Source organism: Dendrobates tinctorius, unplaced genomic scaffold (assembly GCF_039654945.1).
Source record: "Dendrobates tinctorius isolate UK_male_01 unplaced genomic scaffold, ASM3965494v1 ptg000245l, whole genome shotgun sequence".
NCBI lineage: Eukaryota > Metazoa > Chordata > Amphibia > Anura > Dendrobatidae > Dendrobates > Dendrobates tinctorius.
This window is the reverse complement of record NW_027361912.1, coordinates 2595722-2717617: the sequence shown is the minus strand read 5'-3', so window position 1 is coordinate 2717617 and position 121896 is coordinate 2595722. Positions and strand designations below refer to the sequence as shown.

The window sequence follows — 121896 nt, the reverse complement described above, 5'->3', positions numbered from 1 at the left end:
CAGAGGTCATGGGTCTTCCAGCAGGACAATGACCCAAAACACACTTCAAAAAGCACTAGAAAATGGTTTGAGAGAAAGCACTGGAGACTTCTAAGGTGGCCAGCATTGAGTCCAGACCTGAATCCCATAGAACACCTGTGGAGAGATCTAAAAATGGCAGTTTGTAGAAGGCACCCTTCTAATATCAGGGACCTGGAGCAGTTTGCCAAAGAAGAATGGTCTAAAATTCCAGCAGAGCATTGTAAGAAACTCATTGATGGTTACCGGAAGTGGTTGGTCGCAGTTATTTTGACTAAAGTATTGATTAAAGTAAAGTATTAAGCTGAGGGTGCCAATACTTTTGTCTGGCCCATTTTTGGAGTTTTGTGTGAAATGATCAATGTTTTGCTTTTTGCTTCATTCTCTTTTGTGTTTTTTCATTTAAGACAAATTAAATGAAGATAATAATACCAAAGAATTTGTGTTTACAATCATTTTCAGGAAGAAACTGAGTATTATCTGACAGAATTGCAGGGGTGTCAATACTTTTGGCCACAACTGTGTGTGTATATATATATATATATATATATATATACACACACACACACACACACACACACACACACATACACTTGTACATAGTGAAATCCGTTCTTCATGTACCGTTACTGATCCAAAGCTGCTCCTCCATAGTGGTGCCTGATGTCCCCTTGGTGAAGAGAGCAGGTGACCACTGCAGCCAATCTAACTGCAGTGGTAACAATTGCAAGAACTACAGCATATTATGGAGGAAGCAGTGTCGGACTGGAGTGCCAAGGGCCCACCAGTAACACTGACTTTGGGGGCCTACTTGCATATAAATATTACACTACCCTCGTTCACAAATTTACCTATATCTCTGTATAATAATAAACTGGGTAGTTTGATTAATGAATGATTAATGTTGCCTTTTTCTATAAGGAATCAATTGAATTATGCCAACTACTTCACATACAGTGGGGTTGGGGGCCCAGATCTGCACAGGGGCCCACTGGGGGATTCCCGTTACCCTATGGGCCAGTCCGAGCCTGGGAGGAAGTGAGTAGAGAGTCAAAAATACCCCACTACGGTATATTGTAAAAAGGAATAGAGATTAAAATAAATTCTTCGTCACAGTATGGTGCACACAAAGAAGCACTGTTTTAATACCGTAAGACATATTGAAACACGAATTTATTAATACCAATTTATTGCAATTTATTGAGTAGAATGAACTGCTCCAACGACGGAGGTCAACGTCATCCATGGTATAATTGTGCTCCACAGGTTAATGCCCGGAGGAACATAGCCGGTAGCGGTGTCGTATTTTTCGCAAGAGAGTGTCTTGGTTTGCAGCCGACTAAAGGAAACTAATATACAAAGAAATCATCATCAGACAGTCATAGGAATTTCTCACCAGAAAGGACTGACAGAGACCGCTTCATATTTAACTCATTGCCAGTTACATAAAGAAAAAAAAACCTCACACTGCAAAAAGAAAAATAATTAATTTGCTGTCTGTACTCGTCATCGCAATGCTTTCTGCTCTTCGGCTGTACTTAAAGAGGTTGCCCAGCCTTAGGATACAAGTCTGCAGGTGCAGTATGTCACTATGTGACTGCAGACTTGTACATTTTTATATCACTTGCACTGCAAGAATTCTCCGTATGTGATTTGCATACATGCGGTCATATGCTGACTAGACGTGTACACTACAGCCTTGCCCCATGCAAGTGTATTGAATGAGGCTGAACATGTAGGAATGTGGCTGGAAATATGCATGTCCCATTACTTGCGTTCATTTGACCGCCGTTCCCGGTACTGGAGAATCCTGACAGCACTCAGTGTGTGTGATGTGAGGTTTCACAGTCAAATTAAGTAACTGCAGACTTGTACAACAAGAGCCGAAAACCCATTTAAAATATCTGACAACTACAGAACAGAAAGTGGAACAAATCAAGTGGTGCACATATCAAATTTTGAAAACGCCCCTAGCCACACCCATTTACCATTTCTTTCTCCCCTGGCAGGAGAAGATAGCAGTGGGGCGCTAGCATTGAGGTACATTCAGCAGACGCCTGAGACTGCAGGGCGTAGACTCAAATCCGGGACTGTGAACTGTATTTGGGACGGTTGGGACTAGAGATGAGCGGATCGATTTACAGGACTCCGGTCCAGCGTCCAGGTCAGGTGGTACTGTAAGCCGAGTAAGGTTCATTGGTTGCAGTGAAAAGCCAGAGGCAGAGAAGGGGATAACAAGATTTACTGAACAGGTGATTAACAAGTAATACGCCATGCAGGGAGGCAAGAATAGTATAGCAGTGGTGGGAATTACACACAGGCACAATGCTCAACAATAAGATCTACAAAAAACAGCGTAACGTATCGCTTGCAGGGGAAAGGCTGGAAAATCTCACGACGGCGATGCAAATCGTGGACAAAGTATCTAGCTCTGCTATGGAGGAATGAGAATCAATATCTCCCGACAGTGCTGATGGATCTGGTCCTGCTTGGCTTGAGCGTGCTGAAACGGGGAAACAGTCCTGGATGTGGATTCCTCAGGAATAGCACCGAACACGAGCCATCGGCATGCTCACAGTCCGCAGCAGCGAGCAGTCCTTTGAGGTAGTGTCTAGACAGCTTGTCCGTTACCACGGACAGGACAGGGCTGTCCAGAAGTACAGGATCAGACAATAAGTCAATATCGTCAAAGTCAATCTTATAGTCAGCACGCTGAGGTATGAGCGCTGTGGAGTTGTCAGCCGGAGCAGCGGAGAGGGAGTCAACCTTCTCCTGTCATTTTCCTGCCAAGTCTGACCCTTTCCCATGCTTAGTCCTTCTTACTTACACCGCCCCCCTGCTGTCCGGTGGGAAGGTCTCTCCCTTCCAGAAGAAGCCTCCCCCGGCAACAGAGGTGACAGTCCCCATAGCTCCGGCCCAAAAGGGCTCTGGAAACTTCTGACTCTGCCTCAGCTCATCTTCTTAAAGGAGAAGGCTGTAGGTTGTGAATCTCTAACCTTCTGACGTACTCATAGCAACTTCTGATTATCCAGAGCTGGTGCAACATCATCTGTGCATCCTGCTCATCTCTATTTGGAACCTTTGGACTTATTTTTTGTTCATTCATTCATTGTTGTAGCTTTGTGGTGTCTGTAAGGTAGTGTTCACACGTTACATAAATACTGTGTTTTTTATTTTCTGCTGATGTCCGCACCAAACTACGCAATCACAATCTCCTCTAATTATTTCATTTTTATGCCTGTTCCCCCCTTGTTTGATGCTTTTTTTTGTTCAGGTTTGAAGAAGCGTTTTCAATAGTACAGAAAAGCAGGGCTGTGGAGTCGGAGTCATGGAGTCGGAGCTCATTTTGGTGGAGTCAGAGTCGGTATAAAATGGACCGACTCCTAAAATATATAATAAATTGGGTACAGTAGTTCAATGCAGAATGTGCTGAATATTTTTTCATAGGAATTTGGGAAAGTTATGAAATGTCCTGTAAATGGCTGTTCTATTCCTGATCTAAGGCTACATTCACACACAGCGTTTTTGCTGCGTTTTTTCAGGATACGTTTTTCAGCTGTAAAAGCAGATCAGCTTTTTAAAAAACCGCATCACCTGAAAGGTTTTTGAGCTCATAGATAATGTTTTCAATAGCAAAAGCAGATTAGAAATCTGCTCTATCTATCCATTTATCCATATCTGTCTATCCATATATCATCTGTACCAAAAAGAATCAAAGCCGGGTAGCACACAGACTAACGCTCCATTTTTTTTAGCACCAGTCGGGTACACCTCATAGCTGCCCAAAAGGACACCCAGGACAGGCATTGCTCGTCTTCAATAACACATCAACATCAATTGATAGTTGGAATAAATAGACTGCATTCATCACCACATCTTATGGTGCAGGCTTTATTTTCAAGTGTAGGGGTGTGCAGTATGAGGCTCTGCAGCAGCTGAGGTGTGCGGTATGAGGTCCTGCGGAACAGTATGAGGTTCTGCCCCCCCTAGGTTTGACCCTGGCTATGCCCATGGTGTGAATGTAGCCTGAGGATCTAGGCTTTGTCTTAGCTGAGTTAAGTTATAGTATATATGGCACCACATTTTAAAAAAAGACATCAACAAACTGGAGCAAGTTCAGAAAAGAGCAACCAGAATGGTGACCGGTCTGCAAACCCTGTCTTATGAGGAAAGGTTGCAGGATTTGGGAATGTTTAGTTTGCAAAAGAGAAGACTGAGAGGAGACTTAATAGCTGTCTACAAATATCTAAAGGGCTGTCACATTGTAGAAGGATCAACTTTATTCTCATTTGCGCAAGGAAAGACTAGAAGCAATGGGATGAAACTGAATGGGAGGAGACACAGATTAGATATTAGAAAAAACTTTTTGACAGTTAGAGTGATCAATGAGTGGAACAAGCTGCCACGAGAAGTGGTGAGTTCTCCTTCAATGGAAGTCTTCAAACAGAGGCTGGACAGACATCTGACTGGGATGATTTAGCGAATCCTGCTTTGAGCAGGGGGTTGGACCAGATGGCCCAGGAGGTCCCTTCCAACTCTACAATTCTATGATACGCATTCTCTTGATGAGCTTCAAGAGGTAGTCACCAGAAATGGTTTTCACTTCACAGGTGTGCCCTGTCAGGTTTAAGAAGTGGGATTTCTTGCCTTATAAATGGGGTTGGGACCATCAGTTGTGTTGTGCAGAAGTCTGGTGGATACACAGCTGATAGTCCTACTGAATAGACTGTTAGAATTTGTATTATGGCAAGAAAAAAGCAGCTAAGTAAAGAAAAACGAGTGGCCATCATTACTTTAAGAAATGAAGGTCAGTCAGTCAGAAAAATTAGGAAAACTTTGAAAGTGTCCCCAAGTTCAGTGGCAAAAACTATCAAGCACTACAAAGAAACTGGCTCACATGAGGACCGCCCCAGGAAAGGAAGACCAAGAGTCACCTCTGCTGCGGAGGATAAGTTCATCCGAGTCACCAGCCTCAGAAATCGCAGGTTAACAGCAGCTCAGATTAGAGACCAGGTCAATGCCACACAGAGTTCTAGCAGCAGACACATCTCTACAACAACTGTTAAGAGGAGACTTAGTGCAGCAGGCCTTCATGGTAAAATAGCTGCTAGGAAACCACTGCTAAGGACAGGCAACAAGCAGAAGAAACTTGTTTGGGCTAAAGAACACAAGGAATGGACATTAGACCAGTGGAAATCTGTGCTTTGGTCTGATGAGTCCAAATTTGAGATCTTTGGTTCCAACCACTGTGTCTTTGTGCGGCGCAGAAAAGGTGAACGGATGGACTCTACATGCCTGGTTCCCAGCGTGAAGCATGGAGGAGGAGGTGTGATGGTGCTTTGCTGGTGACACTGTTGGGGATTAATTCAAAATTGAAGGCATACTGAACCAGCATGGCTACCACAGCATCTTGCAGCGGCATGCTATTCCATCCGGTTTGCGTTTAGTTGGACCATCATTTATTTTTCAATTGGACAATGACCCCAAACACACCTCCAGCCTGTGTAAGGGCTATTTGACCAAGAAGGAAAGTGATGGGGTGCTGCGCCAGATGACCTGGCCTCCACAGTCACCAGACCTGAACCCAATCGAGATGGTTTGGGGTGAGCTGGACCGCAGAGTGAAGGCAAAAGGGCCAACAAGCGCTAAGCATCTCTGGGAACTACTTCAAGACTGTTGGAAGACCATTTCTGGTGACTACCTCTTGAAGCTCATCAAGAGAATGCCAAGAGTGTGCAAAGCAGTAATCAAAGCAAAAGGTGGCTACTTTGAAGAACCTAGAATATAAGACATATTTTCAGTTGTTTCACACTTTTTTGTTACCGTAATTATATAATTCCACATGTATTAATTCATAGTTTTGATGCCTTCAGAATGAATCTACAATTTTCATAGTCATGAAAATACAGAAAACTCTTTGAATGAGAAGGGGTGTCCAAACTTTTGGTCTGTACTGTAAATATGTAATCGATATTACATAGTGTATTATATATTTACAGTTTATTACAGTTTTTTGTGTTCTAAAGTTGTATTCCAATAAATAGATATTATGTTCTATCTAAATGTCTTGATTATTGTATCATAAAAATGATTAAATGTCTGATGTTCACATTGTACTACAATACATTTTTCACTTAAATATAAGCAATACATGTGGGAGTCAGAGTCGGAGTAAGGGAAATTGAGGAGTCGGAGTCGCAGGTTTGGCTTACCGACTCCACAGCCCTGCAGAAAAGCTTTTATTTTGTAACTGTAATCTTTCAGGCTATGTGCCCACAATGCGATTTTTAAGCGTTTTTGCTGCGATTTTTGGCACATTGTGTACAGAACGCCCCCCCATGCATTCCTATGGCATTCCGCACATGCTGTGCTAATGCTGCGCTTTTTTCCGCGGCGGAATCGCAGCATGATCATTCTTTTGTGCGGAATCGCAAAGAGTTGCCGCGATTCCGCACCCATAGGAATGCATGAGAATCGCTTACTTCCCGCATGTGGCTATGCCCACCATGCGGGAAGTTAAGCATCTCATGTGCGGTTGGTACCCACGGTGTGGAGGAGAGGAGACTGTCCTCCAGGCCCTGGGTACCATACCCCTGTAAAAAAAAAAAAAGAATAAAAAATGAAAACTCGGGGTATATTTACCTTCCGTCGTCCCGCGCTGCCATCCCAGGCCACAGCGTTCCCTGTAATGCCTTGCGGCAAGGTCCTGTGATGACGTGGTCTCGTGAGATCGCTATAGTAACGCGAGACCAATGTCATCACAGGTCTCGCAAGGCATCGCTGGGAATTCTGTGGCCCGAGATGGCAGCGCGGGACGTCAGAAGGTAAATATACCCCGATTTTTTATTTTTTTATCATTTTTAACATTCTTTTACTATTGATGCTGCATAGGCGGCCTCAATAGTAAAAAGTTGATCACAATTGTCAAACACTATGTTTGACGAGTGTGACCAACCAGTCAATCACTTTCCAAGCGATGCTTCAAATCGCTTGGAAAGTGCTTGAGAAAATCGCGGCAAAATCGCTGTGAAATCGCGCAGAAAAAACTCTCGATTTCTGTGAAGGAGTCCGGTCTTCACTGTGCGTTTTAAAACGCTACGTGGGCACATAGCCTTACATGTGTTTTTTTTTAGACTCCAAATAGAAAAAAAAAAACATGGAAACTATTGTATTTTTCGGACTATAAGACGCACTTCTTCCCCAAAAAAATTTGGGAGGAAAATGGGGGGGGGGGGGTGCATCTTATAGCCTGAACACAGGCTTACCGGTGAGCTGCGGCAGTAGTGTAGCAGCGTCCCTTCCTCAAGGAACTGGCGGCGGCAGAAGTGTGACAATGCTGAAGCTCGGTGTCAGTGGTGAGCACTACAGAGTGCATCATCCGCTTCCTTGTGGCCATCTTTCTGCAGCAGTTGGCCGCCAGAGGCGGCACATGCGCAGATTAAAATCTCGGCTGACCTCTCGCGTTCCATTTTTCTGAGGCCGTGGGCTTCAGGAAAATGGCTGCCGGAGGCCGCGCGTGCACAGATTGAGATCTCGGCCGAACATGGCCACTGAGAAACCAATGATTCACTCGGCTCTGCTCACCGTGGACACCGGGCCACAGCATCACCACATTTCTGCCACCGGCATCCTGTGGAAGGGACCCTGCTGCATGCAATGCACTCTGCTCTGCCTCACCGCTGACACCAGACCCGCAGCATTGCACCCCTGTGATACCCTGGGACTGCAGCATTGCCCCACCTCTGCCGCCGCCGGCTTCCTGAGGAAGGGACCATGCCTCCTCTACCACCACCGGCCCTCAGGTAAGATTTAAATTTGGACAAAAAAAAAAAGACCCCCATCTTATAACATTTTTTTTTTTTTTTTTTTTGCCATTTTCCACCCCACGATTTGGGGTGTGTCTTATGGTCCAGTGCATCTTACAACGTATGTATAAAAGAAAAACATTGTTGCATTTTTAAGTGCAGGATCAAAGCTTTTCAGTTCTATTAAAAACGCTGCTTGAAATCTGCAACAAAAACTCATCAAGTCAGGGAAAAAAATGCATAAGAGAAATGCAGCAAAAATGAAATAAGTAGAGATTATTGTTATTTCATCATGTGGTGCAAATATCTGCATAATGAAAGCTACTTGTGAACATGGCCTCTGAATTACATGTTTAATTTTTTTCTCAGTTAAATCCATAATAAACATTTTTTTTTTTACTCCTTTACAAATCACCATAAATAATCTGATTGCTGTGTTGTGCGGATATTTACGATTACAGAGACATTTAAGTTGTCCATGTTATTTGCGGAATTGTGAAATTTATTTATTTTTTTTTAAAAAAAGTTTATTAAAAAAAACTTGACATGATGTAACGTATTTTTAGGACTATAAGATGCACTGGACCAAAAAAAAAAATGCACCTAGGTTTTAGAGGAATAAACAGTATCTAGGAATACATCAGAAAAATGACACCAAAAGAGAAGATGCTGAGAGGAAGCCTAAGGCAGCAACAACAACAGATCTGGAAGGAAGAACAGGAACATGGAGCGCCATGGCAAGACCAGCCGCTGCATGGGATGTACCATCTACAGATAATGGAGGTGGCTGACATTTAGAAATCCTACCAATGCCTTGAGAAAGATGGACTCCGAGACAGCACAGAGGCACTAATCATAGCAGCACAAGAGCAAGCACTAAGTACCAGATCCATAGAAGTTTAGGGAGATGCGCCAGGTTAATGATACCTCTCTCGTATCAGGGCCGGAACTATGGGGGCTGTCACCATTGTTGCCGGGGGAAAGACTTTCTGACCGGGACAGACCTTTGCACTTGACTACAGGGGGAGGGTACGTGATAAAAGGGATGACACACACCAAAACAGCCTCTTTGGTGGGAAGCCAGCGAGCGCAGCGAAAGGTGATTGACTCGCCACAATGTGGCACCAAGAGACCAGGCCGCTTTACCGACGGACAACACACGCGCAGCCACGCTATGAGCAGCGAGTGACTGTGATCTCTCCCACCTCTGACACTGAGGAGACATCCCGTACTGTACTGCTGTTTGACGGCAGTACACGCTTTAGGCTTGACCAGAATAAACACTCAGAGACTGGCAGGATATTCCTGTCCCCCACCGCTGATCTCCATCCTTTGGCACAGGGGCCACAGACGCCTCCTCCACAGACACCTCGCCCCGGTACCGCAAGACTACGCCGAGGAGAGCCAGGATACGTCGCGGCTGTCAGGAGACAGTGCCTCACATTCCTCCAGGACCGGCCAGAGACTTCACGTGTCTCCTACGACGCCACCGTGGGATCTCCAAGCCTCCCTCATCTGGAAACATCAGACTGTTAAGGTTCAGGAAGAGAACAAGTGTTCAAATAACGGGTAAACTTAATTCCCCTTACCTCCTCTAATCTCTCCCTGTGTGGAGCATTCCCTGTATTAAACACCGTTTAACTCTTGATCTACCTCCTGCTTGTCACTGCATCCTGCATACCTGCTGTACATTACAGAAGCAGGAATCTATCACACAAGACAAGACCCAAGGTTCAGACTGTGCAAAGAAACCTCAGAAACCATCCAACACATAGTGGCAGGATGCAAAATACAAGCAGGAACAGCGTATACCGAACGCCACAACCAACTAGAGGGAATTGTATACAGGGACATCTGCACAGCATATGGCTAAGTCCCCCTAAGTCCAGGTGGGAGAACCCAGAGAAAGTGGTGGAGAATGAAAGAGCTAAAACTTTGTGGGACTTCAAGATCCAGACGGATAAGCAGGTGTTGGCTAACCAACCAGACATTGTCATAGTAGAGGAAGATCAGAAGACAGCAATAATAAAAGTTGAAGTGCCAAGTGACTGCAAAATCAGGAGGAAGGAATATGAGAAGCTGGAGAAATACCAGGGACTCAAAGGAGAACTGGAGAAGATGTGGAAGGTGAAGGCAACAGTGATTCCAGTGGTGATAGGAGCACTTGGAGCAGTGATCCCTAAGTTGGAAGAATGGCTACAACAGATCCCAGGAGCAACATCTGAACTCTCTCTCAGTCCAGAAAAGTGGAATGCTGGGAACAACTAAGATCCCACACAGAACCCTCAAACTCCCAGGCCTCTGGTAGAGGACCAGAGAATGAGAAAGGACAAAAAAAAGAGATTATATATATATATATATATATATATATATATATATATATATATATATATATATATATATACACACACTCACTGGCCACTTTATTAGGTACACCTGTCCAACTGTGTGTTAAGACTTAATTTCTAATCAGCCAATCACATGGCGGCAACTCAGTGCATTTAGGCATGTAGACATGGTCAAGACAATCTCCTGCAGTTCAAACCGAGCATCAGTATGGGGAAGAAAGGTGATTTGAGTGCCTTTGAACGTGGCATGATTGTTGGTGCCAGAAGGGCTGGTCTGAGAATTTCAGAAACTGCTGATCTACTGGGATTTTCACGCACAACCAGCTCTAGGGTTTACAGAGAATGGTCCGAAAAAGAAAAAAAATCCAGTGAGCAGCAGTTCTGTGGCCGGAAATGCCATGTTGATGCCAGAGGTCAGAGGAGAATGGGCAGACTGGTTCGAGCTGATAGAAAGGCAACAGTGACTCAAATTGCCACCCGTTACAACCAAGGTAGGCAGAAGAGCATCTCTGAACGCACAGTGCGTCGAACTTTGAGACAGATGGGCTACAGCAGCAGAAGACCACACTGGGTACCACTCCTCTCAGCTAAGAACAGGAAACTGAGGCTACAATTTGCACAAGCTCATCGAAATTGGACAGTAGAAGATTGGAAAAACGTTGCCTGGTCTGATGAGTCTCGATTTCTGCTGCGACATTCGGATGGTAGGGTCAGAATTTGGCGTAAACAACATGAAAGCATGGATCCATCCTGCCTTGTATCAATGGTTCAAGCTGGTGGTGGTGGTGTCATGGTGTGGGGAATTTTTTCTGGGCACTCTTTGGGCCCCTTGGTACCAATTGAGCATCGTTGCAACGCCACAGCCTACCTGAGTATTGTTGCTGACCATGTCCATCCCTTTATGACCACAATGTACCCAACATCTGATGGCTACTTTCAGCAGGATAATGCGCCATGTCATAAAGCTCGAATCATCTCAGATTGATTTCTTGAACATGACAATGAGTTTACTGTACTCAAATGGCCTCCTCAGTCACCAGATCTCAATCCAATAGAGCATCTTTGGGATGTGGTGGAACGGGAGATTCGCATCAGGGATGTGCAGCCGACAAATCTGCGCCAACTGTGTGATGCCATCATGTCAATATGGTCCAAAATCTCTGAGGAATACTTCCAGCACCTTGTTGAATCTCTGCCACGAAGAATTGAGGCAGTTCTGAAGGCAAAAGGGGGTCCAACCCCTTACTAGCATGGTGTACCTAATAAAGTGGCCAGTGAGTGTATATATATATATTATATATATATATATATATATATATATATATTACACACATACACACACACACACTTAATCCTGGCATACATGGCCCACTCATCCCCACCCTTGCATACAAGGTCCCCTCATCCCCATCATGGTATGGGCGTGGGGAGCAGTGACTATTCATTCTCTTGAATAGCGGGCACCCGTGATTGCCCAGCGGCTGCAGAAAGCTGGTGGCTGCAGCCAACAGTGTGCCTACTATTAAAGAGAAATTAATATTCACTACTCCATGAGTCCATTGTCCTTCCCACCTCTCGGCGCCAGCTTTAGTGCATAGAGGTGGAGTGGATTATAGTCACGGGGAGCAGTTAATATAAAATTTTTCTTCAATAGCAGCTACAAGGGTTAGCTGCAACCGCCGGATCCTGCCTCCTGTGACCCACTCATCTGCGGCTACCACACCTCCCCCATCCATAGTCACAACAGGTACATCTGGGCTGTAAGATGCACCCCCAAGTTTCCTCCACGTTTTTGGAGGAAAAAAGTGCATCTTATAGTCTGAAAAATGTGTTATTTGTTTTTCATTATTTTTTATTGTCCATATAAAATCTGACTTTTTCTTCACCTCTGCAATGCAATACAATACCATGTACAGATGTATTTCTATGTACCAGTATAACCTGCCTGTGGACTCAGAGCCTGTAATGCAGCTTCAAGTATACAAAATCCTCCTAGTGATGTCAGAGTAGGCTGTGCCTCAAAGCTTTAGCTACCTCCCACAATGATACCTGTTGTGGGTTTGTTTCCCAGGGAGACTAGATCACAAGAAAAAAAAAAAAAAAAAAAAAAAAAAAAAAAAGAACTGTTTGTTTAACCCTGTTGTACTGTTCGGGTCTATTTGACCCCAAAAAAGTTTGTAAAGCTGCAGATTAATTATTATGAGGATCTGCCAATCGTGGTTAGGTTGACTTTGTTTATGGGTAGCGGTTGTTACTATGTGTGTTTTTTTTGTTTTTTTTTCACTTTTTTGGCATGAAACAATGATGGTTACATATGTGCTGTTAGGGTCAATATGACCCGATATTTTCAATCACTAAAGTGATTTATAGCATCATTGTGGATTTTCTATTGCATCTACTATTATTTATCGACTTTCTCCAGTTCCTGTAGGTTCATGTGCTCGATACATTTGCAAGTTACTGCAGAAGGATGGGCTTTGAGTACAGGTCTGTCGACGTTTCTTTCACTGTAATATATAAGCTGTTATAGTTGCTAAACTGGTTAGTGTTTACTGAAGTTTTATTATTGTTTAATTATATAGTGAAATTTTATTCTACAACGCTGATTTTACCCCTTGAAAGTCGCGAGTGTCCATTATTTTGAAAGTTGGGTAAAAATGTGGAGAAGACATCCATTGAGTGAAGCCGAATTGGAACACCTTGCCAATGCCTCAGATTCTGAAGATGATATCTGTTGGCAGTGGATTATTCTGGACACTCTCCAAGCGTGTGACAACAGAACTTCTTTATTCAGGAACAAATAGCAACAATATATGAGGAGCTTAATAGATGAGGAATAAATCATTTGTCTGTCTCTATGCAGCATCTACAGCATGCTGCTTCTCCCATACACAGACACAGGAAATACAGTCACATGCTCTCCCTGTGTGAGCCTTTGGGAGGTTTTTTTTTTTTTAAACTTTATGAACAGCATACAAATCTAGCAACTAATCACTCAGACAGGAATGGAGTTGTTGCACCAAACATATTCCAACACTATCTAACTGGAGAAAATGTCTGAAGATGAGGACCACATTCTGTATGTGGCGGGGAAAAGGATTACGAGAATTAAGGTTCTGAAGTTGAAACTGTTGAGGCACGATACCCAGACTAGTCGGATGTTGGCAAGTCAGTCTAAAAACAAAAATGTAATTTGGAACTTGCAGACTTCTGCCCAGACATGAAAGTTGTCCTCCGCTAACATCAGATAATGCTCTAATAACTAGCTGCAATTAGAGAAGTTTGGAATAAATGGAGAGACATTCTTCCAAAATTATACAAGACTGGTGAAAATGTCACTGTGGAAGAACAACCTTTGGCATTCTGAGGTAGATGCCCGTTCAGACAATACAGTATATGTCGCGTAAGCCAGAAAAGTACGGCATCAAGATATGGACACTTTGTGACAGCAGCAGTTCATACACTCAAATATATATAGGAAAAATGCCTGGAGAAAAACCTGAAAACAATCAGGGTATGCGAGTCATTTCAGATTTGACGTAAGGACAAAGGAGGACAAAATGTGACACATAACTTTTTCATATCGCACCAACTGGGGCAGCTGTTGCTAAAACGAAAATTTACAATTGTGGACACTGTAAGCCTGAACTGCCGCAAGGTGTCTGACAAAAGAGATGTTCATAGTTCAATGTTTTACTTTACTGGTAATATGACAGTGGTTTCTTACACCCCCCCCCCCCCCCAAAAAAAAAAAAAAATCACTCTGATGAGCATGATGCATCATAACAATGCAGTAAGTAGTCAATACATATTGCCCTGAACAGTACAAGTGTATAGCCAATGAGAACAGAATAGTAGAGTTAGTTAATGTATGTATTCTTAGAGCAGAGAATCCAGCTCACCCTAAAAGAGGAGGAGATACAGAGCGATAGAGACGTCACATATAGAAGAGTGTCAGTGGTGGAACACGGGGCAAAGCTTGGACCTGCCGAGACAGCGGGACCGACCCTCTCAAAAGCAGACAGCCCCACTGAATCCTGGATGGTTTGGAGCCATGCCTTTAATGTGTATCTTGAGAGATGCCTCAGCTAGAATTGTAATCCCTTATCGACATTTCATGTACATAAAAATGCAAGAAGTTCCAGATAAAAACCATGCAATATTAAAGGGGTTACGGTCAAAATGCATCCTCACCTTAATTGACAATCTTCCTCTTCAGAGAAATATAAATTATCATCTACTAAAATTGAATACAGACATTCATATTAGAAAAAGACAGGTAAGAAATTTCCATTAACTTTTTCCAAACTAATCCAAAGTTTTCCTTCAACATGTTTCAATCAGAAAGTAGTAGGCCTAGTTTAGATTTGCAGTGTGGAAATGTAGCACCAACTACCTAGTGACGGATTATGCGGTTTTCAATTTTTTGGCGTTTCCTCTACTAATTTAGATTTTACATTCTCCATTTCACTCTTAATCCTCTTGTTAGAGCCCTAATTGTTTGTTAGTGGGGGTTTAATAGTCTCCAGACTGTGATGCCGTCTTTATCTAAACAAGTAGCACTTACACGTTACATGTTGTCCGGAGATGTACACTGGGCCTGAGCCCGATGTCAGGAGGAACGTAACAGGCGGAGCAACCTCCAAGCCATGTATATTAATCTGGGGAAAAAAAAAAAAAACAAGGAAAAGTAATAACAATCATGATAAAAGACACATGGAAAAGTGAGAATTATTCCACAGGCATTCATCATGACACTCAAAATGAAAGTTGCCTGCTGTTAGCTTATACCATTGGTAGCAGAGAAGGCTGGAGGGTGGCGATGGTCACTGGCTGCCCCCGTGTGTGCTCATTTTCTACTGCAATCACATGGATTTCATCTTCTGTATCTCCTAGACATATCTAAAAAAGGGAAGAAGGAAATAAAATATTTTTGACCAAATTTATAGTCTAACCTTGACGCCAATGTTAGACATTAAATAATTCCTGCTTAAAAGATCTTCTGCTGGAACATGCATGCTACAGTACTTCAACATAGTAGGGAGTACGAAAGAAAAAAGTGCCAAAACATTTTTATTTGGTTGCCCGGATATGACATATGGGATAGGTCATCAATATCTGATCAGTAGGTATCTGACACCCAGCACCCCTATCAATCAGAAGTAGAGATGAGCGACTTTGCCTTTTTTAGGGTCGAGTCGGGTTTCATGAAACCCGACTTTCTCAAAAGTTGAGTCGAACGAAATCGGCAGACTATCGAGAAAAGTCGGAGGTCCGAATGAAACACGAAGCCCAATGCAAGTCAATGGGGAAGCAAAGTCGGCAGGGAGTGGAGGACAGGAAACACACCTACAGTGCCCATTTCAATGCCAAAAACATCAATTCTTATTACTGAAGCTTGTCGACCTCAATTTACTTTATAATAATAGTTAGGCATTGAAAACTGGGGGTTATTTGGCTAAAGTTGTGTGGGGGGGGGCTGGCTCCAGGTTTTCATGTGCCCCGGGTGAAAGTGTCACTTTGCTCCTTTAACACATGCTACAATTCATGATGCTCCAATACAGCAGAGAAATATAGGTATAGTACAATGACAAATACTTCACTTCTTAGGCCTGTTTTACACATCCGTTTGTGTGCATCAGTCAAAATCCGCCATTTTGCAAAAAAAATGGATCCGCCATTTTTGTTGGCGGATCCGTTTTTTTTCCCCCATTGAGTTGTATTACTGGCAGATCTTGACGGATGACCATCCGTTGGATCCGTTTTTTTGCAGATCTGCCAAAATTTTGACGTCAGCCGACATGCCCGAACGGACCATGCAACGTTTTTTCGGGCGGCCAGATCTTCATTTCTCACTGCGCATGCCCGAAAGACTTCCCTCAGCCGCAAATTTAACCCTAAACTCTGTTCTGGTGGCTGAAAAATATTCTCTCTCTCTCAGGCAGCGGTTCCTTTAAAATTCTTCCTTTGACGGATCCGTTAAAATAACGGTTCGGTGCCAAACGTTGTGGTCAGTACAGAAACGGATGCGTTATCCACCATTTAGCGGATTTTGACTGATCAAAAAAACTGATGTGTGAAACAGGCCTTAAGGATGGCTTGTTTCACCTGCATGGAGAGCTCCTTTGACCGCATGTTTCCTTCACAGCAAAACCTTCCAAATGCAAGCACCGCACCTCAAATCAACTCCAGGCCTTTTATCTGCTTAATTGAGAATGACAAAATGAAGGGATTGCCCACACCTGTCCATGAAATAGCCTTGGAGTCAATTGTCCAATTATTTTTGGTCCCTTTAAAAACAGGGTGGCACAGGTTAAGGAGCTGAAACTCCTAAACCCTTCATCCAATTTTAATGTGGATACTCTCAAATGAAAGCTGAAAGTCTGAACTTCAACTGCATCTGAATTGTTTTGTTTAAAATTCATTGTGGTAATGTCTAGAACCCAAATTAGAAAAATGTCTGTCCAAATATATATGGACCTAACTGTATATTATTGTGAAAATTGGGGCAGTTAAGCCCGTCCAGCCTTGCACCTTAGCGGAGTTCAAGAATGGGGAAATATCTAAAAGTTGGGGTAAGCCAGATATATAATTTTTTGTAGAGAAGACTGGTTTACGATCCCTTTGCTCCTGGTTTTCCTTTACCAGCTGAACAGTGGAGGACATTGACAGCAAAAGTGCCCCATAACAGAACAGTTGTCAGGGACTCAACCCCCGTCATGTCCACCCACCAATACTCTTGCATATTCATATGCAAATACATTATACATCATGCACACATACAGTACCAATGTTACACACGTTTCTGCAAATATAAAATATACACATAGCACAGTTAAACAGATTTTTTCCCCATATTTATAATTAACAGCCATATCTTTTTAATATTTTTGTATACACCTCAGTAAACAAGATCCTGTTTTTTTTGCAGTATAAACTTTTTTTCTTGTGTCATTTTGCCAAACACATTTGTAAGGATTACATTTGTTTTAACTTTTTTTTTATAAATGTAATTGAGAAAAAAAAAAAAAAAAAAAAAGTTATTCAATTTTATTAATGCCATTTAGCAATCACCATAAATAACATGTTGACTGTATTGAACGGGTTGTAACAATTTCAAGGAAATTACAAACGGCCATACTATGTACTATTTTGTGACGTATATATATTTAAGAGTGTATAAAATTGATTATAGTAATTAGCTTTCATTTTTTTTAGCAAAATTATATATACATATATATTTTGCATACACACACATATACATATTTATTAGTATATTAAGTATGTTACCCATGACATGCTGGTATCTCTATGTACAAGTACAATATGCCTGTAATGAAGAAGCAGAATGGAATACCATTTAGATCTGTATATAGAGAATAAAAATAATTTAGTTAGCAGTTCTGCCTGTGACTATCAACGTTTCTAAGTGCAATTCTATAGGTTCAGTTCCTGGATTAAGATTAAACAAAAAGCAAATAATTAACTATGTGAAAGTCATCAAGTGAGGCAATGGGAGGGCGGGCCGCTTGCTCCAATGCCCTGGGGACCTCTATATAGAAGTATTGCCACAGATCTTTCTTGCTTGTCCAACCCTTCTTCATGGTCCTCTGAGCAGCTACACAAGTGGCATCTCTGCTCCTGCCTTTAAACATCTAGTTCTATGACTTCTTTAGGTTTTCTACCATGCAGTCCTCATCAGACTGTCTCAGCCTCAGGAGGTACCTTTCTCTCATCAGTGACTCATTTGAGAGATTTAAAGGGACTGTCAGAATAGGATGTCTGTTCAAACCAGTTACAGGTGCTTGGCGCATCATAGCGGGGTAAATTATTTAAATTTAAAGTGCACCTTCTCATTTTGTTGTTTTCCCACCTATCTCTGCCCTTCTCTGTCTCCATGAAGCAACAGGTGTCAAAGAAGAGGGGGGGAGTTGAGAGGCTTAGGGAAAACAAGCACGTGGGAAGGAATTTAAAGGATTGGCCCTACTGTGAAGCCCTGAGTGCTTGTACTTAGTTTGAACAATCATTCTCTGCTGACATAGTCCCTTTAAAAGTGGTTGTCCACTACTAGGACAATGCCTTCTCATTCCCCATATTTGCCCCGTTAAAATAAAAAACAAACACTTATACTCACCTCCAATGCCGGCGAAGTTGCAGCAATGGAATCACTCCCATTCACGGGGCTTATGTAAGTGTAAGCAGGTTGCAGGATGCAGTGACAGACAGGAGGCAGAGATAGGGTTAACAATTTGAACAGTTTTAATTAAACAGGGGATTCACTCCTCGCAGGGAGATGTATGGTTAAACACGGGAATAAACCGTTCAATTGCAAAGGATATGCAGAGATAATGAACAAGGTAACAGCAGTTCTTTTGAAGCAGTCTAGAAAGTCAGTAGTTCCTCAGACTGTAGATGCTGCATAAAATTCAGTAGCACCAATAACAGTTGTTGGGGTGTCTTTTTCCCATGGTATCCTGTAGACAACAATGCCCCCTCTTCTGGCGGCAGCTGTCAGTCTCCGTTACCTTCCACTGGGCCACTAATCCATATGCTGCAGTAGCTGCCAAGAGTGCAGGCCACAGTCCTGTACGAGCCCAACGTGGCTTGGCAAATATATACTGGCAAAATCAGGGTGCTAGTGTCTGTTCCATCACTTATGTGGCACATGCACTGTACTCACGGACACTGAGCGTACTTCACTTTACTCTTGGTAGTAATCGGGCACACACTGCACGTCTCTCTCTCTCTGGTCCCCACTGTTGGCGGAAGAAGGTGATGGACGCTGGTCTGCGCAATGCTGGTGCCCCCAGGACGAAGCACTTCTCTCTCAACTGCTGCAGCACGCCTGGTTCCTCTCTACAGTGATCCCTTTGCAGATGACGAGGGTTGCCGCAGCGCTGGTATTCGGTGGGGGACAGAGCATGCCGCTCACCTCACTGCACGCTGCCCCAGGTTGGCGCCCAAACTATTCCTGCTGTGTGCACTTTTGCTTTATATGCCCCCCCCTTGGTCAGGAGGTTGGTCCGGCTTACTATTAGTTCCCCCAGGCAACAGTTCCGGCCCCGGCAAGCAGGTACCCGTTGTGCGGTCCTCCCCCTTACATAAGGTTATGCCACATGAGCCCTATCAATGCCAGCTTCACTATCCCCACCTTCAAACATATGAATAATCAAGATGAAGTCAGACTGACTGGGCACTCACATCCTCTTGACTACTTAGACGTCTGAAGGCGGGGATAGTGATATCAGCACTGGTTGGGCGCAGGGCTCACATAGCGCAACAACCTCATGTGAACCTCGAAAACATAAGTTCTGACAAGGATGGAACGATCCTGGAAGTGAGTATAAGTGTTATTAATTTTACAGGGGCATAAATTGGGAATGACAAATTGTTTGTCCTAGTAGCAGATAATCCCTTTAAGTTCCAGGACTCATCTCTCACTATTCCACCATCCTCACATGCTAGTAACTGTGTTACTTCTCAAGCTTCTAACTTCTATGCCACTATCTCAGCCCCAACCTATAAACCTTGCATGCAATATTCCAGCATTGCAACGTATCACGACATCCAGGCCTCACAGGTCATTGATGCTTCCTCCTCCTACAAAATGACATCTAGGAATTCTACTACTGGTGTCAAAACAACACACACAGGAAATGGAGACACCATAAAGGCAATAGCTCGCTGGTTCCAACTTTGAGGAGAGTAAGTAAGGAGGAAGACCAGGCTACGAGTGTGTGGTGCCCCTGAGGCTTCAGTCGCCACAGAGGTACTGCACCTTCTCCTAAGGTGTAGTGACCCACTATCCAGGTAAGGTGGGAACTCCTGACCACGCTCCACACCTGCATTCCACACACAGGATAGTTCAGTGGGGCCACCTAACAGCTTCAGGCTGGGGGTTAGCAGAGCACACTTCGTGGAACCCTTCTTCGTAACACGAGATGTGCTGGGAGGCGGGTGGATTGAGATGATATAAAAGAGTGGGAAGAGTGAGAGTTAGGAGAGAGTTGGTGAGTGAGAGAAGAGAGAAGATGGGTGTCTGAAGGACGTGCTGCAGCAGGTCCCAGTGATCTGGGCTGCTGGCACGAGAAGGACCAGAGAAAGAGACTGATAAGATTGATAACCTAACCTTCCATAAGAGAGATAGAACAGATCGGAACGAAGGAGAATAGAAGGACGGTGGGAAGCAGGTTGAGAAAGAGAGAGAACCCTTCCAGTCCAGAGAGCGCAAAGGCCGGGGCCCGGTCCCCGAGGTTGATTGGATCTTTATGTCCGGCAACAGACACCGGAGGAGTAGTGAGCCACTAACGCCTTGCTCCCATCATAGACTTGGGACACAACAGCAACTGAATAGAGAATCGGGACGCAGTGAGGAGTCCCCGAAGCAGGCTACAGCTGTCCGTCATACAAGTAAAGGCTAGGAACACCTAGAGAGAGGCATTCCAGGATAGCTAAGTACTGGAGTGCTTCGTACCTAAAGGCGCATTGGAGGAGTCGTTCAGTAAGGTACATGTTGGCGGAGTGTGGAAGGGAGAATCCTATCCTGCCTGGAGCCCTGACCTGGAGAACACGGTACGGAGGCAGGCAGTTGAGTGAACTGCAAACAGTGAGTAAAGCTTTGGAACCACACACCCTGGTGTCCTCTAGTTATTCCAGCACCGCTACACCTGAGTAACAACATCTATACCATTCTGCACCTCTCCTCATCCATTCCACCTACACTGCCCTGGGACTACAGCTCCACCTGTGGGGAGCTACACCATCTTTGCTGCACCACACCATCAGTCCCAGCGGATCTGCATGCAGCGTTGGCTCAACATCTTACTTGCCAAACACCACGGGTGGCATCACAAACTATTCTAATAAAGTTTAACACCATTAACATCACCGCCATTGATATTGGGCGCCCAGGGCCACGGACCGGGTCACCGCTGCTGTGACACATTCCCACCTTGACACCGGCCCGGTACTGAGTACCCCGCTGCCCTGGGTGTGCGAGGGCGACCCAAGTGCATGTGCGGAGGAGAGTCCGAAACTGTTGAGGCTGTGTCCCTTATTTCCCAGGGGAAGGCAAAAAGATCCGGATAGGTGCTCTGACCCAGAAGCTGGGGGCGCGGTTAAAAGTGAAAACACGTGCAGCGTCGGGCAGTTTCCCACCAGCCATGAGAGAGGCCAGGTGTGCGTGCAGCGTGTTACATGGGGTGTGCAGCTGGTCTGAGACTAAAAGGGGCCGGCCATATGCCAGGACACTGCCGGAGCCTGTCGCAGTACGAGGGAGAGAGCCAGGACTGGAGCCCTGTTAAGCTTTCATGCGGCGCTCAGCTAAAGAGCTTGAGAGAGCGAGGTGCCATGTGCCCAGTAGTTACCAGAGAGCAAGGTGACGTGGGCTCTGTGATCACGAGTACTGTATCCATGCCGCATAAAGAAAGCCAATTAATGGACAGACATTTGCGGCTTACCTTGGACTGTCAGTGCTGCCACCCTGTTTGCTTTAGTTACAGCAATCTATGGACAAGGGGCTCAGCGGAAGGTACTGGAGACCGACCACCATTACCAGCAGGAACTTCTTGGACAAGCACCCCCCAAGTAGTATCTGCAGACTGAGGAACTTCTGATGTGATAAGTGTACAAAAGAACTGCCGTTACCTTGTTCATTAACTCTGCATATCCTTTTGCAATTAGACTGCTTATTCCCCCGTTTAACTCATCACCTCACTGTGAGGAGTTAAGCCTCTGTTCAATTAAAACAGTAAGAATTGTTAACCCTCGTTCTGCCTCCTGTCACTGCATCCCGCAACCTAGTAACATAGTTAAGGTTGAAGGAAGACTTTAGGTCCATCTTGTTCAACCCATATCCTATCCTAACTTGCCCTAACATGTCGATCCAGAGGAAGGCAAAAAAAACCCATGTGGCAAACAGTAAGCTTCACATCGGGGAAAAAAAAAGTCCTTCCCGACTCCACATATGGCAATCAGACTAGCTCCCTGGATCAACGCAATATTAAGGAAACTAGTGTATATACCCTGTAATATTATACTTTTCAAGAAAGGCATCCAGTCCCTTCTTAAACTTTAGTAGGGAATCACTCATTACAACATCATATGGCAGAGAGTTCCATAGTCTCACTGCTCTTACAGTAAAGAATCCGCGTCTGCGAGAATGCTTAAACCTTCTTTCCTCCAGACGTAGAGGATGCCCCCTTGTCCCTGTCACAGGTCTAAGAGTAAAAAGATCATTAGAAAGGTCTTTGTACTGTCCCCGCATATATTTATACATTGTAATAAGATCACCCCTAAACCTTCGATTCTCCAAACTAAATAACCCCAAGTGTAATAACCTGTCTTGGTATTGCAGACCCCCCAGTTCCCTAATAACCTTGGTCGCTCTTCTCTGCACCCGCTCCAGTTCAGCTATGCCTTTCTTATACACCGGAGACCAGAACTGCACACAGTGTTCTAAGTGTGGTCGCACTAGTGACTTATATAGAAGTAAAACCTGTTACAGGTACATAGTCTACATGGGGTAAAAAGCAGAAAACTATTCTTACTAATAACCAATAACTGTCAGATGGACAGTAAAACCTGGCGCTCAGTGGCGTAGCAACTGTTTGTGGCGCCCGGGGCGGTCGAAAAATTTGCCGCCCCTTTGGTCGATGATAATCCGGAAGCATCAGGAGAGCCCACACTACACTCAAAGATCTAATTTTTAGTCTGCTACTAACTCTGCTGTTATTATTTCTACATTTCTAGACTTTCATCTTCTTGCAGTTCTCTCTCTATATATATATGTATGTATTAGCTTGATGATGCTGGATGAAGACCTAATGGCTTTTTTTAATAATAATTTTTAATAATGTGACAGAAAAAAACAGAAAATATATGGGGAGGAGATGTACGAGGACACGTATATGGGGGGGATGTACGAGGACACGTATAGGGGGAGATGTACCAGGACACGTATATATGGATATGGGGGATGTACGAGGACACGTATATATGGGGGGGATGTACGAGGACATGTATAGGGGGATGTACGAGGACACGTATATATGGGGGGATGTACGAGAACACTTATATGGGGGATGATTATTGTATTAGGACACCTGTGGTGTGATGTCTATGTGGCATGTGACAGCTGTCTGTGGCTTCTCCCGTACAGATGTTGGTGGTGCATTCTCCGGTAATGGCCGCGGTGCACCCAGCAGCCTCTCCCACAAATCGCCTCCATACCATGCTCCCCAGTATCCCACCTCACCCCGTGCAGTACTGTCCTACCCTTTTCCTCTCGCTCCCAGCCGGGGCAGCAGCACCGCCATATTCTTTCCTCCTCCCGGGAGCATCAATAGGGCGGAGCCTCTGCAGCTGCTACGGTGCCAGGACGGGACAGAAAACCTAGGAAAGCAGAGCTGCTGCTGTGCTGACACATGCGCAGAGTGTACACACAGGTGTATACACACACACAGACACACACACAGGCATACACACACACATAGGTGTATATACACACACACACACACACAGGTGTATACACACACACACGTGTATACACACACACACAGACACACACACACAGGCATACACAAACACAGGCATACACAAACACAGGCATACACACACACATATGTGTATATACACAGACACACACACACAGGCGTACACACACACAGGTGTATACACACACACAGACACACACAGGCATACACACACACAGGTGTATATACACAGACACACACACACAGGCGTATACACACACACACACACAGGCGTACACACACACACACACATAGGTGTATATACACACACACAGACACACACACAGGTGTATACACACACACAGACACACACACAGGCATACACAAACACAGGTGTACACACACATAGGTGGATACACACACAGGCGTACACACACACAGGTGTATACATACACACACATAGGTGGATACACACACACAGGTGTACACACACACACATAGGTGTACATACACACACATAGGTGGATACACACAAACAGGTGTACACACACATAGGTGTACATACACACACATAGGTGGATACACACACACGGGCGTACACACACACACACACAGGTGTATACACACACACACAGGCATACACAAACACAGGCATACACACACACATAGGTGTATATACACAGACACACACACAGGCGTACACACACACACACAGACACACAGGCATACACAAATACAGGTGTACACACACATAGGTGGATACACACACACAGGTGTACACACACACATAGGTGTACATACACACACATAGGTGGATACACACACACGGGCGTACACACACACACACACAGGTGTATACACACACACAGGCATACACAAACACAGGCATACACACACACATAGGTGTATATACACAGACACACACACAGGCGTACACACACACACACAGACACACAGGCATACACAAATACAGGTGTACACACACATAGGTGGATACACACACACAGGTGTACACACACACAGACACACACACACAGGTGTACACACACATAGGTGGATACACACACAGGTGTACACACACACACACACACAGGTGTATACATACACACACAGGTGTACATACACACACACACACAGGTGTACATACACACACACACACAGGTGTACATACACACACACACACACACACACAGGTGTACATACACACACACACACACATAAGTGTACATACACACACACACAGTGTGGCTGCATGCACAGATCCTTTCGCTGCTGCACATGGTGAGACACAGGCAGCGGTGTTGGTGGCACATAACTGCACACAATGGAGGCAGACACACACCCAGCGCAGCCTGTGATGAGGATGACAGCTGCCTGCACACAGGGCCGCCGGGGGCAGCCGCAGACCACCTTACCCCAGCCCCGCACTCACCAGCTCACTGCTCGGCTCTTCCTAACATGGCTCCTTGTGTGCATCACATTCCTGGCAGTCGCGACCATCCCACCATGACAGTCCTCCAGTGCAGCGGGGCTGACGTCAGCACTGCCTCTGCCCAGCGCAGCGCTGCTCACTGAGGGTCCAGGCGGAGAGGAGGGAGAAGCTGCTAGGTAGCAGGGGTACAGAGACTCCCGATAGGCGGAGGAGAAGGATGGAGGAAGGGTGGGAAGAGGCTGCATTACATTACCCCCTCACTGCACAGCCCCGCAGGCCGAAATGTACAGTCAGTGAGTCCAGGCTCCGCGCTTCTCCCACAGAGGAGAGGAATTGCTTCTGCTGCCGCGCCGCCCCCACACACGTGCCGCCTGGGGCGGACCGCCCCCCCCGCGCTACGCCACTGCTGGCGCTCCCACCCAGATGTATGCATCATTGCTGGAAAAAGCGGCAAGAGATCTGCTAAACCTATGCCAATAGGGTTAAAAAAATTAATTCACCTCCAACGCTGAAAATAAAAAAGAGGAGAAAACACGGCACTGCTTGTTACTTGATCAAACATTTGGGTGTTCGGGTACGCTTGTTACTCGGTTGAATGTCCAAGCCCCTCTTTAGAGCAACTAGCATGGGGACTTCATGGGATTTCGGCACCAACTCCCCTTGTTGACTAAAGTCTAGTCTAGTTAGGGTTGAGTCTTGGTATGTTCCATTATTTCTCTTAGTATTGGGCTTCTATTCCTTTTCTTCCCCCCTTTTCTTATTTAACCCTCCGTCAGGCGCAATATAGATTCTCCTCAGTTCATGCGCAATGTGCCTGACAAGCACAGGTCAGAAAACCACATATAGTAGCTACATATTTCAATTTCAGGACTATAGAAGTAGTCAGTGACCTTCATAGGAATGTATTAAAAGAGATTACACCAAATCAGATGCAAAAAAAAAAACATTTATTAACCATAAACTTATTAAAACTAAAAGTACCACTTAACTAAAAGTACCACTTTTCGGTAGTACCGCCAAATAGGCTCCAGTTATCTTCACTTAACTATTGCTTAAATATAAAATTATGGAAAAAAACTTAAAAGATATTGCACTTAGATGTTACTTAATTATTTTCTACTCATCTTCAGTAGTTTCAATTGCAGCAGAAGCAGCACAGGTACACTTAGAAAAGCAAGGCTGGCAGACGAAAGTTGCATGGGAAAGGCAGATTGATTCTTTACATATTTTGCAGTCATATTTAGAAAGGCTTCTGAAACCAGATACAAATGAGCAGGTAGTACAACTGCGTCTTTTAGAAGGTGGTAGAGTCGGTGTTTGTTCTGGAACGTCCTTGGGACGTCCTTTGTATTTTTATCTTTGCCCAAATAATAAGCTAGATCTGTGTCTGTTTCCTCTGTATCAGTGTCATCACCATCCTGCTCTGTTCCAGAATCAGTGTTACATTCTGCTACCTCATCTTCAGATGAAATGTCACTAGATTCCTCTAAATCCTCAGTTACTGCTGGTTCTTCCTCATCATCTTCTAACAAAAAAATCTTCATTTCTTCTAAATGAAGGGGTTTAGATGAATCATACTGTTTTCTGGCCATTGCAGCAGAAAATCTGAAGCAAGAGAGAAAGAGTATGTGTTAGGGCACAATGTGCCTTAGAAGCCACCCTCCTTTTGTCTAAGAAAACAGTACTTATGTACACTAACTTAGCATTAATCCTTCATAAAACAAGCTAAATACACAATCGTGATGAATAAAAAAGAAAATACTAACCTTTCAATTTGTGTTGAAATCAGGCGCAATGTGCCTGAGAAGCCAAAGTGTTGATGTCTGCTGAGTCACTGTGATATCAGGTTTCACAGAGCCTGTAGAGTCAGGAGATAACTAGGAGGGGTGGGGTTTTCTGATAAGTGGGCAAGGAGAGAGAAGTGAAACTAATTACTGTGTGCCTGTCAGATCTATTTTGCCTGATGGAGGGGTAATGTCTAATGGTACTTACCTTCTCTAGATTGGTTTCTTAGTCTCCAGGTACCAGGCAAAGATGAGCGCCGGAGTCTAATTGGTGGACAGATTTTGGCGCCAAACAGAAGAGCCTTTTTAAGCCCGGCGTTCCTGTCACAGGTCTCACAGCACCTCGGATTTTGAAGAAACAGCTGCCCGCCCACCCGCCCTTATGTATAATGTTGTTGTGGTATTTATTACATGAGTGCTCACCCAGCTATGCTAGGTGGAGATTGGATGGTTTTAAGTAGAGTAATGAATTTTTATTGTGAGTTATTGGTTTTATACCGTATATTTAATATTTGAGGAACCATCAATAAATACCGCGGCCTTTTATCTGCACACCATGTGTCGCGTTTCATTTAAGTTAGTTGGGAAGGTGATAAGGGGTGGGGTGGGGTTGGTGCCTGCCATCCCATATCTGGGGTGCTTGAGTGCAATGCCTGAGTCCCTGATCCATATGTTTCATGGCGGTTAGATGTCTAATCAACATATGGGGATTGTATGCCATACACGGTAATGCCAAAGCCATGTTGGCTCATGGCATTATTGTGATTGAGTCAATGACACAATGCGGCCAGCCAATCTAAGACCCGGGGATCTGATGCTTGGCCCATTGTCCTCAAAAATCAAAGGATAAAAATTAATATTCACTGCTTCCCCAAACCATCTCTTGGTGCCGAGAGATAGGTGGGGGAAGCAGTGAATATTCATTAAGCATTTACATCTCTTAACTGGCATACGAGTTATTTAAAAACAAATATACACAAAAAAAGTCCTCTAATTAAAAAAAGAAAAAAAACCTCCTCGACAATTCCCTTCATTTATTAGAAAGTAAAGATCCCACGCAGGTCTGACGTAGTCCAAGGCAACATGATCACTGCTTCGACGTCGGCAGCTTATGAAGCCCTGTTCACAGAGCGAAGCTTGATATGCTGTAGCAGCCACGTCCAGTAGCATAAGATACTGCCGCGGTTCCTACTTCATGGTCTATAACACCAGCACCCACTGCAGGATCTTGCAGCGCTCCACGGTGATGACGTCAGCAAGGTTACCGCAGGTCACAGACTCTGCCAGTTGTCATTGAGCGCTGCAGGATCCTGCAGTGGGTGCTGGTGTGACAGCCTATGAAGTGGGAAATTTAGGACGAAGCTCGTGGGACATCGATGTGGATTACGGCGTATCCATTGGACTATGATGGACTGGCGTGGGATTATTTAAAAAATTGGTGAAAGAGGGCATCTGTCTTGGTGTCAACGCCATCTACTGACATGAACATCTAATCCCATTATGCGATTTGCCACCGCACCAGGGTAATTGGGAAGAGGTGAGACAGGGCACCAGATTTGGCTCATCTTATGTGGCTGATATTTTTAGATTGGGAACTGGCCAATAACCATGGTCCTTTCAAGCTGATTGCTTTGCCTTAGGTGGTTATTAAAAGAAGGGGGACTCATGCTATTTTTTTTATTTATTCAAAGAAAGCTGCTAGATATTTCTCTCTGTTTGTGTATCCATCCCTCTCTCTCTTTAACTAAGCCTTTTTTTTTCCACCTGCTTTAAACAGCATTCATTTCTGTACAAAAACAAGGTAAAATCTCAACATGTGAACACAGCCGGGAGACTTAAGTTAACAGAGTTCAAAGCCACTGGGTCTCCCGGTAGCTGTGAGGCCCAGAAACCTTAGTGAGGCCTTTAAGGTTACTGGTATTCCCAGTTGCTGGGGCACCTGGAGACTGTAAACTATCATTACCAGAGTTCACAAACTTCAGCTGTTCCAGCAGCCGGGAACTCTAGTAATCTTAAAGTCTCCCTTAAGGTTACCGGTGGAGATGGGTGGACACCTGGATGTTCGGGTCCAGCAGGTTCGGCCAAACAGTTACAAAAAGTTTGGGTACCAGAGCAGTACCTAGAATCGGACCCCATTCACTTTAATGAGGACTGGAATATCCAGTGTTTGCCAAGCTGTCATGTGCATGACAGCGCAGCAAACACCATTTCTGATCGGCGGTGAAATCATCACCGCTGGTCAGACAGCAGTAGTTGCTACACTGTCAAAAGTCAACGTGAGTGTGCAGCTGTGATCGGAGGTATAACGTTCACCTCCGGTCACTCATGTCAGCTGATGGGACTACCTTTCCCATCAGACGACACCTGCTGCCACTAATAACAGTGAGAGCAGGAGCGGCTGATGGGAGCATTCATCAGCTGACTCCTGCTCTGTAAATAAATAATAAAAAAACCAGCGTGGGTTCCCCATATTTTTGATAACCAGCCAGGCAAAACTCACAGCTGGGGGCTGCCACCCTCAGCTGTAATTTTCAGCAAGGCTGGTTATCAAAATTAGAGGGGTCCCAATTCTAATCCCACAGTTGTATGGTAAACACACAGCCAGAATAAAGTCTTTTATTTGAAAAAAAACAAAACATGGATCGCCCGCCAGGGCAGTGGGGTTACTCGGTACCGGGCCGGTGTCTTTCTAGCACTTATCTGAGGCACTTGCAGTACTGATTTACACTGAAGTTCCTCTTGCTTGCTCTCTTTTAGAACTCCCCTTGCATGGCAGGCAGCCGTAGACTCCTCTTTCTGGCTCACACACACGTTGCTCCTGTGCCTCTGAGTCTTATGTGTGAAGAGAGCATTTACAGCCTTCTGTTGCTCCGGTTTCTGTTGCAGGAACATCAGTATCCATACAACCTCGGATACCGGACCATGCACTACAGCTAGAAGTGAGCCTGAATTCAGCTCAATCCTCCAGCTCCTCTCTCCATGCCCACACGAACTCCACTAAGTTCCCCTTCCCAGCCCCCAGAGAGCAGCTCCTCCCCCAGTTTGGTTCAGAGCTCCCTCTGCTGGCCTGGAGTGGGAACCGTGCTGTGTGCTGGATTTACCTGATAGAGAGACCCTTCATTGCTTCCAAGCATGACATCACACTCCCTGGGAGGAAGGTAATGCCACTGTGGCGACCGTACTCCTCGGGGCACCACATTCACGCTTTCACTTACATATTTAAAAATAAACAGAGTTATACTAACTTACCTCCTAATTCCACCAAATCCCTCATCTCTTGTGAGGAAACAAAAATAAAAAAACAACAACATCCCTGTTAGGGCTGGTGGAACGCACCAAATAATAAAGAGGGTAATAAGGTGCATTCGCAGCCTGGGGTCCACCGTGCAGGGGTGGAATACTGCTGCTCAGTAATGGCGGATGCTATATGGTGGTATACTAAAGAAACACATGCTGGTTAACGTCACCCGGTGTGTACAGGGGCGGACTCTGTTGCTTCACAGAGCCGCACTATCGCTGAACATAAACGCCGGAGCCTGTTTGTGCTCACATAGCTCGGCTATAGGAGCACTAGTGTATGGTCAAAGGACTCGGCCCCTGAGATGCTGGGAGGAGTCCTTCTAGACCAGGGGTGGGCAATTAATTTTGCCATGGGGCCGCATTAGAAATTGGGATGGTGTCAGAGGGCCGGACTAATATAATTAACTATATATGTATATAAAATATATAGTATATGTATGCTATCTTTTCATAAACAGTATGTTAAACAATGCAAAGATTTACAATACAATAAAAATATGGAGGACCTAATTACATCTTTAATTAATGATGAGATGATGAACTGCAACCAGCTTGTGATTGGTCACTTTAATTGTTAACTTTAACAGTGTTTGCAAAAACTTGCTATTTTAGGTCAAGTTATCATGTTAGCTTTTTTAAAGACCGGCATCCCTTTAACTTCGTAAAGAACAGTAAATGAAACATATTAATAACATGAAAATGTTCAATGAGAGTAATCTAGCCTGTTTTGGGCCTGAACAAGTTCATTGAAGTTAGGTTCAATATCTGAGGTGGATATGCGAAGAACAGCACACAAGTGATCATCACGGAGAGAAGATCTGGATCTGTTGAACTTCGTCAGTGAGAATGTTGGTTCAAATACGTAGGTAGATCCAAAGAGAACTAATATCCTCTGAGAATGCCTCCTTAGGTTAGGAAAGTTTTCCTCCTTGAGAGAAGAATAAAACTGCAGCAGTGACACCAATTTAAAAAGCTCTGCCAGTAGACTGTCAGACTGCAGATCAATAAGTTCTAACTGGACATCACTGGGGGCATTATCCACACAGCATGTAAAGGGAGAAGAAATCATGTGCATTTCACTCTCAACTGCTTTGAAGTCTTCAAATCTTCTGGAAAATTCATCATGTAAAGCCGCCAACATGGATGAATACTTGTCAAGGTGATCAACTGATGGCGTGACTTCTTGCAGTGTTGGCATGCGAGTGAGAATTTTGACCTTCAGTTGGCTAGAAAGAAACTTCAACTTTCTCCTGAAAGCTGTCACCAAGCTGAACATTTCATGTGCAAAGAGGCCTGTGCCCTGGAGCTTGGTATTTAGCTCATTCATTAGTGTAGTCACATCAATGGCAGAGGCCAGATCTGCTATCCAGTGCTAATCTGAGAACTCTGGGATGTTTTTGCCTTTCATCTCACAAAAATCCTGAATCTCAGCTCTCAGGTCCCATACTCTTATGCACCTTTCCAAGGCTTAGCCATCTCACAGCTGTGTGGTAGCCTATGTCACTGTGTTCACTTTCATGCTCCTCCAACAGTGCAACAAATTGTCTATTCAGTGCTCTTGCCCTGATGAAATTAACTATCTTAGGGTACCGTAACACTAAGCGATGCACCAGCGATCCCGACAACGATATGGATCGCTGGTGCATCACTAGGTGGTCGCTAGTGAGCTGCCAAACAGGCAGATCTCACCAGCGACATCGCAGGGGTCGGGGGTCGCTACTTACCTGTCAGACGCGGCGATCCTGATGTCCTCCCGCCGGCGTCCACGTGTCGCTCGTCGGAGCCACAGGAAACGCCCGACGAGAAATGGTCCAGGCCGTTCTCGCGCGATCAGCGATAACCAGCGGGGGGAGCCGGTCGGAGGTATCAGACATAGCGATATCGCTAGCAATATCGCTGCTACGTCACAAAACCAGTGACGTTTCAGCGATATTGCTAGCGATCTCGCTGTGTATTTGGGGCTTTAGTTACAACATTAACAACATGGCTGATTTTTAGCACCGACTTACACAGCACTTCTTGATGAATAATGCAATGCAAAAATATCAATTTCTGTTCTGGGTTTATTTCACTTTATCTTGCATCCGCTTCAAAAGTCCAACATTATTCCCCGTCATATTTGGACAGCCATCGGTTATGACACTAATTTGTTCCATTTTAGGCCCAGTTTGTCCATGGATGCATTTACTTCGGTCAACAAATCACTCCCTGTCGTGGTACCTATCATTGATCGCAAAGCTGCCAGCTCTTCAGTCATCTCAAAGTTTTTTGTTATTCCGCGTACAAACATAAGGTATCTCAGATATCACATCTCTCGTCCAGAGCCAGGGGAAAAAAAACCTAAAATCATCAACTTTGTTTTTCAGCTGAAACTCCAGATTCCCCGCAACGTCCTCTACCCGTCTTGTTACGGTTCGTCTGGAGAGGAGCACATTTGAAAACGCTTCTTTTTTCTCAGGACAAATTATCGCTGCAGAGTCCACCAAACATTCTTTGACAAACTCCCCATGAGAGAATGGCTTACTGTTTCTTGCAATTTTGTGGGATATTACAAAGCTTGTCCAGATGGCTGCATCCCTGCCTGTGTGGAGCTTTGTAAAAATATCCTTGCTGCCTTTGCAGTTTTGATAGCAAGTCTTCAGATGCCCATGCCCGTTCTGCCAAGTTCTTGTATGTCTCCGCATGTTTAGTCTCGTAATGGCGACTCAAATTGTATTCCTTAAAACACAGCTATGTGCTCTCCACAAACTAAGCACACAGCTTTACCTTTGGCTTCAGCAAATAAATATTTAGAAGTCCATTCCTTGTTAAAAACTCTGCATTCTGCATCAATCTTTCTTTTTTTTAGCCAACATATTTAAGGGTTATAACAGCTAACCTTGCCTAATTCTTTCAATGGGAGTCTCTGCCCAAGTTTCAGAAGAACGTGGCTGCTGCAGGGGACAGGGGAGGAAGCAATTGGTATCTGAGAACCACTCCTGTACTGCTCATAGGGGCTTTATTAGGCGCTGACCACTCTACCCAGAGTCCCAGACCCTGGCCTGACGTAAACACCCAGTCCAGACCCAGTCTAAAGTAATTGATGCTAGCCTTACATTGCACCACAGTGTCACTGGTCTGCTTGCAGCAGTATAGATTACACTACGCCTCCATGCCCGCACGTTTTAACACAGAGTTGGAGGCGTGGTGTGATGTATACTGCTGCAAGCAGACGCCACCAACGGCATCTACGCAGCCCTCTCTCAGACCACGCCCCCCTCCAGCCTCAACCAGTCAGTGCCGCAGGTCTGGTGTGTGGGCGGTGCGCTGGAGGCAATGTTTCTGTGCCGTTCTCAGGAGGTCGGAGTCCGCTTCGCACACCGCCGCATCTGCCGGGACTCCTTTGCTTTCTGCATGAATGATTCATGAGGAAAGCAGGAACCGGAGAAGTCCCGGACCCCTCCGCCGGCCGGTCACAGGCAGTGGGTGGGCCGTGTGCGTCCCGGGGGCCGCCCCTTGCCCAGGTCTGTTCTAGACCCACGAGTGATCGACACCGCAACTGCGCAGTCAGGAAATAAATATTAATTGTACCAGGTGTGCACTGCACCACCTTGGCGGACACCACTAACCTCCAGAGCGGGGAAAAGCGCTTAACTTGCGTACGGCGCCGCTATAAGGAACGCGGCTTCTAGTGCGGTGCAAAGTTGCCTTGTGCTGAATGGCACTATGATGCTAACGCTCATGTGGAGAGCGAGGTGCTCCGTGGCACATGGACTAAGCCACTGCTGGCGCTGACCCTGACTACTAATTCCCTAACCACATTTGTAATATCCAAGGGAGGGGAATCATAATAAGTCAGTCACCAGTCTCATGCATCCATCTTCACTCACACACATAACAACAAGAGTCTATACTAACCTTTTATAGCCGAGACCTTTCCCGGAAGCTTCCAGATCCCTGTGATGGTCCAATCAGATCTGGAGAAGGACCTGTGCATGTGAATCCCGATCCCCAATGGGAGATCGTCCCATGAGCATGCTCAGTGGAGCGACGGAAGGACTTAGACTCTGGAGCGGCATGCTGCTGACCAGTATGAGTTGCTATTGCTGGCCCAGAGGTGGCAGTAGCAACCAGACCCACAGAGCTGGTCTGAGCAGAGCACCGGGAATGGCGAGTCTGCTGAGCAGGCTCCACTGCGGCCTGAGGAGAATGGGAGACCGCCAAGTGCAAGGCTCTGGATTCCTGCTGTGCAGTGGCAGGAACCTGACACGTAACATTACCCCCCTCCTAGGGCCCCCTCCCCTCCGAGCCTCGCTATGCTCAAACGCCGCAATGAGGAGCGAAGCGTGGATGTTTTCCACTGGCTCCCAGGTCCGAGCCTCTGGACAATGACCCTTCCAATACACCAAATAAAACTTTTTGTCCCACCTCACCTTGCATCCCACGATGGCATTGACCTCAAACTCATCCGAAGACAGGTCTGATGTCCCGACAGATGACCCGGAGAACCGGGACATGTGAACAGACTTAAGGAGGGACACGTGGAATGTATCAGAGATAGCCAAGTGTGGTGGAAGGGCCAGATGGTAGACCACAGGGATGATCTGCTCAAAGACCTTGAAGGGGCCAATGAAGCGCGGTGCAAACTTAGCGGACTCAACCCGCAGCCTGATGTTTCGGGCGGAGAGCCACACTAAGTTGCCAGAGGCAAAGGTCGGAGCAGGACGCCGATGTGCATCAGCAGAGGTCCTCATTTTCTCCTTGAAAGCCCGGATAGCATCCAGAGTGAAATCCCAAATGTTGCGTGCCTCCACCGCCCAGACTGCCACCCTAGAGTCGGTGGATGACACGGGCATGGGCACAGTGATGCGCAAATGCTGACCGTAATTTAGGAGGAATGGGGTCTGACCGGTGGAGTCGGCCACAGCATTGTTCAAAGCGAACTTCACCCACGACAGAAAGGATGCCTAGTCATCCTGCCTGGCCGAGACAAAATGTCAGATATGTGACCAGGGTCTGGTTGGCTCTCTCTACCAACCCATTCGTCTCGGGATGATAGGCCGAGGAGAGATTTAGCTCAATGCTGAGCAGGGAACAGAGCTCTCTCCAGAACCGAGACGCAAACTGAGGACCCCGGTCGCTGACAATCTTGTCCGGCATACCGTGCAGGCAGAAAACGTGCTTAATGAACAACGCTGCCAGGTTCTGTGCAGGATTTAACCGGGAGAGAGGTACCAGGTGCACCATCTTGGAGAAATGGTCGGTGACAACCAAAATGACCGTGCTGCCACTGGACTTGGGTAGCCCCACCACAAAATCCATACCGACCATCTCCCAGGGCCTGTCCGCTACCGGCAGGGGATAAAGTAGCCCAGCGGGCCACTGCAGAGAGGACCTATTCTGAGTGCAAGAGACGCATGCCTGAATATAGTCCCTGACGCCACGGGCCATATGCAGCCGTCAGTATGTCCTCGCCAGAAGCTCAGAGGTCCATTTTGTCCCGAAATATCCACCCACCCTGGACGAATGAGCCCAAGAGAGGACCTCCGGTCGCAGACGGGCAGGGACAAATGTCTTGCCTGGAGGTACAGACTCAAGGGCGACCGGAGCCACAGTCCTCAGGCTCTCGGATGGGACGATCAGCCGAGGCTCCTCCTCTTCTTCCTCCGATGACACCACGGAGCGGGAGAGAGCATTGGCCCGGACGTTCTTCTCCCCGGAGAGAAAATGGAGGGTGAAGTGGAGGGTGAAGTGGAACCAGTAGAAGAACAAGGACCATCTAGCCTGGCAAGAATTTAGCCGCTGGGCTGTTTGCAAATACACCAAGTTCTTGTGGTCGGTGAGCACCTGGAAAGGGTGGCAAGCCCCCTCCAGGAGGTGTCTCCATTCCGAGAAGGCCAACTTCATTGCTAGCAACTCCCTGTCCCCGATGGAATAATTCCTCTCCGCCGGTGTGAAGGTCTTAGAGAAAAAGAGGCATGAGTGCTTCTGACCTTGTGTGTCCTTCTGAAACAGGACTACTACAGCACCGACGGAAGAGAGGCATCCACTTCCAGAATGAAGGACTTATCTACATCGTTGCGATGTAGAATGGGAGCGCTAGCGAAATGGGACTTAATGGAGGAGAAGGCCTTGGAGACAGGCTCCGACCACAACTTGGGATTTGCACCCTTCTTGGTGAGGGCTGCCAAAGTCGAGAAGTGGGAAATGAATTGGCGATAGTAGTTTATGAACCCCATAAAGTGCTGCAACGCTTTGAGAGAATGGGGTTCCTGCCAATCTATCACCGCCTGTAGCTTTGCAGGATCCATGGCCAAACCCTGGGCGGAGATGATATAGCCCAGGAACGGCAAGGACTCCTGCTCAAACACACACTTCTCCAAACTTGGCATAGAGGGAGTTTGCCCGCAGGAGGTCGAAAACTTTGCAAACATCTCTCCGGTGGGAGTCAATATCTGGCGAGTAGATCAGAATATCATCCAGATAGACTACTACCGAGGTGGTAAGCATATCCCGGAAGATATCGTTCACAAAGTCTTGGAAGATGGCCAGGGCATTACAGAGCCCAAAGGGCATCACCAGGTATTCATAGTGCCCATCCCTGGTGTTAAATGCCGTCTTCCATTCGTCCTCATCACGGATGCGAATCAGGTTGTAAGCCCCCCGCAGATCAAGTTTGGTAAACACTCTTGCTCCCCGTAGCCTATCAAACAGCTCCGAAATCAGGGGCAGAGGATACTTATTCTTAACGGTGATGGCGTTAAGATCCCTGTAATCGATGTGAGGAACTATGTCCTTGCTCGTCTTCTGGACGAAGAAGAATCCCACCCCTGCTGGTGACACTGACTTCCTAATGAGTCCTCTTGCCAGATTCTCCCTGATGTATTGAGACATGTCCTCTGTCTCCATGAGAGATAGGGGATAGACTCGAACCCAGGGAGGCTCAGCACCAGGCAAGAGGTCAATAGAACAGTCATAGGGGCGATGCGGTGGAAGGGTCTCCGCCGCCTTTTTGGAGAACACGTCCACATACTGTCGATAGTGTTTGGGGAGGGAGGAGAGATCTGCGGGGACCTCGGTGGAGGCAACCTGAACGCACTCCCTCAGACATCTAGCCTCATATGATTTACTCCACCCAATAATCCTCCCTGAGGACCACTCTATATGGGGAGAGTGATACCGCAACCAGGGGACCCCTAGAAGAACCTAGTCAATACCCTCAGGCATGAGGAGGGATATTGTCTCCTGATGAGATGGAGTCACCGAGAGTAACAAGGGGGTGGTCTGGTGGGTTATCTGTGAGGGTAGAGTTGCACCGTTCACCACTCTGACGATGACTGGTTTAGACATCATAACCAGGGGTATAAGCATGCCGTCGAGCGAAGGCAGATGACATGAAATTGCCCTCTGCTCCGGAATCCACGCAAACCTCCACCGCCAGAGTGGAAGAGCCAAATTCAAGTGTCCCCTTAAAGGACAGCTTGGAGGAAAACGCCGCTGATTCTAGGGAACCGCCTCCTATGGCCACTAGGCGCAAGCGTTTTCCCAGCCGCTGTGGGCACCGGTTGGCAAGGTGACTGGACTGCCAGCAAACATGACAGCTCAGAGGGGCTCCAGCAGACCGGGGCCTGGCTCCCTCACGGGAAGCCCCCTGACGCTCGGACGCCCAATTGGGAGATTCCAGAGGTTTAGCAAAACTGGGTGCCAACCTAAACCTCTGCCTACACAGGGCCCGCTCCAGCCTTCGCTCGGGAAACTGAAGATCAATACGGGTGGAGACGATAAGCTCCTCCAGTGTAGCGGGAATCTCCCTGGTGGCCAGAGCGTCCTTCACATGGCCAGCCAAACCTCTCCAGAATGCCGGAATGAGGACCTTATCTGGCCACTCTAACTCCGAGGCCAGCGTCCGGAACTGGATGGCAAAGTGGCTGACCATGGAAGAGCCCTGTGACAATGCCAGCAGCCGGAGCGCGGTGTCATGGGTGACTCGCGGTCCCATGGAGACATGCTTCAGGAGTGTCCAAGAACTGCGAGGCACTCTGCACCACATGATTACCACGCTCCCGCAGCGGTGTGGCCCACTTCAAAGCCCTGGCCGACAAAAGGTAAATAAATCCCACTTTAGACCGCTCGGAGAGGAATCGTGCTGCCAGCAGCTCCAGCTGTATAGAGCACTGGCTCACGAAACCCCTACAAGAAGCACTGTCACCCGAGAACTTTTCGGACAGTGGGAGGTGGGACAAAGTCGGGGCAGGGGTGGCAGTGGTCACATGGGAGACAGCCTCTGCGGCAGCCTGAACAGCTACCGCAGTAACATCTGCAGGTGAGGCTGAACGCTCGAGAGCCGCCAACCTGCCCTGCAGCTGCCAGATGTTCTGGAGCAGTTGCTGTTCATCCACCATTACTAGCCAGACCCTGGCGCTAGTATAAAAAACAGCAACATCCCTGTTAGGACTGGCAGAACGCACCAAATAATAAAGATGGTAATAAGGTGCATTCGCAGCCCGGGGTCCATCATGCAGGGGTGGAAAACTGCTGCTCAGTAATGGCAGATTCTATATGGCAGTATATTAAAGAAACACATGCGGGTTAATGTCACCCGGTGTGTACAGGGGCAGACTGTTGCTTCACAGAGCCGCACTATCGCTGAACATAAACGCCGGAGCCTGTTTGTGCTCATAGAGCTCGGCTATAGGAGCCCTAGTGTATGGTCACAGGACTCGAACCCTGAGATGCTGGGAGGAGTCCTTCACACCGCAACTGCAGAGTCAGGAAATGATGAATATTAATTGCAACAGGTGTGCACTGCACCGCCTCGGCGGATGCCACTAACCTCCAGAGCGGGGGAAAGCGCTTAACTTGCGAACAGTGCCGCTATGAGGAACGCGGCTGCTAGTGCGGTGCAAAGGTGCCTTGTGCTGAATGGCACTGTGACGCTAACGCTCGTATGGAGAGCAAGATGCTCCGTGGCACATGGACTAAGCCACTGCTGGCGCTGACCCTGACTACTAATTCCCTAACCACATTCGTAATAACCAAGGGAGGGGAATCATAATAAGTCAGTCACCAGTCTCATGCATCCATCTTCACTCACACACATAATAACAAGAGTCTATACTAACCTTTTATAGCCGAGACCTTCCGGACGCTTCCAGATCCCTGTGATGGTCCAATCAGATCTGGAGAAGGACCTGTACATGTGACTCCCGATCCCCAATGGGAGATCGCCCCATGAGCATGCCCAGTGGAGCGACGGAAGGACTTAGACTCTGGAGTGGCTTGCTGCTGACCAGTATTGCTGGCCCAGAGGTGGCAGCAGCAACCAGACCCACAGAGCTGGTCTAAGCAGAGAGCTGGGAACGACAAGTCTGCTGAGCAGGCTCCACTGCGGCTGGAGGAGAATGGGAGACCGTCAAGTGCAAGGCTCAGGATGCCTGCTGTGCAGTGGCAGGAACCTGACGCCTAACAATCCCTCACCTCTCCATCGTTCCGTTCCATGCCGTAATCCATGTCTGGGAGGTAAATAATTTTCAACCTGAGCGGTGCCAAGATGCGACCCTCCGGGCTGAGAACCTTTTATTTCAGATAAAATGCTTTTTGCTGCCATTGTGTTAATTTACTATAAAACTATAGGATTAGTAATGGATAGGTGTCTTATAGACTCCTCTCGATTAGTAATCCGTGGGCTTGATGTCAGTGGACAATACAAAGGTGACATCAATCCCACAAATATGTACCCCACTTGCCACCACTACCGTGCAAGTGGGAAGAGACGGGCAAAGCATCAGAATTGGCGACTCTAATAGAGGTGCCTTTTCTGGGCAGCCGCGGGCTGCCATTTTTAGGCTGGGGGGGGGGGAAGCACCAATATCCATGGCACCTTACTAGCCTCTGAATATCAGCCCCTAAGCTGTGTACTTTGGCAAGGCTGGTTGTCAAAAATGGGTGGGGACCCCATGCTGTTTTTTTTAAATTATTAATTTAAATAATTAAAAAATACGTTGTGGGGACCCCTCTATTCTTAATAACCAGCTAACAGCTGAGGGTTTCAGCCCCCTTCTGTGAGTTTTGCCTGGCTGGTTATCAAAAATACAGGGGAATGCATGTAGTTTTTTTATTTCTTTTTTAATTTACAGCGCAGGAGCCAGCCGCTCCTGCTCATTGTTATTAGCTGTAGCAGGCATTGGCTAACAGGAGCAGTAGTCCCTTCAGCCGATACCAATGATCGGAGGTAAACGTCATACCTTCAATCACAGCTCCACACTCATGCTGTCTTTTGACAATGTGGGACCCACAGCTGTCTGACCGGTGGTGATGATTTCACAGCCAATCAGAAGGGGTGTTTGCCGCAGTGTTAAGCACATGATAGCGTAACAAACACCCGGTGTTCAGGGGGCCGAACCCGAAGAGTACCACGGACTTCCTGGTTAAGTCTGTGTTCAGTGTCCGTGCCTGAACAGTAGGTATTCGGAACGGACGCCTAACTTTACTGTGGGAGTTCGCCCATCTCTTGTTACCAGGTCTCACAGTTGCTGGGTCACACAGAGCGCAGTCCGGCAGTCCACATGACCCCGTGAAATCACTGTACTATGTCAGCCTGCACCCTGCATGACAGAGGCAGCGAAGTCTAGTGATTACACCAGGTAACGCGGATTGCTGGACTGTCGGTCACAGTGCTCTGTGAGACCCAGGCAGGTGTGAACTGGTGCAACCTCAGTGACTTTAGAGAGGTTATGTCAGTTCATAGTCGGCCGGTCTTGCAGAGCAGCGTGCCCAGCAATGACCACTGCGAAAGCTTATGGAGAGTCGTTACAGCACTCCATACACTTCAGATGATATGGGAAATTGCGGGATCGGTGGACTAGTTCAGAACTGCATGGAATTAATTTTAATTTTTTTTTTTTTTTTTTTCCCCCTTTTTATAAATGGGAGAATGTGGGGCATTCGGTGGGGAGTGTTTTTGTGTATACAAAGATTTTTGTGGGTTTTTTTCCCCTTTTTTATTACAGGGCTAGTAATGGGAGGTGTCTGACAGACACCTCTCCATTACTAACCAGGGGTAGCAAGCTTTGATGTTTGAGTGCATTTTCCATACAGTTTCCTTCCTTCTTTTGATGTTATTCACCTTTGCTCTCTCTACTTGTCCTCTGTATCGACTATTTCACACAATCGAGCTCGACAGTTCTGTTTAACAAGGATCATTTACCCAACCCATGGTTCTGACACTCTGGAACCCCGAACTGGGAAAACCTATTCTTCTCACATATTTTGCCCTGTCTAGGCCAGTTACCATCAAGAGTTACTAACTCTGGGCCTTTCTGCTAGATGTCGTCTCCTGTAGATCATTGTCTCTTAGTCACTTCTTCTCTGGATCTCACCATCTTTTTCCTTCAGTCTCCCCTCACATAGACACAGCCTAGAATGCAGCACTGCTCACATTGGACCTTAGGTCCCCTTCTTCTATGCACTCCAGGCCCTATCTAACTCCTTGACAGGAAACCATAACTTTCCCTTCAGCTCACCCCTCCCACTCTGGGCTAGTCCTAAAGATTAACTCTCACTATCCCTACTGTCAAACTACACACGTTATCACCATCATTAACACCAGTCACAACTTACATTATATAATCACAGTTCACATTACAACACATAATACTACTCTTGTTTCTTCAAAGGGCGGGAAATTTTTCACTAATGTTCTCCATACAATATGGTTGTTACATCTTACCGTCCACAATCCCAGAAAATGTGCCAAGTGATCATCTTCAACCTCAAATGTAAACTTCTGGCACGAAGAGCTCAGTTCACAGCCTAGAAATCCAACCATAAAAGTAAAATTGTTTTAAAATGGAATCATTCTGATGTACAGATAGGCGAGCAAATTTCTATTATGGATACTGACTTTAGACTGAACCTGTCATCAGATTCATGCTCTTCAAGCCACAGGCAGCATGAATATAGTCTGTCTGCATTATTGCTGCAGAGACGGTTTGAGTCAAATGTTTGAGGTGATATACTGTTATTAATCTAATTTAAACATATACATGGGTTTAGATTTGGCCTATGGTCAATAGGTTTTTAATCCTCTAGACTGTGCATGAGCAGGTCCTGAACAGAACTGGAATCTCCCCAAGTGTGAAATTGTATCCACTGCGCATGCGCGGGCATCCGAGTGGTCTAGAGTATTTGAAGACTACGGGGGGGGGGAATGTGATTATTCACTCTGTGCATGTGTGGATCCTTTACTTTGTATTGCGCAAGCACCATTGACGTGTGTCTTTACGGGGCTCACTATTTACTAGTTTGTCGCACTATTTGCATGCATCCTGTCACAAACCAAGACGTATATGCTTTATGAATTGGAGACACAAATCTGTGGTGATTCTCTCTTGAAATGGAAAGTATAGTGACGGCATCAGAGTGGGATATTTAAGGTGTCTAGTAGCAATAAGACTGAGCATATCAAGAGGACATCTATTCCTGTACAGTACATCCTTCAGAATATGGCCTCCTGATGAACTGTAATGTGGCACAGGGTGAGGTACTCATCTTCCATGTCCTGGGATGATACATGAAAATGGGGGTCCTGGCTAGGTGTGTGGACTTTGTCTACGGGGAATCTACGTAGGCCTTTGAAGGCAGCATGATACCAATGACTTCAGTTAGCCAGAACCAGATGTTGAAAGATTCAGTGAGGGAGACCACCAATTAAACAAACAGTTTTATCCTAAGCATCAACCTGGTGGTGATTATGTACAATAGATAGAGGGTGCATAACTTTACGAACATTTAATTTAGAACATGGAGCATCTTCACACACATTCGCTCTCCCCTTCTCTAGGCTTGCTAGTTTCTGCCTCTGCCTGCTAGTTTCTCTGCTTTCACGACAACCCAGCACAGTACCTTGTGAACGATGGAAGCTTCCGACAACAGTACTTCAGTCCAGTAAGTACGTGTTCTGTACTTCTGAAATGGAGGCAAGGAGGGGGTAGTCGTGGCTGAGGGTGGGAGTACTGGCACACCCTGGCTCTTCGCCAAATTAACACATTGTAGTCCACTCACTTGTAAGTCGGGGTCCCTTTTCTCTTAACACCACACAATGATAGAGTCCAAGTTCATCTTCAACAGAACAATTTTACTCAGCTCGTCCAGTCTAGTCACAGAAACAGCACAAGATTCTTCGCAGAACATAACCATTCCATTCCATGTACTGTCCCTCATTCCTCCAGGATTTTCACATTTCTGCACCGGCTCCATCTGTACCGCAGCTTCCTGACTGGTTAGACTAACCCACTTCAGGAGTTCCCCGCCCGCTTCCCTCTCCGAAGGTGAAGTTGAAGAATGGCTCTTCCATTTCTTGCTAGGCCGTAGGCGTCGGACGTTAAGGGTTGTTCCCACGAAGTTTGCTGCTACCATTCTTATACTGCCCTGATATTCCTCCACCACCATGTGACTGTCAGCTCTTAGGGCCTGGACCACTGGGCTCCTCTACTTAAACGTTCCACTGGACATGACTGTCCTATCCTTCCTCCCGCCTTATACACTATCTAACTCGAGGAAGCTCTCCCAACTACTTTTTCCTAGCCCCTCCTAACCAGACAAATCCTATTGCTCTAACTAATCCCTATCCTATTGTGCTTCCCCCTACTGGTCCAAGTCCTACACTATCCCTATATCTTCGCATCACATAAACATAGGTACAATGCAATACACAATGTTATGATGAGTCACCGAAGGAGGAAAAAACAAAATACCAGCTAAGTCCAGAAAAACAGAGAGGTTGGCAGCTATCGGATTGCAGACCCCTGAACCTATCCACAACAACTAGCAGTAGCCGTGGGGGGTTCCTACGGTGCCCTAGACCCCTCGATCACAGCCGGAGAACTATATAGCCTAAAGACAGAAAGGGGAAAAACTAAACTGCCCCAGAGCAGACCCCAAAGCAATAGGCAGCCCCCAACATATAATGACGGTGAAGCAAGATGAAAACACTAACACAGATAGAAAGATAGGTTGAGCAAATGATGGGGCTCAAGCCAACTACATAGGACAGGATAGGAAAGCTGCTGTCTGCTATCCGCAAAAACCCTATCAAAAAGAGCCAACCGACTGATAGGAAAAACAGGCCCTGAAGTCGCTAGGCTTCAAAAGACTATATCAGCACTCAGGCATATTCTGAAGACAGAGCAAAATATCAACAGATCAGAGACAAAAATTTAATTCAGCTCACCCCCGGCCGGGGATGGCAGAACTCCCAAAAAAGAAGGCAAAACAAAAACAAAACTGAAGAGTACCAAGCAGAGCAGAAAAACTTAGCTTTGAGATGCAGGAATCAGACTGGTCTCCAAGAATCCAGCAGGAAAATCACCAGCCAGGAAGAAGGGCGTTGGCAGCCTTATATCCAGTCCTCAATTCCAGCCACCCAGGTGTTTGGTAATCAGTCTCACTACCTTCCTTCACTAGAGGAGGGAGTTCATCAGACCTCAATGGTGAAGGGAAAAATGAACTCACAACAGTACCTCCCCCTTGAGGAGGGGTCACCGAACCCTCATCCATGCCACCAGGGCGATCCAAGTGAGCCCGATGAAAGGCACGCACCAATCTTTCGGCATGAATATCAGAGGCAGAGACCCAGGAATTATCCTCCGGACCATAACCCTTCCACTTAACCAAATACTGGAGTCTCCGTCTAGCCAGACGGGAATCCAGTATCTTCTCTACCTCATATTCCATGTTACCTTCAACCAATATAGGGTCAGGAGGTGCCACCACAGGAACTACTGGTTCAACAAACCTCTTCAACAAGGACTTATGAAACACATTATGAATTTTAAGTGTGACAGGAAGAGCCAACCGAAAAGAGACCGGATTAATAATATCCAAAATCTTGTAAGGTCCAATAAATCTAGGCTTAAACTTAGGAGAAGCCACCTTCATAGCGATATTTTTTGATGACAAACAAACCATATCACCCACCTTAAACTGGGGACCAACGGTCCTACGCCGGTTGGAAAACCGCTGGGCCTTTTCCTGGGAGAGAGACAACTTATCCACTACTTGGTCCCAGATCTGGTGCATTCTCTCCACCACAGTGTCAACACCTGGGCAGGCAGAAGGCTCCACCTGCCCTGAAGAAAATCGAGGGTGAAAACCAAAGTTACAAAAAAAAGGTGACATCAAAGTGGCAGAACTAGCTCTATTATTTAAAGCAAATTCGGCCAAGGGCAAAAATGAAACCAAATCATCCTGATCGGCAGAAATAAAACATCTCAAATACGACTCCAAAGTCTGGTTTGTTCTCTCCGTCTGCCCATTGGTCTGAGGGTGAAACGCAGAGGAGAAGGACAACTGAATTCCCTGCTTGGAACAGAAAGTCCTCCAAAATCTAGACACAAACTGATCTCCTCTGTCAGATATAATGTTCTCAGGAATCCCGTGCAAGCGAACCACCTGTTGCAAAAACAAGGGCACCAACTCAGAGGAAGATGGCAACTTAGGGAGTGGTACAAGATGGACCATCTTAGAGAATCTATCACAAATCACCCAAATAACAGTCATTCTCTGAGAGACAGGCATATCAGAGATAAAATCCATTTAAAATATGGGTCCATGGCCTCCTGGGCACCGGCAAAGGCATCAACAAGCCACTAGAGCGAGAACAAGGTTTAGACCGGGAGCAAGTCCCACAGGACTGCACAAAATTCCTGACATCACGAGACAAGGCGGGCCACCAAAAAGATCAACTCACCAGATCTCTAGTACCAAAAATACCTGGATGACCAGCCAATGCAGAGCAATGAACTTCAGACATCACTCTCTTCCTCCACTGGTCAGGAACATACAACTTTCCACTGGGACAATGCTCAGGTTTGTCCTCCTGAAACTCTTCCAGAGCACATCTCAAATCGGGCGAGATGGCAGAAAGAACTACCCCCTCGCCTAAGATGGTAGCAGGCTTGGTCACAACAGGAGAATCAGCAAGGAAACTCCTAGAGAGGGCGTCTGCCTTGACATTCTTAGTGCCCGGAAGAAAAGAGACCACAAAATCAAAACGTGTGAAAAACAAGGTCCACCTAGCCTGTCTAGGATTCAAGCGCTTGGCCGACTCCAGGTAAATCAAATTCTTGTGGTCAGTAAGGACCACGACTTGGTGTTTGGCTCCCTCCAACCAATGTCTCCACTCCTCAAATGCCCACTTCATGGCCAACAGTTCCCGATTTCCCACATCATAGTTACGTTTGGATGGGGAGAACTTTCGGGAAAAGAAAGCACAAGGATTCATTTTAGATGTCACAGGATCTTTTTGGGACAACACCGCTCCTGCACCAATCTCAGAAGCGTCCACTTCCACCTGAAACGGGAGTGAGACATCAGGTTGCCTCAAAACCGGAGCAGAAGTGAACCTTCGCTTCAGCTCCTGAAAGGAAGAAACAGCCTCCGGAGACCAATTCAGCACATCAGCACCCTTCCTAGTCAAATCCGTCAATGGCTTGGCAATACCAGAAAAATTAGCTATAAATTTCCGATAAAAATTAGCAAAACCCAAAAACTTCCGGAGGGCCTTCAAAGAAGTGGGCTGAACCCAATCATAAATGGCCTGTACCTTGGCCGGGTCCATTTCAATAGATGACGGAGACAAAATAAATCCCAAAAATGAAATCCTCTGTACCCCAAAAAGGCATTTCGATCCCTTGACATACAGGGAATTCTCCCTCAAAATCCGGAACACAGTCCGAACATGTTCCACATGAGAGTCCCAATTCTTGGAGAAGATCAAAATATCTTCCAGATAGATAATCAAAAATTTATCCACAAAGTCTCGGAATATATCGTTCATGAAGCACTGGAAGACAGAAGGGGCATTAGTGAGCCCAAAAGGCATCACCAGGTACTCAAAATGTCCCTCCGGAGTATTAAACGCCGTCTTCCATTCATCCCCATGCTTAATGCGAATAAGATTGTACGCCCCCTGAGGTCAAGCTTGGTAAACCAGCAAGCACCTTTAACTCTGGAGAATAGATCAGAAATCAGGGGTAACGGATACTGATATTTAACAGTAATTTTGTTGAGGGCACGATAGTCAATACAAGGCCTTAATGAACCATCCTTTTTAGCCACGAAAAAAAACCCAGCACCTAAGGGTGAAGAGGATGGTCTAATATGACCCTTCTCCAATGCCTCCTTAATATAGGATCGCATAGCCTCGTGCTCGGGTACAGATAAATTGAAAAGCCGACCCTTGGGGAATTTACACCCCGGGTTCAGCTCAATTGCACAGTCATAACTCCTATGAGGAGGCAAAGACGCAGACTCATTCTCACTAAATACATCTTCAAAGTCAGCCAAATAGTCAGGAACATCATGTGACTGGGGAGAGGTGGAGAAAACAGGAGCATCACTAAGGGCACACCGACAACCCCAACTCACCACAGACAAAGATTTCCAATCCAGAACTGGATTATGGATTTGCAACCAGGGAAACTCCAGAACAATGGTATCATGCAAATTATGCAACACCAAAAATCTGCAATTTTCTTGATGGTCTGGGGCGACCCGCATTACCACCTGGATCCAAAACTGAGGTTTATTCTTCGCCAAAGGAGTAGCATCAATACCCCTCAAAGGGATAGGCGTCCGCAGAGGTGTCATAGGAAATCCACAACGTTTAGCAAAATCCAAGTCCATCAGGTTCAGAGCTGCTCCTGAATCCACAAAAGCCTTGGCGGAAAATGTGGACAGGGAGCAGATCAGAGTAATTGCCAGAAGAAACTTAGGTTGAACACCACCCACAGAAAACGTGTGTGCACAACGTTTCTCTCGTTTAGGGCACACAGAAATAATATGCGAGGCATCTCCACAAAAAAAAAAAAACACAGCTTATTACACCTTCTGAACTCCTGACGTTGCACCCTAGACAAAAATCTATCACATTGCATAGGTTCAGACATTTGTTCAACAGGTGGTAACATCTCTCATGTAGTTTTGCGTTCACGTAAACGCCGATCCACCTGAATGGCTAATGACATAGAATCGTCAAGACCAGAGGGAACAGGAAATCCCACCATAGTATCTTTTACAGTTTCTGACAAACCCTTCCGAAAGAGGGCTGCCAAGGCACCATCATTCCAGGTAGTAAGGACAGCCCACTTTCGGAATTTTTGACAGTACAACTCTGCCGAAAACCGACCCTGGCTTAATGCCAACAGGATGTTTTCAGCCTGATCAATAGCATTAGGTTCATCATACAACAACCCCAAGGCTCGAAAAAATGCGTTCACATTATTCAGAATAGAATCATCAGGTTTCAAAGAAAACGCCCAATCCTGGGGATCGCCGCGCAGCAAAGAGATGACAATTTTAACCTGCTGCGCGGAGTTCCCCGACGACTTAGGCTTCAAGGCAAAAAATAATTTACAATTATTCTTGAAATTCAAAAATTTAGACCGATCCCCCAAAAATACATCAGGAGAAGGAATCTTTGGTTCAGCAGCATGTGAATGAGCAAGATAGGCGGAAATTCCCCGCACTTCAGCAGCGAGCTGCTCCACACGATAAGACAATTGCTTCATCTCCATTGAGAGAAAAATTCCTCCTACGGCCTCAGAGATCTAGAGGAAAAAATATGCACACAAAAAAAAAAAAAAATTCTGACACTTTTTTTTTTTTTTTTGTACAATTCTCTCCTGCTATTGAGTACCCTAGGATCTGCGGTATGGCTGGTGATTCTGTTATGATGAGTCACTGAAGGAGGAAAAAACAAAATACCAGCTAAGTCCAGAAAAACAGAGAGGTTGGCAGCTATCGGATTGCAGACCCCTGAACCTATCCACAACAACTAGCAGTAGCCGTGGGGGGTTCCTACGGTGCCCTAGACCCCTCGATCACAGCCGGAGAACTAAATAGGCCTAAAGAAAGAAAGGGGAAATCTAAACTGCCCCAGAGCAGACCCCAAAGCAATAGGCAGCCCCCAACATATAATGACGGTGAAGCAAGATGAAAACACTAACACAGATAGAAATATAGGTTGAGCAAATGATGGGGCCCAAGCTAACTACATAGGACAGGATAGGAACGCTGCTGTCTGCCATCCGCAAAAACCCTATCAAAATGAGCCAACCGACTGATAGGAAAAACAGGCCCTGAAGTCACTAGGCTTCAAAAGACTATATCAGCACTCAGGTATATTCTGAAGACAGAGCAAAATATCAACAGATCAGAGGCAAAAATGGAATTCAGCTCACCCCCGGCCGGGGATGGCAGAACTCCCAAAAAAGAAGGCAAAACAAAAACAAAACTGAAGAGTACCAAGCAGAGCAGAAAAACTTAGCTTTGAGATGCAGGAATCAGACTGGTCTCCAAGAATCCAGCAGGAAAATCACCAGCCAGGAAGAAGGGCGTTGGCAGCCTTGTATCCAGTCCTCAATTCCAGCCACCCAGTCATCATCTAGCTGCCCAGGTGTTTGGTATCAATACAAAAAGGGTGGGGGAACAAGAGGCGCAATAGTGCCCTATCACTAGTGACACTACGATGTGAGTGGTGTAATGCAGTTCCACGCACCTATTCCAGTTGTGTGACCCACAACTGGCTTGAAGACATAACACAGTATCAGCTGCTGCAGGACCTCCACCGACCACTCCAAAGTGGAAAAACTGCCAGAGAATATGGGAAGCAAGATGTGCCACAGTCCGCGCTGCTGAATCCACAAAATCACCTGGGATGCAAGATGTAGTAACAAAGTACTTCTTTATTCCTTCCTACGCATTTCGGCGCCCTTCCTGGCACCTTCCTCAGGGATATTACACCAGCCATAGGAGCAGGGAATTTATAGCCCCTTCCATTAGCAATTATGGGTGTGTTCTGTTTACATATGATGTCATAATGGTCATCACTGGGGGAGGGGCCAGCATTTTTGGCACAATTTCACACAAATAACATAATAAAACAAGAAAATCCTTCAAAATACTTGCTAAAATGTACATAAAAATCCTACCAGTAAAATGATATAAAGACCTTCATAAAAATTGCAGCGGAAAAATTGCCAAAGTATCCAGACTGTCAATGCAAAAAAAAAAAAAAAATAATAATTTTTTTAAAAACATTTTCTCCCGACTTTCAGGGTAGTAGAACCCATGTGTTTACTGGTTTCATTGTTTTCTCTTGTGACATATGTTGAGCGCCACCGTCCTGCTGGTATCAGTGCCATTGGAACATAGGTTCTATGAACTATTTTTTCACAAAACTATCCTGTTAAATATGTGATACTATGGTTTGTTAAAAAATTATTATAAAAAATTGCAATGAACAATTTTCTTTATTTTTGTTTTGTAGGAGGGAATCAAGGAGCGATGCCACTATTAAATAAAATGGATTATTTCTAAAATTAACTGCTTTTAAAAAACTTTTATTTTCATTTTTATTTTTATTATTATCAATAAAGAATTATCTAAAAATTACTATTATATAACCGTATTATTAAAAATGGCCTGAGGAAAGTATCTATCATCTTCTGTATAGTTATGGTCACTATTTTATATATTAATTGTGGTGGTGTCACCCATGAAACGTGTGTCTGTTGGTCTAGCACACCTGGGTTCTAGTCCCCAGGAAAGTCACAGGTCTCCATCAGGAAAAATTATAAATTGTTATGAGCTTATGCATATTAAATTAGGGAATTGTGAAATTCTAGATAGGATACCAACTTTGATATATATTTAAACAAAATAAATGTGTCATTAGGTGTATGTGAGACATTAAGTGTTTATATATACCCGTGCGATCAAAAAAGTAGTCAGATGAAAAGATAAATAAAATGAAAAAAGATAGAATGAAAAAATAAAGTGAGGTTGGCTTAAGTGTGTGACATAAGGATGCAGGAATTCCTCCTACTATGGTGCGCCTTTCTTACCCACTCAGGATGTGACCAAGAGAGGGGGTTGGGGGATTATAATTTATATTAGTTCTGAAATTATGTTTAGCCCTCTCGGTTTTAATGTGTCCAGTTTAAACATCCAATATTTTTCACGTTTTTTGAGCAGCTCGAATCTGTTGAGTATATTCACTGCTATATGATCGATCGGGGTTATCTTGATTGCTGTTGCATCTCTGTTATGATACGTGTCATAATGGAATGACACTCCATGTGCTCTATACCCACTCTTTATATTTGAACGATGTTTGTTTAGCCGCTCATGAAGTGGTCTGATAGTTCTGCCAACATACTGCATGCCACATGGACACACAAGCAGGTAAATTACAAACTCTGTAGAGCAATTCATGTCATGTTTAATGGTAAAGGATTCATTCGTTGATGCGGATTTAAAGCTGCTTGTCTGTTGGATGCTCCGACAACAAAGGCATCTATTTTTTCTACATTTTGAGGTCTTTTTCTGCAGTACTTTGGCATAATTCGTGGTTGTCTTCTGTTTGAGCCTACTAGGAGCTATTATCCCTTTAATGTTTGGCGCCCTGCGGAAAGTAATCCCTGGTCTATCAGGTACAATGGATTTTAATATTGGATCACTTAGAAGTAAGTGCCAGTGTGTATGAAGGCATTTTTTGATTGACTTGTGACAATTATTATAAGTCGTTATAAAATTAAATGCTTTGTTCTTCTCTGTCCCTTTTCTGTCTTTCTGTATAAGGAGGGTTTCTTGCGGGATTTCTCCACTGTGCTTTTGTGTGCTGGATATCAATCTTTTTGGGTATCCTTTCTCTAGGAATCTTTTTCTGAGTATTTCAGATTGAGAAGCGTAGTCATCCTTGGAAGTGCAATTCTTCTTAATCCTTCTAAATTGATTGGCCGGTATATTACGCAGCCATTTTGTGTAATGTCCACTCCTGAAGTCAATATATGAATTCCTGTCCGTAGGCTTAAAGTATGTTTTTGTATGTATCCTTGTGCCATCAGAGAAAATTGTTAGGTCCAGGAAATTGATGCTTTCTTCATGTATTGTTCGTTCAAAATTTATCCCCCAGTGGTTATTAATTATGTCACTGAAAAACTCCTCCATGTCACCAACTTCCGTGTCCCAGATCAGGAATAAGTCATCAATAAACCTTTTATATAAAACCAAGCCATTCTTGTATTTTTTTCCATATATATGTATGTCTTCAAAAAGACCCATAAAAAGATTAGCGTACGAGCAAGCTGTTTTCGAACCCATAGCTGTACCATACTTTTGATGGTACATGTCACCATCAAAGGTGAAAAAGTTATTGTTTAATATGAAATTTAGGCCATCCAGAATGAAGTTGATGTTCCTTATATCCAATTGTATGTCTCTTTTTAGATAGTATTCAATACAGAGTAATCCTATTTCATGACCTATATTTGTGTACAATGATGTAACATCCATGGTGACAAATCTATATGATTTTTTCCATGTGATTCTTCCCAAAATCCTGATCATATCCGTAGAATCTTTAATATAGCCTTCTAATTTCACCACGTATTTCTGTAAATTTCTATCAATATAGGTGGCAAGGTTACTTGTCAGGGAATCAATTCCTGAGATTATTGGTCACCCAGGGGGATTGTCCAAGCTTTTATGAATCTTGGGCAAGTGGTATAGGAATGGAATGGGGGTTGCCTTTTTATTAGAAACTTCTTTAAGTCCTTATTGATTATCCCCTGTTGGAATGCCATGTTTATTTTTTGATTGTGTATTTTTGTTAATGTGGGGTATGGGTTATTTTTTACTTTCTCATAGTATTTAGTGTCCGACAATAATCTTAATGCTTCTTTTTTATAATCATTGGTGTTTTGCATCACTATGCAGCCCCCCTTATCGGCTGCCCGAATTACTATTTCACTATTCTTACCCAAATTTTTCAGGGCTTCTCTCTCTTTCTTCGTGAGATTATTCTTATCCCCCCTTAAGTTGCCGGCTTTCTTCATTAAGGTGTCCTTTTTAAGATCTTTTAATAGTAAGTCTTGGAACGTCTCTAGTATATGACCCCTACTTTCCAAGGGATAGAAATTGGATTTTGTTTTCAGAGTAGGATCAGATGATGCTTCACTTTTGTTATCTTTCGTGTCATCTGGCTTTAATAAGAAATGCCTTTTGAGAGTCAACCTCCTAATATACTGATGCACATCTATAAAAAGTTTAAAATCGTCTGGTTGGTTCGTGGGGCAGAAAAGTAAGCCCTTATTCAGAAGTTCCTTTTCTTCTTCTGTCAATGAATAATCTGATAAATTAATGACATTATTATTAGTTACCGTTATCTGTTTCAATCCCGGAAAGTGATCTTTGCTTTTTTCTTTATTTCCTCTTCCTCTCTTTCCCCTTTTTTTCTTTTTCCAAGAGTGGGACTGAAAAATTTCGTTATATTTTGATTTGTTACGTTTACAGCAGCTAAAAAAGGAACTATGCCATTATTTTGATTTTTTGAGTTGTCTAATATAACCTTTTGTGTAGGGGTATTGCTACCTGTTTCTATAGGTGTTGGTGTTACTATACTGATTAAATCCTCCTGGTTCTGATCAGTTTCTGTAATAATCATTAAGTCGGGTACAGAGTTTTTATTGTTTTCAATGGCTTATTATTGTCATGTAATATGATTGGGTCTAGGGGCCTCTCTCTGTTGATTCTATAAGAATAATCTCACGAAGAAAGAGAGAGAAGCCCTGAAAAATTTGGGTAAGAATAGTGAAATAGTAATTCGGGCAGCCGATAAGGGGGGCGGCATAGTGATACAAAACACCAATGATTATAAAAAAGAAGCATTAAGATTATTGTCGGACACTAAATACTATGAGAAAGTAAAAAATAACCCGTACCCCACATTAACAAAAATACACAATCAAAAAATAAACATGGCATTCCAACAGGGGATAATCAATAAGGACTTAAAGAAGTTTCTAATAAAAAGGCAACCCCCCATTCCATTCCTATACCACTTGCCCAAGATTCATAAAAGCTTGGACAATCCCCCTGGGTGACCAATAATCTCAGGAATTGATTCCCTGACAAGTAACCTTGCCACCTATATTGATAGAAATACGTGGTGAAATTAGAAGGCTATATTAAGGATTCTACGGATATGATCAGGATTTTGGGAAGAATCACATGGAAAAAATCATATAGATTTGTCACCATGGATGTTACATCATTGTACACAAATATAGGTCATGAAATAGGATTACTCTGTATTGAATACTATCTAAAAAGAGACATACAATTGGATATAAGGAACATCAACTTAATTCTGGATGGCCTAAATTTCATATTAAACAATAACTTTTTCACCTTTGATGGTGACATGTACCATCAAAAGTATGGTACAGCTATGGGTTCGAAAACAGCTTGCTCGTACGCTAATCTTTTTATGGGTCTTTTTGAAGACATACATATATATGGAAACAAATACAAGAATGGCTTGGTTTTATATAAAAGGTTTATTGATGACTTATTCCTGATCTGGGACACGGAAGTTGGTGACATGGAGGAGTTTTTCAGTGACATAATTAATAACCACTGGGGGATAAATTTTGAACGAACAATACATGAAGAAAGCATCAATTTCCTGGACCTAACAATTTTCTCTGATGGCACAAGGATACATACAAAAACATACTTTAAGCCTACGGACAGGAATTCATATATTGACTTCAGGAGTGGACATTACACAAAATGGCTGCGTAATATACCGGCCAATCAATTTAGAAGGATTAAGAAGAATTGCACTTCCAAGGATGACTACGCTTCTCAATCTGAAATACTCAGAAAGAGATTCCTAGAGAAAGGATACCCAAAAAGATTGATATCCAGCACACAAAAGCACAGTGGAGAAATCCCGCAAGAAACCCTCCTTATACAGAAAGACAGAAAAGGGACAGAGAAGAACAAAGCATTTAATTTTATAACGACTTATAATAATTGTCACAAGTCAATCAAAAAATGCCTTCATAGACACTGGCACTTACTTCTAAGTGATCCAATATTAAAATCCATTGTACCTGATAGACCAGGAATTATTTTCCGCAGGGCGCCAAACATTAAAGGGATAATAGCTCCTAGTAGGCTCAAACAGAAGACAACCACGAATTATGCCAAAGTATTGCAGAAAAAGATATCAAAATGTAGAAAAAATAGATGCCTTTGTTGTCGGAGCATCCAACAGACAAGCAGCTTTAAATCCGCATCAACGAATGAATCCTTTACCATTAAACATGACATGAATTGCTCTACAGAGTTTGTAATTTACCTGCTTGTGTGTCCATGTGGCATGCAGTATGTTGGCAGAACTATCAGACCACTTCATGAGCGGCTAAACAAACATCGTTCAAATATAAAGAGTGGGTATAGAGCACATGGAGTGTCATTCCATTATGACACGTATCATAACAGAGATGCAACAGCAATCAAGATAACCCCGATCGATCATATAGCAGTGAATATACTCAACAGATTCGAGCTGCTCAAAAAACGTGAAAAATATTGGATGTTTAAACTGGACACATTAAAACCGAGAGGGCTAAACATAATTTCAGAACTAATATAAATTATAATCCCCCAACCCCCCCCCTCTCTTGGTCACATCCTGAGTGGGTAAGAAAGGCGCACCATAGTAGGAGGAATTCCTGCATCCTTATGTCACACACTTAAGCAAACCTCACTTTATTTTTTCATTCTATCTTTTTTCATTTTAATTATTTTTTCGTCTGACTACTTTTTTGATCGCACGGGTATATCTAAACACTTAATGTCTCACATACACCTAATGACACATTTATTTTGTTTAAATATATATCAAAGTTGGTATCCTATCTAGAATTTCACAATTCCCTAATTTAATATGCATAAGCTCATAACAATTTATAATTTTTCCTGATGGAGACCTGTGACTTTCCTGGGGACTAGAACCCAGGTGTGCTAGACCAACAGACACACGTTTCATGGGTGACACCACCACAATTAATATATAAAATAGTGACCATAACTATACAGAAGATGATAGATACTTTCCTCAGGCCATTTTTAATAATACGGTTATATAATAGTAATTTTTAGATAATTCTTTATTGATAATAATAAAAATGAAAATAAAAATAAAAGTTTTTTAAAAGCAGTTAATTTTAGAAATAATCCATTTTATTTAATAGTGGCATCGCTCCTTGATTCCCTCCTACAAAACAAAAATAAAAAAAATTGTTCATTGCAATTTTTTATAAGAATTTTTTAACAAACCATAGTATCACATATTTATCAGGATAGTTTTGTGAAAAAATAGTTCATAGAACCTATGTTCCAAAGGCACTGATACCAGCAGGACGGTGGCGCTCAACATATGTCACAAGAGAAAACAATGAAACCAGTAAACACATGGGTTCTACTACCCTGAAAGTCGGGAGATAATGTTTTTAAAAAAATTATTATTTTTTTTTTTTTGTTTTGTTTTTGCATTGACAGTCTGGATACTTTGGCAATGTTTCCGCTGCAATTTTTATGAAGGTCTTTATATCATTTTACTGGTAGGATTTTTATGTACATTTTAGCAAGTATTTTGAAGGATTTTCTTGTTTTATTATGTTATTTGTGTGAAATTGTGCCAAAAATGCTGGCCCCTCCCCCAGTGACCATTATGACATCATATGTAAACAGAACACACCCATAATTGCTAATGGAAGGGGCTATAAATTCCCTGCTCCTATGGCTGGTGTAATATCCCTGAGGAAGGTGCCAGGAAGGGCGCCGAAACGCGTAGGAAGGAATAAAGAAGTACTTTGTTACTACATCTTGCATCCCAGGTGATTTTGTGGATTCAGCAGCGCGGACTGTGGCACATCTTGCTTCCCATATTCTCTGGCAGGTGTTTGGTAATCAGTCTCACTACCTTCCTTCACTAGAGGAGGGAGTTCATCAGACCTCAATGGTGAAGGGAAAAATGAACTCACAACAACACAACATATAAACATTACACGACATGAAATATACCACTTTTACCAAGAACATATGCAAGGAGTGAAGGGCATTAAACTAGCCCCTCGTACCCCTTACACTTCAACCTGTGGTTTTGAGTCCTTTTCCTCTTACGGGAGCCACTTGTGCCACTATGGTCGTTACTTAGCTTCTCGGCTTTCTCACACCTTTGAAGTACGGCCCAGGCACTCTCTTCATCTCATGCTCCCTGTTCCATACTGGCCCAATACTTGCTTCTCTTGTAGTCTTAGGGCCATACTGCTGGGCATCCTGTACCAGAACCCTTCTCCAGTGCATCACTCTGTCCTTCAATTGCTTTTCCTTTCTCTACTCAGGATCCACACTATCCACTGGCTTGGTCCATGTCTTGAGACTCTGCTCACTGATCAGACTGTAGATCTTCTTCTACTGAAAGCTGAGCCCTCTATGACCTACTGACATGAAAGGGTCTCTGTCCCTCCACTTTAGCCCCTCCCACTCTGTGCTAGTCCCAACTATTAACCTTAACTGTTCCTATCAAATCCCTGCCACTGGGCAGAACACAACCTGTTCTGTGAATGTTTGTAGCAGGGATGGGGAACCTCAGGTGTGCAGACAGTTTACGGCCCTCGATAACCTTTTATTTCGCCCCCTGGCAGATTCCTGGGGGACCGCAGTGCTTTAATTTATTTTTGCTCTGTGAGCACGCGTACACTATTCACTACTGAACATTGAGGCGCATGTAATGAAAGATTATGTCCTGACACCAGGGGTAGCCTCAGGATGTACTTTGTGGGCGGAATTAGTGTGCAATTTGTACAGTACCCGATTATAAAATTAATATCCAAATAGCCCTTGGCAAAAGAAAAAATAAAAAGATTCCCAACCCCCCCCAATTCATAGCTATACTGATAATGATGGACTGTTCATAAGTATATTGTGGAAGGTAGTAAGTATATTGAATGATCTGCAGATTTAGATACTTTTGAAGGGATTAACAGGAATTAGTTCAGGGATTATTAGGGGTAGCCATCGAGTGGGGTGCGCCATGTTGGGTTTTATTTTAATGACGCCAATCTCCCCGGCCAAGGTAGGGTTAAAAAGGATCATTGGCGGATTTCATTGTTTTTTCTTTGACCTCTGGTTGCTCCATATTTTACCCAGTCCCCTACTATTTGATCTAATTAGGGGTGATAATTGTGTAATAAAATACGGGTGCGTGCACACGGCGCGGATTCTGCTGCGGTGTACAGTACCATGTTAGTCAATGGAAAATTAAATCTGCTGTGCACATGCTGTGGATTTTTCCACGCGGATTTGCTGCGGTTTTAAATCCGCAGCATGTCAATTCTTTGTGCGGATTCCGCAGCGGTTTGGCACCTGCTCCATGATCAAGTGTCAAACCACAGGCTAATCCGCAGGTCTTTTGACCTGCGGATTTTGCCAAATCTGCAACGTGTGCACTTACCCTAAGCCTGCTGGAACATTTGATATATACAGTCATGGCCGAAAGTGCTGCAGAAATTGTTTACAGAAAATTAAGTGTTTCTCCCAGAAAATTATTTCAAGTATACGCGATTTGTTATGCATGTGTTTTATTTCAACACAACAGAGAAAATTAAAAAAAAAAAAAAGGCAGTTGGACAAAGTTTCAAAAACTTCACATAAAATCCCCAAAGTAGGCAGGACAAAATTGTTGCCACCTTTCCAAAATTGTGGGTAAATAACTTTGCTTCAAGCAAGTGATGCTCATTCAAACTCATCTGTGGCAAGTAACAGGTGTGGGCTGCAGCATTTCAGAAAAAAAAAAAAAAAAACCTGCATTGAAAAAAATCGGCTGGAGACAATGGTCTCGATTGATAACAGCCTTTTTACTTGTGCCTTATTCATCTTTTAAATTTGTGACTTTTTTAATGCATTCACTTTGGGTTTTTTTTTTGCGCTGTTTTTGCAATTGTGGGCCGGATTTGGGATTTCCAGAAATTTTCAGCTGATCCATCACTTACAACTTTTAAAAAAAAAGTCACAAATTTTTGGCGCAAGTATGCTCCAGTGTCCCTCTCCCAAACCAGAATAATTTCCTGTATGTCTAAAAAGGCGCAAAAATGGTTAAAACGCAACAATGAAATGTTTTGTTTTTTTTATTTTGCTCAAAATTCATGAACTGCGTGCTCCTTTTTAATGCAAAAAAATAAAGAACATCCAGAAAAGAAAAAAGAAAAAAGTTATTTAAAAAAAAAATGCTAATTAATGAATCGGGGCTTAGGTCTCTCAGCTGACTCGCCAAAGGCAGGTTCCTGGCCGGCATAATCCCACCCCTTTGGCTGCCAGTCTAGGTGAGCTGCACAAGGAGATGCCACCAGGAGCATCATCCCCAGATGACTAATCCATGTACATTTTCTCTGAAATGCTATTGCATTTCGAAGTATAACAAACCTGGCTGGAAACGACAGAACTAGTCTGATGATTAATACTTGTGGCTCGGGTTAGTATGAATCTGATAACAGGTTCGCTCTATGGCCGGGATCACAAGAAACTCGGATGAGTCTCGCATGTTAATATCCGGCACTCGGATCGAAGCGTGTGGCCGACTAGCAATGTATACATGGAGCAGCACGCTCCGCTCCCGAGTATTAACATGCGTGATCCCGGCATCTTATATTTAATACCAAAATGCAGAAATTGTAAAGAAGCCCTCAAGCAGGAGTGTCCCTTTGGGCAAATCTGCCACACAAGTACGACTGTACAATTTTGCAATGGCAGCAATATGTGGACATCTTTCACTGTACAAATCATTCCTTTATCTTATAGTTGCTGAATTTACTATATGTGAAAAGCGTGCCAATATATATATATTTTTGTTTTTAATTCATGGCAGCCTGTATTTGACTGTGCGCGTTAAAGCTGTTGTAGATGAAATATATATTTTTTTAGGCAAAAAAAAGCGCCACCACTGTCCATAGCTTAGCAATACAGCTCTGCTCAACTCTTTGAAATGGAACTGCAATACCAGACACAACCTGCGGACAAGTGTGGCGCTGTTCCTTTAAGACATTTTTCTAATTAGTTACAGCATCTTAAAAAGGCCAGACTATATAAGCAAGATTCCTTCAATCCGTTGTCTGACAAAGCCAGCGTTCTATTAATCCAGCACCTATTCTGCTCACAGTACTCAGAAAAATAAATATTTTGCTCAAATTTGAGGAGTTTTATAGTTCTGTGACGTCCGGTCATTCAACATATCTTAATTGAGCAGAGCAGGTCCCAGAACCCTCATTTTCAGCAAAATTACAGGTGTCGTCCTTTAGACAAGAGCCGTAAACTCAATGTGGAGCCGACGTGACACTCCGCAAGTCACCGGGCAGTATATCACCAGCATTCGCCTCGCACTATTATAGATGGCAGACGTGACGTACCACTCACCCCATATTTCACACACTTGTCGCGCTGCCGCTTCGGAACGAATGCTGGACAGACTGAACAACTCTCCGGGCATTGTCTCTGTTTAGACGCAAAGTGGAGGTCCGCAAATGTTTATTACTCAGGACACTTTCATGGCCGCCTTCTCTATGTCTGCGAGGCAGAACTAATGCCGGTCACAAGACAAGAGCCCTCACCTGCTGCTGATTGATGGGAGGGGGCACAAGCTAATATTCTCTACATATACATAGTACCTTTTAGAACCCAAATGAAAAAACTCAGGGCGCATTCATCATTGTATTTATTCCTTTTCTATTGTCTATTTTTTTTGCAGTTTTACATTTGTGTCGTATTTTTCTTTTGCGCCATGTGCATTTGTTGAGTTTTTGGTAAATTTTGTAAGGGTGAAAAAATCCAGAAGTGGTGATGTGTTTCTATTATACTTTTCCTAAATGTTCCACTCCTGACTTTTTCTTAGATACTGAGGTAAAATACTGACCAAATTTTGAAGCTGTGAATGTCGCCTTAGGTTACGTTTCCACGATGAGCTTTTGGGGAGTTTTTGATGTTGCAGATTTTCTGTACCGATTATTGTGTTTTTTACTCTACAGTTTTTTTGACTCTTGATGGTTTGCTTTGCTTTAAATAAAGTTGCTTTGTTTTTGATACTTCCTTGCATTTTTAATCTTTGACAATTTTTATTGATACGGTCATGTGCGGATTGCCTGTGTTTTTAGTGTGTTTTTTATTTGCAGATTTTCCGCATCTAATGCAAGTCTATGGAAAAAAATCAGCACATAAACCTCAGCGTACCTGTAAGAGAAATTGTCGTGTTGCGGATCTGAAAGTCGCACCTCAGGTCAGTTTACACTGAGGATAATAAAAAGCACAGTGGGCATGAGATTTCTATAAATCCTATCCACTTTGCTGGAACTGTAAGGCGCAGCGTTTTTGAGAACGCAAAAATACGCAGAGTCAAAAAAATCACCAAAAAACACATGGTGGGGCACGCACTCTAAATCCGTGCCTTCTTGGGCTGGGATTAGGGTTTCTAGATGTTTTCTGCCGCTTCATCAATTCCTACTTTTTAAAAAAAAGTTGTAAAATTTGGGGGCAATAAAAATGGAGAGAGGAGCCCCCAAAAACCTAAATATGCAAAACAATGTGTGTGATAAAAAAAAAAAAAGCAGTGAAGAACAGTTGTGAGCAGGTTGCGGGATGCAGTGACAGACGGGAGACAGATCAAGGGTTAACGTATTTACTCGTACAGAGATATACTCCACGCAGGGAGTTAGTAAGTTTTGAAGGATTATTGCAGTAATGGGGGAGGGGAAACAACAAGGAAATAGGGTGAACGGAGCAACACCGGTAATGAGGTAGAAACGAGTTTTTAAAGGATAAACTTATCCGTTAGTAGATGCTGGATTCAACGATGTGGAGCGGTGACGCCAACAGCCGTCAGCGAAGGCTTGTTCTGGTGGAGTGCTGAGGGAAACGAGGATCCGTTGGAGTCTGTACGGCGGCAGTTCGTCTCTGGTACCCTATGTAGGGTTCTGAATCCGGGGCTTGTGGTCACGGGTAAAGTGTGGGCCGCAACACAGATCAGACCCACCGTGACTTGGCAGGTATGGATCAGGGAGTCAGGGCACAGTTCATGGTCACGTACCCAGCCTTTCTATGAAGCGGTGCAAGCGCGGCACAAGCAGGATCAAAGTGTTCAGCACCCTGCTACGGGAGAGCCCGCGAAGGCACTCCAAGTCTCTGTCCACAATCCGGGCGGGTTGCCAAGGGTATTCTCAAATGCGGGCCTGCGCTGCTCTGGTGTTGCGGGGACAGAGCACTTATGTTCCCCTGCTGTGCGCTGTCCCTTCCCGCCAAGTCTCCTCGCTTCTGCGCACACTCCGCTCCCTCTGAGCTAACCACGCCCCCTGCTGCTGTGTGCAAAGGTCAGTCCAGTTGCTTAAGTTTTCCCCCAGACAACAGAGGAGACAGTTCCGGACCCGGCGCAAGAATGGTACCCCAATCCCGGTCCTTTTGCTTACACAGTGATCACCCAATTACCCGTAGCCTTTTATGTGGAGGTCATTTTGACATTACTAAGGCTGTGTTTGCATGAGAGCTTGAAAGTGATTGGATACAGCCCTGGGAGACCTCCGAGTGTTTGGCTATGGTCGCACCGCCGTATGTTCTCTCATCAACAGACTCTGATCAATTATGCTAATGACCCTCTCATCATAGTGTGATCCGATTTTCTTGGGGAGAAAATGGAAAAAAAATGTCTCCTTCTCCATTCTGTTAGTCCGTGGAAATTAGACTGCACTCCGAAGTCAGGATTATTTTTTTTCGCAGGCCCGTTGACTTGCATGGTCGATTGTGATCTGAATATTGGTTGCAAATCATGCCTTTTTTTTTCTCAGATTCTGTCCGAGGAAAAAATCGGACATGTGACCCATAGAATAACATTGGTCCTTGTGCGACCGGATGTTTTCTCAGAGTGCACTCAGACAGGAAATATGGTCTTCTGTACGGGCCCTTACACACGCTTTTTTTCAGGACAACTGGAATATCTGTGATTTGTGGCAAATTTACTTTTTTTTTTTTAAATCGGTCAAAGCTGGAGAATTCCAATTTAAAAAAAAATAATCATCTCTACAAGTCACACAAATTGTGTGACTTTTCTGAGAATTGGTGTTGCCTTGTTACCCACCAGACTGATCCCAGAACAGCGGGTAACCTGGAGCATCACTGTGTGTGGAGTTATGGCATCACATGGGATTGACTACATGTGGACCTGTACAGGAAGTTATAGGACTGGCCAACTAGATGTCATCTTTGATGTATATATTGTAAGCAGCTGACAGGGAAGAGTATATAGCTCTCCCAGAAAGTTAAGCTGGGTGATATATTAAAAACCGGGTAGTACTGGTTGGTGCAACAGCTTAGGTATTGAGCCATTTTGTTTGTGATCGTTCTAGGACGGGTTTTATTGGAGTGATGAGGAAGATTTAGTGGTGGGACCTATCACTTCCATTCCCGCTTCAGTACAGGTATTGCTGGAGGCTTTGCCAGCTCAGCTGAGAGAGGTCCTCTCATTACTGAAAAGGCTGAAGGAAAAGCTTCAGCGTGTCCCACAGCCTGCAGACTGATATGGGGAGGTTCTGAGAAAGACATGCATAGTGGGTAAATGTGCTAAATGCTGAGTTGCTGGAAAGTCAAGCCCGCACAGATCCCTGATAGCACGAATTAGAGGTATGATGTGTTAGCGCCTAGCTGGGCAAGTCTTTGTTATTTTCTGGTTTCCTTACTGTTTGTTGCCTTTAGGCTGAAAAAGCCCCACGTTATCCTGATATGGGCTGTATCTGCCTAAATCACTGTCACGATGCACCACAATGCCCTAGCACATTATAAATATATACTAGATGTGTGCCTGATGCTATCGCATCGGGAGGGCAGAAATATCACGATGGGGGCAGCTTTGTGGTGCTGGGGGTGGCGGACCACCCACTTCCGTGCAGTCACAACCGGCAGGAAAGACGGTGTTTTGCGGCCTGTGCTGGAGATGGTGTGTGGCGCCACCAGAGGGTGGCCGTACCCAATCTCCAGCACAGGCCTCAAGCCGTGGTCTTTCCTGCCGGCGGTGACTGCACGGAGGTGGGAGGGCAGGCAGCGGCAGGATCCGGCGCGTGTAGTCAGGCGGTGGGTTCTGGCGGGGGTTTGGCGGTGTCTTCCCTCTCATTACTCCCCCCTCATTACACCCTCTCATTAAACGCCCTTCATTACACCCCTCTCGTTATACCCCCTCATTATACCCCTTTCACAGCCTCGTGATCGCAGCGGTGGCCTGGATCCGAGCAGCAGCTAGGATCCAAGCAGCGTTCGGGATCGCAGCGGCGTTCAGGATCACAGCGGCATTCAGGATCGCAGCGGCAGCCTGGATCCAAGCGGCGGTCGAGATAGCAGCGGCGTTCGGGATCACAGCTGCATCCTAGATCCGAGCGACATCACTTGGGTGTTCCAAAATGGCGGTTGGCGTACTTCCGATGCGGCGTGGTGGATTTTGCGATTCAGGGACATCCAGATGGAAGTGGATGACGGACAATTTAAGACAATTTTATATATATATATATATATATATATATATATATATATATATATATATATATATATATATAGTATATATACAGTTCTGTAAAAAATTAAGAGACCACCACATCAAAACCCTGTCATGGCCAGCCCAATCTCCTGACCTGAACCCCATTGAAAACCTCTGGAATGTAATCAAGAGGATGATGGATAGTCACAAGCCATCAAACAAAGAAAAACTGCTTAAATTTTTGCTCCAGAAGCAGTGCGAAAGACCGGTGGCAAGCATGCCAAGATGCATGAAAGATGTTTTTAAAAATCATGGTTATTCCACAAAATATGGTATTTATTGTTGAACTGTTCCTGAGTTAAGACATTAGTATTGTTATCACTAAATGATTATAAACTTGTTTTCTTTACATTATTTGAGGTCTGAAAGCACTGGGGGGATTTTCTTTTAATTTTGACCATTTTTCTTTGTCAGAAAAAAAACAAAATTTATTGCTTGGAAATTCGAAGATATGTTGTCAGAAGTTTATAAACTAATAGAACAATTTACATTTTACTCAAAAATATACCTATAAAGGGAAAAATCAGACAAACTGATCATTTGAAAGTGGCATCTTAATTTTTTGCCAGAGCTATGAATGTATGTGTGTGTGTGTGTGTGTGTGTGTGTGTGTGTGTGTGTGTATGTATGTGTATATATATATATATATGGCACCCCCAGGAGTATGGTCGCCACAGTGGCATTTCCTTCCACCAGGGAGGGTGATGTCAGGCTTGGAGGCAATGAAGGGTCTCTCTATCAGTTAACCATGTCATACAACACAGTTCCCACTCCAGGCTAGCAGAGGGAGCTCTGAACCAGAATTGGGGAGGAGTGCTCTCTGAGGGCCAGGAAGGGAAATCAGGAGTTAGTGTGAGGAGGGCAACGAGTGTAGACGTGTGGAGAGAAGCTGGAGGTTGAGCTGAGGAAAGAGAGCTCCCTCCCAGTGATAGCGCATGATCTGGAGCCTGGTCTCCACGGTTGTATGGATACTGAAGGTCCTGCAACAGAAACCAGAGGAAGAGGAAGCTGTAAATGCTCTATTCCCAACTAAGACTCGGAGGAACAACAGCGACGGGTGAGCCGAGAGACATAGAGAGCTACAGCTGTCTGCCATACGAGGTAGTTCTAAGAGAAGATAAGAAGGAGGAACTTCAGTGTAACACTGTACTGCATGTACCTCAAGCCAGCGCTAGGAAGGAGACTACACAACCCATCTGATAGAGAGATCCCTGAGTTGCTTCCAGGCTAGCCTGCTCCTGTGCCATCTGTAATCAGGACCCTGGACTGCGTTTGCCAAGTAAAGGTAAAGAAACTGCACCTTGTTGTGTCCTTGCCTCCTTTCTGCAACATCCTCAGCACTGCTACATCTCTGTGCCAAACACTGCACCCTCTTCCTAAACATTCCGCTACACTGCCCTGGGACCAACAGCCCTGCCTGTGGAGGGCTACACCATCATTGCTGCACTACACCATCCGTCCCAGAGGATCTGTCTGCAGCGTCAGCTTAACACCTCTCTTGCCGAACACCACAGGTGGTGTCACGAATCACTTATAAACTTTATTCCCAACTCAACCCCTTTTACATGGGCGCCCAGGGTAACGGACCGGGTCACCGCTGCTGTGACAACCCCCTCTGAAAGGCCGGCCCGGTACCGAGTACCCCACAGCCCTGGGAGGGCGACCCATTTTTGGCGTCACGAACAGGATTACGGAGCCCGGTATCCCCGGGTCCTTTGTGCCAGAGACTGTTGTGTGCTATAGACTGTGGGCCAAATTGGCGCCATTGCCGCCATTATCCCACTGATTGGCGCATGCGGGAAGAAAAGGGGCAGACCTTCATGGGTGGAGCCTGCCTTAGAGCACGAAGAAGTGAAGTGTCGCTCGGGAAGAGAGGACAGAGCGCGAGAAGGGGAGGAGCTGAGGCCTACAGCCGGTAAGCTTCTCAACCCCGGGTCTGGCAACCGTTAACTAGTGGGGAAAGAGAATGTCTGAGGCAAGCGCCGATGCAGTGGCGGACGCCCCTGCCAGCCCCTCAGCGCCGCAAGATGCGGTGCCCAACGCAGCTGCGGCTCCGGTAGCACCCACCGCAGCGGTCCCCATAATGCCGCTGTCTATGCCCTACATACCGGGAGGGGCCTGGCTACCGCAGTACTCGGGTGAGTCCCATACCCTGAATGAATTTAAAGAGAGACTGTGCAGTTTGTTTGAGGCGTATCCTCTATCTGAAAGCCAGAAGGTGAACATCCTGATTGGGCAACTAACCGGTGCAGCACAGAGAGAAGTAAAAGCCTGGCAGGACACTGATAGACTGTTAAAAAGATCCTGGCTAAGCTTAGGAGCGCCTTTGACACTCACACTGCCGCTGAAATCAAGATGAGATTCTTTGGATGTAAACAGAAAGTGCAGGACAGTATAAGGGACTATGCTCTTAACCTGCAGGAGGCGCTGCGAGCCATCAAGCAAATTGATCCTGACAGTGTGAAAGAGGAAGACAAACTGTTAAAAGAGCAGTTCATTGAAGGACTCCTATCCAGTACTGCGCATCATCACCCTACAAAACCCTGACCTGGACTTTGCTGATTTTAAGGGCAGGGCTATTCGGGTGCTGCAGGAATCAACTGTCAGCCGTCCAGCGCCCCCTAGGCGCTCAGCGATCACCTACCACCAGGAAGCAACATCTTTCCCTTCCATCCCTGTGGAGGGATGCACAGACTCTGGATAAAGATCCAACTGAGGAGCTGCGTCTTCAGGTCCAGGAGTTGACCAAAGGTATGGCTGCACTTACTAAAACCGTGCAGTCCCTGCAGGTGTCCTCCAAGGAAAAGATCCAGCTTGCTTCCAGTCCAGAGAATGTCCCGTAGCTCCGGAAGGGGAGAACCCCGCCACTCCGAGGGAGGAACAACGACCGCTATGATCAGGACAGACGTCCCATCTGTCGTTGCTGCCACAAGGCAAGCCATCTTGCAAGATTCTGTCCTTTAAACGAGTAACCCCTGGGGCAGAGGGCCAACCCCCAGGAGAAGGACCACAAGGCCCAAGGAACTGCTGAGTCAAGTATGAGGGAGGGAGACCGATCCTTCCAGTCGTGGTCGACGGCATCCCCATGAACGCTTTGCTGGACACTGGCTCCCAGGTGACCACTATGCCCTATATCCTCTACAAGCAGTATTGGGCTGACTCTGAACTCACCCGTGGCCCAAGTGATGAACTAACAGTAGTTGCCCGTAATGGTCAGTCTTTACCACAAGTAGAATGTAAAGAAATTACTGTTAAAGTGGGGAGGGTGGAGTTAAAATCTCAAGGTCTGATAGTTGTGGATATTGATCGACGAGAATGTAATCCCATGATGACTCTTGGTACAAATGTAATTGAAAATTGTCTTTCCGAGGTTATTGTCTTGTTGCAACAGGTTGCTGAGACTGCTGGTTCCAGTGAACAATGAGTCCTGCAGAAGGAGATCAAGGCTCTGATGCAAAGACAGCAGGTAGAACTCTCTGGCGGAGAAATTGGCAACGTCAGAGTGAGTGTTGCTTTCCCCATTGCAATACCCCCCAGATGTGAAATGTTGATTTAATGTCGGGCAGCTATAGGTCTCAGAGGAAAGGATTACCAGGCATTGGTAGAGCCAGTATACTCAGATAGCAGGCCCACTGTCCTGACAGCCAGAGGGGTAGTTGATGTGAGAAAGGGGAGAGTACCTGTACGCCTTTTGAATTGTGGGGAGGAGAAGGCCACAATACCTCGGTATGCCACAGTTGCTAAGCTGCTCACTGTCAGTAACAATGCAATGCAGGCAGCAGAGCCCTTGGTCTCATCCGACCAGGTGGAGGACAGTGGCTCTGTCAAGCAGCTGGAGGAGTGGTGTCAACAGCTGCAGGTGGGAACTGACTCTACACCTTCATACCAGAAAAATGGGGTTTACAGGGTGACCCAGGAGTATGAGCGGGTATTCAGTAAACACCCTCTAGATTTTGGGAAGGCAAAAGGGGTTCAACATCATATCCCCACTGGAGATCATCCACCTATTAAAGAAAGGTACCGCCTATACCCCCAACACAATACCAATGTGCTAAAGGTATGTTGAGAGAGATGAAGGAAGCTGGGGTTATCAGAGACAGTTGTAGCCCCTGGGCAGCTCCAATAGTTTTTGTAAAGAAAAAGGATGGTACCATGAGAATGTGTGTTGATTACAGAAAAAATAACAGCATTACACATAAAGATGCCTACCCATTACCCAGAATTGAAGAGTCATTAGCTGCACTTAAAACTGCCAAGTACTTTTCCACCTTAGATCTCACTAGTGGGTATTGGCAGGTTCCCGTGGCAGAGGCAGACAAGGAGAAAACAGCATTTACCACTCCAATGGGTCTCTGTGAGTTCAACTATATGCCATTCGGGCTTTGCACTGCCCCAGGAACATTTCAACGGCTGATGGAGTGCTGCCTGGGACACATAAACTTTGAGACAGTCCTGTTGTACCTTGATGATGTCATTGTTTTCTACAAGACTTATGAAGACCATCTGGAGCACCTGGCTGAGGTGTTTGAAGCCTTGTCGAACTTTGGCGTGAAGGTGAAGCCTTCCAAATGCCACCTCCTGAAGCCCAAGGTACAGTGCCTCGGTCATGTAGTGAGAGCAGAAGGTGTGGCACCAGATCCTGACAAAGTCACAGTCATCTGGGACTGGCCGAAGCCCAGCAACCTCCATGAAGTACGCCAATTCCTCGGGTTGGTAGGCTACTACCGAAGGTTCATCCAAGGCTTCGCTGAAATAGCCACTGCTATGCAAAATCTTCTGGTGGGACAGTCCAAGAAAGCCAAACAGAAGAATTCCACATTGGAATGGACTGAGGAGTTGGAGAGGTCCTTCACCCGACTGAAGATGGCTCTCACAGGAGATGAGGTACTGTACTACCCAGATTATGACCAGCCCTTTGTGTTGTATACTGATGCCAGCAACGTGGGACTGGGAGCAGTACTGTCACAGGTACAGAATGGCAAAGAAAGAGTGATCTCCTACGCCAGCAGGAAGCTTCATCCCACTGAAAGGAACCCTGCCAACTACAGTTCCTTCAAGCTGGAGTTCCTTGCCATAGTCTGGGCTGTGACTGAAAAATTCAAGCATTACCTAGCTTCAGCCAAGTTTACCATCTTCAGGGACAACAACCCGTTGACTCACTTGGACACTGCAAAACTAGGTGCACTGGAACAGCGATGGATGGCTCGGCTGTCTAAATATGAGTTTACCATCAAGTACCGAGCAGGGCACAAGAATGCCAATGCTGATGCGCTGTTCAGAATGCCTAATCTGCCAGATGCAGGCGAAGACCCTGAGGTTCTTGAAGAAATAGAGTTACCTTCCTTCCACCAGCCAATTGCAGCCCAACGTGCTCAAGGAGTGAGAAGCAGACGGTCTGGCTTGAAAGAGGTCACCCTAAATCCATTGCCCCATCATGACTGGGCAGAAACTCAGGATAATGACCCCGCAGTCTGCCTGGTGAAGGAGCTACTGTCACAAGCTGACTCACGCCCATAGTAGAATGCTCCTGAAGAAACCCAGCAGTTGTGGAAGGAGAGAGGCCGGCTGTTCATTTATGCAGGAAAGCTGTGTCGGAGGAGTATCAATGCCCGCACTCATGAGTTGGTCTGGCAGGTAGTAGTCCCAAAGAGAGAGGCATCAATGGTCCTGGAAGCATACCACAATGGAGCTGGACACTTCGGATGGAAGAAGTTGGAAGCATTGCTCCGGGAGAGATTCTACTGGGCTGGTATGAGGAAAGCCATTGAAAAGTGGTGCAGGGAGTGTGAACAATGTAACCTGCACAGAAAGGATCGAAACAGCCAGAGAGCTCCTCTGCAGCCAATAGTGACCAAGCAGCCACTCGAGTTGGTCGCCCTAGACCATGTGAAGCTGGTCCCAAGCCGTTCTGGCTACATCTATGCTCTTACCATCGTGGACCACTACTCAAGATTCCTGGTAGTTGTGCCTGTCAAAGATCAAACAGCCAGGACAGCAGCCAGAGCCATTCAACAGCACTTCTGTAGACCACATGGATACCCTGAGAGAGTGCTTACCGATCAAGGTCCTGCTTTTGAGGCAGAAGTGTTCCAGGAATTCTGCTACTTGTACGTTGCAAGAAGATCAGGACAACACCATACCATCCACAGACCAATGGCATGTGTGAAAAGATGAGAAAAAACTTTGTCCAGCTCTACGATGTAGTGAAAAATATTCTTTATTCACTCAATAGAAATGAGGTTTAAAAGCCAGCATGAGTTAAAAGGCATGTGATCGATCTACGCGTTTCGAGTGGCTAGGCACTCTTAATCATGATACCATGGTATCATGATTAAGAGTGCCTAGCCACTTGAAACGCGTAGATCGATCGCATGCCTTGTAACTCATACTGGCTTTTAAACCTCATTTCTATTGAGTGAATAAAGAATATTTTTCACTACATCGTGGAGCTGGACAAAGTTTTTTCTCATTTGCCTTGGATTGTGCGCTTTGACACAGTGGTCTCGTGCTCCGATGTTGGAATGCCGTATCTGGTGAGCTGGATTTGTATCGTGAAAAGATGAACCAGGTAGTGATTGACCTACTGAAGACCTTGCCTTTGGAGGAGAGGAATCTGTGGCCAGAAAAGTTGCCAGATCTGGTAGACCTCAACAACCACATTCCTGTGAATTCCACCAACTGCACTCCAGCCTACCTAATGAGAGCGAGGCCTGGTAAGCTGCCTATTGATTTGGATATGGGAGTCCTGACCCCTGAAGTGACAGCACCAGATGCTGACTGGGATACAGAGAGGCAGCAACAGTACAGCAGAGTACAAGAATGTGTAGAAAAGAGTCTAGCTCAGGCAAGACAAAAACAAGAGAGGAACTACAATCAGCATGCACCAGCAGTTCCCTTGTCACCAAGAGAACAAGTCCTCAAGAGGAAAAGGAGGATGCATAAATTGGATGACCAATGGGAAGCTGATCCCTATACCATTCTAACCTCAAACTTTGACAATACCAAGGTGTGCCTTATTAGTAAAGATGGAGGAGAAACCTCAGCAGCAATATAAAGGGATCATTTGAAATTATGCCCTGACCAGTTAAGAGAAAGAATGGAAGAACAAAGTAACATCCAACCAGTGGAAGAAGAAAAGGTCAACACTATACTTGGAGAATTCCCTGCAAATTGGACTAAAGTAAATGATGCTATAGTGGTGCCAGTGTTGACATTTCCCCAACTGGTAGTACAAGAAGAAGTGACTCAAGAAAATCCTGAGAATCAGGAAAATCAGGCAGCAGATGCCAAACCAGCAGTGGAGTCAGAGAACCCTCACCCTGCCAGTGGTGAATCTGTCATGCCCACAGTGAGTCGAACTGGTCATAGGAAATCTAGTATCCCTGTGCTATGCAGAACCGCCAGTAGTGTATCCAGTTCATCACACACTACACCAGTAGTTAGCACCAGACAACCAGTCAGATCCTCAACCACGCCAGTGTTACGCAGGTCTACCCGTACTACACAAGATATACCACCCATCAGATATCGCATATAAATAAGTTAAAGTAATGTTAACCTGTACATGTATATATGTAACTGTTCTCAAGCTTTGTGCCTACAGATAACCTGTAAGAAGCCTTTTTGAAGTTCTTGCTTCATGTTTTGATGGACATTGGATCACAGGACTTGTGTGGTCATTACCCTTGTAAATAGTTCACCATTTGCCCAGGAATGGACCATGGACATTGATGCTTAGACTTATCATCATAGGACTATTTTTGGAGCTTTTGGTTTTTGTAAACTTTTCATTTTTCTTAAATCTTGTAACCTTCATATTGTTTATATGTTTATATGTTTTTCATGTTTTTCTTTTATCATTCCAGGAGTACTGACTTTCACTAGGTGGGAATGTGGCGCCCCCAGGAGTATGGTCGCCACAGTGGCATTTCCTTCCTCCAGGGAGGATGATGTCAAGCTTGGAGGCAATGAAGGGTCTCTCTAACAGTTAACCATGTCATACAACACAGTTCCCACTCCAGGCCAGCAGAGGGAGCTTTGAACCAGAATTGGGGGAGGAGTGCTCTCTGAGGTCCAGGAAGGGAAATCAGGAGTTAGTGTGAGGAGGGCAACGAGTGTAGACATGTGGAGAGAAGCTGGAGGTTGAGCTGAGGAAAGAGAGCTCCCTCTCAGTGATAGCGCATGATCTGGAGCCTGGTCTCCACGGTTGTATAGATACTGAAGGTCCTGCAACAGAAACCAGAGGAATAGGAAGCTGTAAATGCTCTATTCCCATCTAAGACTGGGAGGCACAACAGCGACAGGTGAGCCAATAGAGAGCTACAGCTGTCTGCCATACGAGGTAGTTCTAAGAGAAGATAAGGAGGAACTTCAGTGTAACACTGTACTGCATGTACCTCAAGCCAGCGCTTGGAAGGAGACTACACAACCCATGTGATAGAGAGATCCCTGAGTTGCTTCCAGGCTAGCCTGCTCCTGTGCCATCTGTAATCAGGACCCTGGACTGCGTTTGCCAAGTAAAGGTAAAGAAACTGCACCTTGTTGTGTCCTTGCCTGCTTCCTGCAACATCCTCAGCACTGCTACAGCTCTGTGCCAAACACTGCACCCTCTTCCTAAACATTCCACTACACTACCCTGGGACCAACAGCCCTGCCTGTGGAGGGCTACAACATCATTGCTGCACTACACCATCTGTCCCAGAGGATCTGTCTCAGCGTCAGCTTAACACCTCCCTTGCCGAACACCACAGGTGGCGTCACGAATCACTTATAAACTTTATTCCCAACTCAACCCCTTTTACATGGGTGCCCAGGGCCACGGACTGGGTCACCGCTGCTGTGACAACCCCCTCTGAGAGGCCGGCCCGGTACCGAGTAACCCACAGCCCTGGGAGGGCGACCCATATACACACCGTGTACAGAATTATTAGGCAAGTTGTATTTGAGAGGATTCTTTTTATTATTGAACAACAACTATGTTCTCAATCAACCCAAAAGACTTATCAAAGCTTAATATTTTTGGAAGATGGAGTGGGGTTTTTTTAGATTTGGCTATCTTAGGAGGATTTCTGTTTTTTCAGGTAACTATTACTGTGTAGATTTATTAGGCAACTTAATAAAAACCAAATATATACCCATCTCACTTGCTTATTTTCACCAGGTAAACCAATATAACACCACAAAATTTAAAAATACACATTTCTGATATTCAAAAACAAAAAAGCAAAAACAGTGACCAATATAGCCACCTTTCTTTACGATGACACTCTAAAGCCTTCCATCCATAGATTCTGTCAGTTGCTTGATCTGTTTACGATCAACATTGCGTGCCGCAGCCACCACAGCCTCCCAGACACTGTTCGGAGAGGTGTACTGTTTTCCCTCCTTGTAGATCTCACATTTTATGAGGGACCACAGGTTCTCTATGGGGTTCAGATCAGGTGAACAAGGGGGCCATGTCATAATTTTTTCTTCTTTTAGACCTTTACTGGCCAGCCACGCTGTGGAGTATTTGGATGCATGTGATGGAGCATTGTCCTGCATGAAAATCATGTTTTCTTGAACAATACTGACTTCTTCCTGTACCACTGCTTGAAAAAGGTGTCTTCCAGAAACTGGCAGTAGGTCTGGGAGTTGAGCTTCACTCCATCCTCAACCCGAAAAGGTCCCACAAGTTCATCTTTGATGATACCAGCCCATACCAGTAACCCACCTCCACCTTGCTGGCGTCTGATTCGGAGTGGAGCTCTCTGCTCTTTACTGATCCAGCCTTGGGCCCATCCATCTGGCCAATCAAGTGTCGCTCTCTTTTCATCAGTCATTAAAATCATAGAAAAATCAGTCTTAAGATATTTCTTGGCCCAGTCTTGACGTTTTATCTTATGTTTCTTGTTCAAAGGTGTTCGTTTTTCAGCCTTCTTTCCCTTGGCCATGTCCCTGAGTATGGCACACCTTGAGCTTTTTGATACTCCAGTAACGTTGCAGCTCTGAAATATGGCAAAACTGGTCGCAAATGGCATTTTGCCAGCTTTACGCTTGATTTTCCTCGATTCATGGGCTGTTATTTTGCGCCTTTTTTATCAACACGCTTCTTGTGACCCTGTTGGCTACTTGTCATGAATCGCTTGATTGTTCGGTGATCATGCTTCAAAAGTTTGGCAATTTCAAGACTGCTGCATCCCTCTGCAAGACATCTCACAATTTTTGACTTTTCAGAGTCCGTCAAATCTTTCTTCTGACCCATTTTGCCAAAGGAAAGGAAGTTACCTAATAACTAAGCACACCTTATATAGGGTGTTGATGTCATTAGACCACACCCCTCCTCATTAGAGATGCAAATCACCTGATTTACATAATTGGCAGTTGGCTTTCAAGCCTATACAGCTTGGAGTAGGACAACATGTATAAAAAGGATGATGTGATCAAAATACTCATTTGCCTAATAATTCTGCATACAGTGTGTATGTATGTGTGTATGTATATATATATATATATATATATATAATGTGTGTTACAGAAAGTTAGAGCTATTTGACTTGTAGTTGAAATGCCAGGGCGATCCTAGAGTGCAGTGCTTTTTGCGCAACTTGATGTTCTCTAACAAGGAGCTTAATGGCAAAATTCACAAAAGGTGTTTGATCCATGAATCAGCCAATAAATTTTAAGGATCAATCAGAGATGATATTTAAACGGTCCTCCACATCACACTGTTCACATATTGACATCATGAGACCAAGACAACACCTAACAATTCATGAAGAGTATCTCCTCAATTTGAGGCTTCAAGCAGGATGTTCTCAAACAGAAATGGTCACAGAGCTTAAGGTGTCATCGGCAGGTGGCAAAAGAGATACTGACAGACTGAAAGAATCACAGAAAGGCAGAGAAGTGGACAGCCTTTAGCCACTTCCCACACTGATGACCGCTTTGTTGTGAACAATGCTCCGGATGATGAATGTCACAAAACTCCAGGCACTTGTAAGGAAGGTGAGAGGCATCCAAGTGTCACGTCAGACCATTCAAAACCACTTACATCAGCGTGGTCTGTGTGCTGGATGACCTGCTAGGATACCTGAGCAAACTATCAGGCACAGGTGTCATCTTGCTTGTGGAGCACCCCCAGGGTCTCGCCAGTGCGGCGGAGGGTACTCGCAGCCGGGCCCGGTGGATCTCAATGGGAGTTGTCATGGTAGCTGTGACCCGGTCCGTGGCCCTGGGCGTCCATTGTAAAAGGGGAATGTTGAATGTGTGGATGATGATTAAAGTTTATTAGTGAATGATTCGTGACGCCACCTGTGGTGTTCGGCAATGAAGATGTTAAGCCGACGCTGCAGACAGATCCTCTGGGACAGATGGTGTGGTGCAGCAATGATGGTGTAGGCCTCCACAGGCAGAGCTGTAGTCCCAGGGCAGTGTAATATATGTAGAGGAAGAGGGTGCAGTGTTCAGCACAGAGCAGTGCTGAATGGGTTGGCGCAGGAATAAGCGGAGGACACCAGGGCATGTAGTTCCAAAGCTTTACTCAGTCTGTTGTGCATACAGGTGCCCGCCTCGGTGCCGTGTCCTCCAGGTCAGGGGCTCAGCCAACCTCCAGGCAAGATGAAGTACTCTGTTCCAACACTCCGCCAACATAAGTGCCTTTTCTGAACGTCTCCCTTTTGCGCCTATAGTGAAGTACTCTCAGTACTGAGTTACACTGGAGTTCCTCCTGTCAGATGTTCCTATGAACTCTCCTTGTACGGCAGACAGCTGTAGCCTGCTTCGTGGGCTCCTTGCTACTAAGTCCCGGCTCACTCTCGTTGCTGTTGTGCCCCCAAGTCTGGTGTGGGAATAAAGTGGTGACAACTTCTATTCCTCCGGTGTCTGCTGCAGGACCATTAGTATCCATACAACCTCGGGGACCGGACCCCGGCCATGTGCTGTCAACTTGGGAAGGGTTCTGCTCTAACCCTAATCCTTAGTCCTCCTCTCCTTACGTTCCGTACTAATCCTTCTTTCTTATGGAGAGAGTCAGGCTTTTCCTTCAATGTCTCTTTCTTGTGCTAGCGGACCCAGGTCACTGAGGTTGGGTGCAGCACTTCCTTCATCCATCCCATTCAGGGGATCTTCACTCCTCCACTGACTCTGTTAGACTGCCAAAATCCTAAACTCTTCCCACTCTTTTGGTGCCAATTAACTCCACCCGCCTCCCAGCACGCTTCGTGTTCCAAGCAGGGAGCCACCAAAGGGTGCTTTGCTACACTACTATGTTGTGTGGGATGCAGGTGTTGGAGTGTGGCCAGGTGTCTCCACCTTGCCTGAATGATGGAGTACCACACCTCAGGAGGAGATGCTGTACCTCTGTGGCGACTGAACCTTCAGGGGTGCCACATACCCCCCGTTAAACACAGCACGACCGCGGGCTGCAAGTGAAACAAAGTCAGTCAAACAAAGGAACATACAAAAATTTTTGAAATGCTTGATAAACAATTCTTATCTAAACTTCCCAATGTGGGAGGCACTCACTCTTGATGGTTGCAAACATTTTAACAGACTATCTATAATTACCTAATTTTAAAGTGCTACGGAAGTAAACTCACTAACATTTCAAGCACTATCATCAACACATTTTTCTTCTCTTTGTCTTTCCCATCTTCTTTTACTGTCTCTACTAGACTTGGGTGACAACCGCTGATGCCTGGTTCGTCACCTGCATTCAAATCTTAATTCAAAATTTTACATCTTTATTCTCTGAATTCTATAAAATATCCTTTCCTAATCAAATGCCTAAATACTACTATCAAGTAAGCTCTCTATAAAATCTGCAACATTTTTATAAGACACATCATACAATGCTTCACATTAAGACATCAATAATTCTTGCACATGCTGGACACCGCTCCCAGCCGGGATTTCCTGCAGTGTCCTTGGATTGGAGCTATGCTCCATGATGAGGTAGTTTTTATTCATAAAAGATCTATGTAAAACCAAGAGAGGGCACCTTAAGAGGTGCAACTATTTACAACACAGCTTGTGGATCACTCATTGTTCATGATCTCTGCAGTTCAATAAAAAGTATGCTGCCAACGTATTTAGGCAAAAACTTGTAAAACCAAAGAAAACATGATAACAAAAAGAAGGCACAACGGTGCAAATACCCTCCTGGGTAACAATTAGCTAGTTACTGGAGTGTTTCTTTATTGGGGATCCCCTCCTGGGGTGGTAGAAGCAGGTCGCTTTGGCTGCTTCCAGGGGAGAACTGAAGGGCTTCCTTCTTGTTGATTGTCCACAAATTGTAGGTATTCCTTCTCCCAAGGAGTTAAGTTGGTGGCTGCCAGTGCAGATGGAATGGCAACGGGAGTAACTGCTGTCTGTGAGGGTAGCTCTGCTGCCAATGATTCCGCAGGGGTTGTAACGGGTACCAATAGATGTTGTTCCCCAGTTTCAGGTGGTACCACAGTTAGCACTGCTGAAGCCTTGATTTTTGGTCTGACAGCTGGTGCCATTTTTGCCTGTGGCCGCTTGTAGGGTGAGCTATGGGAATCATGAATCTCTGGAAGTGGGAACCCATGATGCATAGTGTGGCGCCCCTGAGGCTCAGTCGCCACAGAGGTACTGCACCTTCTCCTAAGGTGTGGTACCCCACCATCCTGGTAAGTTGGGAACTCCTTTCCACACTCCAACACTCGCACCCCACACAACAGGGTAGTTCAGCACATCCACAATGAGGTCACTCTCTTCTCCTATATATTAGGAGCACCTCTGGTGGTTCCCTGCTTGGAACACTGGATGTGCTGGGAGGAGGGTGGAGTTTAGATGCATATAAAAGTTGGGGAAGGTTTAGAATTACAGGTCAGTCAGACGGGGAGTCTGAGGAAGGAAGTCACTCAGACAGGAGTGAGGATCCCTGGAAGAAGGGATGGAGGAAGGAGTGCTGCAGCTGCCTCAGTGACCTGAGCCAGCTGGCACGGGAAAGGGAAGAGAAGGAGAAAGTCGTAGAACTGTAACCTAAGTATCCCTAAGAGAGAGAAGGACAAGTACGGAACAAAGGAGTAGAGAGAACAGAGAGGAGGAGTGGTTTGGAATAGGAACCCTGCCTATAGGTTCTCAGCGCAAGGCCGGGGTCCGGTCCCCGAGGTTGTGTGGACACTTATGGTTCTGCAGCAGACACCGGTGGAGTAGTTGGCTGTAAATGCACTACTCCCATCCAAGACTTGAGGCACAACAGCAAAACGGATAGAGAGCCGAGAGTGAGGTGTCCCCGAAGCAGGCTACAGCTGTCTGCCGTGCAAGTAGAGTTCTAGGAACATCTGTAAGGTGGCATTCCAGAGTAACTAAGTACTGGAGTGCTTCACCACTAAAGGCGCATTGGTGGAGTCGTTCAGAAAGGCACATGTTGGCGGAGTGTTGGAGAGGAGAGCCCTGACTTGCCCGGGAGGTTGATTGAGTCACTACCCCGGAGGACATGGCACGGAGGCAGGCACCAGTGTGTAACACGAACTGTGAGTAAAGCTTTGAAACTGCAAGCCCTGGTGTCCTTCATTTAATCGTCGCTAGCACCTTCAGCACCGCTACATCTTGGTACCAGCAGCCAAATCATTCTGCGCCTCTCCTCATCCATTGCACCTACACTGCCCTGGGACTACAGCTCCACCTGTGGGGAGCTACACCATTTCTGCTGCAACACACCTTCAGTCCCAGTGGATCTGCATGCAGCATTGGCTTAACATCTTATTTGCCAAACACCACAGGTGGCGTCACGAACTATCCATATAAACTATATCACGAAACCACCATTGATTTGGGCGCCCAGGGCCACGGACCGGGTCACCGCTGCTGTGACACATCCCCCTGACACCGGCCCGGTACCGAGTACCCCACAGCCCTGGGACGGGGCGACCCAATTTTGGCGTCACGAACAGGATGACGAGACCCGATACCATCAGGTTCTGTGCTCCTGAGATTTATTGGACTTTACATTTTTGAAAATGTGTAGAAGACCTGATTTGATAGACTGTAAAATGAACATTAGAAATGGCCGCTGGCGCGGAGAAGAAGGGCGTGAAGAGATGGGAGGTCCTAGGAAAAGACCGCGAAGAGTATTGGGCCTTCTCTGCCTGAATTACTGTGACAGCGACATGGCTCACCCCCCCGAGGGGTTCGTATACTGGCTTGGTATGGAGGCGCGGTAAGAAGGCGCCGCCCCCGGAAGGAGGGGCAGAAGAAGCCAGTGGCGGGAAAGGGGCCAAGGCAGGAAGAAGAACGCCAGAATGCCATTTTGGAAGGAGAGGGAAGGAGGCCTGGAGAGCGCGCGGAGGTGGAAACGGATCTGCCTGGCACCATGGCTAAAGGCTCCAACCCTGTCTCCGGAATGAACCGCCAGCAGCTAGAAGACAAAATTGCTGAGCTGACCACCCGTCTGCAGCTGAGGCAGGAAGCCTTGGAGAAGCTGAGACGGTAACAGGCCCAGGAGGGGCCTATGCCTGCGGTACCCGCTTCACCGGTGCCTGCTGCCGCTGCACCGGACTGTCCTCCGGCAGCACTGATCTTCACCTCCACACTGTCCGTGCGGCTGAGTGCCACTTGCACGAAGAAGTTACCGGAGGACCCTGGAGCTGAGACCGTGCTCCCGCCCGGACCTGTTGTGGCTGCGCGGGTCCCGACCAAAGCCCCCGCGGACCCGGAGCCGCCATCGGCTTCACCACCACCGGCACTCGGACCGCACCGCCAGGAGGCCCCAGGTTCATCAGATGTCCCTTTTCCTGGGAAGGCCCTGAGGTGTACCCCGGTTGCAGCGGCTGGCCAGGTCATGCTAGACCTGGTCTGGGACCGGGATGACTGTCCCCAGGGGAAACATCAGAAACCCTGACGGTGGCGCTGCGGTACAAGGCTGGCTTAGAGCGGACCCAGGAGGAGCGGGAGGAAGAAGAGGACTGGGCAGGATGTCAGGCCACTATCCGGCAGCTGGCAGCCGAATACCGGGAGAGGGAGCAGCGCCGGCTAGAGATACTGGGCCCAGATCTGGACCGAAAGGAGAAGGCCCGTGCTGGTCACCTTGGTCCCCGGGATGCAGCTGGATGGGGACAAGTCCTGAACGTGAACCAGGAGAGGGGTTTCAGATTCATTGCAGACCCCAAGAGAATCAGTGACTTGTTCTTCAGCCGGAGGGATGTCAAGTCACATCTGAGGAAGGGACATCCTGACAGAGATCTGCGGCCTGGGGAGTATGTGACATTTACCCGGCATGAGGGGCTCAGGGGGTGGTATGCCCTGAATATACTGCGTATCCCAGCAGAGCTTATTGAGCGGTACAAGCCGAAGCGACCTGTTGCTACCCCTCCACCCACGGTTGCCACCCAGACTGTACAGGTACCTGCTCCCAGGAACCAGGCCGCCCTTGCATCAGCATCAGCCCAGCAGCCTAGGCCAAAGATCCTTGGCTTGACACCATGGGAAGAAGAATACATGAAGATTGTCAGCGATTACTTTGAGTCTGGTAGTGGTTCCAGTTCAGCTTCCAGAACCCCAGGAGGGGACCACAAGTAAAATTTCCCCAAATTTTCTCGTTACCCAGGAGGGTTTGTTGCACCAGTTGTGCCTTTTTGTTTATCATGCTTTTATTTTTCTGGTAGCACTTTTGTTGCCTAGTTTTTGGTTGGCAGCGTTTTTCTACATTTGAACTGAGGAGATCATGGACGCTGTATGATCCAAAACTTTCTTGTAAATAGTTTGCACCTCTTTAGGTGCTCTCTCTTGGTTTTACGTAAAAGGACACTTTGTGAAGATGATATTTTACATAAAGACACTTTGCGAAGATGATGTTTTGCATGGACACTTTTCGAAGATGATGTCTACCTCAAGGGACACTGCAAGAAATCCCGGCTGGGAGCGGTGTCCAGCACTTACAAGAATCTTTGAACTGTGTTATTATAAAGTATTTGATAATGTGTTTTATTAGTAACTGAGAAATGGCTTTTATAGAAGAATTAGGAATGTCTGATATAGAGATGAGCGATATGAATAAAGAATTGAAAGTGACAGGTGACGGACCAGGTATTTGCGGTCAGAGTCTTGCGTCAGAAGAAGAGAGAGAAAAATGATAGGAAAAATGTGTTACAGAGAATAGCACTTTGAATTGAGAATTGTACTTAGAATTAAAAATTTTAGATAGTTAAATAAGAATTGTTCGTAACGTTCAAGATGAGTACCTCCTATACTAGGAAGATTAGTATAAGAAAAGTTCATGTATTACAAAATTTTTGTATGTTTCTTTGCTGTGAACTCTGTTTACCTTGCAGCCCGCGGACGTGCTGTGTTTAATGGAGGGTATGTGGCGCCCCTGAGGCTCAGTCGCCACAGAGGTACTGCATCTTCTCCTAAGGTGTGGTACCCCACCATCCTGGTAAGTTGGGAACTCCTTTCCACACTCCAACACTCGCACCCCACACAACAGGGTAGTTCAGCACATCCACAGTGAGGTCACTCTCTTCTCCTATATATTAGGAGCACCTCTGGTGGTTCCCTGCTTGGAACACTGGATGTGCTGGGAGGTGGGTGGAGTTTAGATGCATATAAAAGTTGGGGAAGGTTTAGAATTACTGGTCAGTCAGATGGGGAGTCTGAGGAGGAAGTCCCTCAGACAGGAGTGAGGATCCCTGGAAGAAGGGATGGAGGAAGGAGTGCTGCAGCTGCCTCAGTGACCTGAGCCAGCTGGCACGTGAAAGGGAAGAGAAGGAGAAAGATGTAGAACTGTAACCTAAGCATCCATAAGAGAGAGAAGGACAAGTACGGAACGAAGGATTAGAGAGAACAGAGAGGAGGAGTGGGTTGGAATAGGAACCCTGCCTATAGGTTCTCAGCGCAAGGCCGGGGCCCGGTCCCCGAGGTTGTATGGACACTTATGGTTCTGCAGCAGACACCGGTGGAGTAGTTGGCTGTAAATGCACTACTCCCATCCAAGACTTGAGGCACAACAGCAAAACGGATAGAGAGCCGGGAGTGGGGCGTCCCCGAAGCAAACTACAGCTGTCTGCCGTGCAAGTAGAGTTCTAGGAACATCTGTAAGGAGGCATTCCAGGGTAGCTAAGTACTGGAGTGCTTCACCATTAAAGGCCCATTGGCGGAGTCATTCAGAAAGGCACATGTTGGCGGAGTGTTGGAGAGGAGAGCCCTGACTTGCCCGGGAGGTTGATTGAGTCTCTATCCCGGAGGACACGGCACGGAGGCAGGCACCAGTGTGTACCACGAACTGTGAGTAAAGCTTTGAAACTGCAAGCCCTGATGCCTTCCATTCATTCGTCGCTTGCACCTTCAGCACCGCTACATCTGGGTACAAGCATCCAAACCATTCTGCGCCTCTCCTCATCCATTGCACCTACACTGCCCTGGGACTACAGCTCCACCTGTGGGGAGCTACACCATCTCTGCTGCAACACACCTTCAGTCCCAGTGGATCTGCATGCAGCGTTGGCTTAATATCTTATTTGCCAAACACCACAGGTGGCGTCACGAACTATCCATATAAACGATATCACAAAACCACCATTGATTTAGTTGCCCAGGGCCATGGACCGGGTCACCGCTGCTGTGACACATCCCCCTGACACCGGCCCGGTACCGAGTAACCCACAGTCCTGGGAGAGGGCGACCCAATAGTAACACCCATCAGCTGCTCAGACTCCTCTGCTGAGATCAGAAGATGTCGAATGGGGCGCGCTTGCTCCAGCCTTACTCTTTTCAGCATGGACTTCTTCCATTTCCCCATCGCAGTCAGCTTAGTGCTTTTGAATTGAGAACACAGCTCGTCCATCTGTCCCATGCAGAGTTCAAGCAGGCCGGCCGCAGTGCATGAAAACTCAGGGGGTAACCCGTTGACAGGGGCGGCGGTCATACCTGGAACCTCCCGGCGATGCATGATGTTCACTCGAGTTGCCCACCCCAAGATCGGAGAAGATGGCGGGGCAGATGGTGGCTCTGGGTCCGCTGGGGTCTCTGGTGGGAACTGCGCAGCCGTGCTAGGTCCAGGCAGGAGTCCAGCTTCTTCCTGCTCAGCTCCCAGGCCCTCCGGTACCTCCTCCGGGCAGGTGGCACTCAGCGGCGGTTGCAGCAGTGAGATCGTGACAGGAGCTGCCGATGGCATCGCAGCAGCCTCGGGTTCCGCAGGTGCTGCCGGAGGGAGGACCAGGGCATCCTCGGTGGGTACCGGTGGTGCAGGTACCGCGGGCGTAGGTACCGGTGATATAGTAGCGGCGGCGGGTACCGGTGGTGAGGGTACCGGTGATGGAGTTACCGATGGTTTAGGCCACCTGTGGTATTCAGCAATGAAGATGTTAAGCCGACGCTGCAGACAGATCCTCTGGGACAGATGGTGTGGTGCAGCAATAATAGTGTAGCCCTCCACAGGCAGGGCTGTAGTCACAGGGCAGTGTAATAGATGTAGAGGAATAGGGTGCAGTGTTCAGCACAGAGCTGTAGCAGTGCTGAATGGGTTGGCGCAGGAATAAGCAGAGGACACCAGGGCATGTAGTTCCAAAGCTTTACTCACAGTCTGTTGTACATACAGGTGCCTGCCTCGGTGCCGTGTCCTCCAGGTCAGGGGCTCAGCCAAACTCCAGGCAAGATGAAGTACTCTGTTCCAACACTCCGCCAACATAAGTGCCTTTTCTGAACGTCTCCCTTTTGTGCCTATAGTGAAGTACTCTCAGTACTGAGTTACACTGGAGTTCCTCCTGTCAGATGTTCCTATGAACACTCCTTGTACGGCAGACAGCTGTAGCCTGCTTCGGGGACTCCTTGCTACTAAGTCCCGGCTCACTCTCGTTGCTGTTGAGCCCCCAAGTCTTGTGTGGGAATAAAGTGGTGACAACTTCTGTTCCTCCGGTGTCTGCTGTAGGACCATTAGTATCCATACAACCTCGGGGACCGGACCCCGTCCATTCACTGTGAACTTGGGAAGGGTTCTTCTCTAACCCTAATCCTTAGTCCTCCTCTCTTTACGTTCTGTACTAATCCTTCTTTCTTATGGAGAGAGTCAGGCTTTTCCTATGTCACTTTCATGTGCCAGCAGACCCAGGTCACTGAGATTGGCTGCAGCACTTCCTTCATCCATCCCACTCAGGGGATCTTCACTCCTCCACTGACTCTGTCAGACTGCCCAAATCCTAAACTCTGCCCGTTCTTTTGGTGCCAACTAACTCCACCCGCCTCCAAGCACGCTTCGTGTTCCAAGCAGGGAGCCACCAAAGGGTGCTTTGCTACACTACAATGTTGTGTGGGATGCAGGTGTTGGAGTGTGGTCAGGAGTCTCCACCTTACCTCAGGAGGAGATGCAGTACCTCTGTGGCGACTGAACTTGTGCCAGGGAGGATCTTGTTTGGACGATGGACTAGTGGGCCTCAGTGCTGAAAGTCGATTCACACCGAGTAGAAATTATAGCGGCTATGTGGAGAGCTCTCTGCATCAGACACTGTTATCACCAGAGGAGCCTTTGATCGTGGTGGTATTAGTGTGGGCAGGTGTGTCTGTTTAATTCATATCTGGCCTATACATTGTGAATGATACAGTGACAAGCCCCTACTACTTGAGTAGTCATCATTAATCCGGTCATTGTGACTCTGCACGAACTGAACAACACAGGCCTAATTTCATCTTCATGGACAACAATGTTCCAGCTCATCATGGTAGCCTCATTAGTAGTGTTGAGCATTCCGATACCGCAAGTATCGGGTATCGGCCGATACTTGCTGTATCGGAATTCCGATACCGACTTCCGATATTTTTTCAATATCGGAAGTCGGCATCGGAATCGGAAGTTCAAAGTTGATTGACAGCCTGACGTCATCATGATGCGCGGTGTGTGCGCATCATGATGCGCCGTCATTTCGGGCCTTCCGGGGGTCTCTGCCGGCCTGCCGGGGGGCTGTGTGGACTGCCCGGGGTCTGTACCGGCCTGCCGGGGGGCTGTGCCGGCCTGCCGGTGGTCTGTGCACCCTGTGGGGGTCTGTACCGGCCTGCCGGGGGGGCTGTGCCGGCCTGCCGGTGGTCTGTGCACCCTGTGGGGGTCTGTACCGGCCTGCCGGGGGGCTGTGCCGGCCTGCCGGGGGGCTGTGCTGATGTCCGGGGGTCTGTGCAAGCATCGTCCGATGGGACTACAAGTCCCATCTGGCGATGCCTGCTACCATGACAGTGATTGACACATTAGCCAATGATGGGACAGTAGTAGTCCCATCATCCGGCTAATGTGTTAAATGTTAAAAAAAAAAAAAATACTACATACATACTACATGCATGCTACATACATACTACATGCTACATACATACTACATGCTACATACATACTACATACATACCACATACATACTACATACATACTACATACATACCACATACATACCACATATATACCACATACATACTACATACATACTACATACATACTACATACATAACACATATATACTACATGCATGCTACATACATACTACATGCTACATATATACTACATACATACTACATACATACATACTACATATATACTACATACATACTACATACATACTACATGCATGCTACATACATACTACATGCTACATACATACCACATACATACTACATACATACTACATGCTACATACATACTACATATATACTACATGCATGCTACATACATACTGCATGCTACATGCATGCTACATACATACTACATACATACTACATGCTACATACATACCACATATATACTACATACATACTACATACAATACATTCATACAATACATACATAGACATACAGTACATATAACATAGAGTAACATACTTACCAATACTTGTCACATTGTTCCCCGAAGCCATTGTCTTTTACGGAATAAATATTAACATAACAAACCACAAAAATACTCACCCACGATCCGAAGCAGTCCACGAGTGTGTCCCACGACGATCTTGGGTAGAGAACTGCAGCATCAGCTGTTGCTGCCGTTCTCTACGGGCTGCAGGAATCCAATGACGGAAGGTAGGTATCCTTCCGCACTGTATTCCTCCGCCACTTAAAAAAAAAAAAGTCCCTAGTCTCACTTTATGCCATTGCTGTGTGGGAATTTCCACATTGTTAATGTTTCCCAGGTTTCCCTTATTGTTTAAATTCGACTTACTGGAGGCGGGGTTTCCAGACTTGTGTATATGTGTAATGTCTAAATTCGCCAGTTGGAGGTGGTGTATCCAGCTGCACGTGTTTATTATTTAAATTCGCCCCACTGGAGGCGGTGTATCCAGGGTCACGTGTGTCATACGGGTTTGCCTTGCGGTACTCGCTGCGTCCAGATACACGTGACCGTGACAGCACCCAATAGCAAATTCATGCAAAAAAATCATATTTATTTGCCCATGTGAACAGATGGCAATGTTTTGTCTCAAGAACAAATGAGATTTTGCCAATCATACATCATTTTTTTCCCAGTATCAAGTAAGATCGCCAAACACAGGAATAACCACGTCGTTATTTAACACAGCAGTGGTGTAAATTGAATCTTGTGGGCCCTGATGAAAAATCTCCAATGAGGTCCCCAACTAACAAAGGTCTTTTAATGTATATGGGGCAATGGGACCTTTGAAAGCCCCCTAGTCTCGATGATCCTGATGCAATTGCAGCCCCTGCACCTTTTATAGTTACACCTCCGCACAATGGGCCGCATGGTGCTTGTGCTGCTGTGTGCCCTAAAAATGCCACCATTGCCTGCAGAGTCTCCGTATTTGTCTCCCTTGGAGCGTATCTGGTCGGCAATTGCACGGGAGCTGCCAACAGCAGGTCTTGATGATTTGCCCAAAAACATTCCGCAGACAACCATTGATAACTTCAGTGATAGCAGCCAAGACAATAACTGTGGGCATTTCTGCATGTGGTGCTCATTAGGGATGAGCGAGTATATTCGTTAGGATTCGGTACTCAGACAGAAATGAGGTACTCGCGGTGCTCAAATCCTAGCGAGTAAATTTCACTACTCGCCTCGCAATATTCAGATCTCCCTCCCGACATGTGTTAGCCAATCACAGTAAAACTGCCGCCTTCTTTGTTGTGGCATTACTGTGATTGGCTGGCCGCGCAGCATCACTGTATCGCTGGAGCCCCTGGAGAGCGGTCGCATCAGCTGATGTGGCTGCTCTCCATGGGAGGTCGACGTGAGACCCTCGTTATTAATGGGATTACGGTGGAAAGGTAAGTATAGGTTGGTTTATTTTAACTTTTTTACAGGTGATCGATGGCTTCGGGGAATTAGGTGTGTGTGGTGAGTATGTACTCTATGTTATGTGTTGTATGTTATGTGTATGTACTGTATATTATATGTTGTACAGTATGTTCTGTATGTCAGCACAGGCCCCGCATGGCCCGGCACAGGTCCAGCAGAGCCCGGCACAAACACACACAGCCCCACAGACCCCCGCACACATTCTCCACGCACACATAGTCTCCGCCCACACACATCCTCTGCCCCCACACACATCCTCTGCCCATTACTCGCATTTCCCACAGACTTACATTGGACTCATTAAGAGTACCCGAGTATTAGGAGCTACTCGTAACAAGTACAGTGAGTCCGAGTATTTCACTACTCGCTCATCCCTAGTGCTCGTATTTTATACTTAATAAACTGAGATGTTTTTAAAATGCTTCAATTTTTTTCATTATTTTCAAATCAGTATCATGTCCATCCATCCTGTGATTTCAATAATTGTATGTTTATCTCTTATATATATATGCATATTTATTTATTATGGTATGAAACAACAACAATGGCCAGCAGGTGGCAGTGTTCTATCATCTGTATACTGATCTTATCCACTGTTGCATTATTGGAGGGCTGCACAGTAATTCAGACCTGCATCACCTACTTTACAATCCCCCAATGTTTCTGCATGTTACTAGTCTGTATTCTCCCATATTAAGTATGTGTATTAATTAGAGTTGAGCGACTTTTGGTTTTTTAGGGTCGCGTTTCGTTTCGTGAAACACGACTTTTCCAAAAGTCGGGTCGAGCAAGATCGTCCGATTATAGGGAAAAGTCGGGGTCGTCCCGAAACACGAAACCCAATGTAAGTCAATGGGGAATAAAAGTCGGCAGTGAGAGGAGGACAGGAAACACACCTACAGTGCCCATTTGAATGCCAAAAGCATCAATTCTTCTTTCTTAAGCTTGTCAAACTTAATTAACTTCATAATACAAGTTACGCACTGAAAAATGGGGGTTATTTGGCTAAAGTTGTGGGGGGGTAGGGCTGGCTCCAGGTTTTCATGTGCCCTGGGCGAAAGAGCGCCCCTTTAACACATACCACAACTCATCATGCTCCGATACGGCAGAGAAATAGCGGTATAGTACAATGAAAAATACCTCACTTTTTACATCTCATGACGAGGCCCATCTATTTCTCCATACAGAATCATTGGTCCCATATAATGTTTGAAACAGTATATGATGAGCTCCACATAATGCTACAGTATATGTTGGTCCCCATGGATGAAGCTCCACTGTCTTATGGGCCCAAATAATGCTCCAAACATAATGGGCCCCATATCTAATGCTCTAGTGTATAATGGGCCCTGTAAATGCTGCTCCAGTGTCTGATGTCCACCTTTGGAATGTTCCAGTGTATGGTGGGCCCCATCTATCATTCTCCAGAGTATAGTGCTCCCCAAAAATTGCTGTCCCAACATTGAAAACAATCAAATAAGTCTCCTCGCTAGGGAATCCCTGTACTTGTCTGGACAGGTGCTGTAGCTTGCTTAACAGCTCGCCAGCCGTTCTCACGCCCAGTATGGATTACTCGTGGTTGCACAAAGGTTAGAAAGGGTACCGTATCCCCGGATAACATGTATGGATAGCGTACACATTCAAAATATATGTCTATACAGCATGAGGCAGGCTCAGACGGTGTTAGGCCCAGTATGGATTGCACGTGATTGCACAAAGGTTAGAAAGGGTACCGTATCCCTGGATAACATGTATGGATAGCGTACACATTCAAAATATATGTCTATACAGCATGAGGCAGGCTCAGACGGTGTTAGGCCCAGTATGGATTGCACGTGATTGCACAAAGGTTAGAAAGGGTACCGTATCCCTGGATAACATGTATGGATAGCGTACACATTCAAAATATATGTCTATACAGCATGAGGCAGGCTCAGACGGTGTTAGGCCCAGTATGGATTGCACGTGATTGCACAAAGGTTAGAAAGGGTACCGTATCCCTGGATAACATGTATGGATAGCGTACACATTCAAAATATATGTCTCAGGAGGCAGGCTCAGACGGTGTCAGGCACAGTATGGATTTGACGGCCCAGATTACACAGCGGAGGAGCAGGGAGAGGTAAAGATTGCAAATGCTGGGGCCCTGCCCAAGCAAGGGGGCCCCACTCGTGGGCGTCGGTACTGGCACTAGGCCCCTCATAGTACAGCGGTGTGTCTGACGGCGGGTGTGCACCACCACCATCAGAGACACTTGATTGCACTATGAGGGACCCTGTGCCAGTGCCCGCGCCCAAGAGTCGGCCTACCCACCTGTCCAGGGCAACGGCACTCGCACGGTGTCGTGCGCTAGGTGGTGACCCCGGCCATGGGGGGGGAGGCAGCACAGTTAGGGAGTTTTAGAAAGTGGCATATGTTGATGTTGGACATTCAGCTGATGCAAAAGGCGAAATAGGTGAAGTACCAGGAAGAGGTGGACCAAAGCAAGCCATTTTTCTGTCACCCTATGTGTCATCAGGGGAAGGTGGGACAAAATCCTTGGAAACCCATGCGTGGTTCATTTTAATGAAGGTTAGATCATCCACATTTTGGGTTGACAGACGGGTCCTTTTTTCTGTCAGGATTGATCCAGCTGCACTGAAGACTCTTTCCGATAGCACACTTGCAGCTGGGCAAGCGAGCTCCTGTAAGGCATATTGGGCCAATTCAGGCCAGGTGTCCAGTTTAGCGGCCCAATAGTCAAAGGGGAATGACCTGTGTGGGAGAACATCGATATGGGAGGAAAAGTAGTTTGTAACCATAGTTGACAACTGCTGTCTCCTGTCACTTTCCATCGATGCAGTATTACCAGTTGTGTGAGCGGTATTTGAAAAATCAGTCCACAACATTGTCATGAAACCCCTGTCTCCAACGCCACTTCTGCTGTGTGCACCACGAACACCTCTGCCAAGCTGCCCCCGGCCCGTACGGCTCGTGTGAGAACCATCACCGCTGCTGTGTGCTGGGAATGCCTCAAGCAACCGATTTACCAGAGTTGCTTGTTTATTAGCCAATATTAGGTCAAGGTTCTCCTGTGGCATGATGTTTTGTAATTTGCCTTTATAGCGTGGATCCAGGATGGTGGCCAACCAGTAGTCGTCATCGTTCATCATTTTGGCAATGCGGGGGTCCCTTTTTAGGATCCGCAAGGCATAATCTGACATGTGGGCCAATGTTCCCGGTGTCAATGATGCACTGCGAGTGCTGGGTGGAGGAGCACTTTCTGGCAAATCCACATCCCTCCAGTCACGCACAAACCCTGTACCAGACCTTGCCACGCCAACATTTTCACTTGCCTCACGAGATGCATCCTCCTCCCCTAAGTAATCATCCCCATCATCCTCCTCCTCCTCCTCTTCTTCCTCCACCTCGTCCAGGAGAGGTCCCTGAGCAGACAATGGCTGAATGTCATCAAGGATTCCCTCCTCCTCTTCCTCCTCATCAACATTGGCTGCAGACGCCTGCTCCTTAAGGTGCGTCAAAGTTTGCATGAGCAGACGCATAAGTGGGATGCTCATGCTTAGGATGGCGTCGTCTGCGCTTACCAGCCGTGTGCATTCCTCAAAACACTGAAGGACTTTACAAAGGTCTTTCAGCTTCGACCACTGCACACCTGTCAACTCCATGTCTGCTCTCAAAGTGCCTGGCCGTGTATCCTCCCACAAATGCATTATAGCCTGCCTCTGCTCGCACAGCCGCTCCACCATGTGCAGGGTGGAGTTCCACCTTGTTGCAATGTCGATAATGAGGCGGTGGTTGGGAAGGTGGAGCAATCGCTGCAGCTTCTGCATACGAACGGAGTGTACAGGCGACCGGCGGATGTGCGCGCACAGTCTTCGCACCTTCTGGAGCAGGGCTGTTAACTCCGGATAATTTTTGAGGAAGCACTGCACCACCAGGTTCAAGGTATGAGCCAAGCAAGGTATGTGGCTGAGTTTTGAAAGGGCTATGGCTGCCACAAAATTATGGCCGTTATCACTAACTACCTTGCCTGCCTCAAGATGTACACTGCCCAGCCATGACTCAGTTTGTCGCTTCAAGTACTCGGCCAGCACCTCGGCGGTGTGTCTGTCGCCCAAACACATCATCTGCAACACAGCCTGCTGACGCTTTCCACTAGCTGCTCGATAGGGGGACACATCGTGTGCAACAGTGGCAGCTGCAGATGGAGTGCTCGTACGACTGCGCTCTGTGGACGAGCTTTCGCTTCTGGAGGAGGAGGAGGAGGGTCGAACGCCTACAGCCAACTGTTCCCTATACCGTGGGCTAGGCAGCACAGTCCCACCACCGCTGTCCCCTGTGGACCCTGCATCCACCACATTAACCCAGTGCGCAGTGATGGACACGTAACGGCCCTGGCCATGCCGACTGGACCATGCATCAGTTGTGAGGTGCACCTTTCCGCTCACTGACTGCTTGAGTGCATGGACAATGCGGTCTTTCACATGATGGTGGAGGGCTGGGATGGCTTTGCGAGAGAAGAAGTGGCGACTGGGTAGGTCATAGTGTGGTACTGCATAGGCCATGAGTTCGCGGAAAGCTGTGCTTTCCACCAACCGAAAGGGCATCATCTCAAACGAGATTAGTTTGGCAATGTGGGCGTTCAAACCCAGTGTACGCGGATGAGAGACTGAGTACTTTCTTGACCTACTCATAGTGTCTGGGAGGGTGAGCTGGACTTGAGAGCTGCATATGGTGGAAGTAGCGGTGGACAGGGCGGACTGAGAGAGGGTTGATGATGGTGATGGAGTTGGTGTTCTTTCTGATGGCCTAGAATTAGTCTTTCGTTGATATAACAGTGGGATTCCCTGACTGCTGTGGCCTTGCAACGACACCTCAACATTTGCTGCTGTGCTAACCGGTGGGCTTACAGTGGGGGAAACAATGTAGCGTTGCTGACTACCTTCGTTGTGATCAGTTGCACATGTGGCACTTGAGGTTTGGTGTTGTGTCCACGCTTGCAAGTGCATGCTGGTTAAATGTCTAAGCATGCAACTGGTATTCAAATTTTTCAGATTTTTCCCTCGGCTAAAGGTCTTTGCGCACTTCTTACAGATAACCTTGGCCTGATCATGAGGATTTTGGTCAAAAAAGTGCCACACTGCACTCTTCCTACTTTGGCAGACATTTTGCGGCCTAGCACGCTGTGATCTTTTGACCCTCTGGACAAGCTGTCCAGCAACTCTTTTGATGTTTGGAACCTGTCTTTGGAGTGCTCCTGGCCTGCCAGATAACAGCTGTTGCGATGTCGATGTCTGCTGTGGATGCTCCTCATCTGAGCTATTGGAAGCAGCACCCTCTTCCCCCAATGGATGCCAATCTGGGTCAACAACTGGGTCATCCATCACCTCCTCTTCTATGTCATGTGCACCTTCCTCTGTGTCACCGTGTATGGTGGTATAGTGTGCGGGAAGGGGCACCTGAGTCTCATCAGGGTCAGAATCTGGCTCAGTACACTGCGAGGACAATGTAGTGCTCTGAGTGAATGTACCAGCAGAATCATCCATCAGCGGCTGTGCATCAGTGCACTCCATGTCAGATTCATCTTGGCCTGGGTAATTCACCATTTCACTTGATAATCCAGGCATGGTATGTGAAAACAGCTCCATGGAGTAATCAGTAGTATGGCCTGCGTCATCCTTCAGTCTTGGTTGGGGTGAAGGACACAAGGAAAGGTGTGTTTCATGAACATGAGCCTCCAATGACGACTCAGTGCTTTTACTTTTTACAACTGAAGAAGAGGAGGCGATAGAGCTGGAGGCTGAGTCAGCAATGTAAGACAAAACTTTTTCCTGATGCTCTGGCTTTAAAAGCGGTTTGCCAACTCCTAGAAAACTAAGCGTTCGAGGCATTATGTAGCCAGACGATGACGCAGGGTCAGCACCTCCTGCATTCGGTCCTATTTTGCTCTTGCCATTACCATCAGATCCACCACCAACACCATCATTACCAGCTGCCAACCCCCGCCCAATTCCACGGCCTCTTCCACCAGCCTTCCTCATTTTTGGTAGAAATATAGACAAAATCCAACAAACTATATAGTAATGTAAAACAAGGTACAAGGTGTCTATAGGACAGGGGAGATTTTGAATTTCTGCACACACTTTTGGACACTGGACACTTTTGGATTGTGTGAGGCCCACTGATATCTGAGCGCTATGTGACAGGCTCGATGGCACAGCTGTGACAAAAGTGACTAGAGGATAAGGGAGATTTTGAATCTCTGCACACACTTTTGGACACTGGACACTTTTGGATTGTGTGAGGCCCACTGATATCTGACCGCTATGTGACAGGCTCGATGGCACAGCTGTGACAAAAGTGACTAGAGGATAAGGGAGATTTTGAATTTCTGCACACACTTGTGGACAGTGGACACTTTTGGATTGTGTGAGGCCCACTGATATCTGAGCGCTATGTGACAGGCTCGATGGCACACCTGTGACAAAAGTGATTAGAGGATAAGGGAGATTTTGAATCTCTGCACACACTTTTGGACACTGGACACTTTTGGATTGTGTGAGGCCCACTGATATCTGAGCGCTATGTGACAGACTCGATGGCACAGCTGTGACAAAAGTGACTAGAGGATAAGGGAGATTTTGAATTTCTGCACACACTTGTGGACAGTGGACACTTTTGGATTGTGTGAGGCCCACTGATATCTGAGCGCTATGTGACAGGCTCGATGGCACAGCTGTGACAAAAGTGACTAGAGGATAAGGGAGATTTTGAATCTCTGCACACACTTTTGGACACTGGACACTTTTGGATTGTGTGAGGCCCACTGATATCTGAGCGCTATGTGACAGGCTCGATGGCACAGCTGTGACAAAAGTGACTAGAGGATAAGGGAGATTTTGAATTTCTGCACACACTTGTGGACAGTGGACACTTTTGGATTGTGTGAGGCCCACTGATATCTGAGCGCTATGTGACAGGCTCGATGGCACAGCTGTGACAAAAGTGACTAGAGGATAAGGGAGATTTTGAATCTCTGCACACACTTTTGGACACTGGACACTTTTGGATTGTGTGAGGCCCAATGAATATCTGAGCGCTATGTGACAGGCTCGATGGCACAGCTGTGACAAAAGTGACTAGAGGATAAGGGAGATTTTGAATCTCTGCACACACTTTTGGACACTGGACACTTTTGGATTGTGTGAGGCCCACTGATATCTGAGCGCTATGTGACAGGCTCGATGGCACACCTGTGACAAAAGTGACTAGAGGATAAGGGAGATTTTGAATCTCTGCACACACTTTTGGACACTGGACACTTTTGGATTGTGTGAGGCCCACTGATATCTGAGCGCTATGTGACAGGCTCAATGGCACAGCTGTGACAAAAGTGACTAGAGGATAAGGGAGATTTTGAATTTCTGCACACACTTGTGGACAGTGGACACTTTTGGATTGTGTGAGGCCCACTGATATCTGAGCGCTATGTGACAGGCTCGATTGCACAGCTGTGACAAAAGTGACTAGAGGATAAGGGAGATTTTGAATTTCTGCACACACTTGTGGACAGTGGACACTTTTGGATTGTGTGAGGCCCACTGATATCTGAGCGCTATGTGACAGGCTCGATGGCACAGCTGTGACAAAAGTGACTAGAGGATAAGGGAGATTTTGAATCTCTGCACACACTTTTGGACACTGGACACTTTTGGATTGTGTGAGGCCCACTGATATCTGAGCGCTTTGTGACAGGCTCGATGGCACAGCTGTGACAAAAGTGACTAGAGGATAAGGGAGATTTTGAATCTCTGCACACACTTTTGGATACTGGACACTTTTGGATTGTGTGAGGCCCAATGAATATCTGAGCGCTATGTGACAGGCTCGATGGCACAGCTGTGACAAAAGTGACTAGAGGATAAGGGAGATTGGATTGCTTTTAAAAAAGCAGTTTGCGGAGCAGTGGGTAAACAGCAATGCCAGCCTGTCAGGAAGCCTTAAAAGGCAGCCCAACAACCAACACCACTGATACACCACTAAATAGCCTCCCCTTGCACTGCACACACAGTGACTGGTGTGTTTTGCAGGCCAAATTGCTAGCAGCAGAAGCAGTTTTTTTTTCTTCTCAGCAGGACAAAAAAAAAAAATTGGGATTGCTTTTAAAAAAGCAGTTTGCGGAGCAGTGGGTAAACAGCAATGCAGGAATGTCAGGAAGCCTTAGAAGGCAGCCCAACAACCAACACCACTGATACACCACTATATAGCCTCCCCTTGCACTGCACACACAGTGACTGGTGTGTTGTGCAGGCCAAATCGCTAGCAGCAGAAGCAGTTTTTTTGTCTTCTTCCCTGCCTAACGCTCTCCCTACAGAATCAGCAGCAACCTCTCCCTATACTAAGATCGGCAGAAGTAAGATGGCGGTCGGCGTGCACGCCCTTTTATACCCCCTGTGACGCCCACCAAAGCAAGCCAATCACTTGCATGCCCTTCTGAAAGATGGTGGTGACCCGTGCCTATGTCATCACATTGCCCACAGTGTCCGTGGATCCTGATTGGCTGAAAAAGAGCGCAAAACAAACTTTTGAAACGCGACTTTGGCGCGTAAGTCGCCGACCTCGTGGCCGACCTCATCCTAGGGTCGGGTTTCGTTTCATGAAACCCGACTTTGCCAAAAGTCGGCGACTTTTGAATTTTTTCGACCCGTTTCGCTCAACTCTAGTATTAATCCTTTTTCTATTTTACCTAGAATTGCAGAGGGTCTTGCTTTCTGAGGCTTGCTTTATGTATTTACCCCATCATCTCTTTCCCATGGGTTGTTTTGCTGCATTGTAGTTTATTTATGGAAATCGGCTCTCTTCGGACACTAATAAACTGAGCTGCAGTATAAAGCATAGGGGATGTGATGAAAAGTAGCCTGGGGGCTCTGATGAGACAGAATAAAGACATGGCAGAGAGAACCATACAGCATACATTGAGTACAGTTATGGCTAAGGGGGTAGAACTAAAAATTAGCAATTACTGTAGAAAATAAAAAAAATTAGGGTCCCAAACTGTGGACGAACTGCTGACAACAATGTATGTCTCAATCCTTTCTGGTGCAATATAACAAAAAAGCTACGTTAAAAATGGTGTGCACAATAATTAAATGATCCGTTGATAGTCATGGGGGTGGGGCTGTTCCTATTTAGACCTGTTCCGGGCTTGAAAATGGTATCAGACAGTAGGTTATAGAGCAGGAGGATCTGATCAGATTGACTGACATTTTTTTTTGTTTGAAAAGTTTCAGTATAACTTGTATTTTATTCATTGAAACCCCTGCTTATATGCACAAAAGTCCAGAGGGCGGACCTAGAAATGGGTGTCAGTCACCAGTAGGACCGCCCACTGGACTCATACATGCAAACCCATGGGATTTTAATGAATAAAACACAAGTTATACTGAATCTTTTCCCACAACCTTATGTACACACTCTGCTCAGCTTCTTCTCCATATGGCGCTGTCCACAGATCGGACTGTGTGTTAAGTAAATGAAAATAAATCAGAAATAAAGGGTTTTTCTAAAAAAAGACAACCTCTTCTTTTAATGTAATAATATATTCCCCTGATAGAAGGCACTGGGGGGAGTAGTGATGCAAATCAGTTACTCAATGAGTAGTGATTACAGTATAGTGCTGCAAAGTATAGAAGCAGATCAATATTTGTTATAAAAGTGAATCCATAATCATACCTATATTCATCTCCTCCTGCTGGAATGGCACCACGTCCTGCTTAATACACTTTTATTGGCGAGGCCGTGCCCACTAGATGGAGAGCGGCCTCACTCCATACACTTGTATGGAGCGACGCCGTGACCACTGGACGGGTTCTGTGCTGGAGTATGCGTATCGCCTACCTGACTGCTGTTCCTGGGGTGGAAAACCGCTAATCATTTTAGATTAGACAACCCCTTTAATTTATGTGTAATAATTAGAAATGACTCAGGGAACTCAGGGAAAAAGTATAGAACACATTAAAAAAGAGAAGTGCAAAAAGCCATGGAAAGTCATGACACCAGTAGAAATCTATCAGTAATTAGAATGCAATCCTGCCACTTAGTGAAAAATATCAGCTGCTTGTTAGGAATTAGAATCACAGAATCATAGAATGGTAGAGTTGGAAGGGACCTCCTGGGCCATCTGGTCCAACCCCCTGCTCAAAGCAGGATTCGCTAAATCATCCCAGACAGATGTCTGTCCAGCCTCTGTTTGAAGACTTCCATTGAAGAACTCGCCACCTCTAGTGGCAGCTTGTTCCACTCATTGATCACTCTGTCAAAAAGTTTTTTCTAATATCTAATCTGTGTCTCCTCCCATTCAGTTTCATCCCATTGCTTCTAGTCTTTATGCAAATAAGAATAAAGATGATCCTTCTACAATGTGACAGCCCTTGAGGTATTTGTAGACAGCTATTAAGTCTCCTCTCAGTCTTCTCTTCTGCAGGCTAAACATTCCCAAATCCTGCAACCTTTCCTCATAAGACAGGGTTTGCAGACCGGTCACCATTCTGGTCGTTCTTTTCTGAACTTGCTCCAGTTTGCTGATGTCTTTTTTAAAATGTGGTGCCCAAAACTGGACACAATATTCCAGATGAGGTCTGACCAAAGAGGAGTAGAGAGCAATAATGACTTCACGTGATCTAGACTGTATGCCTCTGCTAATACATCCTAGAATTGCATTTGCCTTTTTTGCTGCTGCATGACACTGTTGACTCATATTCAGTCTGTGATCTATTAGTATACCCAAGTCTTTTTCACATGTGCTGTTGCTTAGTCCTATTCCTCCCATTCTGTATATGCTTTCTTCATTTTTATTGCCCAGATGTAGTACTTTGCATTTTTCCCTGTTAAAAGCCATTCTGTTAGTTGCTGCTCCAGTTTATTTAAATCTTTTTGAATCCTCTCTCTCTCTTCTCTAGTATTAGCTATCCCTCCTAGCTTTGTGTCATCAGCAAATTTAATCAGTTTACCCTCAATTCCTTCATCTAAATAGTTGATAAAGATGTTGAACAATTCAGGGCCCAGGACAGAGCCCTGAGGTACCCCACCTGAGACATTCTTCCAATTGGATGTGCAGCCATTTACAACCACTCCTTGGGTCCGATCACTAAGCCAATTATGAATCCACCTAACAGTTGCCTTGTCCATTCCATACTTAGCCATTTTTTCAATTAGGATTGTGTGAGATACTTTGTCAAATGCTTTGCTGAAGTCAAGATATACTATATCTACAGCATTTCCCTGATCCACCCAATCAGTGATTCTGTCACAGAAGGAAATTAAGTTAGTCTGACATGACTTATTAGTTACAAACCCATTCACTCTTTCTTCCTCTTTAGTACAACTCCTCTTCATTCCTGTAACTACTTTGTCCTGAACTACTTCTAAGCTAACTGATTCTGTCAGTCTTAGGGATTTCCCATCCACCTCGGCATTGCACCCAGGACCGTCATCACTTTCCATCTGTGAAGGTCCCTGTCCATCTTACACTGTACGCCAGAGGATACTGTGATGGAGGGACAAGGCCGTAGTCATGGCCAAGATTAATGGTTCAGGCGCGCCCTGACCTCCTATCACATATAAACAGTGTCCATTACTCTGCATACCTGTGACTTCACTTTCTGCGCCATCAGGGTCCTCTCTGCATTGCTGAAGGCTCCCTATAGATGGTGCCATATAAATAGAGACACAGTCCATTTCAACTTTCAAATGAACAACTTTACTGGTTTCTTTACGCAGCACATACATATTCTTCACAGCATTAACAACAGGTTCCACCTTGCACATTTCTTCCTCTTTTCCTGTACTTCTCTCTCTGTCACACAGCACATACCTGGGTCGGACCGTATAATACGGATCCTCAGCGTCCTCCCTGTTCAGCTCTGCTATGGTTAGAAATTCCCCAGTCTGTTTCACCCCAGACATGGGAGTATCAGCCTCCAAAGTCAGCTGCCGCACGGTGAGCAACCTGCTCTTCTGTACTGTCATCAGCGGTAACGCGGCGTCTCCTGGTCCAAACTCACTATCCTAAGCATATCCTGTACTATACACATTATGCATTAACACTTCACATGCTGTACATCACTATAATAGATTACCAGGGACACACATCACTTTTACATATAAAACCGCAAGACCGTATTCACATGACGCATTTGCTGTCTTCAGGGGCAGAATATGACAATCCACATCCCTAAAGCTACTGAAGTTTTTTATTTATTTTTCCTGCAATCACAGCAGCTTCCGTCTGTTCACACTTCATTCTTTCTGTTAGAAGATACAGACAGACAGATGAACCCCTCCCGGAGATTTCAGTACGAGGAGCAACGATTTGAAGATGCGTCGAGAACCTGATAGGTGACTGAGTAGTGGAAGGGCCCAAGTATCAGTATAAGAATTTTTTTTTATGTTATATCTTAGGTATATTATGCTCCTTGGTGTTGAGAGACCCAGAACATTATTAGGGACCATAAATTTTCTGGGAAAATCTGAACAAACAAGTGAATTTGAGTTCTTCTTGATCAACTCATCACTAAGAAAAATTCTCTAGAGTTGAGCGAAATGGGTCGGTCAATTTGAAAAGTCGCCGACTTTCGCCAAAGTCGGGTTTCATGAAACGAAACCCGACCATAGCGTCAGGTCGGCCATGAAGTCGGCGACCAGAGCGCCAAAGTCGCGTTTCAAATGATGCTTCCAGCGACCTTTTTCAGCCAATGATGGAGGACGCACACTGTGGGCAACGCGATGACATGGGCAGCGGCCACCAATATCTTAGAGAAGGGCATTCAAGTGATTGGCTGGCTTTGTGTGGCGTCACAGGGGCTATAAAAGGCCGTGACCGCAGACCGCCATCTTACTTCTGCCGATCTTAGAATAACGAGAGGTGCTGCTGCTGATTCTGAATAGGGAAAGCGTTAGGCAGGGAAGAAGAAAAAAAAATTGCTTCTGCTGATAGCACTTTTCACTGTACAGTTAGTGTGCAGTGACAGGGGAGGATTTTAGTTGTGTGCTGCAGTGCTGGTGGTGATTAGGCTGCCTTTCAAGGCTACCTGATAGCTGCATTGCTGTGTGCACACTGCTGTTCAAACTGCTTTTTTCAAAGCACTCCAACTTTTATTATTTTGTTCTGCTCAGTTACCGAGCATTCATTTTTTCTCACATCGTATAGCGGTGTATGCTCCTCACACACTACCGTGTACAGGCTGGTATCACGGACAAATAGAAGCTATCTGTGTGTTACTCTGGAAAAAAAAGCCAAGGAGTTTTTCCGTTTTTCCAGACCTACACCTTGGAGTGCTGTCGGCTTTTCAAACAGTTTAGTATATCTGTAGAGATGAGCGACTTTGTCTTTTTTCGGGTCGAGTCGGGTTTCATGAAACCAGACTTTCGCCAAAGTCGGGTTGAACGAAATCGGCTGATTATAGGGAAAAGTCGTAGGCCGACTGAAACATGAAACCCAATGTAAGTCAATGGGGAAGCAAAGTCGGCAGGGAGTGGAGGACAGTAAACTCACCTACAGTGCCCATTTCAATGCCAAAAACATCAATTCTTATAACTGAAGCTTGTCAACCTTAATTTACTTCCTAATAATAGTTACGCATTGAAAACTGGGGGTTATTTGGCTAAAGTTTGGGGGGTAGGGCTGGCTCCAGGTTTTCATGTGCCCTGGGCCAAAGAGTGTCAGTGCGCCCCTTTAACACATACCACAACTCATGATGCTCCGATATGGCACAGAAATATAGGTATAGTACAATGACACATACTTCACTGCTTACATGACATGACTGATCTATTTTAAATTGTACAATAACTCAAAAACAGGACAGTATATTACTCCATACAGTGTTATGGCCACCACATTGTGCACCATACAAAATAATGAGCCCCATATATTTCTCCATACCAAATAATTAGTCACATATAATGTTCCATACAGTATATGATGAGCTCCACATAATGCTCCATATATAATGGGCCCCATTTGTAATGCTCCAGTGTATAATGTACCCCTTAGGTGCTGCTCCAGTGTCTGATCTGCCCCATTTACAATGCTCCATTACGTGATGAGCCTCATGGATGATGCTCCAGTGTATCATGGGCCCTAATAATGCTCCATATATAATTGGCCCCATTTGTAATGCTCCAGTGTATAATGTGCCCCTTAGATGCTGCTCCAGTGTCTGATCTGCCCCATTTACATTGCTCCAGTACATGATGGGCCTCATGGATGATGCTCCAGTGTATGATGGGCTCTAATAATGCTCCATATATAATGGGCCCCATTTGTAATGCTCCAGTGTATAAAGTGCCCCTTAGATGCTGCTCCAGTGTCTGATTTACATTGTTCCAGTACATGATGGGCCTCATGGATGATGCTCCACTGTATGATGGGCTCTAATAATGCTCCATATATAATGGGCCCATTTGTAATGCTCCAGTGTATAACGGGCCCCTTAGATGCTGCTCCAGTGTCTGATCTGCCCCATTTACAATGCTCCAGTACATGATTGGCCTCATGGATGATGCTCCAGTGTATGATGGGCCCTAATAATGCTCCATATATAATGGGCCCCATTTGTAATGCTCCAGTGTATAATGTGCCCCTTAGATGCTGCTCTAGTGTCTGATCTGCCCCACTTGCAATGCTCCAGTACATGATGGGCCTCATGGATGATGCTCCAGTGTATCTTGGGCCCTAATAATGCTCCATATATAATGGGCCCACTTGTAATGCTCCAGTGTATAATGGGCCCCTTAGATGCTGCTCCAGTGTCTGATGTGCCCCATTTACAATGCTCCAGTATATGATGGGCCTCATGGATGATGCTCCAGTGTATCATGGGCCCTAATAATGCTCCATATATAATGGGCCCCATTTGTAATGCTCCAGTGTATAATGGGTCCCTTAGATGCTGCTGCAGTGTCTGATCTGCCCCATTTACAATGCTCCAGTACTTGATGGGCCTCATGGATGATGCTCTAGTGTATCATGGACCCTAATAATGCTCCATATATAATGAGCCCCATTTGTAATGCTCCAGAGTATAAGCATGGTATGTGAAAAGAGCTCCATGGAGTAATCTGAGGTGTGTGCTTCCACATCCTTCACTTTTGGTGTGGGTGAAGGACACAAGGAAAGTGGTTGCTCCTGACCAGAAGCCTGCAGTTACGACTCAGTGCTTGCATTTTTTACAACTTCAGAAGAGGAGGCGATAGAGCTGGAGGCTGTTTCAGCAATGTAAGCCACAAACAGTTCCTGATACTTCGGCTTTAAAAGCAGTCTACCTACTCCCAGAAAAGGGAGCCTTACAGGCCTTCCAGAGCTACGCCATGATGCTGGCTCAACACCTCCTGCCTTAGCTGCTATTGTGTTTTTGGCAATACCAGCAGATGCACCACCATCACCATCAGTACCAGTGGCCCTCCACGCCCACATCCACGTCCTCTTCCACCATACTTCCTCATGTTTTGGAAAATGGACCCAAAATACCAGCAGATATATAGTACTGTATCAGAAGCATTCAGCTCTATACAGTCTATGGATTACTGTAAATCTCCGTATATATTTCATGAGGCATACACAGACGCTCACAGACTCATTATGGATAACCCAATAAAATAACAAGTCGAAAAAGGGTACAGTATCACCAGATACAAGGTATAGATTCTCCGTATATATTTCAGGAGGCAGACACAAGCGCTCTCAGGCCCAGTATGGATTACACAAGAATATGAAAAGCTGTAAATGGGTTATGTAACACAAGCGTACAGCTGTATACAGTGTTGGGGTAATCTTAAAGTTCCAAATATAATGCCGGAGTAACAGACAGACGTTTACAGGCTCATTATGGATTACACCAGAATCTAAATAGCTAAAAAGGTTACTTTATCAGAAGCGTTCTGCTGTATGCAGTGTTGGCCAAATTGAAAATATCGGTATATATTTCCGTAGTCACCCTCAGACGCTCACTCAGTTTGGTTTTGTCCATAATAAGAAATGGTGTAAAAAATGTCCTGGATAACAAGATAGCAATTATATATTTTTTAGGGTACAATTGAAATCTCCGTATAAATAGTCAATATACGCCCAGGTGCCCCTTCCCGCATGCTGTACCACCTTACACGGTGACACAGAGGAAGGTAAAGAGGAAGGTGCAGATGACTTTGAAGAGGAGGTGATGGATGACCCAGTTCTGGACCCGGATTGGCATCCATTGGGGAAGGAGGGTGGCGCTGGCAATAGTTCAGATAAGGAGAAGGATCCGCAGCAGGCATTGACATAGCAGCAGCGGTTATCTAGCAGGCCCGTAGCTGTCCAAAAACGTGGAACAAAAACTAAAAGAGTTGCAGCACAGCTTGACCAGACGGTCAACTTAGCACAGCATGCAAGGCCAGAAAATGTTTACCATAGTAAGAGGAGTGCAGTGTGGCACTTCTTTGTCCAAAATCCTACTAATGAGGCAAAGGTTACCTGTAAGAAGTGCGGAAAGACCTTTAGCTGAGGTAAACAACTCAGAAATTTGAATACCAGTTGCATGCTTAGATATTTAATCAACATGCACTTGCAAGCGTGGACGGACTACAAAACCTCAGGTAGCACATGTGCACCTGTTCCGACTGAAGGTAGCCAACAGCGCTCCATTGCTACCCCCACTGTAGACCACCACCTCCATTAAGCACACCACCAGCACTAAATGTGGAGGTGTCATCGCAAGGCCAAAGCACTCAGGGAATCACAATGGTTTTGCAACGCAACACTGAATCTAGGCCATCACCACCAATACCATCACCAACCCCCTCTCACTCCGTCCGGTCCACAACTACTTCCCCCATATGCAGCTCTGCAGTCCAGCTCACCCTACCAGACACTCTGAGTAGGACAAGAAAGTACTCATCCTCTCATCCGCGTACACTGTGTTTGAATGCCCACATTGCCAAACTAATCTTTTTAGAGATGATGCCCTACCGTTTGATTGAAAGCGAAGCTTTCCATGAGCTGATGGCATACGCAGTCCCACGCTATGACCTACCCAGTCGGCACTTCTTTTCTCGAAAAACCATCCCAGTCCTCCACCGGCATGTGAAAGACCGTATTGTCCATGCACTCAAGCAATCAGTGAGTGGAAAGGTGCACCTCACAACAGATGCATGGTTCAGTAGGCATGGCCAGAGCCGTTACGTGTCCATCACTGAGCACTGGGTTAATGTTGTGGATGCAGGCGCCACAGGGCACAGTGGCGGTGCAACTGTGCTGCCTAGCCCACGGTATAGAAAACAGTTGCCTGTAGGCTTTCGAGCCTCCTCCTCCTCCTATATAAGCGAAAGCTCGTCCACAGAGCGCAGTTGCACGAGCACTCCATCCGCAGCTGCCAGTGTTGCACACGAGGTGTCCCATTATCGAACAGCTACTGGTAAGCGTTAGCAGGCGGTGTTAAAGATGATGTCTTGGGCTACAACAGACACACCGCGGAGGCACTATTTGCAGCGACAAACTGAGTCATGGCTGCGCAGTCTACATCTTGAGCCAGGCAACGTAGTCAGTGATAACGGCCGTAATTTTGTGGCAGCCATAGGCCTTGCAAAACTCACACACATACCTTGCCTGTCTCACACTTTGAACCTGGTGGTACAGTGCTTCCTTAATAATTATCCGGAGTCAACATCACTGCTCCATAACGTGCGAAGACTGTGCTCACACATCCGTCGCCCGGCCGTACACTCCAGTCATATGCAAAAGCTGCAGCGATTGCTCCACCTCCCCAAGCACCTCCTAATTATAGACGTTGCAACAAGGTGGAACTCCACCCTGCACATGGTTGAGAGGCTGTACGAACAGAGGAAGGCTGTAATGCATTTGTGGGACGATACACGGCCAGGCAGTTTGAGGGAAGACATGGAATTGTCGGGTGTGCAGTGATTAAATCTGAAAGACCTCTGTAAAGTCCTTCAGTGTTTTGAGGAATGCACAAGGCTGGTAAGCGCAGATGACGCCATCATTGGTATGTGAACATCCCACTTATGCATCTGCTCATGCAAAGTTTGACGCACATTAAGGAACAGGCATATGCAGCGGAGGAGGAACAGGAGGAGGAGGAGGGAAGCCCTGCTGACAGTCAGCCATTGTCTGGTCAGGAAACTGTCCTGGACGAGGTGGAGGAAGAAGAGGAAGAGGAGGAGGATGAGGGGGATGATTATTTTGGGCAGGAGGATGTTTCTCAGGGGGCAAGAGAAAATGTTGGCGTTCCAAGGTCAGGTACAGGGTTTGTGCATGACTGTAGGGATGTGGATTTTCCAGAAAGTTTTCCTCCACCCAGCAGTGGCAGTGCATTATTGACACCTGGAACATTGGCCCACATGTGCGATTATGCCTTTTGCATAAAAAGAAACCCCCCCATTGCCAAAATGATTAAGGATGACGACTACTGGCTGGCCAGCATCCTCGATCCACGCTACGAAGGCAAATTATACAACATCATGCCACAGGAGAACCTCGAGATAATATTGGCTAACAAACAAGCAACTCTGGTAAACCATTTGCTTGAGGCTTTCCCAGCACACAGCAGCGGTGCTGTTTCTCCCACGAGCCGTAGTGGGCACAATGGAAGAGGTGTTCGTGGTACACACAGCCAAAGTGGCGTTGGAGAAAAGGGTTTCATGACCATGTTGTGGACTGATTTCTCAAGTACCGCTCACACGACTCCTAATACTGCATCGATTAAAAGTGACAGGAAACAGCAGTTGTCAACTTTGATGACAAACTACTTATCATCCCATATCGATGTTCTCCCTCACAGGTCATTCCCCTTTGACTATTGGGCCTCTAAACTGGACACCTGGCCTGAATTGGCACAATATGCCTTGCAGGAGCTCGCTTGCCCTGCTGCTAGTGTGTTATCTGAAAGAGTCTTCAGTCCTGCTGGATCAATCCTGACAGAAAAAAGGACCCGTCTGTTGACCCAAAATGTTGATGATCTAACCTTCATTAAAATGAACCTTGCATGGGTTTCAAAGGATTTTGTACCACCTTACCCTGATGACACATAGGTTGTCTGAAAACTGCCTCGCTTTTGTTCTCCTCTTCCTCTGACTTGCCCAATTACGCCATTTACAGCTGCTGAATGTCCAGCCTACACATCAACATGTGCCATTTTTTAATCCTCCCTAACTGGGCTGCCCACCACTTACCCCCAAGGGCTGGGGTCAACACCTGGCGCACCCGGGCAAGTGCCGTTGCTCTGATCAGGTGGATGGGCCCACTGATGGCCAACTGCACTGGCACAGGGCCACTCATAGTATAACACAGTGTCTATGATGGTGGGATTGGCCCACTCACCGTCAGACACACCAGTGTACTATGAGGGGCCCTGTGCCAGTACCGTCGCCCACGAGTGTGCCCCCCCTGCTTGGTCATGGCCACAGCACTTGCAAGTTGCAATACTTACCTCTCCTTGCTCCACCTCTGTGTAGTCTGGGCAGTTAAATCCTTCACAGGGACGGCCACTAGAAATTTGGAGTATTGATCAATGATGGTTAAGATATAGCTATGGCCTGTCCTGCTGGCCTCTACCTTCAGATGATGAGTGCCTTTCATTTGAAATGGACGTCAACTTACAAGCAGATGCAGTGGTGGTTTATGATCACCTTTCACAGTTGTGATAGTCACAGACGTGTGACTTTCCTGCCACCATTTTTCAATGTCTCCTCTCATGCCAATCCAATAGAATCGCCTACGGCCTGTGGCTTCTGTCTTTTGCCCTCCAAAATGCCCAGACACATCATGATAGGCACTGAAGACCATGTCAACATCTCTCCCTGTGATCACAATTTGATGGAGACGAGTAACAGTGATGTGATCCACGCTACTGCGATAATGCTATCCTTTCTTCACAAAGAACCATTTTCAATGTCTCCACAGACACAGTAAGTGAGGGTCTGCATCGCCTCTGCAACATCTACCGTCATGTTTTCCCACGATGAGTAATTCCCACATTTCTGCAAACACTCGACTTTCCGTCTGCACTTTTATCCATGTAGTTTGCAGTAGCGGAGAGTCTGGACTGGCTTACTGACATTGAAATATATACGAAGATTTAAAAGTACCACCACACTGTATACTGGTGTACGCATCGAATACCTTTCCCTTTTTCTACTTTTTAAATTCTGGTGTAATACATGCTGAGCCGGTGAGTGTCTGTGTCTGACTCCGGAAGTGTAGACGGAAATGTACAATTACCCCTAGACTGGATACACCTGGTATGTGCTGATACAGTACCTTTGTTCAAATTTTTTTTTTAAGGTATCATCCATAATGAGTGAGCGTGTGTGGTTTCTGCCTTCTATATAGACGTTGAATCGGAGATACCAATTTTTACCCTATAATCGATCCAGCTTGCATTTTGTTATACAGTACCTTTGGTACACCTTTAGTGTTACGGTCACATCCATACTGATTAAGCGTCTGAGAGTGACTACGGGACTATGTATACGGAGATTTTAATTGTACACTATAATATATATACTTGCTATCTTGTTATCCAGTACCTTTTTAACAACATTTTTTTATTATGGTCAAAACCAGACTGAGTGAGCGTCTGAGAGTGACTCCGGAAATATATACCGAGATTTCAAATTTGACCAACACTGTATAGAGCAGTACGCTTCTGATACAGTAACCTTTTTTGCTATTTAGATTCAGGTGTAATCCATAATGAGCCTGTGAACGTCTGTCTGTTACTCCGAAAATATAAAGTATTTGGAGATTTAAGATTACTCCAACACTGTATACAGCTGTACGCTTGTGTTACATTACCCATTTACAGCTTTTCATATTCTTGTGTAATCCATACTGGGCCTGAGAGCGTTTGTGTCTGCCTCCTGAAATATATACGGAGATTCAGAATGTTTACACTATACTATATATACCTTGTATCTGGTGATACTGTACCCTTTTTCAACTTTTTATTTTATTGTGTAATCCATACTGAGCCTGTGAGCGTCTGTGTGTGACTCATGAAATATATACGGAGATGTACTATTATTCCTAGACTGTCTAGAGCTGTACCCTTCTGATACAGTACCATATATCTGCTGGTATTTTGGGTCCATTTTCCAAAACATGAGGAAGTATGGTGGAAGAGGCCGCGGGTGTGAGGAGCCACCTGGTACTGATGGTGGTGGTGGTGCATCTGCTGGTAGTGCCAAAAGCACAATAGCAGCTAAGGCAGGATGTGTTGAGCCTGCGTCATGGTGTAGCTCTGGAAGGCCTGTAAGGCTCCCTTTTCTGTGAGTAGGTAGACTGCTTTTAAAGCTGGAGCATCAGGAACTGTTTTTGGCTTATATTGCTAAAACAGCCTCCAGCTCTATCACCTACTCTTCTGAAGTTTAAACAAATCCAAGCACTGAGTCGTCAGTGCAGGCTTCTTGTCAGGAGCAACCCCTTTCCTGGTGTCCTTCACCAACATCAAAAGTGAAGGATGCGGCAGCACACACTTCAGATAACTCCATGGAGCTCTTTTCACATACCATGCCTCGGTTCATTAAAAATGGGGCCCATCATATACTGGAGCATTTGAAATGGGGGACATCAGACACTGGAGCAGCATTTATGGGGCCCATTATACACTGGAACATTAGAAATGGAGCACACTATATATGGAGCATTATTAGGGCCCATCATACACTGGAGCATCATCCATGAAGCCCATCATATACTGGAGCATTCCAAATGGGGGACATCAGACACTGGAGCAGCATTTATGGGGCCCATTATACACTGGAACATTAGAAATGGGGCCCATTATATATGGAGCATTATTTGGGCCCATAACACACTGGCGCATTGTCCATGGGGACTATCATATACTGTAGCATTATTTGGAGCTCATCATATACTGTATGGAACATGATATGTGACCAATTATTCTGTATTGAGAAATATATGGGGCTCATTATTCTGTATGGCGCACAATGTGGTGGCCATAATACTGTATGGAGTAATATACTGTCCGTTTTTGGAGCTATTGGAGAATTTAACCCCTTCACCCCCAAGGGTGGTTTGCACGTTCATGACCGGGCCAATTTTTACAATTCTGACCACTGTACCTTTATGAGGTCATAACTCTGGAACGCTTCCATGGATCCCGGTGATTCTGACATTGTTTTCTCGTGACATATTGTACTTCATGTTAGTGGTAAAATTTCATTCAAATAACTTGCGTTTATTTGTGAGAAAAACGGAAATTTGGCAAAAAGTTTGAAAATTTCACAATTTTCCAACTTTGAATTTTTTTGCCCTTAAATCACAGAGATACGGCACACAAAAAACTTGATAACGAACATTTCCCACATGTTTACTTTACATCAGCACAATTTTGGAACCCAAATTTTTTTTTGTTAGGAAGTTATAAGGGTTAAAAGTTGACCAGCGATTTCTCATTTTTACAACACCATTTTATTTTTAGGACCACATCACATTTGAAGCCACTTTGAGGGGTCTATATGATAGAAAATACCCAAAAGTGACACCATTCTAAAAACTGCACCCCTTAAGGTGCTCAAAACCACATTCAATAAGTTTATTAACCCTTTAGGTGCGTCACAGGAATTTTTTTGAATATTTAAAAAAAAATGAACATCTAACTTTTTTTCATAAAAAAAATACTTCAGGTTCAATTTTTTTTATTTTACCAAGGGTAACAGGAGAAATTGAACTGCAAAAGTTATTGTGCAATTTGTCCTGAGTACGCAGATACCTGATATGTGGGGGGGAACCACTGTTTCGGCGCATGGCAGAGCTCAGAATGGAAGGAGCGCCGTTTGACTTTTTCAATGCAAAATTGGCTGAAATTCAGATTGGACGCCATGTCACGTTTGGAGAGTCCCTGATGTACCTAAACAGTGGAAACCCCCTACAAGTGACCCCATTTTAGAAACTAGACCCCCCAAGGAACTTATCTAGATGTGTGGTGAGAACTTTGAACCCCCATGGGCTTCACAGAAGTTTATAACATAAAGCCATACAATTAAAAAATCATATTTTTTCCACAAAAATGATCTTTTCACCCTCAATTCTTATTTTTCCAAGGGTAACAGGACCCTAAAAGTTATTGTGCAATTTGTCCTGAGTACGCTGATACCCCACATGTGGGGGTAAACCACTATTTGGGCGCATGGCAGAGCTCGGAAGGGAAGCAGCGCCATTTGACGTTTTTGGCTGGAATTGAGATCGGACACCATGTCGCGTTTGGAAAACCCCTGATGTACCAAAACAGTGGAAACCCCCCACAAATGACACCATTTTGGAAACTAGACCCCCTAAGGAACTTATCTAGATGTGTGGTGAGCACTTTGACCCCCCCAGTGCTTCACAGAAGTTTACAACGCCCGGGCGTGAAAATAAAAAATTCGTATTTTTTCCACAAACATGATCTTTTAGTCACCATTTTTTATTTTCCCAAGGGTACCAGGAGAAATTGGACCCCAAAAGTTGTTGTCCAATTTGTCCTGAGTATGCTGATACCCCATACGTGGGATAAAACTACTGTATGGGCACACGTCGGGGCTCGGAAGGGAAGTAGTGACGTTTTGGAATGCAGACTTTGATGGAATGGTCTGCGGGTGTCATGTTGCCTTTGGAGAGCCCCTAATGTACCTAAACAGTGGAAACCCCCCACAAATGACACCATTTTGTAAACTAGACCCCCCAAGGAACTTATCTAGATGTGTGGTGAGCACTTTGAACCCCCCAGTGCTTCACAGAAGTTTACAACGCCCGGGCGTGAAAATAAAAAATTCGTATTTTTTCCACAAACATGATCTTTTAGTCACCATTTTTTTATTTTCCCAAGGGTACCAGGAGAAATTGGACCCCAAAAGTTGTTGTCCAATTTGTCCTGAGTACGCTGACACCCCATATGTGGGATAAAACTACTGTATGGACACACGTCAGGGCTCGGAAGGGAAGTAGTGACGTTTTGGAATGCAGACTTTGATGGAATGGTCTGCGGGTGTCCCCATTTTGGAAACGAGACCCCCTAAGGAACTTATCTAGATGTGTGGTGAGCGCTTTGAACCCCCAAGGGCTTCACAGAAGTTTATAATGCCCGGGCATGAAAATAAAAAAATCGTATTTTTTTCCACAAACATGATCAATTAGTCCCCAATTTTTTCATTTTCCCAAGGGTAACAGGAGAAATTGGACCCCCAAAAGTTGTTGTCCAATTTGTCCTGAGTATGCTGACACCCCATATGTGGGAGAAAACTACTGTATGGACACACGTCGGGGCTCGGAAGGGAAGCAGTGACGTTTTGGAATGCAGACTTTGATGGAATGGTCTGCGGGTGTCATGTGCGTTTGGAGAGCCCCTGATGTACCTAAACTATTGAAACTCCCCACAAGTGACCCCATTTTGGACACTAGACCCCCCACGGAACTTATCTAGATGTGTGGTGAGCACTTTGAACCCCCAAGTGCTTCACAGAAGTTTATAACACTCGGACGTGAAAATAAAAAAATCATTTTTTTCCACAAAAATGATATTTTTGCCCCCAATTTTTTATTTTCCTAAGGGTAACAGGAGAAATTGGACCCCAAAAATTGTTTTGCAATTTGTCCTGAGTAGGCTGATACCCTACATGTGGGGGTAAAACACTGTTTGGGCGCATGGCAGAGCTTGGAAGGGAAGGAGCACCATTTGACTTTTTCAACTCAGAATTGGCTGGAATTGAGATCAGACGCCATGTTGCATTTGGAGAGCCCCTGATGTGCCCAAACAGTGGAAACCCCCAATTCTAACTCCAACCCGAACCCCAACACGCCCCTAACCCTAACCCTAGCCCTAGCCCTAGTCCTAACCCTAGCCCTAACCCTACCCTAACCCTAACCCTAGCCCAACACACCCCTAGCCCTAACCCTAACCCTAACCCTAATGGAAATAAATACATTTTCCTTTAATTTTATTATTTTTCCCTAACTAAGGGGGTGATAACGGGGGGTTTGATTTACTATTTATGGCGGTTTTTATGTTTGGCAGCTGTCGCACGCTAAAAGACGCTTTTTATTGTAAAAATAGTTTTTGCATCACCACATATTGAGAGCTATAATTTTTCCGTATTTTGACCCACCGAGTCATGTGAGGTCTTATTTTTTGCGAGACGAGTTGACGTTTTTATTGGTACCATTTTCGGGCACATGGAATTTTTTGATCGCTTTTTATTCCGATTTTTGGGACGCAGAATGAACAAAAACCAGCGTTTCATGAATTTCTTTTGGGGGGGGTGCGTTTACACCGTTCCACGTGCGGTAAAATTGATAAAGAGGTTTTATTCTTCACGTCAGTACAGTTACAGCGATACCTCATTTATGTCGTTTTTTTATGTTTTTGTCGGTTTTATGCAATGAAAACTATTTTATATAAAAAATAATTATTTTTGCATCGCTTTATTCAGCGAGCTATAACTTTTTTATTTTTTCGCTGATGATGCTGTGTGGTGGCTCGTTTTTTGCGGGACAAGATGACGTTTTCAGTGGCACCATGGATATTTATATGCGTCTTTTTGATCGCGCGTTATTACACTTTTTGTTTGGCGGTATGATAATGAATCATTATTTTTTGCTTCGTTTTTTATTTTTATTTTTTAAGGGGTTCGCTAAAGGGGTTAACTAATGGGACAGTTTTATAGGGCGGGTCGTTACGGACGCGGCGATACCTAATATGTGTACTTTTATTGTTTTTTTTTTTATTATTTCCAAAAAATGGATTTATTGGGGGAATATTTTTTTTTTTCTAATATATTTGGCGATTTTTTTAAAATTAATTTTACACTTTTTTTTTATTTTTTTTTTTACTTTATTACATAGTCCCAGGTGGGACATCACTGTCCTGTGACAGATCGCTGATCTGTCACATCACAGATCACTGTGACAGATCAGCGATCTGACACAGGCACTGCAGAAGGCTTCCTCATGCCTGCGCTTTGCAGGCACTGAGGAAGCCAGCTTCCTCAGGCCCCCGAAGGCCCCCGTCGCCATCTTGGATTCGGGGGCCTGGAGGAAAGGAGCCCCCCGCAGCAGCGCTGCACATTGCGCTGCCGTGGGGGGCTCAGGGAAGCACAGAGGGAGCCCCCTCCCTGCCGATGCTTCCCTTTAACCCCCGGTACACCGCGATCGTGTTTGATCTCAGTGTGCAAGGGGTTAACGTGTCGGGGGCGGTCCGTGACCGCCACTGACACATTGTGACGGGTGTCAGCTGTGATAATCAGCTGACACCCGGCCGCGATCAGCGGCGCTCACCACGTGGGCACCGCTGATCGCGGTAGACGTACTATCCCGTCCACGGTCATACGGGCCCGGGTACCGTGGACGGGATAGTACGTCTCATGTCAGGAAGGGGTTAAAATAGATCAGTCATGTCATGTATGCAGTGAAGTATTTGTCATTGTACTATACCTATTTCTGTGCCATATCGGAGCATCATGAGTTGTGGTATGTGTTAAAGGGGCGCTCTTTGGCCCAGGGCACATGAAAACCTGGAGCCAGCCCTACCCCCCCACAACTTTAGCAAAATAACCCCCAGTTTTCAGTGTGGAACTATTATTATAAAGTAAATTAAGGTTGACAAGCTTCAGTAATAAGAATTGATGTTTTTGACATTGAAATGGGCACTGTAGGTGTGTTTACTGTCCTCCACTCCCTGACGACTTTGCTTCCCCATTGACTTGCATTGGGTTTCGTGTTTCGGTCGGCCTTCGACTTTTCCCTATAGTTGGCCGATTTCGTTTGACCTGACTTTTGTGAAAGTCGGGTTTCATGAAACCCGACTCGACCCTAGAAAAGAAAAAGTCGCTCATCTCTAAAATTCTCAATACATTTTGGAAACGTGACTATTTAACCATTTTGGGACATTTACTTTTTCACAAGTGTAATTATATGGGGAATGGGGAAAAATCTTTTCATGTGTTTCAACAGGTAAGGTTCTCAACTTCGCAAGTCACAGTTTTTGTATTTGTTTTCCTTATTTTTATTATTTCTCTCTAGGAAGCTAAAAGTCACCTGTTCTCCATATGTACAAATCTGCCTTTTACCAAATCTACTCCAGTTTTCTATCTCAGAAGCTCCCATTTCCTTTGATGTATTGGCCTTTTCTTGGTGATACATTTCTTCTGGAACACTGACAGGTCAACACATTTTGAGATTTTGCAGGTAACCATCCTGTGCTACATAATATATGCCAACCATAAAAGGACCGATACACCGAGGCATGCACTGCATGGACTTACTTTAAGAGGAACATGTCAGTAGAATAAACACTAACCTGCAGATATGGGGTTAATAGCATTATTATGCTGCTTGGAGCCTGCACTTAACCTATCGATGGTGGGAGAAAATTAACTTTATTCTCGATAGCAGGGGTGGTACCAGCACAGGTTCACCAACCAGAAGGAGAGGCTAAAAGAGAAGGTAAAGACCTTATTTCTGTACTCAATATACAGGTCTTCTCACAAAGTTAGAATATCATCAAAATGTTAATTTATTTCAGTTCTTCAACACATAAAGTGAAACTCATTGTGACGGAGCCAGCTTTCGCTGAGTCGTTTTCTAGAGTGGACCCTCTGGGTCGTGGCACCCACCCACCGAGGGCGAGCTGACCTTGTGAGGAACCACCCCCTATACAGGGAGTGTCAGGGGCAAGACCAAGGGGGTGAGCCACCACGACTGCTGGAACCAGACGGCCGGCTCAAGGAGACACAATGTGAAGTGTCTGACAAGGGACATGCAGGAAACAAGACAAGACGTGAATTCAAGGTATCTTCATTAAGGCAAACTCAGGGTAACATCAGGTGCAAAACGTGATAACAGGTAAAACACAGCAAGGTGCATGCGTGGCACGCCAAGGTCCACGGCATGTATGTGCCAGGAGGCACGCCTAGGTATCGGCAAGGCTCGATGGCATCGGACTCAGGACAGCTGGCAACGATCGACAGTATCAGGGCATCAGGCTGCGGACATCAGCTCCGGACATCAGGCAGCAGTCGTCAGGTTTGAGATCACTGGCAGCGATCGGGAAGTTCCGGGCATCCGGCAGCCAAACCAGGGTTCAGGCAAGGAGGCACGACAGATCTCCAGACATGGTGCATGTTAGGGAACACACCAAGGTCCAAGGCTAGGTTCAAAGCAGGATGCGTGCTAGGGTACACCAGGGTCCAGGGCAAGGTGCAAGGCAAGGTGCATGTGTAGGGGACGCGCCAGGTTCAAAGTACAAAACACGCTGCATGTGTAGGGGACACGCCAGGGTTCAAAGTTCAAAGTGCAAGACAGGGTGCCTGTGAAGGGACACGCCAGAGTCCAAGGCAAGGTCCTGCGCGTGCCGAGGGGCACGCCAGGGTCAGGGTTCAAGGCAAGGTCCTGTGTGTGCCGAGGGACACGCCAGGGTTCAGGCTAATGCATGGGCCTGCGCGTGCTAGAAGGCACGTCAGGGTTCAGGCTAGGGCCTGTGCGTGCAAGAGGGCATGACAGGGTACATGGCAAGACCTGCGCGTACTTTTACAGAAGCACGGGGAGGTATGCCAAGGGGCAGGCTAGGGCCTGCGCGTGCTTTAGAGAGCACGGAATGCACAGTGCAGAGACAGCATGAGTGCAAGGAAGCACAAAGAACGGCTGGGGCACTGGCTAGCTGGTCGGGCTGGGGCTCAGACCGGCGACCAAGACTGAGGCGAGCACGGCTGAAGCACAGCAGGTGGACGCAGCTAAGACACTGGCCGACGAGCACGGCTGAGGCACAAGCAGGTGGACACGTATAGCGTGGCACGGCTGAGGCACAAACAGACTGGCGAGGGAAGGCCAGGCGCGTGCAAAGGGCACGTGAAGAAACAAGGCAATGCAAGAAGCAAGGCAAGGTACAGAACAAGGAGCGGAATGTAGGCAGAAACACAGCCAGGTCAGAGCGAGTATAGAGCTAGCGGCGGAGCGTAGGCCAAAGCCCAAAGCCGGGTCAAGGGAGAACCTTGAGACTAGCCAGGGAACGTGCTAGCGAGCACCATAGGTAAGAGAGCCGGAATGGTGCGTGTGCCAGGGGGCACTACAGAGCACCATAGGTCAGAGAGCAGGAATGGTGCGTGTGCCATTAGGCACAACAGAGCACCATAGGTCAGAGAGCAGGAATGGTGCGTGTGACAGGAGGCACAACAGAGCACCATAGGACAGAACAAGGAAGACCAGGCAGAAACAGGGAAGTGGAAGCACTACAAGGCAAAGCATAGCATAGCCAAGACATGGCGAAACAGGCAAAGGCAGAGAAAATAGGAAGGACTACAAGTCAAAGCATGACAAAGACAAAACATGGCACAAAGGACAACACAAGACATAGCACAGGACAAGAGGCAAAATACAAGCATGATTCGGGTCAGTTTTTACCGACCCCGCTTTTGCGATCGCCATTATTAACCGTATAACGGCGACCACAAAAAAAGCAGCGATTTTCCTTTCACTTTCATTCAATGTACATTTTGATCACTGTGATAAACCCTATCACAGTGATCAAAATAAAAAAATTGTAAATAGCCCCCCCTTTATCACCCCTTTATTTAGGGAAATATAATGAAATAAAGAAAATATGTTTATTTTCATTTTTCCGTTAGGGTTAGAATTAGGGTTAGGGTTAGAATTAGGGTTAGGGATTAGGGTTGGGATTAGGGTTGGGGGTGTGTTGGGGTTAGGGTTGGAGCTAGAATTGAGGGGTTTCCACTATGTAGGTACATCAGGGGGTCTCCAAATGCGTCATGGTGCCACCATTGATTCCAGCCAATTTTGGGTTCAAAAAGTCAAATGGTGCTCCCTCCCTTTCAAGCCAAAACGTGTGCCCAAACAGTGCTTTGCTCCAACATATGGGACATCAGCGTACTCAGGACAAATTGCACAACACCTTTGGTTATCTAATTTCTCCTGTTACCCTAGGGAAAATAAAAAAAATTGGTGGATAAAAAATCACTTTTGTGGAAAAAAAGATGTTTTATTTTCACGGCTCTGCGTTATAAACTTCTGTGAAGCAATTGGGGGTTCAAAGTGCTCACAACACATCTAGATAAGCTCCTTGGGTGGTCTAGTTTCCAACTGTTTAGGCACATCAGGGGCTCTGAAAACGCAACATGACGCCCGCAGAATATTCCATCTAAATCTGCATTCTAAAACGGCTCTCCTTCCCTTCTGAGCTCTCCCATGTGCCCAAACAGTGGTTCCTCTCCACATATAGGGTATCAGCGTACTCAAGACAAATTGCACAACAACTTTTTTGGTCCAATTTCTCCTGTTACCCTTCTGAAAATAAGAAATAGTGGGCTTAAAAAAATAATATTTGAAGAAAAATTATTTTTTTTATTTTCACTGCTCTGCGTTATAAACTTCTGTGCTCACCACTCATCTAGATAAGTTCCTTAAGGGGTCTAGTTTCCAAAATGGTGTCACTTGTGGTTTTTTTTCACTGTATAGGTACATCAGGGGCTTTCCAAACGCGACATGGCGTCCGATTTCAATTCCAGCCAATTCTGCATTGAAAAAGTCAAACGGTGCTCCTTCCCTTCTGAGCTCTGCCATGCGCCAAACATTGGTTTACCTCACATATTGGGTATCAGCCTACTCAGGACAAATTGCACAACAACTTTGAGGGTCTAATTTTTCCTGTTACCCTTGTAAAAATAAAAATTTGGGGCGAAAAGATCATTTTTGTGGAAAAAAAAGTTTTTTTTATCTTCACGGCTCTACGTTATAAACTTCTGTGGAGCACGTGGAGGTTCAAAGTGCTCACCATACATCTAGATGAGTTCCTTAAGGGGTCTAGTTTCCAAAATGGGGTCACAAGTTGGGGGTTTCCACTGTTTGGGCACATCAGGGGCTCTCCAAACGCAACATGGCATCTGATCTCAATTCCAGCCAATTCTGCGTCAAAAATGTCAAATGGCGCTCCTTCCCTTGCAAGCTCTGCCGTGCGCCCAAAAAGTGGTTTACCCCCACATATGGGGTATCGGCGTATTCAGGAGAAATTGCACAAAATTTGTGGTTCATTTTCTCTTTTAACACTTATGAAAATAAAAAGCAATTGCTTCTGAAGTAAATTTTTTGCAAAAAAAGTTAAAAGTTAATTTTTTCCTTCCACATTGCTTCAGTTCCTGTGAAGCACGTAAAACCTCAGAATCAGCGGGATCCCTTAAAGTGTTGCTGAGTTATAACGTCATAAAGTGAAAGTGGTCACAATTGTAAAAATTGGCCTGGTCATTAAGCTGCAAAATGGCTCTGTCACTAAGGGGTTAATATGCTTGGATACGGCACTCTGTGAACAGCCAGCTTCTTTAGCAATGGCCTTTTGTGGCTTACCCTCCTTGTGGATTGTGTCAATGACTACCTTCTGGACATGTGTCATGTCAGCAGTCATCCCCATGATTGTGAAGCTATCGAAACAGACTACAGTCATGGCCAAAAGTTTTGAGAATGACACAAATATTATATTTTCACATGATCTGCTGGCCTCTGGTTTTTATGTGTGTTTGTCAGATGTTTTTATCACATATGGAAATATAATTGCAATCATATTATGAGTAACAAAAGGTTATATTGACAGTTAGAATGAGTTAATGCAGCAAGTCAATATTTGCAGTGTTGACCCTTCTTCTTCAGGACCTCAGCAATTCTCCCTGGCATGCTCTCAATCAACTTCTGGATCAAATCCTGACTGATAGCAGTCCATTCTTGCAAAATCAATGCTTTTATTTTGTCTGAGTTTGAAGGTTTTTGTTTGTCCACCCGTCTCTTGATGATTGACCACAAGTTCTCAATGGGATTAAGATCTAGGGAGTTTCCAGGCCATGGTCCCAAAATCTCTATGTTTTGTTCCCTGAGCCATTTAGTTATCACCTTTGCTTTATGGCAAGGTGCTCCATCATGTTGAAAAAGGCATTGTTGATCGCCAAACTGCTCTTGGACGGTTGGGAGAAGTTGCTCTTGGAGGACATTCTGGTACCATTCTTTATTCATGGCTGTGTTTTTAGGCAAGACTGAGAGAGAGCCCATTCCCTTGGCTGAGAAGCAACCCCACACATGAATGGTTTCAGGATGCTTGACAGTTGGCATGAGACAAGACTGGTGGTAGCGCTCACCTGGTCTTCTCCGAATAAGCCGTTTTCCAGATGTCCCAAACAATCGAAAAGGGGATTCATCAGAGAAAATGACTTTACCCCAGTCCTCAGCAGTCCACTCCCTGTACCTCTTGCAGAATATCAGTCTGTCCATGATGTTTTTTCTGGAGAGAAGCGGCTTCTTTGCTGCCCTCCTTGAGACCAGGCCTTGCTCCAAGAGTCTCCGCCTCACAGTGCATGCAGATGCACTCACACCTGCCTGCTGCCATTCCTGAGCAAGCTCTGCACTGCTGGTAGCCCGATCCCGCAGCTGAAACACTTTTAAGAGACGGTCCTGGCGCTTGCTGGTCTTTCTTGGGTGCCCTGGAGCCATTTTGGCAACAAGGGAACCTCTCTCCTTGAAGTTCTTGATGATGCGATAGATTGTTGACTGAGGTGCAATCTTTCTAGCTGCGATACTCTTCCCTGTTAGGCCATTTTTGTGCAGTGCAATGATGACTGCACGTGTTTCTTTAGCGATAACCATGGTTAACAGAAGAGAAACAATGATGCCAAGCACCAGCCTCCTTTTAAAGTGTCCAGTGGTGTCATTCTTACTTAATCATGACAGATTGATCTCCAGCCCTGTCCTCCTCAACACCCACACCTGTGTTAATGGAGCAATCACTGAAACGATGTTAGCTGGTCCTTTTAAGGCAGGGCTGCAATGATGTCGAAATGTGTTTTGGGGGATAAAGTTCATTTTCTAGGCAAATATTGACTTTGCAAGTAATTGCTGTTAAGCTGATTAGAAAAAATGAAGCAGTAGACTTTGTAAAAATTAATATTTGTGTCTTTCTCAAAACTTTTGGCCATGACTGTAAGTGAGCTTTTTAAATGCTTAGGAAGCCTTTACAGGTGTTTTCTGTTAATTTTCCTAATTTACTAAGATAATGACTTTTGGGTTTTCATTGGCTGTAAGCTATAATCATCAACATTAACAGAAATAAACACGTGAAATAGATCACTCTGTGTGTAATGACTTTATATAATATATGAGTTTCACTTTTTGTATTGAAGAACTGAAATAAATTATCTTTTTGATGATACTCTAATTTTGTGACAAGCATCTGTATCTCATCATGAGTGGCTTGGGATGGCCAACTTTGAAAATAAAATGATTTAGTGATACTCTGTTGAGAGATGATTTTTATAAACTTAGGATTGCGAAAATATACACCCCCTTATTTACCTATTTTGTTACATTACAACCTTGTTACCAAATAGATATCAACATATATTATGGAAGAAGACCTAGAAGTAAATGATGTGCAGCTTATTCTATGACAATAGTGGAGAAGAGTTCAGTGCCATTAATTATGGTGAGAACATATAAGAGAAAAGCACACCCAGAACTGGTTAAAGCAACAATCTTTATTGAATTAATATCATGCAAAATGTTAAAAACAGGTAGGGCAGGTGAATTATGGTGGAAAGCCAGTAGCTGGAAACATCAAAAAATGGAAAGGTACAAGTAATATAAAAAAAGTATTTAGTCAGCCACCAATTGTGCAAGTTCTCCCACTTAAAAAGATGAGAGAGGCCTGTAATTGACATCAATGGTAGACCACAACTATGAGAGTCAAAATGAGAAAACAAATCCAGAAAATCACTGTCACGCACGGTCAGGGAAAACCAAGTGTAACATAAAGGGAAATGGAGAAGGGGGCCCAAACACTAAGGAAAGGGATTTGGAGACCCCTTGGCTAGATCTAATCTCTCCCTAGAACTCCTGCCGAGTCCCTATATTGGTTCCGAATCCTCACCAAATGCCGAGCTGGAACCTGAGACCCTGAATCTCCCTGGGGCCTAGTCCTGAATAGGGAACGGGAGGGAGATGCGCTCTAGGCAGTATCCGCAAAA

The 121896-nt window shown here is 45.7% G+C and overlaps 1 protein-coding gene across 2 annotated transcripts; it reads right to left on the bottom strand.

Annotated features, from left to right (window-relative positions):
• Nucleotides 1-1139: 1139 nt before the first annotated feature.
• On the bottom strand, nucleotides 1140-60668 carry LOC141060778 (nucleoplasmin-like). 2 transcript variants are annotated; one of them, XM_073557131.1, is made up of 6 exons: nucleotides 60466-60668; nucleotides 41867-41949; nucleotides 14963-15073; nucleotides 14739-14832; nucleotides 14366-14411; nucleotides 1140-1367 (listed from the first exon to the last, which is right to left on the bottom strand). In XM_073557131.1, the coding sequence occupies exons 1-6, from the start codon at nucleotides 60536-60538 to the stop codon at nucleotides 1358-1360; spliced, it is 417 nt and encodes a 138-aa protein (XP_073413232.1). In that variant the 5' UTR covers nucleotides 60539-60668; the 3' UTR covers nucleotides 1140-1357. The 2 variants fall into 2 exon arrangements, with proteins under 2 accessions (XP_073413232.1, XP_073413233.1); XM_073557132.1 differs by lacking the exon at nucleotides 1140-1367 and adding an exon at nucleotides 2031-2193.
• Nucleotides 60669-121896: the final 61228 nt, after the last annotated feature.

Bases quoted from the DNA above. Each gene is read 5' to 3' on its own strand.
- LOC141060778 (XM_073557131.1), bottom strand. From the start codon at position 60,538: ATGCCCGGAGAGTTGTTCAGTCTGTCCAGCATTCGTTCCGAAGCGGCA. The intron at 15,074-41,866 runs GTAAGATGTAAC...TCCCTTTTTTAG, and splicing joins ATTTTCTGGGATTGTGGACG to ATATGTCTAGGAGATACAGA. The intron at 14,833-14,962 runs GTATAAGCTAAC...TTTTTTCCCCAG, and splicing joins AGCCTTCTCTGCTACCAATG to ATTAATATACATGGCTTGGA.